The following is a 112,197-nucleotide window of genomic DNA, read 5'->3' on the forward strand; positions in this document are numbered from 1 at the left end:
ATGTCCCTTCTCTGACCTTATGTCTCTGACCTAATGTCCATTCTCTGACTTATATGTCCCTTCCCTGACCTTATGTCCCTTCTCTGACTTATATGTCCCTTCTCTGACCTTATGTCCATTCTCTGACTTATATGTCCCTTCCCTGACCTTATGTCCCTTCTCTGACCTTATGTCTCTGACCTTATGTCTCTGACCTTATGTCTCTGACCTTATGTCCCTTCTCTGACTTATATGTCCCTTCTTTGACCTTATGTCCCTTCTCTGACCTTATGTCTCTGACCTTATGTCTCTGACCTTATGTCCCTTCTCTGACTTATATGTCCCTTCTTTGACCTTATGTCTCTAACCTTATGTCTCTGACCTTCTGTCCCTTCTCTGACCTTATGTCCCTTCCCTGACCTGCAGACGTGACAGAGATGGACTCTAAGAGGGTTCCCCGGGACAAACTGTAACTATTAACTGTTGTGGTTCTCCAGGCTCATCAGAGTCTGTGGAGCAGGTGATGGACCAGGTGGAAAAGTACATCATGACGCGCCTTTACAAGGGCGTCTTCTGTCCAGAAACCAGCGACGACGAGAGGAAGGACTTGGCCACGCAGAACCGGATACGGTCAGTGTGAACCCAGCCCACAGTCACAGTGTGTTTGTGCACTTTAGCCTCGTTCACATGTGAGCGCACAGCGACAGCCAGGGGGGGGGAAACAGTGACTGGAACAAATTTGTGCAATTGCATCACATCACCATGGAAAAGCTTTGTGCCTTTTCCACTCAACACAGTACTTATTGTTGTTACTGTTGTTGTTGTTGTTGTTGTTGCAGGGCTTTGCACTGGGTGACCATCGAGATGCTGTGTGTGTCCATGGATGAAGAAATCCCTGAAGTGTCGGAGAATGTGGTCAAAGCAATAACAGGTCAGAGAGAATCAGCCCAGAAACTGACGATGGACTGATATAACCAGTCATTTTTCACACACACACAGAATATAAATGACGGATTTGTCCCAAACTAAAAATGTTGAGTTTACTGTCAAGCAGGATGAAGACAACAAGTTAGTGTTTTATTTGGATCTGGTTAAAGAAGTTATTGTAATAATAATAATAATAATGCTGATGAACAAATTCAAATAATTGACAGTTTGACAAAGTAAAAATTTGATTTTCTTTTGTAATTTGGATGTGTTTACACTTTTGTCCCTTCTTTGACCTTATGTCCCTTCTCTAACCTTATGTCTCCGACCTTCTGTCCCTTCTCTGACCTTATGTCCCTTCTCAGACCTTATGTCCCTTCTCTGACCTTCTGTCCCTTCTCTGACCTTATGTCTCTGACCTTATGTCCCTTCTCAGACCTTCTGTCCCTTCTGACCTTATGTTCCTTCTCTAACCTTATGTCTTTGACCTTATGTCCCTTCTCTAACCTTATGTCTCTGACTTATATGTCCCTTCCCTGACCTGCAGACGTGATAGAGATGGACTCTAAGAGGGTTCCCCGGGACAAGCTGGCGTGCATCACGCGCTGCAGCAAACACATCTTCAGCGCCATCAAGATCACCAAGAACGAGCCGGCGTCGGCCGACGACTTCCTGCCGGCGCTTATTTACATCGTGCTGAAGGCTAATCCTCCTCGCCTTCAGTCCAACATCCAGTACATCACACGCTTCTGTAATCCCAGCAGACTGATGACCGGGGAGGACGGCTACTACTTCACTAACCTGGTTAGTTTCATTATTCAGCAAAAAAAAAAATATCACTTTGAGATTACAACTGCAAACATAATCCAGACTACCATTGTGTTAATCCTGTTAAATCTATTTTTTCTTCTATAAATCTAAAAATACTGTTAAAGGGAAGTTTTATTTTATTTTATCATTAATTTAAAAGTCAAAACAAACCACTACAAAGAATAAGACTAATATTATGTCTGATAATCCTAATTCCAATCTGCTATAGATTAACACTGTTGTCCAAATCAACACCACAAATGTTTTAATCTCAGAATTCATTATTCCTGACTGTATTTATTAATCTGGAAAAATACAATGAATGTGATTGTGTGATGGATTAACACTCCGTTAAAACACTCGACTGTAAACAATAAATAATATTATTTTGAGATTATAACTGCAAACATAATCCAGACTACAGAAGAAGTGACATAAGGTCAGAGAAATGACTTAAGGTTAGAGAAGGGACATAAGGTCAGAGAAGTGACATAAGGTCAGAGAAGTGACTTAAGGTTAGAGAAGGGACATAAGGTCAGAGAAGTGACATAAGGTCAGAGAAGTGTCCTTAGGTCAGAGAAGTGACTTAAGGTCAGAGAAGGGACATAAGGTCAGAGAAGTGACTTAAGGTCAGAGAAGTGACATAAGGTCACAGAAGGGACATAAGGTCAGAGAAGTGACATAAGGTCAGAGAAGTGACTTAAGGTCAGAGAGGGGACATAAGGTCAGAGAAGTGACATAAGGTCAGAGAAGGGACATAAGGTCAGAGACAGAAGGTCAGGGAAGGGACATGAATGTCAGAATGGACATATAAGTCAGAGACATAAGGTTAGAAAAGGGACATAAGGTCAGAGACATAAGGTCAGGGAAGGAACATAAGGTCAGGGAAGGGACATAAGGTCAGAGAAGTGACATAAGGTCAGAGAAGGGACATAAGGTCAGAGACATAAGGTCAGAGACATAAGGTCAGAGAAGGGACATAAGGTCAGGGAAGGGACAGAAGGTCAGAGAAGGGACATGAAGGATTATGCAAACATAATCCTGAAAGATTAAGATCAGAAACACAGGTTACAGTTTACCTCTGGTGAAGGCAAACTGAGTTTGTAATTGTTCCATTTCCTTCATTTTTCAGTGCTGTGCGACCGCCTTCATCGAGAAGTTGGACGCTCAGTCCCTCAACCTCTCCTCGGAGGAGTTTGAGCGCTACATGTCGGGCCAAGCGTCGCCGCGTCTCAACAACAGCAGCTCCGACGGCGACTGGGCCGCCTCCGACGCCGCCGCCGCCGCCCCGACCAACCCGGTCCTGGTCGAGCTGAACCAGAACCTCGAGCTGCTGTCGGACCTCCTCGTCAAACAGGAGCGCGTGACGGAGGCAGCACGGAGCCTCCACGCCGACCTCCTCGCCTGGCCTGGCAGCGTGGAGCGCCAGGTTCGCGTCGCGCTGGAGAAGTACCCTCTGGAGATTGCGGCGGCGCGCACGGTTTCCGCCATCGACGCCAACGACGTGGACAGCGACAACCTGCCACCGCCGCTCACGCCACAGGTGTTTGCTGGGTAATTTACACTCGCCCCCACTCGTGTCTATCCCACTCTGCCAAAAACCACTCCTTATATAACTCCTTACTTTAACATACAGAGTTAACATATGGGACATAAAAGTGACTCCTGTTGTTCTGACTGTGTGAATATCTCCATCATAGAATCTAGTCGTGGTTTATTAGTCGTACATTCAGTCACATTTCACACTTTTACTCCATTTATTTCAATAAAGTCAAGGCGATCAGAGGTGGATTTGATCAAATTCAACTGTAGTGGAACTACGATATGGAACCTGATGTATAATATCAATATTATATAGAATTTATCCAATAAGAGAAGGAGCACTAACCTAACCCTTACTCACCAGCTGAATTTTTTTCATTTTTTTAATGTGTGTGTGTGTGTGTGTGTGTGTGTGTGTGTGTGTGTGTGTGTGTGTGTGTGTGTGTGTGTGTGTGTGTGTGTGTGTGTGTGTGTGTGCTACTGTTCTTATTAGAGCTGCAACTAACCATTATTTTGGTCATCGTTTGGTCCGTAAAATGTCAGAAAACGTCGATCGGTGGAAACGACGAGGTTCTCAACTCGTCTCGTGATTCTGTTTTTTAATGATTTCTTTGTTTTGTGGCGCAAAGAAACAAGAAATGCTTAAATCCGTCTATTTAAGAAGCCGAAACAATCAGAAATCGATGAATCGAGTGGATGTTTCAGCTCTAATTATTATTATTATTATTATTTTTCATGAAGTGACAGTAGGAAGTACACTCTTAGAAATAAAAGTGCCAAGTAGAACCGTATAAGGTTCTTCGGATTGTCCTCGTAGGAGAACCCTTTTGGAGGGTTCCACCAAGAACCCTTTTAAAACCATTTATCCAGGAAAGTGGTTTTAAAGGGTTCTCTGGATCAAAATGGTGGGGTTAGTGTTACCAAAAACCCTTGAAAAACCCTTTCTCCAGGAAAGCAAATGGTTCCATGTAGAACCTCAGCCCTTGTAGAAGAACCCTTTTGGAACCCTTATTTCTAAGAGTGTAGGATAAAACATCATTTAGAGTTGAACCTAAATCATTTCAGTCTGTGCCTAAATTCAGTTTTTAATCATTTCCGTCAAAGATAAAGATCATCTCTGATAACTGAAGCTCAAGTACTTCTTTTATTTTTAATTTATTTGTTTATATTAATGCTTTGATACTCACCTCATGACTCATGACTCATTCACTGCTGCAGAATCCTCTGCTGTCACCACGTCTCACTGTTTTCCTGTAAATCTGTAAAACGACAAACAACAGGTTTTTGACTCTTCAGTCGCTTTAAATTAACTGCTGTTGCTTTTACTATGTGTGTGTGTGTGTGTGTGGAGTTTTGTGTGTTTTTTAAGTGTGTGTTTTGATTTGAACCACTCTCATTTCAACAAATTAACTTGTGTTTTAACATTTAGTTTTTTTTTTTGTTGTTTTTTAAACACACTACGTTTAACATTTGAACATTACCTGTGTTTTAGAACTGTGTTTTATTTTCACTGTTAACAGCTGTTATATGCTATTCTATAAAGATAATAACACTAAGTTTGCGAATGTGTGATGGAACAACACGCCGATAAAACACTCGACTGTAAAAAGAATTTGAGATTATAACTGCAAACATAATCCAGACTATCATTGTGCTAATCCTGTTCAATCTCTTGTTTTCTTCTTCTTCTGTAAATATAAAAACACTGTTGGGAGAGGGAGGTTTTAATGTATTTTATCATGAATTTCAAGTCAAAACAAACCACTACAAAGAATAAGTCTTAACATTATGTCTGATATTCCTAATACACTGTTTTAATCTCAGAATTCTGGACCTGACTGTATTTATTAATCTGAAAAAAGACAATGAAGCAGTAGTTGAAACTACCTGAAATTATAATCCCGTCCTCCACAGAAGCTAATCTGGGTGTCGTTAACATCAATAAATGATGGCTTTTATTCTTTTCATTAGATTAGTTGGTGGTAAGAAAATCCAGATTAACACCAGCCTCAGACTTGTTCCCAAATATGACAAAAATAATAATGCTTTCTGGTTGTATTTGATTAAATATGTGGGTTAAATTGAAGTGGAAACAAAAGAAAAAGAAATAACTTTAATGCGATATAAATAAACTGTGTGAATGCTCCTCATGGTTAATGCTCACTGTTAGAAAACGATGTAAATGACAACTGTTGTATTTTCCATTTGAGTGAAGTAAAAACAACATGAAATTAAACGTTTAACTCGGTCTGTTTTGTTGTTTTTTCACTGTGAAGTGGTTTACACAAACACACACACACACGTCCTATAATATCATACATTTAAATGCGTTTTTAGTCTATTTTATTCCACATTTCATCATTTGATTTATGTATTACAATTACGTCATTCAATTCTTTTTTTTCCAGGATTAATTGGCAAGTGTAATATTTTAATTCATCCTATTTTGTTTGTCTAATGTTGCCTGAAAAGCACGTTCTTCAACCTTCACACAAGTAAACAATGCCAACCAGACAACAAAATACAAAACTTACCTGGGGTTCAGAGTCGTCCACTTCCTTTTTCCAAAAAAGGTAAACAAATAAATCAAAAGTCTGTTCCACGAAGTGCAGCAGTTTTATTAACTTTAATCTTAGTCTTACGTCCATAAAGAAAACTTACCTACACTCCTGACTTCAAACCGGAGAAAAGAAAGCTGAAACAAAATGGCTTCTCTCTCCTGTTCCTGCTGTTTTTAAATTAACGTAAAATTTAACAATTTGGCCCAAACTTGACAACAACTATTATTTATCTTAATTAAACAAATGAACTTTAACATCGCACACAAGCAGCAACTCACTCACTACGACTAATAACTACTTTTAATCAGGATTTGTTTGAAAAGGTGATGATGAGGAGGCTCAGAGGGGTTTATATAGACCACGCCCCCTAATCTCCTCATCCAATCACAGTGAGCCAATCTTCTTCCAATGAGCCAATCACAGCGCAGCGTCACACCTGGTTATTGACATCCACCTGAGCGATAGATGTTTATGGAAGTTTTTGGGGTAAAGTTATGGAACCAACTCAATGATAGAGTCTAATTTGTTTTATGTATTTTCTCCAAATTTATGATTTTCTTGCTTTTTCATACACAAAATATTAGCGCTCACACCAGATTCCCTCAGTCATCCATCCACCGTGTACCAAGACAAAAGAACACCATGAAAATAATGTGCTATAATTCACTGTTTATTCATGTTTGACACTGATCGGTGACGTATGAGGGAGATTTCCTGGAGGACTAACTTTCTCCACTTGAAGCCTCCGATTGTGCAAAAAGTGACTGAATGCATTTTTTTTTAAAGGGCCAGTGTCAGGAGTCAGCTGTAGTTTCATCCTTTAACAAACGTGGATTATTATTATTATTATTATTATTAATCTGGGAAGAATTGGTCATTGGTCTAAAGTAGACGACGTGGATGCATCCACGTCGTACAGTATGTACATAATACAAGATAAATCAACGATACATGCTTATTATATATGTTCCTGAAAAACAAATCAAAGTCAAACTTTATACACACAGTAAGGCATCGAATATGTACACAGCTAACCCAAAGGAATCTGTATCAAATGTTTTTTGTCAAATATTCACACAAAAACAATTATCGTCTATATGTACAAAAATACTTATGCAAATGCCCCTTAGGAATATTTGAATAGAAAAAAAATAAGAGGACTCTCAGGAAGGACGTCACGTAATTATTATTTGAAACATGCACTTTCTGCAAAAAAAAAAAAAGGTTTGCAGTTCAGCAGGAATGGGCCACTTTGGGGGGAGGGGGGGGGGTGGGGGGTCGTGAATCACTGAGAAAAAGTGGTTCATGGTGCAGAATACTTGGTCTACTGTGCTCGTTGGTCCTGGTTGGTCCTCGTGTGCGTCCGTCCGTCCTCCCGTCTACACTTTGGACTCACTCTCGACGTTGGCGACGTCCCCGTTCCTCTCAGTCTGCAGGTTCTTGGCCTGCTTCTCCGGGCTGACCTTGGTCTCCCGAGCCTCCTGCTCAGACTCCGGCAGGCCCTGCTGGCTCAGCCTGCTCGCCATGGACCAGGTCAGGGGCAGGCGCGCGCGGTTGGTCATGTCGGCGAGCTCTCTGCCGCTGCAGGCGGGCGTGTCCGTCTCGTAGATGTCGTGGAAGCTGTTGTAGTCCACCTCGTAGAAGCCGTCCTCCAGCGTCAGGACGGGCGTGAAGCGGTAGCCCCACTTGATCTCGCTGCTGATGTAGGAGCTCCTCGCCTGGCAGGTCATTCCTGCAAACACAATGGTAACGATGACACTTGAGTTATAGATTAGGTGGCCCTGAGGTGCAAAACACAACACAAATCAAAAACACAAACGCAAATCAAAAAACACAAAAACATTAACTCAAGGGCTCTATAGCGCCCCCTAAGGTGAAAACAAATGCAAAATTGAGTGCCACAGAATTTCCCGAAACTTGGTGGGAAGATGTTAGAGACAGATGCGAACAAAAAAGTCGACCGTAACCATGGCCTCAACTCAACAGGAAGTCGGCCATTTTGAATTTTGATGTCCATTTTGTCCTATTACTGACATAAAAAACAACACTAAAAATTGATATCAGTTCTAAAAACACGTCATCACTGACTCATATAACTTTTTGTTATATATATATGCTCCTGGTCTCTCTCTACTGTCTCTACCGCACCATTTCCTTTCACCACGACCTGTCATGGCACATCTTTGAGTTTTCTCTCCACATCTGTCCTTTTTTTCACCTAAAAGTGCATAAAAATGATTAAAAATTGTGCACTGTAGTAGCTGTAGACACAGTTGTTTCTCTTTAAAATTTTAAATCAATGAGTTTTTCCTGTTGAACCCAGGTGCAACTCAAAGTGCATAAAATGAAAAAGGTTGTGAACAGTGTTTCACTCCCCACAGGCCAACATTTGAATCGCCCGGCTGCAGATTCATCTCCAGCATAAGTGTCTCAAATTAACACTTAATTACAGCACTTTGCGTAAATGTTCTTAATCACATTTCACCAGAGCTTTCCTGAGCCTGTTCCCTGTGTTCTGATCGGCATCAACGATGCGATCTTTGGCCTCTGCGGGAGTTCCTCTGTGAGCCTATTGACACCGTCTCATCTGACATATCACGTTATATTCATATTTATCAGAGCGGGCCGATGGGTGGTGGGGTGTAAACACGGTTATTGGAGTTAATAAGACACGCCAAATTTCATGGAAACGCCCTCGATATTAATTAAGAAAGGAGATGGTGACGCCAGAGGATCAACAAAGTGATTATAATTCAATCCAAGGAAATGACTGTGAGACACAAACAGTGAGTGTTTGTGTTGAACAGTACGGCGGTTAACGCACGGGTGAAATAAAATCCAAAGCTAAATCGCTCCATCGCTCTGAGGAAAACATCGCGACAATTAAATTAGGTTTAGATTCAATAAGCTGCTCAGTCAGTAATTATCAGAATAAAGAGCATTTAGCCGAGTCATACATGGGAAAACTGTTGAATAAGTGGAAAAGGGAGGAAGAAAAGTCAGGAAATTGACAGGGAATTTGATTATTGTTAATGTTTTATGGTCAAAAACCTCCTAGTTGCTGTAAATGAGCCGATAGAAATATCTCCTTACTGAAGCTCTCCTCAGCCGCGGTGTTTCATACTGAAATCTCACACCCAGAAGACAGAGTGCGTTGTGATTGGCCAGCCAGCGTAGAGCCTTCCCAACTGTCTTGTGATTGGCCAGTACCCGGAAGTGACATAATCAGCACACCTGCCCTAAGAAGCGCAGCTCCCCCCTCTGGAACGGTGGATGCACTGCTCCTCGTTATCAAAACATTGTTATAACAGTGTTTAAAAATAGCTTCGTCACGACTCCCCGCCGCAGTCCCTTTGACGACCTTTGACCCAGAGTCAGAAGACACTGTTGCTCGTGAAACACCTCCACAACGGACGTTATTCTTCTTCTGTGGTTCAATGTACGCTACGGATGTGCCCGGACTAGTGCCCGGAGCAGGAGGATCTGCTGTTCAGGAGAACCGATGTTTACGTAACCGGAACGGGTTTTTTCAGAGATCTCGCTGAGCCCGAGATTACAATAAAACACAGCGTTCTCAGCAGTGGCTGAAATGTTTGTTTAGAACCTTCAGGGCTTCATAAACAAGGTAATGACGCAGATACACACTAAAAAACAGCCTTAATTGGAACTTCCGGTCTAGGTCCGCTTTAAGTAATATTATTTAAAAAAAGTGACTTCAGCTTCTCCCAAAGTCATTTTCTGGTAAGAAACTCAGATACTCACCTGTGGCCTCCACCATTCCCTCTAAAATCACCACGATCTCCAGCTCGTCCTTGGCCAGGTGAGCCTGCGAGATATCCCAGAAGGGGCTGTTCTGGTTGATCTCGTGGCAGATGATGAGCGGCGACACCAGGAAGAGCCTGTCGTCCCCCGTGCTGTAGCCCACGTTTATGTCCGTCTGGTTCAGAGGGATGAACTCCCCCTCCTTGGTCTGCTTGGACTTGATGAGCTTGGCCCTGATCGACGCCTCCACGATGTGCGAGTTGCGGAGGTCGCCCACCCTGAACATCAGGCACAGTCGCCCGTCCCTCATGGAGATGACGGCGTTGGTGGAGAACACCAGCGTCTCGGCTCGCTTCTTGGGCTGCGAGATCTTGACGAACATGCAGCCCACCATGAAGGCGTTGACGATAGATCCCAGCACCGACTGAATCAAGAGCAGGAGAATGCCCTCGGGGCATTTGTCCGTGATCACCCTGTATCCGTAACCGATGGTGGTCTCTGTCTCGATGGAGAACAGGAACGCCGACACAAAGCTGTTGAGGTTGTTGACACACGGAGTCCACTGATTGTCTGCTAGGTGGTCCAGGTCGCCGCGGAGGTACGCGATCAGCCACCACATGAAGCCGAAGAAGAGCCACGTTACGGTGTACACCAGCACAAAGATGAAGAGGTTGAACCTCCACTTCAGGTCCACCAGCGTGGTGAAGATGTCCGTAAAATAGCGGTACGTCTCCCGGACGTTGCCGTGGTGGACGTTGCACTTGCCGTCCTTCTGGACGTAGCGCTGGACCTTCTTGGTCCTCTCCATCGCTGCCAGATGTTTGGGCAGATCCTCGCGCGCCTGCTTTGGCAACTTGGGCTGTCTGACGATGGCAGGGCTCTCCACATCCTGCTCCATGGGCTTTCTAGGGGATGTCAAGCCTACCAGAGAAAGACAGGAAACAAGGCGGTGATATTGTTGTCCAACAATTAAACACCTGGACAAATAATACATCAATATATGTACAATTCGCCGGCTCTGTGGTTGCCAGACAACCAAACGCTGTGTCTGTAGCTGCACTGCCATGTCGGAAACTGTGGATTTATAACACTCATTTATATTTATAACCCTGGAGACACAATATGTCCACCTGCAGGGGCTGAGACAATTACTCCATTATTAATCAATAACCAAATTAATCGTCTCTGTTTGAGGGTGATTCTTAAATGTGAATATTTTCCATTTTCTTTGCTCCGTGTAACAATGAAATCCTTTTTGGTTCATTATTTCCAGAGTTTGGTAAATACCAATCAACATTTTCTCAACATTTTATGGACCAAACCAACAAAGGAATGGATTCTACTGCAAAAAAATATACAGAATAAACCTGGATATTCAGCAGTTTGACAGGATAAATGTCTCAGATGTTACAAGATCACCAAGAATATGTCATTTTATGGTCCATTAAAGGTGCATTATGTAATAAATCATAAAATCCTCCTAATATGTCACAGAGACTCAGGAATAATGTTCATATAACAAACTGAACTCACCAACAACAACAGTACAGACAAAATATTTGCATTTAAACAAATATTTTGCAGACTGCAAATCATGTTTATGTTTTGAAATCATGTTTTGGCATCATGTGGCGCCACCTACCACTGTCTACCAGTCATTGCAGTCAGTAGAGTCTTAGCTGCCGAGCAACCACAGGTTGCCAGTTAGGTCAGAAAACCAAACCTAAAAGACCTCTGTATTTTGAATTTGAATGTAGTAACCGTTTTTGGCCACATTCTTACATATGGCACCTTTAAATGGAAAAAACTCTGGAAATGATGATGTTCTCAAAAATAAGTTTTAATGATGAACTGTTTATATGGAGCAAAGAAACCAGAAAATGTCCACTTTAAGAGGCTGAAAAATAAGAAATCAAACTGATAATGGATTATTCGTTGCAGCTTTTTAGGAAACAAACAAATAAGATGCTTTTGCACATTTACCAGCTTCATGTGTTTGAGTGACAGCTGCAACAAACAACACAAACAAGCAGATAATATGACAAACAATAGACCTCCTCCTCCTCTTCCTCCTCCTCCTCTGTTCTCAGCATCACTACCACACAAACTCACTCGTTTTATCGTTGTTTCCTCCGTGAATCTGTGCAGTCACAGTTGTGTAGAGGGGGAAAATACGTGTGTCGTAAAGCTGCTCCACTGTGTCACCGTGACTCCTGCAGAGCTGTGTGGGTGTGCAACACTAAATGAAGGTTATTATAATGCGTTCAGGGAGCTCGGTGTGAGCTGACCATGTCTGGAAAATAAGATAATTATCCACCTGACAGTTCCATCAAAACAGAGCTATAACTGTGTGGAGTGTAGACGTCAAGCTATGACCACTGCACACTGTGGGATTTTATACTGCTTTAATTCACTTATTTATAAGGGCTTCATTTAATTAAATATGTATTACGTTGACTATGAGTTGTATTCTGCTTTTATTTCTCCAAGTTTGAATGTTTTATGTCATTGTCCCGTTGCTATTTTTGTTTTGTTCCATTGAAAGCATTTTGTACCACTGGTTTACAGCATGTTTAACTCAGGGATTCCACTGAACGCCTTTGGGACAGGAAGTCCAAACACCAACACATTAAAAGTGTCAGAATAAAAGCCCCCGATTTGTGACAATCGTTTTGTTTCGATAAAGTTTGGATTGAGTGTCAGCGGGGAGGAAAGTGGCGTCTGTCAGACACGAGCGCATTGCCCTCCTCACACCATTCCAGAGGTGTGAGTGCATCATGTGACAGTTTGAAACCATGTGACGTTCACACTCATTACACAGCTGTGAGGAGGTGACAAAACCATGAGATGAGGTTTGTTCAACTCCTCTGACTCTGTTTGTGTTCACACCAAATGTAAAGGCATTCAATTACAGCTCTGGTATACGGTATAAAAGTACCTTTAATGTGGTACGTTTACAGTAAATGTACAAGAATGTTACCAAGTGAGTGAGTGAGTGAGAGTGTGAGTGAGTGACTGAGAGTCTGAGTTTGTGAGTGCATGAGTGTCTTAGTGTGTAAGTGAGTGAGTGAGAGTGTAAGTGTGTGAGTGAGAGTGTGAGTGAGTGAGTGAGTGAGTAAGTGAGTGAGTGAATGAGTGAGTGAGTGAGTGAGAGTGTGAGAGTGTAAGTGAGTGAGTGAGAGTGTGAGTGAGTGAGTGAGTGAGTGAGTGAGTGAGTGAGAGTGAGTGTGTGAGTGAGTGAGTGAGTGAGTGTGTAAGTGAGTGAGTGAGAGTGTGAGTGAGTGAGTGAGTGAGTGAGTGAGTGAGTGAGAGTGAGTGTGTGAGTGAGTGAGTGTGTAAGTGAGTGAGTGTGCGAGTGAGAGTGAGTGATTGTGTGTGTGTGTGAGTGAGAGTAAGTGATTGTGTGAGTGAGAGTGAGTGAGTGAGAGTGAGTGAGTGAGTGAGTGAGTGAGTGAGTGAGTGAGTGAGTGAGTGAGTGAGTGAGTGAGTGAGAGTGTAAGTGAGAGAATGTAAGTGCGTGAGTGAGAGTGTGATTGAGTGAGAGTGTAAGTGAGTAAGAGTGTAAGTGAGAGAGTGTGTGAGTGAGTGAGAGTGTGATTGAGTGAGAGTTGAAGTGAGTGAGTAGGTGACAGTGAGTGAGTGAGTGTGTGAGTGAGTAAGAGTGTAAGTGAGAGAGTGTGTGAGTGAGTGAGAGTGTGATTGAGTGAGAGTTTAAGTGAGTGAGTAGGTGACAGTGAGTGAGTGAGTGAGTGAGTGAATGAGTGAGTGTAGTGAGTGAATGAGTGAGTGAGAGTGTAATCGAGTGAGTGAGTAAGTAAGTGAGAGTGAATTGAGTGAGTGAGTGAGAGTGTAAGTGAGTGAGTGTGTAAGTGAGTGACTGAGAGTGTGAGTGAGTGAGTGAGTGTGTGAGTGAGTGAGTGAGTGTGTAAGTGAGTGAGTGTAGTGAGTGAGTGAATGAGTGAGTGTGTAAGTGAGTGAGTGTGTAAGTGAGTGACTGAGAGTGTGAGTGAGTGAGTGAGTGTGTGAGTGAGTGAGTGAGTGAGTGAGTGAGTGAGTGAGTGAGTGAGTGAGTGAGTGAGAGTGTAAGTGAGTGAGTGTGTAAGTGCATGAGTGTCTGAGTGAGTGTGTGTGTGAGTGAACGTGAGTGACAAAGTATGTGTACTTTGTTACTGTATAAAAATATATGAAAGTAGTTTCACAGCTTTAGTCACATGACGTATCAGAGGGCGGGGCTTACAGATATGAGGTCATAGGTCATAAACTGTGCACACAGACAAACCCACGGCTGATACACACATACATATATTTACACATTGATGTTTTCCTCCTCACTGACTCTCAGGGAGGAGGAGGAGGAGGAGGAGGAGGAGCAGAAGGAGGAGGAGGAGGAGGAGGAGGAGGAGGAGGAGGAGGAAAACGATTTCTGCATTTGCTGAAACATGAGAGACTTCCTGTGAAGAGGAGACTAAAGGACTTTTCCACGTTTGTTTGCCGTCCTCACAGAGACACAGGATTATTATTATTAGTGCTGACTGGAAAGTGCTGTACATTGTCTGCTTCAGTCAAGTCTGCTCAATTATTTACTTCAATCACTTCCAGGGTTTTCTCATAATTCATGAACTCTGAATATTCTATTAAAGCTGCTGCTGCTGCTGCTGGAACATAACGGTCTTAAAGGTCCATTACTATGTTCAAATGTACAGTGCAGTATATACAGAGCTTTTAAGAACCCAATGATGTCCTTTATCCAGCACAACATGGAAACAGAAATGAAAGAAAAACGGTCTAATTTTGTGACTCCTGCACAATTATCGCTACTACAGCGATTTTAAAATCATTTAACTCAAAAACACGCGAGAAGATGACAAAAAAACACTTTTTATATCAAAAATCACTGACTATGTAAACCTATAATTAGGTTAATAAATGCTCTTTTAACATGCAGTCAATTTTAAATCACTGCCAAAGCGCAACAAACAACCAACTTAGAGTATTTACGATGCTTTTAAATGATGTCATGATTCAAATAATGCCACCAGTTTAACACTTCTGTGTTAAAGGGTTAAATGTTTAAATGTAAACAAATATATTTGGCATTCAAACACAGCACTGATGCAGCTCCACACTCCGGTTTTTGTTTTCCGTGTTTTACATAAAACCACGTAATGCGCTGTGCTGCGCTCTACGTCGTCTCACTTTGCAAACGTAGCTGTCACTTTTAAATATTTCAAAATAAAAGTCAGTGTGTGTGGCCTGACCTAATAAAGTGGTCTCTGTGAGCTTCTGGACAGATTCCACCGTCACCAGCCGCTCTCTGCTCTCCGTTCACAGGGGAATATTATGAGCTTGGGCAGCAAATGGTTTCCACGGCAACGCGCGGCTCAGTCTGCCGAGTGCTCGCAATATAGCAGGAATGCACTGGAAGGGGATTTGGACGACATTATTGTCCGTTTCATGTGCGTTTCAGAACAGGCCCGAGGACGAGTGACGCACTGTACTGTAGATCTAGAGCTCATTTCACAGCTGGGATTAGAAACACATGAATATGTGTGAATAGAGGGATTATAATCAGTGATTTTAAATATGGTAATGTGACTCCAGGAGCTGAGAAAAAGAGGAAAATATATATAATAGGCGAGGGGTAACGTAAGCCTTAAGGAGAGGATTTAAGTCGGTGGGAGCAGAGCCGTGAAGCACTTTGTAGGCTAGCAACAGCGCTAATGGCTTCTGGTCAAATTCCCACATGGACTCTGCTGCACACCTTCAAGGCCAACCATGACCTCTGTGACCTCTGTGACCTCCTCAGCTCAGCCTCGTCCGTCATTTTCCACTTTCAAATCCCGTCTGAAAACCCACCGCTAGCTCTCACTGCGTTGGTCACGAGTGATTCGTTTTCGAAAGTACAAATCATTCGAGTGAACGAACTGACTGGGATCACTTCATGGACTGCAGCGATCGTGGCGGCCCGGGAGTGGAACTGCCGCCTTCTGTGAATCACTCGTGAAGTCGTTCGCCGACGCCTTCACTCGCTCGTGAATCTTCGGCAAGCGACGGCAGCCAACGTGCGCCGAGCGGGGAGGGAGTGACTAGCAAGAAGAACTGTGTCTGCCGTGCTGCTGTGATTCGTTCGCGATGTCAGTCACTGACTCAGTCGTGATTCGCGAACGAACTGACACACACAGAGCTGGTGAACTGAGGCTGTGGACGTGAATCTCGCGGACGAACTGAGAGCTGGTGAACTGTGGCTGTGGACGTGAATCTCGCGAACGAACTGAGAGCTGGTGAACTGCGGCTGTGGACGTGAATCTCGCGAATGAACTGAGAGCTGGTGAGCTGTGGCTGTGGACGTGAATCTCGCTAACGAACTGAGAGTTGGTGAACTGCGGCTGTGGACGTGAATCTCGCGAACGAACTGAGAGCTGATGAACTGCGGCTGTGGACGTGAATCTCGAGAACGAACTGAGAGCTGGTGAACTGTGGCTGTGGACGTGAATCTCGCGAACGAACTGAGAGCTGGTGAACTGTGGCTGTGGACGTGAATCTTGAGAACGAACTGAGAGCTGGTGAACTGTGGCTGTGGACGTGAATCCCGCTAACGAACTGAGAGTTGGTGAACTGCGGCTGTGGACGTGAATCTCGCGAACGAACTGAGAGCTGATGAACTGCGGCTGTGGACGTGAATCTCGAGAACGAACTGAGAGCTGGTGAACTGTGGCTGTGGACGTGAATCTCGCGAACGAACTGAGAGCTGGTGAACTGTGGCTGTGGACGTGAATCTTGAGAACGAACTGAGAGCTGGTGAACTGTGGCTGTGGACGTGAATCCCGCTAACGAACTGAGAGCTGGTGAACCTGGTTGTGGACGTGAATCTCGCGAACGAACTGAGAGTTGGTGAACTGCGGCTGTGGACGTGAATCTCGCAAACGAGCTGAGAGCTGATGAACTGCGGCTGTGGACGTGAATCTCGCGAACGAACGTAGAGCTGGCGAACTGTGGCTGTGGACGTGAATCCCGCTAACGAACTGAGAGCTGGTGAACTGTGGCTGTTGACGTGAATCTCGCGAACGAACAAAGTCAGATCGAGTCGTGCCGCGACCGTGTGGTGGAGAAGCAGCGTTCGGTGCTGATGATTCCACCACAAGAGATTAACGTCGCAGAAAAAAAGCCCCAACTCAATGAATGAACTTCAACTTCCGGCTCCAGGTGCTCTTAAAATAGCTCCCTCTGTGAATCAGAGGCCGCTAATGAATCTCGTGACGGAGCTAAATTCAATCACTGAAGGTCGCAGCAGACGACGAGCATCAGTCGTGAGCGATGATGCAGGACAATAGCATCGACGACGTCCTGCTGCTGCTTCAGCTTCAGCTTCAGCAGGACCAGGAAATGAGATTTTTTGGGGGCGAGGAAACACAGTGGCTCACAGTGGGAATAAGAAGGTGTGAACACTGGGGTAAAAACACTCACTTTTGGCTGCGTTTCTATTCCTGTTTTTCATTATCAGCTGTGAGGAGGTCACTGTTGACCCGGCGCCGCTCTCCAGATGTGCTCGGAAAATTGGGCCGAGGCTATTTTTAGTCGAACCGACAGCTGAGCGTCACGTAGGAGAAAAAAAGACTTTTATTCTGAAGGGTCAGGTCAGACTAAAAAAAAAGCACATTCATTAAAAACCATTCATGTGAGATGTGTGTTCCCAAAGAAACTTGTTATTAAAGTAGCTCAGTAATCATGTGTGTGTGTGTGTGTGTGTGTGTGTGTGTGTGTGTGTGTGTGTGTGTGTGTGTGTGTGTTATATCAACATATTTTACTGCTGCTCTCGATAATTATTCTTAGTTTTTGTGAATAAATGCATAAATAATATCATTAATCACCAGCTATTTAGATTAGAATAAACCAGCTGTTAATTATCAATATGAGCTTTCTGATGCTGACTGATTAGATAAGCTGTGGAAATAATCTCACAATAATAATAACAATTACAATAGGTTCCTCGTCACTGTAGTGTACGAGGTCCCTAATAATAAGCTGTGGAAATAATCTCATAATAATAATAATAAGATGATTAAGAGCTCTAGTATCTTTTAAGTGACATGAACAGACAACTCCTTTATTAGACTTCATTATTAACGCATTATATTCTCACACAGATTATATTATATGTTATATGGTATATATATTATATAACACACGACTCCGAACACTTAGAAAACTTCTCTGACCGTTGATTCGCCAGAGTTTGATCACATCCCCAAAGATTTAAAGTGTTTTTCCATCAATTCTCCACTCTTGAGTGAGTCTATTAAAAGTAAACGTCAAGTATTGAGCATAAAATCATCAATTATTCATCGCTGTTACCGTCACGCCTCATCTTAAAGTGGAACAATCTATGTATTTATTATCTTTTTTTGTATCTTATAATACATAAGTAGGATATATAGACTTTTAGAAGTGCGTGTGATTGAAAAATTAGTCTTTTAAAAGTAAAATTAAAGGAATAAATTAAGTATTGAGCAAAAAAGAAACAATAACTAACCATTATTCTATTGATTATATTATTATTATGGCTGGCTGTAGTCAGTTATACTATATTTTACCTCATATATCACAGTTAAATATACAGGTTATGATTTATAAGTCTAGAAAAACACGTTATGATATAATTATAGTGATATAAAATGGTCATTTCCATAACGCAGTCTTGTCCATGTGTCTGTCTGTGCACTGTTGCCACAGAAACGTCTTTGTGAGCAGCTTTAAGACAATAAAAGCTGCTGAGATCAGGTGCATCTGCAGGCAGGAAGCAGCAGCAGCAGCAGCAGCACACAGGGAGATTTCCCGTTGTCATGGAGACCAAGGTGATCCAGATAATGGTAATAATAATAATAGCAGCAGCAACAGCAGCAGCAGCAGCAGCTTCCTGGTGTTGGTTAATGTTCTGCTTTAAAGCAGCAGCATCATCATCATCATCATCATCATCATCATCACGGCTACAGTAGGTGATGTGACGTGAGGCCTGCACGCGCGCACAGCCTTCCAGCTCCTTCCGTTCCCCTCACCCTGTCATCACCCCCCCCCCCCCCCCCCCCCAAATAAACGAGAAGAAGAAACAAGACAACAAGAGTGGAGGCTAATGATGACGTCACAAATGTTACCGTTTAACGATCGCTTCAAGGATCAGCTGAGGCACCGTGCACGCGCACACACACACACTACACACACACTACACACACACACACACACACATGTAGATTACCTTGTGCAGCTGATGGATTCACTCACTCACCCGCTCATCTTCAGCCTCTTTGTTCCCGTGAAAAGGAAGGAATTAAAAAAGGAACGAACATCAACATCATCATCATCATCATCCTCATCCTCAGCTCGCGGTGCGATCACTGACTGAGCGCGAGGAACTCGCTCTGTGTCTCCATCCTCCTCCTCCTCCTCTGCGCGAGAGCGAGAGAGAGAGAGAGAGAGAGAGAGAGAGAGAGGCGGAGAAATGAGTAATAACCAATAACCAGGTCTGGATTACCAACCGGTACAAGAGTGTGTGTGTACACGGTTATGTTTCTACATTTAGAGCATTAAAGGTTTCAAACAGAGCGAAGAAGCTAAATAACATGATTTAATTATAAATAAAGATCATCTGGAGTTTATATAAAATAACTTAAACGTATGCCGCACAGCATCAAACACAGTCTGTGTATAAAATACCTTAAAGAGATACTTTTGGAGTAAAATTACAAGTATGTGACCACGAAATGACTTTGTCACGTTTAAGTCTTAAAGTGTATGACATTTACTGCACTTAAACATCACTTGAGTCATTTTCTGGTTGAAAAGCGTGAGAGTGTAAGTGGGTGAGTGTAGGTGTGTAAGTGTAAGTGTGTAAGTGAGCGTCTAAGTGAGTTAGAGTGTAAGTGAGAGTCTAAGAGGGTGTAAGTGAGTGAGAGAGTGAGAGTGTAAATGAGTGAGTGAGAGTGTTAGTGAGTGAGAGAGTGTAAGTGAGTGGGTGAGAGTGTAAGTGTGTGGGTGAGAGTGTAAGTGAGTGAGAGTGTAGGTGAGTGAGAGAGTGAGAGTGTAGGTGAGTGAGAGAGTGAGAGTGTAAGTGAGTGGGTGAGAGTGTAAGTGAGTGCGTGAGAGTGTAAGTGAGTGAGAGAGTGTAAGTGAGTGAGTGAGAGTGTAAGTGAGTGAGAGAGTGTAATTGAGTGGGTGAGAGTGTAGGTGAGTGAGAGTGTAGGTGAGTGACAGAGTGAGAGTCTAAGTGAGAGAGTGAGAGTGTAAATGAGTAAGAGTGTAAGTGAGTGAGAGTAAGTGAGAGTGTACGTGAGTGAGTGACAGAGTCAGTGAGTGAGTGTAAGTGAGTGAGTGAGAGTGTAAGTGAGTGACAGAGTCAGTGAGTAAGTGTAAGTGAGTGAGAGTGTAAGTGAGTGAGTGAGATTGTAAGTGAGTGAGTGAGTGACAGTCAGTGAGTGAGTGAGAGCGTAAATGAGTAAGAGTGTAAGTGAGTGAGAGTCTAAGTGAGAGTGTAAGTGAGTGAGTGACAGAGTCAGTGAGTGAGTGAGAGCGTAAATGAGTAAGAGTGTGAGTGAGAGTCTAAGTGAGTGAGTGAGAGTGTAAGTGAGTGAGTGAGAGTGTAAGTGAGAGAGTGAGAGAGTATAAGTGTAAGTGAGTGAGAGTGTGAGAGTGTAAGTGAGTGAGAGTGTAAGTGAGTGAGATTGTGAGATAGTGTAAGTGAGTGAGTGAGAGTGTAAGTGAGAGAGTATAAGTGTAAGTGAGTGAGAGTGTGAGAGTGTAAGTGAGTGAGAGTGTGAGAGTGTAAGTGAGTGAGAGTGTGAGATAGTGTAAGTTAGAGATTGAGAGTGTGAGTGAGTGAGGTCTTAAGTGAGCGAGTGAGAGTGTGAGTAGGAGTGAGAGAGTGAGAGTCTGAGGGAGTGAGTGAGTGGACGTGAGTCAGAGTGTAAGTGAGAGAGTGAGAGTAAGTGAGTGAGAGTGTAAAGTATGGGTCAAATCAAACCTTTTACCTGTTGGTGGCGCTACAGTGGTCAGTTTCAGTCCCTGCTGAAAAACAGTGAGTTAATATTGTTTGTTTGTTTGTTGTGTTGACATTAGTGTGTTAATTACATCTGTAAAAACACTGATACACACACAGAGAGTACTTTCATACAGGAGATTTTAATTTAAACATAAATTATAAAAATCACACGTTGCGTCTTCACTACAAACCAAACTAAAATGCAGACGACGGTCGACAGCTTCCTAGAAGCTAACAGAGAAGTGAGATAAATAACAAGATTTAAAAAACACATTCAAATCTATCATCAGTTGTGCTCTGAAGCGCGTTGAAGGTCAAAGGTCAAAGGTCAACACAGGAAGATCACAAGGTGCTCGGGGACTTTTATCATCAAGTACAGAAGGAGAAACTTATTTAACTTAAGTCTGGATGCTCGATATCATAACGTTGAAGCTATTTTTTAAGACATTAAACAACTACACAAGTTGTTAGAATTGAGATTATCTCTCACACACACACCTGCAAATGAACATCCTTCAATCTGAGCGACACACGTGTCCACACATGATAAATAATCGTGACGACAAGGTGAAGAAGAAGAAGAAGAGCGAGACAAAAGCACAGCCACGTCTTTATAAAACAAGCCACTCAGCTGGAGGTTTGCATAATTAAAATATACTCTGTTTATCCAAAAAGAACAGCCTCGCACTTTATCTCTGCGTCTCCACGCAAACTAACTCACTTCGTTAAAAACATCGTTCACTTTGTGCCTGTGAAGGTTTTTTTTCTTTAGTCGTCTTCAGGACCGAACCGGACGAGAGATAAACCACATCCCGAACTTCACTTTCCTTTTCTTTATTGACGTGATCGCGTTCAGCGTTTACTGCGAGGAAGTCGGTCGTGGAAATACGATGAGTCAGTCCTGAACCTGATCACATCGGGATCCAGACCAGGCCAAAGCTGCAGCTGGACTGAATAAAAGAGAAATAAATAATAATAATAATAATAATAATAAAAAATACAAATAAATCTCAAATAAATTAATGTCATAATACTAAGAACAAAACACGGTAAAGTAAACAGGGCGTTGAACGCCGTGCGCTATAGAGTAACGGATGTACGGACAAGTTACAGGGCACTTCCTGTTTCCGTGGCGGCTAAATTCAAAATGGCCGACTTCCTGTTGGGTCGAGTTTCCTCTTAATGGCTGCATCGTGACCGGCATGTTATCACTGAAATGAACAAGTTACTTTTCCTGTGAGTAGGAGTGGTGTCGGCTAAATTCGAGGCGAAGTTACAGGTCACTTCCTGTTTCGTGGAGCCAAAAATCAAAATGGCCGACTTCCTGTTGAGTCGAGACTGTGGTCTCAATGGACTTTTTTTGTTCGTCTTGGGCTACATAACAAGTTCCCATCAAGTTTCGTGCAAAGTTAACTTAATGTTGGCTTGCTATATCCACGTTTCACCTCAGGGGGCGCCATAGAGCCCTGGGTCAGAGCACTATGACAATATGGCAATTTTTTTTTTGAGCTTTTACGCACCTTAATATGCTCAAGAATGAACGTAATGAACCACGGGATGAAAATAATAATCTGAATGAAAACAACAGGTTCCATCGGGCCGTAAACGCGAGATTAGCATCGTTAGCATCGGCTGCATTTCTTGGTCAAGTGTCCGTAGAAGAAACAGTCTGAAGAGGAAACGAAATGTGTCATGAACCGTCGTAAAATTTGAATATTCTGGACTTTTGCTAACGGACATTTTAATCCTCTTTAAATCAGCAAAAATTGGATTTTCAGGGTGTTAGCATGTTAATAATCGAATGTTATTGAGTAAACCTGATTAAATCGGTTTTGTGTTTCCTGTCCTGGGTCCAGATTAAAAAAAAAAAAACTATAAACTAAAAAATACTTTAAACTTAATTTTCATTCATTCCTATTGAATAACTGAGTAATGTTGAATTGATTCCTTGGCTGAGAGCGAAAACATGAGGGCTACATTTAAACGTAAACACCGTTCTGTAGAAAAGGAACGATAATGTACACAAGCTTTGAGTAAAGACGTCCCTAATAAACTGAATCTATCTATCAGAACAGAATTTAAAGGGTTCCCTTTTTCAGTTGTCAGCAAAAAATATTGGCAACTTCAATACAAAACCCAATATCAGCTGAATTAGCTATATATATACATATATATATATATATATGTATATATAAAAAGGGAACATCTGTCCTTCACCACCACGTGATTTTAAACTCGTAGATGGGCCTCTTGCAGTAGTAATGATTGATAAGGTGCTTGTCGCAGACGCCGATGCACTGCTGCTCGGCTGTGATGCCGCGCTCGGCCAGGTCGCTGACGATGCAGTGCAGCAGGTCGTAGACGTCGGCCACGGCCTCCCACGGCCCGAAGGACACGTCCACCTCGCAGTGGTGCTCGAAGAGCTTGGCGTCGCTGTCCGAGCGCTCGAAGCGCAGAGAGTTAAAGAGCGGACGCTCGTAAGGCGTGATGGGCATCTCCTCTTTGTACACGCAGATCTTCAGCTTGGCGAAGCGCGCCTTCTTCTGCATGGCCCTCAGTTTGGCAATCTCCACGATGCGCTCCAGATTGTCTGAAACCATAAAAATAAACACACACGTATGTGAATGCCAGGAAGGAAGGAAACAATTTTGTATTCAGTTCTGCCAACATCTAAACAGCGCTCGTCCTGTGTCTGACTCTGGGAAACTCACCTCTGTAATAAGGCAGCAGATCCAGGAAAGCTTGTCTCACTTTCTCTCCGGTGAGCGGCTGGACGTCCTCCAGGCTGTCCAGCAGCGGCCCGATGGAGTAGTACTGAGCCTCGCGGTGCACCGCTCTGGCCCGGTTCCTGTGGGGAAGCTCGCCCTCGCGGAGGAAGTTCAGGATGTCGCTGTGGATAGAGGAAAAAACAAGTCCACGTAAAGCTACGTTCAGAAGACTCTTTTAAATCAACACTGCTCATCTAACCCAACAAAACTTTGTTGTACGTGATATAATGCTGTCAAAACAAAGTAAGAATAAGCTGCTTATTTCGTTTTAATGTTTTTAAAGCGGACCTAGACCGGAAGTTCCAATTAAGGCTGTTTTTTAGTGTGTATCTGCGTCATTACCTTGTTTACGAAGCCCTGAAGGTTCAAAACAAACAGTTCAGCCACTGCTGAGAACGCTGTGTTTTATTGTAATCTCGGGCTCAGCGAGATCTCTGAAAAAACCTGGTCCGGTTACGTAAACACCTGTTCTCCGGAACAGCATTGTCCAACATTGTCCTGCTCCCGGCACTAGTCCGGGCACATCCGGTTGCGTACATTGAAACGAGAAGAAGAATAACGTCCGTTGTGGAGGTGTTTCACGAGCGACAGTGTCTCCTGACTCTGGGTCTGACTCCGGGTCAAAGGTCGTCAAAGGGACTGCGGCGGGGAGTCGTGAAGAAGCTATTTTTAAACACTGTTAAAACAGTGTTTTGATAATGAGTAGCAGTGCATCAACCGTTCCAGAGGGGGGAGCTGTGCTTCTGAGAGCGGGTGTGCTGAATATGTCACTTCCGGGTACTGGCCAATCACAAGACAGTTGGGAAGCCTCGACGCTGGCTGGCCAATCACAACACAGTCTGTCTTCTGGGTGTGAGAGTCAGGTCTGAAATATCGCAGCTGGGAAACAGCGTCAGAAAAGAGGATTTCTATCGGCTCGTTTACAGCAACTAGGAGGTTTTTGACCATAAAAACAAGTTAATGTATGTAAATGTGCAACAGGACCACTCTATGTGAGCTTTAAAAAGCACAGCATGAAGAAGCAGGTGTAGGAGCAGATGTCAATCTGCTGTCATGACGGCAAGTTCACCATAGCAGCAGCAGCAGCAGCAAAACAAAGGCAAGTAGAGGTTGTGTATTTATTATAGTTTTGTGTTATAGGTGATCCTCAAGTCCTGTCACCTATAGATGAGCCTCCTTATCCTTCCCTTCTTCATGTACAGCCTCATTCTTCAGCAGCTTTGTGGACTTGTTTTGCTGCCCTTTAATGACCTATGTTATATTACAGTGGTTAAATAAATGGAGAAAGACACAGACTCCTCAAAAGATGTATTTTCCTTGTTGGTCTTTGCTTTTGTTTTATGCAGTGAGAGAAAAGAAAGAGGCAAAAGTGTTGAGTTCAGGCTCAGGTTCAAGGGCTGTGTCCACTTCAGCACCATGGACAGCGAACGACACAGGACACAAAAGGTGAGTTAGCTCTGTCGCCAAGGTAAAGGTATATATATATATATATATATATATATATATATATATATACACATATATAATATATATATACCTATTCAATATCTATATGTGTATATACATATTATATATATACACATATAGATATTGAATAGCCTCCAAATCATGCGAGAGTAAAATGTCTCCTCTCAGCTTCCACAGTGACTCAGCATTTCTCTGCCCCTGACAACACTGTGGCACCGTGTAGAAGATGATAACTGTCGTAACAACAACAGAATCCTTGTGTGTTTATATCAAAGATGTACGACAGAGGGTTTTTGATGCTGTTACTTTGTAGCAAACGCAGAGGACACAAAGTGAAGCAGAAAAGACAGAGAGAGAGAGGTCCTGGAGAGAGAATCTGCTGCAGCTGCAGTGAGCGTGGAAGAAGATTTATTCTCCACTAAGACAATAACCCCCAAAAACACCAGCATTAATATCACAATGAACAGGCACTTTCTGAGTGTGTGTGTGTTTTTATTGCTTTTCATCGTCTCACAGCTTCACTCTGTAGTCGTGTTCTAAATCTTTCATGCACACACACTGAGACGTTCATACATGACCGAGTCAAAACATCTCCACATTCTGCTCATTACTACATTCATAATTAAAGCAATTAGCTTCTCCTTTTTAGCAACAGAGCTCCGGGGGGAAGACGATGATGTAGGACTGCTTCATCTCTTTTGAAATTCAGTGCAATCGAGCTGCAATAATGACAGAGCTTTTCCACTACAGATGGAGCAGTGATAGTATGTGGCGTTTTCAAGCGAGCTGAGCCGATGCTAAAATGTGACGTCAACAGACGTCGGTCACTGATTGGTCAGAGAGTCGCGACCTCCAACACAAGAATCAAAGCAGACAATGACCGAACTGTATATTAAAGTTAAAAAGACTTAGAGCTCACATAGAGTGGTCCTTTTGCACATATAACATATGTGCAACAGGACGTATAAGGACAAAATAACATATTATGTTAGTTATGGAGGTCAACTTACATACATTAACTGGTCAAAAACCTCCTAGTTGCTGTCAACAAGCTGATCTGTCAGCTCGCAGATCTGTCTTTTCCAAAGCTGTGCTGAGCCGCAATATTTCAGACATAAATCTCACCCCCAGAAGACAGAGTGTGTTGTGATTGGCCAGCCAGTGTAGAGCCTTCCCAACTGTCTTGTGATTGGCCAATACCTGGAAGTGACATAATCAGCACACCCGCTCGTGAAACACCTCCACAACAGACGTTATTCTTCTTCTGCGGTTCAATGTACGCAATGTTCGATGTGCTCGGACTCGTGCCCGGAGCAGGACGATCTGCTGTTCAGGAGAACCACTGTTTACGTAACCGGACCGGGTTTTTTCAGAGATCTCGCTGAGCCCCGAGATTACAATAAAACACAGCGTTCTCAGCAGTGGCTGAACTGTTTGTTTAGAACCTTCAGGGCTTCGTAAACAAGGTAATGACGCAGATACACAATAAAAAACAGTGTTAATTGGAACTTCTGGCCTAGGTCCGCTTTAAAAACCCCTGAAAACATGAAGGGTTCATCTCCAACATTTCGCTCAGTGGTATTTCACTTCAGTGCAGAAAGTACTGAATACCGAACACTCGTCAACAGTTTGGTGCAGCCGTTGCTATGACGACAGCGCCCACGTTAAGGAGGTACTACAGTAACTTAACTTAACAATAATAAGCATTAGTTGCAGAATCCTAATTCCCTGACTGTAAACGCTTCACCCACAGGCCTTTTTCAAACCTCCTCCCTCCGACGCTGACACAGTTTTACCAAAACAACCGCTTTAATAATAGATTTTTTGCGACTGCTGCAATCAGGACTCACAGTGTGTAACACTTGCCTCTTGTTTTTGTGACAGAGTTACAAACAGAGACAGACAGAGACAGACTCTTACCCGAAGTACATGCCGTCTCGGTCGATGAAGTAGCGTCCGTCGGCGTCGCGCGGGATGTAGTGGCGCCCGCTGAACATGGCGGCCAACATGGTGTCGTCGTATCGCCGCAGCGTGGACAGGCGCGTGGTGAAGTACATGCCGCCCACGTTCAGAGAGATGACCTCTGGAAACTGACGACGAAGCACAGAAAATCATCAGTTATCTTATCTTAATACTCCTTATAATACTACTACAAACACTTTAAATACATGTTTTTGTTTACAGGACTAACGCTACATATAAAGCTGTTAATGTTGTAGTTAGCATTGCGTAAGAGCAGGTCTGTGAGTACAGAAGAGGCTGCAGAGGCTCAGGAGGAATCACCACTCGCTCACTCATTAACTCAGGTCATGTGACACAAGAGTTAACTAGTAATGACTGTCCCACGTATATGGGTCAATGACATGATGTGCATATTCGTCAGGTGGTGCAACCAATTTAAACCAATAAATGATACGTTAAAGTGACCAAATGGTTTAGAAATGTAATGTGTTTAGTTATTATACTCAATATATGAATATGTGTATTTGTGTGATTATTTTCCTGTCTTTAAATGTAAAATTGGATGTTAAGGATGCTTAAAACCTGACCTACAGAGAGCAAAAACCTAAAATTATTGTAAAAAAAAAACAAACAAAGAAACACAATGATAAAAATAATAATGTTTATATAATGTAGACGCCTTAAGGGATAGTTGCCAAATCATTAATTTTAAAATAGATATTAGGAATGTAAATATATTTGTATAAATATTTGGTTGTGCCACCTGACATTTTTTTTGTTGTGAAGTTAAAACTACTGTTAAAACTGTTAGAATGGTTATTCAAAATGAGACATTCAAGCACATTGTTCTGGACTCTAACATATGCATTACATACTTTTTAAAAATACTTTTTTAGAAGCTTTATTTGTCATTGGCCCATGTATATGTTTCTATCCCAGTTTGTAGACGAGTGTGTGAACTTAATCTACCCCACACACCATTTTGCAAAACACACCATCCCAAAAACTGCTGTAAAAATATTAGATATTAATTTTTTTTTCCACTTTACGGCACTTTCATGCAGCCGTGCTGTCATGACTTAACGTGATTTTAAAAAATCGAGGCTGCTGCAACAGGTCGCAGAGGATTATTCTGCTAAAAATCCGGGATATTCAGCTGCTGGTGCTGGGAGATTAATTTAGCATATGTGCTACATTTGGTAATGACACAGAAATCCTTACAAGGGTGGGGAAGGAGGGGAGGGAGTTACATACTGGAGCTTTAAGGTTCAAACAAACATGAGAAGACAACACTTGCATCATCATCATCATCATGTTCATATTCCATGTGATGACCTGCTGATGGATGCTTGTGTCCCTGAAGCAGAACATTGTGGTTGTGTTTGTGAGTACGTGAGCCACTTTAATGTGATTACGTGAGTCCAGTGTGAAGCGGCCTACTGTACCTCCTGCTCCTCCTGGCCGCTGAGGGCGGAGCGGAGCGCCTTGCTGCCGCCGCCGATGCTGCTGCTGCTGCTGCGGCCGCTGAGCCTCGGCGACGCGGCCGCCGGCTTCCGGAACTCGTCCTCCGCAGAGTCCGAGCCGGACATGGCATCGCTCGGTTTCTCGCTGCTCCCCGTGCCGGAGAATACCACCATCACTCTGGGTAGAGGCAGCGTGCGTCGCTCCTGGATGAAGCGCCTCACCCGCGTCGTGGCGGCGGGCAGCAGCGGGCTGAAGGACGGAGAGTGGCGCTCCCTGCTGCCGCTGCCGCCGCCGCCGCCGCTACCGCCGCTGACATCACCACCGTCACTGGAGCCGATGGAGCCATTCTGCTGCATGCGCGCGACAGGACAGCTCTCCGATCACGAGACGACGGCACGAGCCACAGCTGACACCAACAACAACAAACAAACAAACAAACAAACGGCCACCACTACTACTGCTGCTGCTGTCACTACCGCGCAGCAGCACACGGTGGCGCTCGCGCTGCTGCGGGAGGACACGCCCAGTCCCTTTGAAATCCCCGCAGCGGAAGCGAATAAAGTCCGTTTTTTAAAATAAATAAATAAAAGAGGTGAAAAACACAAGCGCAGGTTGTTAAAATGCGCTTTTCTTCACACTATTGTTGTTGTTGTTCTCTCTCGCGCTGGGCCCGGCCGTGCTGTCGTCGGTCACACGTGACGTGACGTCGTGTGTTCGCCGTCATGACGTCACGAGGTCAACAAGGGTCAGTGTCGTCACAAAACAGGGACGTTCAAAAAAATAAATAAAAAATTGAGCAGGGAATAATCTGGGGGGTTTAATCTGAGATAAATACATCCTTTATCCTCCACAGGGTTGCTGGTGCTAATCCCAGTTGACATATGTCAGAAGGTGAGGCACTATGGGATTAGATTTGTGTCAATATTATCAAACTACGGTGGCCCGGAGGTGCAAAACACAAACGTCAGCTCACTTTAGCTCACTCATTGTTTTTGTGTTTTCTGCTTTTGTGTTTGCGTTTTTGATTTGCGTTTCTGTTTTTTGATTTGCGTTTGTGTTTGTGTTTTTGATTTGCGTTTTGCACCTCAGGGCCACCGTATCAAACACTTCTTAAAACATAAAACAGCATGGATTCTGAGATTAAAGACAGAAAATCATGAGGATTCTGAGGAAAAAAAGTCAGTATTGAGATAAAAAAAAAATCAAATTGTGAGATTAAAGTCATAATTGTGAGATTAATAGTAATTATTATGTGATTAAACGTCAGAAAGTCATGAGATTAAAGCCAGAATTCTGAGATTAAAGACAGATTATGAGATTAAAGTCAGAAAGTCATGCTATTAAAGCCAGAATTGTGAGATGAAAAGCAACATTTTGAGATTAAAAAAGTATGAATCCTGAGATTAAAAATCAGAAAGTCATGAGATTAAAGACAGAATTCTGAGAAAAAAGTCAGTACTGAGATTTAAAAAAAATCAAATTGTGAGATTAAAGTCATAATTATGAGATTGAAAATCATAATTATGAGATTAATAGTAATAATTATGAGATTAAAAGTCAGAAATCTGAATTCTGGAAAAGGAAAAGCACAAACTAATCTTTTTTATTCTACATTCAGTCATTTCTTACCGCTTTATTCTCCAGATTAGGTCACAGATTTAATCCCACTTGACAGCCTGGACCCTGCGCGCGCGCGCACACACACACACACACACACACACACACACACACACACACACACACACACACACACACACACACACACACACACACACACACACACACACACACACACACACACACACACACACACACACACATACCATCACATGTTTGTGGATTATGGGAGGATGACCTGAGTTTTTATTTATTCTCAGAGGAGAAGACGATGATAATCTGAGGTTAAATGAAGCCTCAGGTGATTGTAATGAACAAGGGTCATGTGATCAAACTGTGGTGCAACGATGACAGGAAGTCAACACGTGTGTCACGAGGAGAACGTGATCGCCAAAATAAAAGAGGAAACAGTGAAAGTAGTAACAGTTATGTTGTCATTTGATTTGGTTTTGTTCTGTTCACACATTTCGGTGACGTTTATACTTTTATTTGTTTACTGTTTGTAAAGTAAGACATCAGCAGCTCAGGGGGAAACATCACACACACACACACACACACACACACACACACACACACACACACACACACACACACACACACACACACACGCACACACAGGAGGTGTGGGCGTCTTGTTTGTGATGTGGCGAGGCGTTTGAAAGAGGAAACACAGAGGACGCTTTCTTCTTCTGCTGCTGTTAGTGAAGAATGACGACAGCTGGACCATGGAAGGTAACACACTAACTAACACTAACTAACACACTAACTAGCACACTTATGTAGTCTGGATTAACATGAAAAACACCGAGCTTCTAAAAGAGATGAATAATATCTCAGACGTGGACGTTTGTCTTTGACTTTGACGTCACGGTGTGTTTAAAAATACTTTTCTAAAACACTTAAAAGTCACTTTAATACATAAATGTTTTAGATTTAGATTAGATTATTGTGTATTTCACTCATATTTAGCTTTCTCTTTCAACATAATTACAATATAAACGTGCGAATGAACGTTTTAATGCTTTAACAGTGGACCGTTACATTTCACGACTATTATTTTGTATATTTTGAGTTTTCCCCGCGTGTAATGTTGTTTTTTTTACACCACTAAAAGCTCTTATCAAGAAAAAGAGCCATGGGTTATGATCATTCAGTCATATTTGACGCACAAATATCACATTTTCTAAGGAAAGAAGAAGAAATGGAAGCAAAACAGTTTGTTTTTCAGTAAAATAAAACAACAACATACTATAATAAGTTAAAAAGAAGATTAGATGACATCTTATACAGTATATATATACAGTATATATACATCTAAAGGTTATTACATCTACATTACATGATCTGATCTGAGCTGCTGTTTCACAGTTAGGTTAACACTCCTGGGTGTTTGCACTTCGGCCAACCACATCCTGTCATTCAGTCGCGTCGCCTTCACAGAAACATGAAGCCACTTCAGCCACGACTCAGACACTCACACACTCACACACTCTCACAGTTCTGCTGGTTCTTGTGTGTGTTTGTCAGGCCTGTTCTGGAGCTCAGGTGTGTGGACCCTGGTCCTGATTCTGGTCCTGACCCTGGTGTCCCTGAGTCTGCTGTCTCTGCTCTGTCTGAGCTGTAAGAGGAAGTCCAGTAAGTGCAGATCACAGATTTACTCTTTTGTTTCTTATCACAAAGACGAGAAAACCACAGACAATTGTTCCTCACTGTCTGAGCGCCTTGGTTATGCACATATATATGTGTGTGTATGTTTGCTGCTTACTTTTATGGTTTTGTTTTTACAAATTTTCTTTTTTGGGTCTGTTTTTACAATTTTCTTTTAGTTTTTTTGGATTTGTTTTTACAAATATTCTTTTTTGGGTTTGTTTTTACAATTTTTTTTAGTTTTTTGGATTTGTTTTTACAATTTTTCTTTTTTGAGTCTGTTTTTAAATTTTTTGAGTTTTTTGGGGTCCGTCTTTACATTAAAAATAATAATAATTGGGTCTGTTTTTACATACATTTTTTTTAGTATGTTGTTTTTCTGTTGTTTTTTGGGTCTGTACTTACAATTATTTTATTTTTTTGGGTCTGTTTTTACAATTATTTTAGTTTTTTGGGTCTGTTTTTACATTTTCTTTTAGTTTATTTGGTCTGTTTTTTCCAACAAACATTGCTGGGGGTCTGTAACTCTTATGTCACAATTTGTCGCTGTTGCAGCTTTTGAGTTCAAACGTGTAACACTGCGTCTGCAGAGGCTGCAGATAAACGTCGTCTTTATTTTCTCTGCAGAAATCATTTACGAGGAGCATCAGACACACGACCTGCCCACGTTGTGAGTCTTTCAAATACGATCTAACGAGAAGTTCATCTGTACGTGGCTTATTTTTAATTCTCCGTTTACAGCCAACGCGGGGGAAGTATTTTTGCTGTGGTTCAGTCAAAACCAGGTAAAAAGTAAATCACATTACATCATCTAATCTCTCCTCAATCCGCATATCAATCTAACATTTGACACCTTTGTCGCACAGTCACCAGAGCCAATCAGATTATGTCGTCCACGTTGTAAGTATACGTCACAGCAGCAGCATCTCTGCGAATGTGCTTAAAGATTAATAATCTGTGACTGATTTTCAGTGAAAGTCAAGAGGAATATTCACCAGGTGAGTTAATCCGTCAGGTTTTAAAGCACAAACACGTTTGTTCTCGATCCTCTTTTACGCGATAGCATGTTTTCACAGATGCAGACGACGAACAACCAGACTATGAAAATATCAAACAAGGTAGGAATTAACACATGACACAAAATACACCGTATTATGTTTATTTCAAAGTGTGTTTTATGTCATTTAAAATTGTCCTTTATGTAACTCCTCCCACAGAGAGTCAGGATCATACATATGTGTGAGTATTCATTCAAATACAAGGTGCTTAATGGATAAAAAGTAGTTCCTTCTCATTCACCTGTCCCGTTTCTTAATAAAAATAATAAAAATAAGGCATTATTTAAACTCCATTACTTTGTGTGTGTTTCACAGAGCTCCACTTCCTCACGTGGTTTATGCAAACGAACAGACCACAGTAAATATAACTGCTATAACTGGTGAGATTTTACTTATTTATACATATTTTTTGGATAGATTTGTATATTTAACCTGCGTTTGTTTTGTTTGTTTAGAAGAAACTTATGAAAACTTTATCAAATCATTGCCAGTAAAAGACGGTGCGTATCCAAATATCATCAAATATCATCAAATATCATCGGTGACGCTCGTGGATTGTGTTCTAAAACGATTTAACCATCCGTTTCCCTTCACAGATGAAGACGACTACGTGAACGCTGGATTCCAGGACGGTGAGTGTGGTAGAAACACATCTTCTGAAATACTAACTTTTGTTGTTTTACGGTTTGTTTGTCGTGTTTTCTCAGAGCCGGATTACGTGAACGGTGGAGTCTGAACCAGACGAAGAAAACTGCTCCAGATTAGAATGTAAAATAATAAATTCTTATCAATACTTGTTTTTGTGTGTGCTATGTTTGTATGAAAACTAAAGCTGCCCCCTAGTGGTAAAAATGAAATTGAACATGGTATGATACCACCATCTTTTGTTTGTCACGATTTTAGGTGTAAATGTGTGTAAACTCAACAGAATAGAATCTATTTAGTGTTTGACGGCTTCAACCGACACAAAATAACTGACACACACAGTGTTTTTGGTTTTGTTTTTTTAAACACAGACACTTTTATTAACCTGAGCAGATCGTCTGAGATGGAAACCACATCTCAGTCCGATGCTGCTCACAAAAGCAACAGCCAGAGAAGACGGAGACCAGAGCCAACATCGGTGCCGACAGGCAGAAAATAGAACATCTAGGGACACACACATACACATACACACACGCACACTAACCAGCTCTATTCCTGTTTATATATATTAATATATATATACCGACTCTATAGTGTTCTCTAAATCGTTGCAGTGACATTTTAGGGGCAGCTATGGAAAAGTGACGCAGCAGTACACACATTCTCTCTCTGTCACACACTCACACACACTTTAGCCAGTGTTTAAGTTCGTCAGGCGAGAAACTGAACCTCAACAAAGCAATTTGTTCTGATTTAGTCGCCGTTTTTTTTTTTAAAACAGACGTCAAAATTAATTGTCATGTTGACGCAAGTCGGTCTCTACGTGGCTGGTGAAGCAGGTCCCCCCCCCCTCACTCATACACTCACACACACACACACACAGTCATACACACAAACCAGTGAGTTGACCAGGGAAGTTTAGGCGCTGCTGAGGGCGTCCACGCCAGGCAGGACTTTACCTGAGGACACAGAGGCAGCGAGTCAGCATCACTGAGCTTTAGTGCAATACAGTATTTCATCTTTGTGGTACTGGCTTTTTCCCCCAAAGATAACATTCCTTTTCGATATATGGCAGTTACTCAGCCGTTTAGAAATGACAGTACTGAGAAGATGACGTCACAAACTTGTGATTGGACACCGAGGTTCTACCGTAATGACAAGCATATGGAAGCAAAGCTTTATTTCTCTTTTGTATTTTACTCGAGTACGTATTGACTCAAGTATTGTACTTGGTTACTTTATAAATCCTATCTTTTACTGAGGAAAAATAAAAAATTCAGCACTATGAAGACCTACAGGGGGAAAATATACACCAGAACCAGACGAATGACGATGTGATTAGCACCAGCACTGGCGCATGAACATAGAGGGCGTGCGCCAAAAGTGATGTCATATCCTGTGTCGCGCCGGGCGTGAGCTCCAAAATAGTTTTAGTTTTTCTACTACCCTCACACCCCACGCAAAGTAACTAAGTAACTTTTACTTAAAGTACATTTCATGACTACTTTTACTTCTACTTGAGTAATATTTCATCAAAGTATTGGTACTTTTACTTGAGCACAGTATTTTAGTACTTTTTTCATCTTCTACCGAAAGTTGGGGTGACACCCTGGACAGATCGCCAGTCCATAGTTTTGGAATTTTCTCGATGTCACAAACGCGCTGCAATTTCCCGCGTAACCTACGCAGAGCACTTTAAGCAGGAGTATAAATTGGTCTTTACCTGGTATATAAAAACCCCTGATCGTTTTTTGTCACTCACCCTCCAGCAGCTCCAGGCTGGCTCCGCCTCCTGTGCTCACGTGGCTGACCTTGTCCTCTGTGTTCCACTTGGCACAGCAGGTGGCAGTGTCGCCCCCACCTGGACACACACATCATTACCACATGAATAAAACTATATGCTATAAAAAAGCAAACAAACAAACAAAGAACGATATAGAAGCTTCCACGCGTTCTGGTCTTTCTCACCGATGATTGTGATGCAGCCGTTCTTGGTCACCTCGACCACTTTGTCCATCAAGTTCTTTGTCCCTTTGGCAAAGTTCTCCCACTCAAACACACCCACGGGGCCGTTCCACACGATCTGCTTGGCTCTGCCCACTGCTTCAGCGTAGTGCTTAGAGCTTTCTGGTCCACAGTCCAAACCCTGCAGAGAGGACAGGAGATTTTTTTTTTTTAAAATGACTCAGTTCATCACAGATGAAGATAAAGAGTCTTTTCCTCACCATCCAGCCTGCGGGGATGCCAGCGGCCACCGTGGCCGAGCCAGTCGTGGCTTTCTCGTCAAACTTCTCGGCGGTGATAAAGTCGACGGGCAGCGTGATCTTGACGCCGTTCTTCTCGGCTTTACCCATCAGGTCCTTGACGATGCCGGCTCCCTCCTCATCGTACAGGGAGGTACCGATCTGACAAGAGGAAGAGGAAGGGAGTAGAAAAGGAGTCGACAGAGGAAGAGGAAGGCTATAAGTACAAAGGTCTAATGGTCAAATTGCTGTCCTTTCATAAGAGTCACAGCAGAGACTGAGACTCAAACACATAACCAACATTTGACCTCAGATAAAACACAATAAACACACCAGCTTTTGTGTAACAGATTGCTCAAATGGGCTATCGAGTCACAACGTGGTCTTTTCAAATGCGTGAAGAAATGGCGTAAATGACCTGCGACTGACCCTCACACACACACACACAATATCAACAGAACAAATCGCTTTCACAAGCGTGATAAAGACGCCAGACTCCCTCCTCACCTCCATGTTGTTGAGGACCTTGAGGAAGGTGAAGGCCATGCCGCCGCCGATGATCATCTCGTCCACCTTATCCAGCATGTTGTTGATCAGCTGGATCTTATCTTTCACCTTTGCTCTGATGCACAGGCGGAAGGAGACAGGGGAAAAACATCATATAGAGAACACACACACATAAGCCACATGAGGAAAAGTTGTACACTGTGTCACAGGCTTCTGAATTATCTGGGTTTATTAAGTGGAAGCCTGTGATTGGCTGCAGCTCGATACCATGGTTTCCTCTATATTCGTCTGTGTTGCCACAGAAAACAGTGACCTGTCGTTTCTACCATTTAACTTCATACTGGTAATATCACGTGAAAAAACAAAGATGTACCCTTGTGTTTATTATAGCCGAGTTTAACATTAACGTACAGTTTATATAGACACTGTGTGACCTTTCATCTCTGCACACAGCGTACAGCAGAGAGCCATAGATTACATAATAAGATTATAGTCTCTATTCCAGGATAGCATTAAAACAAGAGGCTGTAGTGTGAGGACACCTAGAGGCAGGAGAGGGAGACGACACCACAGTAAAACACTGCTATTTTGTCAGTTTGCACTATAACCAAACGGTTCTCACCCTCCAAGGATGGCCAGGAAGGGCTTCTGAGGTTTCTCCAGAGCCATGGCGAAGTAGTCCAGCTCCTTCTTCATCAGGAAACCAGCAGCCTTATGGGGCAGGTTCACCCCGACCATGGAGCTGAGGGAGAGAAAGAGGAGCAGTGACTCAAAGGAGCTGGAGATGAGGATGAAGGAGGGTTAGCTAACAACGTCCGCGGCTCACCTGTGGGCTCTGTGGGCCGTGCCAAAGGCGTCGTTGACGTAAATATCGCCCAGTTTGGACAGAGACGCCCTGAAGGTGTCGATCTCAGCCTGGGTGGCTTTGGTCTGAGGGACGAGAAAGACAGGAGATGAGAGAGAGGAGAGTTAGACGCGATGAAGTCAACATTTTAACAAGGTGACTATAGGTACCTTCACGTTGCATCTGTAAATGTCTTCATAACTTTAGATAAAGGCAAGATAAATGGAGTACAGACTGTACAGTGTATGCTCAGTAATCAGCGACTGCTGTATTGTGGATCAGGTTCCTGCTGCTCTTTAGCAGGCAAAGGTCATGACTGTGAAAATGAAGGGCAGAAAAAGGTCGAGAGGGCTCTTCAGTGTCAGGTCACTGCTCTGGACATTTCCCGTACAAGTCCACATGATAAAATTACACTCTACTGTTAATCTACAAAACAGCATTAGAGTATTAACATATGGAGCTGAAGCACTGCTGTGATTTTCCTGCTTCAGACACGTTATTTAGTGTGGTTTAATAACCGTTTTATGATGAAATCAGTGCGATACAGTGCTGTAGTACAGTAGAAACCAGACCACGCAGAGCCGCATACCAACTGAGGACAGAAAAAGCAACACATCCAGCCTGAGAACCCTCTGACCTTCAGGATAAATGTCAGCAGGCCGTGGCTGCTGATCCACAGACGACCAGCACCGGGTTCAGTTTTTATCTGCAGAGAATCCCTTCCTCTTTGTCTCGAGGTGTTTCTGACAAGTTGCACCTTGAAGATACTGCAGCACTCCTGACCATGACATCATAACATGGTGACTCAGCGCTCTCACAGAGACGCTGCAGCTGGAATGACTGTGCATTTTTATCCTGGGTAATCCAGCTGTGAGAACCTCAGATTGAGCTCTGGAGCCTCCCTGGACGATATTAACTGTAATATTTAATCATTCTCATCTTCAAAAAGAGAGATTTTTGACTGTTTTAAAAGGTTAATCAGTGAATATTAGGTCAATGGTTCTCTAATGTGTGCAGACAAACTTCCTCTTTGGCCCTGAACAATTAAACCAACACAGATCAGACTGCCGACTGCTGCAGGCTCACCTTGTTTCCAGACGCGTCCTTGCCTTTTCCTTCTTCTGCCACATGGAAACGGAGATTCTCGAGCAGGATGACAGAGCCGGCGGCTGGGTCAGCGCAGGCAGCCTCGACGTCTGCACCCACACAGTCCTTCAGGAAGGCGACATCCCTGAGGAGGCCACAGATCACCGAGATCTTAACTGTTCTTATTGTGACAGAACAGACCGGAACCGTTCATTCGTGTATCATTTAGTCCATAAACTCACTTTCCCAGCAGGGTCTTGAGTTCGGCAGCGACCGGCTCCAGGGAGTATTTCTCTGGCACGAAGTTTCCATCAGGACGACCCAGGTGACTCATCAGCACCACAGATTTGGCCCCATGGTCCAGGCAGTGTTTGATGCTGGGAACGGCGGCCTTGATCCTGACAAACAACGAGCACAAACACTCAGCCAAAGCACAAATCGACTACATTGAAGTGCGATTTTTTGAGTGGGATATGGTTTCCTGTGACGCTCAGGAACTTTTAGTGTAGTCGAACCAAAAGAGCAGAAAGACTGCTGCGGAGATGGGAAGGCACTTTACCTCTGGTTGTTTGTGATGTGTTTGTCCTTCATGGGAACGTTGAAGTCGACCCTGAAACAGAGCAAACGGCATTAACGGGAGGAAACAGGCGGACAAAAGAGGTTTGTAGTGTGTTGATTTTCAACTCTGAATAAAACATGATGTACTCACTGACACCAGTGAAGCGGAAAAGCTTAGCTACCCGTAATAAGACTGGTGGGCATTTGTGACTCATTTCCACCTGAAGAGTCTCCACTCACCGGTGCTCTCTGAATGACGAGTGAACATTTCAACCCCTATGTGCTCAAGTTATGTCTTGACTCATTTTCCAGAGGGTTAGTAAACCAGGTCTGTCGTTATATGACGATGGGGGGGGAAAGGGGAAAGGCTTATATCTACTTTCAGCTCAGCAGTGATGTACGTTCACTGCTGCTGCATCCTTGTGTACTCCAGTCAGTTACATAACCGATCCCTCCTGTCTGCCTGTCTAAGGACCTGATGCACCGAGACTCATGATCAGTCTGCAAACACACACGCACACACTGCATACCAAACACGCAGCCATTATCCATTGTCTTGCGTTCTTTGGACTAATTCTAGATCACATTTTTCTCTCAACCGTTAATGCTCTGCCAAGTCTCTGTAGCAACAAACCACCATCCCTCTTTCTTTCATTCTGAACCAGCAGCTCCCCGTGCATTAGGTCTATAACTCACACCGACTGCATGCTGTGACAGGCCCTGTGTGTGATATGATGTAATTCAGCGCAGCGCACAAAATGTCAACCTTACAACACTGAGTGGGGGGCTACTGCTGCTGCTGCTGCTGCTGCTGCCGACAGTGAACCTTGTCCTATGCCGTCTGTTGTTGCACCACCACCACCACCAGGCTGAATGAACCAAAATGGCTCCTCTGACATTTCCACACAGGTGTCAGTTTCAAGTGCAATTCTCTCTTGCCAAAGGCCTTTCACGATTTGTGGAATCGCATTAATGCAGACGGCGGAACGATACTCATAAAATACAAATTGTAAGTCGTGTAGCTATATAAACCAGGAAGTAAAAACGTCCCTGGAGATACTGTGGATTAGAACTTGATGTGTACACTTTTCTGACAATATCAACACTGGGTAAATAAGCTTTGGAGAGTTTAAACTGCTGCTCAGACCATGTGAAGTCATCATTAAAGGGACCTGATACACAAATATGGGGTCATATTTACTTAAACTGTCAAATAAAGAACAGGATCACTGGAAGAATAGTTAGTTTTTGTCATTTTTACCCAACTTATCTTTGCATTCCATGACAATTAGCATGTTTTTATTTGGCTTTTCTTTCACTTTATTAGGGAGACACTGATTTAATCTACTTTTAACAATACTGCTCTGGGGTCAGGGTTGCTGATCACTTGATGGACAGTATTGCCACTTATTATGCAGTAATGTAGGACACTGACAGCAGTGATTTCCAAAGGGCTGAGCCCTATAGAGAAGATGGGGCAGTGGATGACCAGGGCAAATATAAATGAATGGAAAAGATTCCCTTTTCAAACATGATATCCTTTATTTGATGACGGGAATGCACTTGTCTAAGGTTACATAGCAGTGGCTGCAGTGATGTTAGCTGCATCCATGCAGCATCCCCTCACAGGCACGTACTGTTAAACATGGATGAAAAACGTGACAACCAACGAGTTCACTTCCTGTCGCTCACACACCGTCGACATTCTGCATCTTCACACCACAAAAGTCAAGGTTAAGTAAAACAAAAACGGCTCGTTAAGCTAAATTTGGGGGCTGACGTGATCTAACGTTAAATAATCTAATTATCGATTAGCAGCGACAGAAGCTAGCAGGTGATAGCACAACAAAAAGAAAACCCGCTCACCTCATGACGACGCGCTTCCCCTTCACGTCCACTTTGTCCAGGGTGAGTTTGTTGGACAGAGACATGATTCTGGTTCGGTCTGTGCTGGGTTTCTCCGCCTGTTGATACTGACCGGCTGCTGGTTCGACACCGAGTGACAGCGTTGACCTTAGCGCGGAGCGGAGAGGCACTGGCGGGGGCGGGGCAAAGCGACCACCCGCCGTACGTGATTGGTTGCAGCGTGAGGACAAACTCGCATTTGATTGGACGAGGCTGTTGTCTGTTCTCTGACTAAAAGCAGCACTTCCGCTGTTTGTCGTCCATCACCTGTGATTAATTCTCGATTTTTGTACGGTTTTAAAGTTGTTTTCAAACAGTTTGACTTCACGCATGAGAATGGAAATATACTGTAATATTTATGCGTGAAATAAAACACTTCCATGTTAATGTATGTATGGAGCAATAGTAGTAGCATGAGGAGGACACTTGATTGAAATGTATATTTGCAAGGACATTTTGTCCAGTCTATACAACTGTTCAGGGCTATTTGAGGGTTCTAGGGTTAGTGTTGAGGTGCGTGCGTGTCCTTTCTATTGAAAAAAGTGTGTGCATGTGTATTTGTATCCCTCGAAACCAGAGTATACTGCACGTTAAGAAAAAACACAAACCCAGAAATGTATGCATGTATACACGTTGGCAACCACAAAACAGCATGGCATAATAATTACAACTGATCTGAACTCACACATGGAAGAAACAATCACTATAATCACATTTAATTTATTTGGACAAAGTAACATGTTGGAACCAGTATTCAGTGTCTATTATTCATCTGTACAACAAGAGGGCTTATTGAGTGAGACATAGGGGTCTGTCATGGTGGCTCTTCACTCCTCCTCAGCCTCCCTCCATGGTTTGGGCATGACCTTTCCGACTGGTGATGGATACCATATGAGGCCAGTCTGTGTCAGCACCTGCATAAAAAGGTAGAAAACATAATATAATCCCACATCATCCGATTGTTGAGGGCTTCATCACAAACTTAGTTTATAAATATCTAACACCTGCCTTTATCCATATGGTACATTATTGTAGCACTTATTAAACAAATATCTTCATCCTGTGAGCGGACTCAGTACATATTCAGTGTAGTATGCCACTAAACATCCTCATATTGCCCTCTAGTGGTTATACTTAACTGTTGACTATCGAGGACATTTACCTTATTACCTTATTATAAGGTCACATAATGAGCAGGTGTAGTTTGTTGTTTCAAAATTCTACAGAAGTTTCACACTATGTTTGAGGAAATCACCACAAACAGGAAAAAGAAAATGGAAAGAAACCCCTGACTCAAGTTTCTCTTATTTTGCTCTGTCATTGATAAAGTCATATAGAATGTTTTTTTTGTACTTTTTAGGCAACTAAGAAAATGCTTGAGAAGATATTCCATGCAAATGTCCCCAACAATGAAACACTTGGGACATCTGTTGCATTCAACTGTCCTTGCTTACTGAAGAAACAAAAAGGTGCACAACTTACATATGACCACACAGTCGCGCAGAAGACAGCCCCACCAATAACCAGGCCATTGCCGTACTTGTAGTGGAAGTCCTTACGGACAGAGGATCCATGCCTCACCTGCCGCACTGCCTGACCTGGGTGACAACAGCAAAAATAAAAATTGACTGTACATCCAGTGCATACATGTAGCTTAATAAAATGCAAAACCATACAAATATGATAGAACGAAGTAGAAGAGCAGTGTAGGGTAGTTATTATCTTTGAAGTAAGTGACTTTGTCTTTGACAATTGTATTTATTTATCTTTTTAAATCCCAAATTCCTCTGTTGTTGTGTGAATGACATATTTATGTCAGACCCACTGTCTGATAATCAAATAACATATTTATCTCTGGAAATGAGTTAAAAAAAAAAAGGTAAAGTTGCCTTTTAACTGATATTTATATGTACTGTTGTTAACTTTATGATATACTGTGCAGTGGACACAACATGACCTATGAACCCGTCACAATAAGCGACGTTATTTGAGGACACATACATTTCTGATTAAGTATTACTATACCATTATCTTTACTTCTTACGGAAGACAAACATATTGAAATATTACCCAATTAGTAGTTTGACTAGAAGACACATGATTAATACATTTATTTACACAGCAGAGTGTGATTGAAGACGTATAACTTCGACAAGGAAATGCTAATGTTAGCTGGCTACGCAGGCTGTTAGCACGCCGCGGTCACTAAGCTAATAAAGGCCGCCCAGACATATAGTAGACAATATTGTATGACACGAGCACATAGACTGGACTTGCATCTATGTTCTGTACAACTTTACTTACCGGTAACGTTGATTGCAGCTTTGGCAAAACGGTACATCTTGCTTCGCCTTGTGTGTTGAGTTACCCTTGAAGAACGGAGGTCCAATATGGCCGACGCACGTACACACTGAGCGGATATGGCGATATGAGCATGCGTAGAAGAAGACGAGCCGTGACGTAAACAAATGTTCAGCAAAGGACGACCGTTAGTTTTTTAAAGTCGTATGTGTGTGTGATTGTATTATTACACAACACAACAAACATACAAATATATATAAAAAACATTACAAAGGATTGTTAGTATATGGCGTATGAGTTAAAATGGTCATAGAAGCCTCAACCGACAGCGTGTCAGGATGGCCGAGTGGTCTAAGGCGCCAGACTCAAGGATAAGCTCCTTCCGCTTAAACGGGACTTCTGGTCTCCGAATGGAGGCGTGGGTTCGAATCCCACTTCTGACACATCCTATTTTTTTGTTCAAAAACAATGTCAGTGAATGCTTATTTCATTGTTTCAAGTCCAATTCGATCCCATTTTTATTTATAAAGCACATTTTTCAACCACAGAGCGGACCAAAGTACAGTATGTACAATACAAACCAACAGTAAGAGAGCTAATAAGGAGTTAAAAGACACACATAAAAGCCAATAAAAGAAGCATTACTTCATTTAATTATTTTTTTTTACCATATTGTATTTTTTTATTCTATTTTTACTCTTAACTTACGTTTTATTTCTTTTTTACTTATATTAAGAATGTAATTTTTTACCATATTGTACTTTATTTTATCCTATTTTTACTCTTTTTTTACTCATTATGCACTTGCACATTTCTGCACCTCTCGTCACCTTAACTGAGCTGTTGTAAATGTGTGGGGAGGAATAAAGTCATTCAATTCAATTCAAAATTCAATTAATAAGCAATAATACAAAAGGAAAATAAGCTAAAAACACATAAAAAAACAACAACTCACTGATAAGTTGTGGAGTGGGAGCTCATTCCACATTTTAGCCTTGATTTTGGGACGACTCTGCAGACCTTAGTGACCGTGAGAGAACATGAGGCAGAAGCAGATCACAAAGATAGGGAGACGCAAGATTATGAAGGCATTTAAGGGCAAATAAAATAAAGTATAACTAGAGTGGTGATAGTCGACGACTACTAATGCTCCGCGCTGAGTCCATGCGGCCACATTTTTATGCCAATTTTAAAGCAAAATTTGCATAGGCAATGAAGGCCACTTTGGACATGTGGTGTGCAGCGGTGACCTTGGAAAGTAGGTCAAGGTCACCGATCTTCAAACTTGTACAAGATACTTGTAAGAGGCAAAAAAAGGTTTTTGGACAAAACGAAAAAAACGCCAGGAGATATTCACCCACTAAACAATCCTGCAAATTTTGAAGGACGTACACGCACAGGAAGGTATTCATTTTAGTCCGGATGGACGGACGGAACAGTGCGAACGCTATATGCTCTGCGTCGCTGCAGGTGAAAATACAATCCCTTGATTGTATGGTACGCCTATAAAGCAATTACAGTGTGTTTGTATTCAAATGCATATTAGTGCTACCATTAGAATTTAATGTAAGAGAGTACATTACTAAAAACACCACTTTTACGTATTGTTAAGTGTGTAATTATTCAGTCGGTCCCTTTTTCCGCCAAATGTGTATCATTTTCCATGCGCTGTCACTAACATAATCATCAGAGTCAAAGACACTTCCTTTTATTGTTTTCTTTATTAAATCACAATACCAGGATTATATCAGTATAGCACTATTGTTATATTTAGTTGCACGTTTTTGCAACCATTGACATATGACGGCCGTGCGTTCAGTCATGTTTGTGGATTTCATTGCACGTTTACTTTCCTCAATCAAAAACAATTTTAACACAAACGTTTAACTCCTCCTCACTTCCCCCAAACAATAAAATGGCAAAAATTATGATAACAAGTCACACAAACAGCACTGACTGCACACAACAAACAGCTGGATTGTCAGAGTGAGAATTATCATGAGTTAAATGTGCAGGACATTTCAGACCAGCAGATACATACACGTGTTGGAATGTTTACAATCAACCCAATGTCATTGTTCTCTATAATCTCATATATCTATCTACTAGTCGTGAACATGGTGGAAATTAGACTAACTGCGGTAGATTTGATATCAAAATGTTTGTATGCCAGGAATTCTCTGGAGGTTTTTCTACAAAAGCTAAAATATTGGTCAAAAATAGAAAATTACACAACATAATATCAAAGAAAAATATAAACCTGAAGGTGAAAAACACTTGATTTTGTCTCCTAATCTTTTATTTTGATTCAATCCAAGTCAACTGTTGTGGATGAAGTCAATAAAATGTGTGCAAAATTCAGCGGCGACAGCAACAACGATGACATCAGAGCTGCAGATGCTGGATCTAACTTTTTGAGGGCTGTTACTGAGGTGAAGTGAACAAAAATAATGTATAAGCGACAACAGCCTTAGAATACACACGATTATGCTGACAGTAACTTATCTGCGTGGTCTCTACATTATAGTGTGCCATCAAACCTTCACATAAACATACACGGACACGAAGAAACTCAGGATTTGTAGTGATCCAAAAACACTAAACACATATATATATTTATATTTATATATATGTTTGTGTGTGTGTGTCTGAGTGGCCCCAACAGGAAGCAATCAGGATCAAAGTACAAACATTAAGGCATCTTTAATTGTTACCATCCTTTTTTTTTTTTAATTCTTTAGTCCACCTTTTTGTCTTTTCCTTCCTCGTCGTCTGTGTACTCAGTGGGCTCCTCCCCGGGTTTCAGAAGCTTACCGACGTAGTCATACTTTACTGTAATAAAGATATTGAATTATTTGCATAGCAGTCACTCAGAAAGCAACTTCAAGTGAATATTTTTCCACGATAGATAGATGTCTTAGATGGATGAGTGCATTATATCCAGCTCCACTTACGAGTGAACTGGGCCTCCCACTCAGAGAGGCTCTCCTGCTGCATGGCGTTCAGGTCCGAGAGGTCGTCGTGTTCATCCTTCAGCGCGTCTTTCTCCAGGCAGAACGTCGCCAGACCTCGGGACGCATCCCTGCCTGCAAACACTCCGTACGGTCCCTCTGTAAGACAAGGCGAGACGAGACGGTTTATATCTCAAGAGAAAACCTGTTTGAAAGTATGACACTATATTATATAAAATATAAAATCAAATGCAAATGACATCCTTTCTGGTATGTGAAGGCCACCATAGTTCCTAGATGTGCTTGGATAAAGGAGGGGTGAGCGGGAGGGGTTAAGTGAGTTAGTCAGCAACTGAAAAGCTGTTTACTTGTTAACTAAATAAACAGCCTTTTTTTTTTTATTATGCAGTGCAGTATTTGTAGTCAAATACAGTAAACCTTTAGTAAATGGCCAACAGCAAAACAGTCAGATAGCATGTTGGTCAGAGGTTACAGACGACAGAGATTAGATTAAAACACAGGAGGTGCAACTCTGTGTCTCTTTGCAGCGAATAGAAATGTGAATTATATGAAATGAGTCAAATGTCATCAAAACAGTGGTACTTTTACTTGTAATTAAGTTAAATAAGTAAAAAACAAGTAAAGTTTTATCAAAACTATGGTACTTTTACTTGCGCTTAAATTAAATAAATAAGATACAAGTAAAATGTTATCAAAACAATGGTACTTTTACTTGCACTTGAGTTAAATAAATAAGAAATAAGTAAAGTTTTATCAAAACAATGGTACTTTTACTTCAACCTTACGTTAAATAAATAAGAAATAAGTACTTGTACTTAAGTTAAATAAATAAGAAATAGTACAATTTTATCAAAACAGTGGAACTTTTACTTGTATTTAAGTTAAATAAATAAGAAATAAGTACAATTTGATCAAAACAATGGTACTTTTACTCGTACTTAGGTTAAATAAATAAGAAATAAGTACAATGTTATCAAAACAGTGGTACTTTTACTTGTATTTAAGTTAAATAAATAAGAAATAAGTAAAGTTTTATCAAAACAATGGTACTTTTACTTGTATTTACGTTAAAAAAATCAGAAACATATCAAAATAGTGGCACTTTTACTTGTACTTAGGTTAAATAAATAAGAAATAAGTAAAATTTTATTAAAACAGTGGAACTTTTACTTGTATTGACGTTAAATAAATAAGAAATAAGTACAATTTTATCAAAACAGTGGAACTTTTACTTGCACTTAAGTTAAATAAATAAGTCAAATGTTATCAAAACAGTGGTACTTTTACTTGTATTTAGGTTAAATAAATAAGAAATAAGTCAAATGTTATCAAAACAATGGTAGAACATTTTGTCATCGTCTGTAACTTTTGTAAACATGGCGACGACCAGAAACATCTTCATGAACTCGTGGTAACTCATCTTCTCGCATAGACGATCTCTGAGTTCAGGGCCACAGCAGCCAATCTGTTGTGAAATACGATCTCTGATAGCACAGTGAAAGGGGGCGTGGCGTTAGCCCGCAGCTACAAAAAGTTCACGAAAACATGCTAAAATGAGCTAATTGTGCTCGATAGTTTCACCGGTGACTTGCTCCCGGACTGCGGAACGACGCTTAACGACACACGGTGACAACGGGAGCGACACCACGGAACAGCTGCTGACGTTAACGCTCTCACCTGGCCCGTAAAACTTCTTCCCCCGCGTCACGTCGAACACTTTGCCGTTCACGGCCATGAGGATCCTGGCGTTGTCCAGTCCGTCGTAGGGCTTCAACTCCGCCAGCATGAAATCTCGCTTTTTCAGCCTGGGCAGCGGTTGCTCCACCACGCCGAGGTCCGGTGGTCTGTCCCCGCGGAAGATCTTGTAGAGGAGGAAGAGGCAGAGGCTGAGCAGGGTCAGGTTCAGCGGGGAGGTAAAGATCTCCTGGAGAATGCCCGCAGAACTCGCGTCGCTTCCCTCCGCAACATCAGCCATGTTGGCTCCTCTGTGGCTCCGCGCAGTGTGTGAGTGCGGGGTGGGGACGCGTGGATCTCACGCATCTCTGAGCCAATCCCCGCTGCGGCCTCGGGGGCAACGGTTCACTCTCTGGACCAATCACACTCCCCCTGACTGGCATGAGCAGGAAAATGGTGGTGTTTACAATGTTAAACCGCCACCATTTATCTTTATGACAGTGAGAAAAAAGTACATTAGTGGAATAAAATATATATTACATAAATAATAATAACCCTTTCCATGATAAACAAAGGAAGGGTGTCACATTCAAATGGAACTAAAGTGCTTTCACAAACATAAACAGTCATTTCCTGAAATTAAAAAATCCATTAAAATTATTTCTTAAGAGGTTTGTTACTCTTTTTAATGGATCCCCGTTCAGGGTGATGCTGGCTATTATTATAGAACATTTAAAGTGTTTAAATAAAGTCATTTCAACATACTTTTTTTTAATAAAGTCACCTCACTGTCAAAGTACATTAAGGCAAATGGATTACAGTTACAAACTTGAACTTTGACATTTAAACCAAAATAAAAAGCATAGCTATGAGAGTATAGCATATTTTTTTGAAAAAACTTGTATTGAAATTAGAAATATACGGCCAAAATACATATAAAACAATGTGCATATCGGATATATATGACAGAAAAACAGATCACATATATGCTGAATAAAATTTATAAAAATAATGAAATTTAAACAAACTGACAATAAATAAATATATAAATAAATCAAAATATAGGCATAATGTTTTAACTACGAGGTACGGGAAATAGTTCATCAAAATAAAGCATTGTGCGTTCGCTTTCGACATATGCGTTAAAGTATCTATGTACAAGTTGAATTAAATTATAAAACTGTTAATGTTATGAATGTTAAATTGACCAAATGCAAGAATAAGATGAGAGCGTTGCATACCTCGACAAGGGTTACGTAACTTCCGGTAATTTTGTCATGCTATCCGGGCACTTCCGTTCCCCAGAAACCGCCTCTCTCGCCTGTGGTTCCCACCCAAACTAACAAAGCTCAGTGTGATCTTCACTCCCCTCATAAAACACAACTCCGCCTGCACTGCGGCAGCAGCAGCACGTCCGTCCCCCTTCGTCCGTTATCTGGATTCAGAGAATGGAGCTGCTCTGAAAACCACGGACAATGTTCACTGTCTCTGTCTGAATTATTACCTCATTACCGCAGTTTCTCGGTAGCGTTGCACAACAGTGTGGTGAGGTAAATCAGGCTAGCTAGCTAGCTGCCACTGACTGTCTGTGCCCGGACATGGGCAGAGATGAGCGGGCTAAAACAGGTGTGGTAGCCGCGGATAACGACCTGACCCCTCGATAGAGATTCTGGAAATCCACGTCTACAAACCAATATCGAGGTGAGTTTTCTCTCGTTTAAAATCAGTGTGGAAATCCGCTAGCTTAGCCTTCATTACCCAAGATTCCCAGTCATCCTGTTTTGACCATGTCATGTTGACACAAGCAAAGTCAAGTTTTAAACCTTTTTATGGACAGAAAACACTTTTTAAAACGTACCATTTAACGCACCTGAGACACAAGAGGCAACGCAGTTATTGAAGTATGTTTGCACAGTACATTATTACATTATAATAGCAAATCACTCCTAAAACACAAGGCGTTTACAGGTGAAATCTTTGATTGAAATAGCATTCAGACACAGCATTAGGTTACAAAAGGTCAAAAGTGCCATTTACAGAGGTGTGGTAGAGTTATTTACAATAATAATAATACCAGTTACAATGAATAAGCCAGTTTAAAATGGACTAAATGGTGTGAAGTGTGAAATATACCAGTTGTATCAGGTGCTTCATTGTTTCCTACGCTTTGAAAACGTTGATTTTTAAATGTCAGGATCCAGCTGGTGTTTCTCAGTACAGGCCTCTGTGTCTGTTCTTCCTGTAACGTCAAACCACTTGTATAAGTTCTTCGTAACCTATAAGATAATTATGTTGCTAGTAATAACCTCCATAGTAACTTCCTGCATGGTTGCCATTCCATTATCCATGCAGATAATCAACAGTTACGGTCGTTTACCGAACAACTATGATCTCCCTCATTACTTTTAGTATTTCAGTGCCAGCACAGGGCAGCTATTGTTTACTCTGCACAGTTCTTGATTTTCACATCACTTCCTCTAATAAATTCTTCAAAGCCTCCCATCGGAGATCAAAGTACTACTTTTAAAACATTTTAATACTGTATTAAATGCAAAAAATGACAAGGTGACGATTCTGCTCAGTATTGGGAACTTTCACTCGCCGCTTTCTTTCTGACTCTAATCGTGATGTCATCAATCTTCTGATTATACCTAATGATCTGAATGTAAACAAAACACAATTTTGACTTTTTGCCGTATGTCTTTATCTATATTGACTGAATATTTTCTCCGTTTCAGTCGTGACTGTCGTAAATTAACCACTGCCAGTTGCTGCTGTGGTGTCTCCAAACTCGGCGACGATGAGTGCGATCCGTGTGGACGCCAAGGTGGTGATGCTGGGGAAGGAGAGTGTGGGGAAGACCAGTTTGGTGGAGAGATATGTTCACAATCGCTTTCTGGTCGGTCCATATCAGAACGTGAGTGTCAGCTGCTCGTTTTTAATTCCCGTGTCTGATTACCTCCTCTTTTGCTGCAGGGACATTGTGCAATTACTGTGTGACCGTCATATCTATATATTTAAACCGTAAACATGCTGTTCGTAAGAAACACTGCAGCCTTTGTGCATCTGTGCGGTGCACACAGTGTCACGTCTTCATTAGTGCACATTTAGAAAGTGGTCGGTGAAAGTACAGATGCAGACACTTAAGTCTTTCCATCTAAAGCGTTTCCTCTCTCGTCTGTTTACTCCCGACAGACGATCGGAGCTGCTTTTGTTGCCAAACCGATCCAGATTGGAGAGAAAGTGGTGACTCTGGGGATTTGGGTGAGTTAAAAAACGCCGCATCATACGAGTCTAATGCACTCATTCTGACCTGATGGTGCTTATTTTTTCTTGCTCTTCTTCCACACAGGACACGGCCGGATCAGAGCGATACGAAGCTATGAGCAGAATCTATTACAGAGGAGCCCGCGCGGCCATCGTCTGCTATGGTAAATCATCAGCGTCTCAATGGAAACGGCTTCTTATTCTTTGTTCCAAACTCTTCTGCTCAGTGACATCACAGAGCGATATACGTGTTACTAATATATGACATAACAGCAGCAGCAGCAGCTGTGAAAATGACCTTTGTCACATTTTCTGAATGGTTTTCATGTCGTCTTTGGTCCAAGTGTAAAGGGAAGTTTGCCTGTTTGAAAATAACTGACGGCATTTCCCACTCCATGACTCGCACTTCTGTCAGGTTTAATTTTATGTCCTCTTTTAGGTCAACACACGCTACCTTCTTCTTTAACTTCCTGTATGTGTTGTTTGAGTTGTATGTTATTTAACATTTTAAGGACTATACTATATTATGACACATTTCTAACTTTGTCTTTCAGTCATTTGTTCCACTGTGTAAACTTTTGCACAGATTGACACATTTTCTTTCCTGTTGCACGAGCTTCCCTTACCTTTGGTGCTTTGCTGTCGATTTGTCTTTCTCATGCTTGCGTTTTCCATTCTTCCACAGATCTGACCGACAGCAGCAGCTTTCAGCGAGCTCGCTTCTGGGTCAAAGAGCTGCAGAACTGTGAAGAGGTCAGAGAGACATTTTTGACATGAACATTTACAGGAACAGTTTCTATAGAATATTCATGTACATAACTGCAGTCATTGTCTTTACTGTCTGAGTAAAACAGCTGTTTTTGTGTCGTATACTCACAGCACTGTAAGATCTACCTGTGCGGCACTAAGGCTGATCTGATCGAGGGAGACCGGAGCTTGCGCCAAATCGACTACCATGATGCTCAGGACTTTGCTGAAGGTAACACATATTCAGTTAATAAACCAACCCTATTTACTGTGTTTGTACAGGTGCTTGAGGTCCTTGAAAATGCTTATATTTTACTGTAGATGTAGGGATAAAAGAAGTATTAATGACAGTTTTCATTATGTAAATGTAAGGTGCTGGGAAAGGTTGAAAGTAGTCCTTGAAAAGTGCTTGAATTTGACCTTGGAAAATGTGCATTCACCACGACATGAAGACGGCTGAGTATGTGCTACGTGCTCATCTGTCTTCTGACCTTTAACCCTAATAATTTGCTTTACGCAGAGATTGGAGCGCAGCATTTTGAGACTTCGAGTAAAACTGGGAAAAATGTGGGTGAGTCGCAACTTCACTCGTCTTTAGACCACGTTTAAAACAACAATGTTCACTTAGATTTAACTATGTACGTAAATGATAGAAATAAGAACATGTATACAGCGTATGTGAATGTTATTGGGTCACAAAGTCATGCAAACTGACCGTTTGTTCCTCTGCTTTTCAGACGAGTTGTTCCATAAAGTTGCAGAGCATTACAACAGCACAGCCTTCCAGTACATGACAGGTGAGAGTTCAGATTTCTGCTTCTGGAAAAGAAAAAAGTCAAAACACTTTAAATACAACCAGTAAAGGAGGTTCAGATTAGATCTAGATGATTTACCTCAAGATCAGAGCCACTGTCCTGCATGTTTGAGGCGTTTTCCTGCTCCAAAAACACCTGATTCACATAAATGGGTTGTGTGAATCCAGTCTGTTTAAGCAGGGAAACGCCTCAAACATGCAGGACAGTGGCTCCCCCAGGACCAGGAGTGAGAATCCTGCTTTAAAGGAAGATTTGAATACAAAAACAGCAATAAAGGGCGAAGCCTGATATGCATGTTTTAGCAATTCAATAATTAGAGGTCATATTCCAGCCCTAAAGCTCACACATGGACATTTGTTTGTAAATATGAGAAGTCAAACTAAATCTCTTCCTCTCTTTGTGCAGAAGAGACTGGAGTGGACTTGGGTCAGAAGAAAGACTCGTATTTTTACAGCTGTTGTCACAACAACTGATGCTGAAGCAACTTTGGAAAAGGCGAAACACAACAACAACATCATCGACCTGAGCAGGTGCTGGAGTTCTCTCTGCTCTCAGAGGAGGAATCACAGAGTTCTCATCATACCTTGTTATTAGATGTCTTTTATTTCCTTTGTGCCATAAAGATCAGAAGAATTTGGAGGAGGACCCTTATGTTTAGTGCTCACCTCGCCGTTCACCGGCGCTCTGTGACCTTTGACCTGCAGTCGTGAGGAAGTGAACGACGCTGACTGAAAAAAAAAAACAAGGATCCTCTTGAGAAACTGATGCTGTTTGTTGCTGGTGGTGTGAATGCAGTGCACTCCAGGGTGGTGGATGCTTGGTTTACGGTCATTTTTTTTCTTTAGTTGAGCTTTTGTTTGCGGAGACCTTCACGTCTGTCAACGCTTGCACACTTTCACGACGGCACCGACATGAATGGATGAAAGAGGAGGATATTTATTAAAACACACAGACTCTGAAAGTTCTCAGCTGTACTTTGTTGACGAGTGGATACCAGTTATCGTTATAAAAGGCCTCTGTATGTGCACAATGCAAATCACAGGACCGTCTCTCTGGTGTCTCACCTCTGACGCCCGTGGATGTACGTCGAGGTGGGTCGCTGATGGGATGTGACGTTTCCTACGACTGTCCTCGAAGTCTTCAGTCTGTGGAGACGATGACACAAACACTAAAACGCTCCAAGCAGAGGTCAGGACATGAAACAGCATGGTCGGCATCATAAGCTAAGCCTGAAAAACAACCTTCAACTCTAACTTAACCGTTATCGTACAAATCCTCGTCACATCTCATGTTCTCAGTGTGATATTTACAGCTCTTGTCGAGTGTCATATCTCTAATTTATTGCCCATTTAAGTTAAAAAAATAAACAGACTCCATCTCAGTTTCCCTCCTTCATGCTGCTGCTGCTGCTGCTTTTGTGTCCGTGTCGTGTGCGAGTTGACATTTTTGAGCACAATATTTTTTAACTGAACAATGATGGAGACTGCTGTTATAAGACAAATATGCTCTGTACAATGAAAACCTATGGAAAGAACGTTTTACGGCTCTTTTTATTCATTCGTGTGGGGTGAAAACGGACGGTTTTTAATGATTTCTTTGTTACGTGGAGCAAAGAAACCAGAAAATATTCACATTTAAGAAGCTAAAACGATCAGAAATCTTGTTTTTAATCATGAAAAAAGCTTCAAACCGATTATCAAAATAGTAAATTTTTTCAGCTCGACATTCAAGTTTATAGCTTTTAATATTAGATAAGGTTGATATGTTTAATCACATGTACAATTTAAAACTAATGAGCTGCACGAGACAACGCTGAAAACACAGGAAAGATGCATATATGCAGTTTAAAGATGCATATATGCAGTATAGAGATACATATATGCAGTATAAATGCACTAACTTGTAAAATAAAAAGTAAAAATCCACCTTTAAAAGGACAGCAGCACATCATCTCCATAAGAAACAAAAAAGTGTTATTACCTCCATTCTTACCTGTTGACATTCTTACGGCTGCAGCGACTGGAGGAATCCAAGGACGATGGGAGGAAAAGAAGGGAAGGAAAAGAACGAGGCGGTGCAAAGAAGTGCTTATTTTGTAACATCTTATATATTTATATAGCAGTTAACAGGTCGATGGTGGAGCTCTAACGGGTCAGAATTACACTGGAATGAAACATCGCTCGTCGGGGCAGCTGTAAAAAGGCCTTAGGAGGGGAAAAAGCTGGGCTCTCACTGATGCCACAGCGCTCCAGAGAAACACACTCTAAGGCGTTGGCAGATCACACGCACACACACACACACGGACAATTATTATAAGCTTGTAGAGTTAAACACGTGGGTAAGAAGAACACATACGAGAGAAGTGCAAGCATCATGTCCATCGTTCCATCGTCCAACACCTTCGTGACATCACCGCTGACATCACCTCTGCCCCTCATTTGTGCGTCAGAAGAGTAAATAAAAACGGTGAGAACTACGTCCTTGCAGATTAACACAGGTTCTAATCACCTAGAGTCGTACACTGTCCCCGTGATGGAATAAATACTGTCTTTTCTCACTCAAACACTAACTTCTTGTCATTTTTAAGGACCTCTGACCTTTTTTTTTTTTGGCATGAAATGATGCGGAGAAGATTCCCTCCTCGTTCTGTTCTACATCCAAGCGTCCGAAACGTCTAAGACGAGCGCCGTCTCGTGACCAAGGCGACCTGCACACCTGGAGGTCACCAGCAGCACTGCACTCAGTCCACTGAACCGCACACACATCTCAGTCCAGTCCAGGATAAAGTGATTGTTTTTCTTTTAAAAACTACACACGGATCAGTGACTCAGCAGCATCTGCCCCGCCCTCACAGGAAGTGTGAACACGTACTCACCAGCTACAGTGAGCTTCCACAGGTCACCTTGTACAATAAATGAAATCAGGCTGGGTATCGCTACTGATTTGACTTGATTTCCTATTCATTTTGGGGGACATTTCCATATCACTGTTTTTGCTTGATATTCACAGAGCTAATGCTACAAAGTGTACAAAAGTTGTCATATTTTCAGAATATCCAGCCTAGAAGTGCAGCAAAACATCTGGTGAGTGCCGAGTTTAAGTATTTCTGGTATTTCTACACCATCGATGATTACAGGACACAGGGTTTGGCGTATGAATGATCCATCTAAGGACTTTATGAATTGGAAAAATCTATTTTTTTTTTGCACCCAGCCCCGAACATGAAACCTGACCTACGACCTCACGGGAAAACCAAACTGAACCAAACCAAAACGGCAGGAGTAATAGGTGAAAAATGTAGGAAAAAACCGAGTGAAACAGTGTTTACAGAACATACTGAAGTAGGTGATTCTGTTTGTCAGAGCTCCCGCAGATAAAGGTGCAGCCAGTTTGTGCAAAGTCACTCTGTCAGCAAGTGAGAAACAAGGTCAGGAAACACAGCGTGAACACAGGGTGAACACACCGTAAAACGCAGAGTGAACACAGCGCGAACGCAGAGTGAACACATCGTGAACACAACGTAAACGCAGAGTGAACACAGGGCGAACGCAGAGTGAACACAGCGTGAACACAGTGTGAACACAGCGTGAACACAGTGTGAACACAATGTAAACGCAGAGTGAACACAGCGTGAACACAATGTAAACGCTGAGTGAACACAGTGTGAATACAGCGTGAAACCCAGAGTGAACACAGTGTGAAACACTGAGTGAACACAATGTAAACGCAGTGTGAACACATCGCGAACGCAGAGTGAACACAGTATGAATACAGCGTGAAACACAGAGTGAACACTGTGAATACAGAGTGAACACAGTGTGAACACAGCGTAAACGCAGCGTAAAAACACAGCGTAAACGTGAACACAGAGCGAACACAGCGTAAACGCAGAGTGAACACAACGTAAACGCAGTGTGAATACAGAGTGAACACAGTGTGAACACGACGTAAACGCAGAGTGAACACAACGTAAACGCAGAGTGAATACAGAGTGAACACAAAGTAAACGCAGAGTGAACACAACGTAAACGCAGAGTGAACACAACGTAAACGCAGAGTGAACACAGAGTGATTTCACACTGTTACTGCTCGTGTAGTGTTGTTTGTTTCCTCACTGCTGTCTTCTCCATTTCCTGTGCCATCATAAATAATATTTGTCCACTGTCTGTTAATCCTCCTCCTCCTCTTCTTCCTCCTCTACCTCCTCGTCCTCCTCCTCCTCCTCATCGTCGTCCTCCTCCTCATCCTCCTCCTCCTCATCCTCATCGTCGTCCTCTTTAATCTCAAGATATTCCAACCCGACCTCTTCCACCTCTGCCTCTCCATCGTCATCGTGAAGCTCTGATTTCTGCTCGTCTTCTAACTCCTCTTCCACCTCTCCTAACAGCTCCTCCTCCTCCTCCTCCTCCTCTTCCTCCTCCTCATCATATGAAGAGATGGGTGAATAGTGAGGGAGGTCGAACACCTGTGGGCTGCTGGGAGCGTCAGAGCTGCTGGGGGGAGGTGACGAAGCGGGAGGAGGAGGAGCCACGGGAATGGTGATGGGCACTGGGATGGAAAAGGCGGGAAATGCCTCAGAAGGTCCAGCACCAGCGCTGATCTCCTGCACTCGCCTGGTGCTCGGGTCCAGAGCGGCGGTCGTGTTCGGAGCAGCGGCGGCAGCAGCAGCAGCAGCAGCAGACGGGATGACGGCCATGCCCAGGCCGGAGGTCAGCGCTCTGGGCTCGGGTTTGTACTCCCGGATCTCCCCCGGCTCCAGCGGGTCGGGTCCACAGGGGTCGTGCTCGCTGCAGCACAGTTTGCCGTCCAGCTTGGAGATGAAGAGCAGGCCCTCGCGGTGCTGGTTGCAGTAAGAACTGGGACACATCTCGCAGAAGGACGCCGCGTCTTTGAAGCAGATGTCGCACTGGTGCCACGGACACTCCCATCGACCTTTGAAGACACAAATAACATCTTTTCTAAACATTTTGCCAAAGCAAAATCATCATTTTCAAACAGCCAGCACAAAATCTCTCCTTCAATATTTCCAAAATATATCAGGATTTTTTTTTAACTGAATTGATTCAAAAAGAGAGTTCCAATAAAAAACAAAGTGAAATTCATCTTCCACAACCTCAGGGTCTCTGCAGGTTTCAACAAGTCAAATTTAAGACTTTTTTAAGAACATAATGAATAAAATTTAAGACCCATTTCAAATCCATACTGGCAAAAAAGTACAAATACATGAAGGAAAATTGGAGCCACAAATCGTTCGTTTTTGCTGTGGGCTTTTCTTTTTCTCCGCTGCTATGCTAAGCTGTAACACAGTGCGGCGGCGCGCACAGCAAACTAGCTAGTGGTGCGCGATAAATTCTCACCGGGGGAACACAGGTGGCCTACTTTAGTTCCATGTTGTTGTTATGCTTGCGCATCATCAAAAATAGAGAAATATATGGGTTTTAAACCAAAATGGCATAAACACTCCCCCATTTGGCATAACATCAATTTATTGACGGGTGGTGTACCATTCATCTCACAATTATGGGCTCAACATGGTATTTGGACATTGGGGGATATCTCGGGCCAAAACACAATTCTGGACTTTCCCAATTTAATATCCCATTTCGGCATCCCAAGAAACTCACAGCTCCTCTATTTTAGAGTAAGGTCAGCACTTTTGGGGGACCCACCCTTTAATATCACTGATGGAGAAAGCTCCCCATAAGAAAACAGTCTCTTATATTTATAATAATCTCCTAACATACACCCCGGCAGAATCCCCCGAACGCAGATCTTGGGAGATCTTTCAGTCGTCTAAAAACCCAAATCACCAGTTAACTCACTACAAAAAAACGTAAATGTTCAGTTGTACCTTTAAATCCACCCAAAAAGCGGAATTTTAAAGTATTTTTCCCGCCAACTTTGTCGGAGCACCGAGTCCACGCCTTTTGACGTAGAGAAAATCCTTTCATAACTTTTAATCGTTAACTTGTCTAGAACACGTGTATTGACGTGGCTAGCTCAAACGTGCTAGGACGAGTTTGTTCAAATGCGTATATACTATAGCCATTTTTGTTCGACTTCTGTGTGGTCGGAGCTAATACATTAGAAATGTGTTAGTTTTCCTGACCTGCAGGCCTCTTTGTGAGGTTGAGACAGTCGGCGTGGTAAACTTTAGGACATCCCGGTCTCTTGCAGGACACCATCTGTCCTCCGTCCCCGCAGCTGAAGCACTCGTCCTCTCTCTCTTTGGTCACCACGGTCTTTTTCTTCTTCTTCCCGTGTCCTCGCCTCTTCATCTTGCGACCTTTGTCCTCAGACGGAGGAGGAGGGTTGTTCTGAAACGAGAGGATCGTTGAACACCAGCGACGCTGATGTAACTTTTTTTTTTTTTACTTTAAATGTGCGTCGCCGCTCACCTTCGGCCTCACGCCCAGGAAGCCGCTGCAGTTGGACGCTCCACATTTACACACCGTCTTCCCGTTTCCCAAACACTCCAGGTTGTAGTTGAAGGTGAGTTCTGTGCCTGAAACAGAGACACAAACACAGATGAAGACACTTGATTTCAGCCACACTCGAATATAGATATTTTATAACGACATATTGTATTGTATACGAAGGAGTATTAGGGCCAACCAAAAAAAATCTTTGGTTTAATTATTTATTTTTTTTGCCTGACTTTTTTTTTTATGAGCCTGATTTTTTTTTTTTTGCCAATTTTTTTTTTTTTGCCAGAATTTTTTTGTGATGCATTTTTTTTGCCAGAAATTTTTTTTTGGTTGGCCCTAATACTCCTTCGTAATTGTAAGATACAGAATAACATGAGAAAATGACATGAGATTAACCCTAACCCTAGCAAATAAATGTGATTTTCATGAAAAACAAGTTTGCATCTTCATTACTTTTTTTTTTTTTTTCTAGAATTTTTTTGTTCCCAAATTCCTAATAATCCAGTAATTTTTGAGCATTTTTATATTTGTCCCCTCATGATGCTTTTCTTTCATTTTGTTAGACATGACACAGTTTAAAATAAAAGATCACAACTCAAACTTTGTCATGTTGTGATATATTTTGATGACAAGTACTTTTTATTGGGTGTCTTTATTATCTCGGGTAAAAATCACCCGGCGTTAGCGATGGTGTTTTGAATTTGAGGGACAGTGTTCTAGGGTTAAAGAAGAACACTCCAGGGGCTTGAAAAGCAGCGTTCTCATCAATAATCTAATCAATAACTTGTGTTCCCAGTTAACACACACATACACACACACACACACACACACACACACACACACACACACACACACACACACACACACACAACAGACATGAAAACATTCCTTATCACACAACGAGGAGCAACAAACCAAAAAATCAATGTAAATATGTGTAACTAGGGTTTTAAACAGACACTGCAATCCAAATAAAAAATAATATGATGCAAATAATATATATATATATATATAAATAAAATAAAATAGTTTGGTCAGTAGGGGGCTGTCAAGTGCAAAAAAGTCCAACTTTTTGGAATAATAAATAATATTCATGATATTATTTCACATAATTTCACAATAAAGGTGTTTGTTTTGTGGTGGAACAATAAATTGCTCACTATATAAAAGTATATATGACGCAAAATGAATCTGTAAATAAAAACATGCACAGAAATAACTCATTATAACTTTCAAATTGATTTAACATTAAAAAGGGAGTCAAACGTAGTCGTTTAGTTTTGTTGGACCGGCGGTTTATTCCGTACCTGCAGAAACGTCCACGAGAGCGAACAGTCCCACTCGAGTGTCTCCGCTCACCGTCCACTTCTGCGTCTCACAGTTTGGCTGACAGCAGTGGTTCATGAAGCGAGCCTCGTTCCCCTTTGGCCCCGCGTCGATGATCCGGTCCTAAAAAACACACCCAAAAACACCGTGAGGAACTTTATTGTTAATGAAAAGAACTGTGAAGATCTCAGATCTCCTTTAACCTTGTCCAGCGTGAGCATGTAGAAGTTACAGATGTCGTTCTCCTGAGCGTGTCTGATCCTGGACCTGCACTCCTCCTCGTCGATCATCTCGCCCACGTACTCGCTCACAAACTGACCCTGAGAGGAGGAGAAAGACTCGCTGTTCAGCCTGATCCACACTCACCGATCACTAACATCTGTGCGGTCCTCACCTTCTTGATGTCGTGGACACAGCGGAGTCCCCAGCCTCGAGACAGCGTCCTGAAGATCTCCACCTGACTGTACTGACGCTTACTGAACGCCTGGTTCAGACAGCGCTCTCCTGCCGGGCAGACCTGCGGAAAAAATCATCAATCTTTATAAATCCAGAGGAACCAAATGAAAAGGTGAAAATGGTCATGTAAATCAGAACTGGCCAAAACGTTGACATAAAATAAGGTGGATGTGTGAAAGTAGTGCAGACATAGCTCATTAGCACCCCCCAAAGGTGAAGCCTGGTAGGACAAAGCCTCACGAAACAGCCCATGACGAACAAAAAAAGTCTACTGTGACTGTAGCCTCGACTCAACTCAACAGGAAGTGGGCCATTTTTAAATCTGTGACACGGCAACCATCTGAATTTCTTCAGCTGAATGTATATTCAACGAGAAAAGCACTCGGAGAGCGCAGACCTCAGTCAAGGCAGCTCAGCCCCCCACAAAATAACCCTCAATCTCAGAAATGCGTTCTCCCTCTAGTGCAAGTGCTGTCCCTATTCTCAGAAAAATTAAGTTGAGGGCCAAGTTTAAGGGTCTGTATCGCCCTCAATATTGAGATTTTCCGAGACCACCCTTGGGAGCAAGGGCTACCCAGAATGCATTGCGTGTTTTGACATGTAGCGTCGAAAGCAGCGAAACGAGTGCGATACAAATTAAGTATTTTCTTTGTTAATAGAGATATAAAAATGATGAAAACCATTGTATTATCTTAGTTTAGGCCCATTTTATGGATTACTGACGTCATTGTTGCGTAACATTTATTTTTATTTTACGATCTTTTGTCAATAGCCGGCCGGTGTGGTTTACTTTTCAATAAGCCGTGGTGTGTGGTAACTGTCAGCTGAATATGTCCGTGGTTGTGGTATTTGTATGAGTATCATCTTATAACTAACTGACAATTAATAAATAATCGTGACGTAATGTGTTCTTCTTCTTTTTTGGAGTTGACAGACTGAATGCAGCTTTGGCGTGATTCTGCCCCCTACAGTCTGAAGACGTATCTGCATTTAAGGGGTGTCCCATTTCTAAGTGACAAAATAACCCTCAACACTTGGTTTTGAGGCCAGTTAAGATTAAGGGTTGAGCTTGATGGTTAAGATAGGAATTGGAATTGGCCCTTAATCACTTGTTCCTGGTCTATTTGTGGACATTTCCTGAAAATTTCCTCCAAATCTGTCCACGACTTTTCAAAGTTGTGTGTCACCCACCTGTGGGTGACACTCGTACAGCAGCATGCGGTTGATGCACTCTGAGTCTGGACCACACGGACTCTCGTCTGCGGCCTTACAGTTACAGCGAGGGATCTCCGACAGGTCGGCCGTCAAAATCTGAACCTTTCCTATCGGTCGATTCACCTGAATGTGAGATAGAGAGAGAGAGAGAGAGAGAGAGAGAGAGAGAGACCAGGACCTCAGAATGAAAGCATACAGTTACCTTTATATCAAACTGTGTCACTAACGTCGCTGACCTTGATGTGTTTGTATGGAGGAGGTTTCCTGTCGTTCTTCCTGTCCTCCTGCAGCTGCCTCAGCTCCTTCTCTGCCTGAAGCTCTTTGAATCTCACAGCTGCCTCCTCCAGAGCTGTGGACGCAGATCCACCATCATCATCTCATCGAGTAACAAGCGGCACAAGAAACTAGAGTGGTGATAGTCGACGACTACTAATGCTCCGCACCGAGTCCATGCGCCCACATTTATATGCCAATTTTAAAGCAAAATTTGCATAGGCAATGAAGGCCACTTTGGACATGTGGTGTGCAGCTGTGACCTTGTAAAGTACGTCAAGGTCACCCATCTTCGAACTTGTTCAAGATACTTGTAAGAGGCATCCACAGTGCCAGTTTGGCAGCAATATGTCGAATATTGTCAAGTTATCGTGTTGACAAGCTTGTAAAGTGCCGGTTTTGGCAATTCTTCAAGTTTCAAGTGCAGCTGTGACCTTGAAAAGTAGGTCAAGGTCACCCATCTTCGAACTTATCCAAGATACTTGTAAGAGCCATCCACAGTGCCAGTTTGGCAGCAATACAATAAATATTTGTCAAGTTATCGCGTTGACAAGCTTGAAAAGTGCCAGTTTTGGCTATTTTCAAAGTTCCAAGTGCAGCCGTGACCTTGGAAAGTACGTCAAGGTCACCGATCTTCGAACTTGTTCAAGATACTTGTAAGAGGCATGGACAGTGCCAGTTTGACATCAATATGTCGAATATTTGTCAAGTTATCGTGTTGACAAGCTCGTAAAGTGCCGTTTACACATTTCTCACATTTCCCCGAAAAAAAAACGCCTGGAGATATTCACCCACTAAACAATCCTGCAAAATGTGAAGGACATACGCGCACAGGAAGGTATTCATTTTAGTTCGGATGGACGGAATGACGGACGGACGGAACGGTGCGAACGCTATATGCTCCGCGTCGCTCGTCGAGCATAACAAAAACACAGAGGTGATCACTCTACCTTTCCTGTAGGTGGCGTCCACTCCTTTCCCCATCTTCTCTTTGCTGTTGGCGTCCACGTCCATGTAAGGGAAGACTCTGGCCTGGTACGTCCACAGGTAATCGTTGGAGCCGAAGAAGTGGACGGGAAACTCGCCCACGTCGTGCTTCATGCGCTGGATGTTCTCCGGGATGGTTTTGGGATGGCTGACCTCTGCTGGCCACCACCTGTGCACCGGTTCATCAGCAAGCAGAGAGATGGATAATGAAGACAAACGTGTGTATTTTAAAGATTATTAAGAGGAAGTGCCGCTCGTCACAGACCTGTATCGCCCCACTTTCACCCACAGGATGTCCTTAAAGCGAGGTTTCTTCCCCGCTTTGCAGTCGTTGCAGTACCAGCTGCCTTTAGGCATCTCCATGTTGAGACACTCGCGGTGGAAGGCGGCAGGACAGGACTCACAGCACAGCAGGCTGCCCCCTACAGCACAGGAGGAGGAAGCACAGTCTTACAGCGCTTTTCCACTTGTAGACTCTCATGACTACAAACAGCGGCGTTAAAGACGTTACCCTCTGTGCAGACGAAGCACCAGCTGACGTTGACGTGCTCGTGGTTCTTGACGCCGCGTCTGGGAGCGAAGTGGTTCGGACAGATGATGCTGTTGTTGGAGAGGACCACGCAGCCGGCGGCCATGCACAGGTCCGTGGCGTGATAAGCCACCGGGCAGCGCACGCACCGCACCAGGCGACCTTGAAACACAGAAACACGGGGGTTACAGAGGCCACAGGGGTTAAAGGTCACAGTCACCTCCTGACCCGACCTTTGTTTACCTTTAGAGATGGACAGGCTGTTGGGCGTGGCGATGAAGCACGTCAGGCACACGTGGATGGAGCAGCGGAAACCCCGGTTGACGGGCGCCGTTGCGGCGTAGTTGGCGATGCACTCGCCGTGGTAGAACTTCCCGCACACGGGGATCATGCAGCGCCGCACGTCCTCGCTGCGCTTTTTACACACAAAGCAGGTGTGGACGCCTGCGACGTAAAACAAGAATAATAGCAACTGTGGAATTAGTGTTGATTTAACCTCTTCTTCGCGGTTGCCCCCGGGATCGGGGGCAGCGTCAGACGCAGCGACAAAAGCGTCATAAAACCATGTCTAACTTTAACAAACACAGACATGCTGCATACCCACAGAAAAGTCAGAAACTCAGCTAAAAGCTCATATAAACCATTCTTATGTTCACCACACACAGTTAAAACACTGACGGATCAAACCAGCAGGAGCGGAAAAAAACGTTACAGCGCACACATTGAAAAACGGCACCGGAGCATCAGCATGATTATGAAAAAACGAAAAAACACGAGTCGGCTGGACAGCGGAGAATCTACACATTCCAACGGAACCATTTTTATCACTCTACGACCAAGATTCACGGATCCAGCCCCAAAATAAGAGCAAAACAACAACCGACTTTCAAGAAATACAAGCAGAAATGTCATCTTACCTTTGCTGTTTATCAGAACAAGTTTTTTCACCGCAACAAAACCACTTCTAATGAAGAACTACACTTCCCAGCATGTTTTGGGAACAAATCCCGGTCTGATTGATCATTACAGAGCGACATTAGATCGTTCTGATTAGAGAAAGGCGAATGTCTGCACAAATGCGTCATATGCATTTATGTTCTTTTGACTCGCTAATGAAGTGATTGACGTGCATTTGGTGACCGGGGTCTGATTCTACCGGTTTAGAGGTTTGAAACGAGCTGTCAATCACCCTAGTTGACCAAGGTAAGCCAGAGCTATGGTGCTGCGTAACTGAAGACGCTGCAGAGTCACAGAGTTGTTATTACGCACCGCACAGGAAGCATCGATTTACAGCGAGTTATCATACTTTTTTTTATTTTTTCAAAACAATTTCTTTTCAGATCTGTAGTGACATGTAAATAAAATTAAATGGGTTTTTAATAATTTGGTACCGAAGAAATCTCAAACGGCACAGATGGTGCCAAACTGTGTCAAAAGAGAAAACGCCCAGACATCTCTTAACTAAAACCTCTGTAATTTCATTCTGCTTCATTTCAGCAGCATCAGACTTTGCACAGCTCATGTACACATGTTGTTACATGACCTCCGTGTGTTTTTAAGCTCCTACTGCATATTTTAAAGGTGATATTTGCTTAAAAATGCAATATTTTTTTAGGCGAGAGAAAAAAATCCTTCATTTATGCTGTGTTCCATGTACATTTACTCTGACACAGTGGCATCTACAGTGAAACTTACACCTCTGGTGGAATCTCACAAGTGTTATCTTTATTTTGATGCCAAGATAATCCACATAGAACTGCAGAGGTTTACTGTATTTAGTTTGGGCATGTCATTTTTCGAGCAGGGACTCAGGGTCAGGGAAGAAGAGGTTAAAGTGGAAACACAGACGTACCTGATGTGCACTCAGGACAGATGAACTTCCCCTTTGGTGCCTGAGCCAGAGAGATGCAGGCCAGGTGGAAGGCACCGCAGCACTGACCCTCACACAGGAGAAGCTCCCCTGTCTTTTCACACACCTGACAACAACACAACAAGGTTAACAAAGACTTTACAGAATTGTAAAAGCGTCACATATGTGTCCGTATATCTCACCTGACAGATGTTCTCCTTCATGGAGGCGGGGCCTCCTCGGTCTCCGATGATCTTCCTCGAGGGTGAACGCGGGTCGTCGCACAGGGAGAAGTCCTCCTTCAGGGAGGAGAAGCTGTGGTCCAGGCTGGACGAGTCGCCCTGATGACAGACACCACAGGGAGATGCTGACTGAGAACACGCCACAACAATCTCATTAAACCTCTGCAGCTGAATCAGACACATGACAGTCATGATTCAGAGTGGCGACAGAGGCGCAGCTTGTGAAGGGGCCCCCGCTGATAAGGGGCCCCCGACACTCGGAGCCTCAGGGCTGTTTTTAGTGAAATGTGCAGTGAGCAGCCGCCTCCCCGTCCCCCTTAAACAACAAGTGATGCAGATAAAACGTCATCCTCTGACCTCTGATTCTGCCGTGTCCTTCTTCACCTCCTGAGCTTCAGTGTCCTCAGGCTGAGGAGCATCCATGTCGGCTGACTCTGGCTCCACAGGGCTGGGCTCAGGTGCAGGTGCAGGAGGAGGAGGAGGTGCAGGGGTGGGCGTGGTCTGAATGGAGGCCACGGGCGGAGCAGTGGAATCCTCCAGAATCGCTGGTGTCAGGTGATGTCTCTTGAGTTTTAAAGGTGGTGGTCCTGAATCTGGAGAGTGACGTGGACATGTTTTAATATAAGTTATCATTGAGGAACTGAAGAAAACGTGCACAATAATGTAATACAGGGGTTCTCAAAGTTTTGACACCTGAGGGGCAATTTAGGAACCCAACATTGGACTGAGGGCCGCCAAAGGAAAAAAACAGAAAGAAACAGAAAGAAATCCCATTTGTAATCATTTTAATGACCAGATTAATATAATAACGCTTTATAATTTACTGGGTAATTACCCAGTATTTTGGCCATTTTTCTTACCTTCTAATTACAGGTTAATACCAAGTAACACATTTCTTTTACCATATATTTACTGGGTAAATAGCTAGTAATTGGGGGCTGTAGCTACCTGCTTATTACCAGCTTATAACCCAATAACACACTAAAATTCACCATATAGAAACCAGGTAAATACCCAGTATTTTTGTTTACACTTATTGGTCTGTATCCAGTAATGTCCAATAAACATTTAACAAGCGTAGTAGCTCCTGGATTAAATATATCAACTGTAATTCACTGCGGGGCCGCCAGAAATGTTTCTGCGGGCCGCCATTGGCCCCCGGGCCGCACTTTGAGAACCAATGATGTAATATATATATACAGTTACTGACCGGACTGAGGAGCAGGGTTTTGAGTGTTCTTTAGTGTTTTGATCTGCGACAAGAGAAACGTGATCAAAAAACAACCTTTTCAGGTAAGCAGAATACCCATCAAACCACACCAGGATCTACCTTCTTCTTGGGCACCGGTGAAGCCTCGGCCTCCATACAGTACTCCAGGATCTTCTGCGTGGGCTTCCTCTTCCTCTTCCTCTCCAGCAGCGGAGCGTTTCCTGTCGACGAAAACAAAAAAAAAACACCTCTGTGTGTCAAAGCCACTTAAACGTCCGTCGTTAACGTAATAAAGTACAAAAACAAATGATCCTCACTGTAATCTTTGGCGTCTGAGAGCGCGTGTTCAGCCTCAGGCGGGGGGGTCAGCGTGTCGATGGACAGCACTGCAGGTGCATCATGGGTAGGACACGTGTCTTCAGTGCTGGGGATCTGGAGTTGCGGGGACACTGTTGTTGTTGTTGTTGTTGTTGTTGTTGCACTTCCTGTTTCCTCAGGAGGCGGAGTCTGTATTTCGGGAAGTGAGTTGGTGAAAGACGACAAGAGGTCGCGAGAGTTCTTGTCCAGACTCGGGTCTTCAGACGTGGACGTGATCGGATCAGCGCTCTGAGGAAGACAAGCGTCACGGTTTCATTGACACTCAACGGTAGAATTATTCCCTTATAACAAAATGAAGTTTTGTTTTTTTTACCTTTTCTAGAGACTGAAGAGGCTTTTTGTTTTTCTTCCTCGTGGAGAAAATCTGATCGTACTCGCCCGACCACTCCAGCAGCCTCTTACTCGGTTTTCGTATTCGTTTGTGAGCTAAAATAAGACAGAAAGGGAAAGACAGGAGTGGTTTATTGTGCAAAAATATTAGTCACAATTATTTTTGACTGATATTGAAATCATGATTGATAGACACGATATTCATCGATTTTTAAACATTAGTTTATTGAACCACCAAAATTCAACTTTAAATATGATTTAAAAGAACAGCCAGAAATTACGGAGCCCCCGAAGTGACATGACGAAAAAAAAAAAAGACAAATTTTTAATTCTTTTTTTAAATCTCGAGTTTCCAAAAAGATATGGAAAAGTTTTGGTTTTTTTTGTAATGTTTTTTTCCAAGGTCGAGATCTCGACCTTCCAAAAAAATATGAAAAAAAAATTTGCATTTTTTTTCCCCCACACGTCACACTGCCGCGCCATGCACCGCATAAATCGTTTTTCTTCGATTATAATGTTTTTATGATCGTGTGAAGCCAAAATCAAAGTCATGAATAAAATTCAATTAATGGTCCAGCCCTAGTTTAGACCCCCCTCAAATTTTGCCTTTAAGGCTTTCAGGGGGTCTCGAGTGTTAATCAGGGGGGTCTTACCCTCCCAGACCCCCCTGTATTTCGCACAGTGGTTTCCGGTCAGATTATGATAGATTATTCTGGACCTACCTCCTGACAGAGACTTTTCGTGTCCTCTGGCGATGTGCGTGAAGCTCGCGTTCGTCTCCGCTCGGTCTCCGGCGGCGAGGCCTTCCCTCGCCTCCGGACCCAGCCTGGCGTCGGACCGCTGCTCCTCCAAAGGCGTCATCATCATCATGTTCTGCAGGTTCTCCAGGTTCACTCGGCTCCACGTCTCCTCCGCGTCCTCCCCGTGAGCCACGTGTCCGTCACCCACAGTCGGGTTCTCCCACCTGCTCACCTGCATGCCCAACATGGACTGGACCCTCGATGAAGATTCCAGTCCTGATGAAGAAGACTCCAGTCCGGGGAAACCAGGTCCAGACCTGGCAGGAGAACAAGGCACTCTGTGGTTGGTTCTCTTCTTGACTCCAGTGCAGCCGCCTCTTCTGTTGTACGGCCTCTTCAGCGTCTGACCTTTGGCGTCTCCGCAGCGTGCGATGACGACCTTCTCCGATGAATTATTGTTAACGTCTTGTTCCGCAGCGTTAGCCTCGGGAGGCATCACCGACGGCTCCTCCTTCACGTGGGCACTCGGGGGCCCGATGTCCAGCTCGAAGGGGGCCCCGTCTCGCTCTCTGGTGTCGTGCAGGTCCTTCAGCATCATGAGGAACGTGCTGAACTTGTAGTTGGAGTTTGGCGTGAAAGAGGCGGGTTTGCCGTCGTTCGTCACTGACTGGAAGGAGACCTCCGTCACGTTCTTGAAGGCGTTCATGAAGGAGAACGGCGAGGAGGACGAAGACGGCGGCTGATCTTCCTTTTTGGCCTTCAATGAAGAAGTGAGGGGGATGAAGTCCATGGGCGGTGTCGAGGATATGGAGTGGTCTTCATCTTCGCTTTTGACGTCAGTGTCGACGTCAGCGGAACTGGAGGACGTTAAGTTGGAGCTGCTGCAGCTGGAAAGTGTGTCCTGATCACGCTCGGTGTTTTTAGTCAGCTTTGGTTTCACAGGCTTGACTTTAGTGCTGAGGTTGGGTTTGGTTTTTAGACTCCGGTGGGAGTTTCGCGACGATGGATCTAAGGATTCTTTCTTCTGCTGAGCCTTCTTCTTCTTCTTCTTCTGCTCTGCCTCCTGCATGGCCTTCAAGGCTCTGGTCATCAAGCGACCGCTGGCCGGGAGGTGAGCCGGCTGCACCGGTACTTTCTGCACCTCCTCGGGAACCGGCTTTGATTGTGTGCGGACAACAGTCTTGGATTTGTCAGGAGTCAGGTCTTCAGAGACCTTGGACTCTGAAGGACCTAGCTTTTGATTGTTGTTGTTTTGTTCTCGGTGAGTTACGGCAGTCGTCTGTAATTTAACTTCCTCTCTTTCTTTTACCTTTTGTTCTCCTGCTTCCAAACATCTCGCTTGCTTTTTTTGAGGAGCAGGAGTTTTAATATCAGATGCACCGGTGTCAGACGTTGTTGTTGTTGTACTTGTTGCATCAGAGGGAGGGCGTTTCGGTTTCCTCTCCGCGACCTTTGACTCATCAGCAGTCGCCACAGCGGAGACCGTGGCACTCTTCCCCGGCGACGTTTCCGTCGACAGGTGAAACGTTCCATTCTCCCCGCAGGTTTTCAACTTGACGACTGAGACCTTGATCTTCTCCGAACTGAGGATCTTCTCTAAGGGGACGCTGGCTCTGCCGTGCGCTCTGTCCGACTGACGCTTGGAGGACTTTTTGGTCACGTTCTTGTCTTTGTCTGGCGCCTTCTCAGTCTCTTTGCTTGCCGTTTGCCGTTCGGTGGGTTTCAGGTTTAGTCTGGCGTTGAAGAACTGACTGTCCTCGATGTTCCTGCGGATTAATTTGACGTACGGGAGCCGACACTTGGAGACCAGACTCGCTTGCTTCTCTAGGATTGACATCGGCTTAGGAGTGACGGCGCTGGGCGCCGGAGTTTTGCTACAGTCTTTTTTCTCCGGTTGATCAGAAACCTTATCAACTAAAGTGGCTTTTTTATTTATTTTTATCGTGTCAGGACTTTTAGTTTGACTGACACTCACATTCACACTTTCTGAACAATCGGTTTGGACACCGGAGCTGGTTTTAATGCCGGGCTCCTGCGAACTTTTAACCTCTAAGCTCCCAAACTGGTCCGACAATTTGCCGATCAGAGCGCTGGTTGTAGTGCTGAGCGTCTGTGGACACTTTGAGTGTCTGGACCTGGACACCGCACCAGTCTCAGCGGAGCTCGGCTTCTCTGAGGGGTCAGAAAGGCCCGGCCCATTGGAAACAGAGGTGTTTTTACTCTTCAAGTGTCCTAACTGCACAGGAGGAGGATTTACTTCAGCGCTGACCACAGGCTTGTGTTTGTCTGACATCACTGACAGATCACCGACACCTGCAGAGACACCAGGAACCGCCGTCTTCTTACCGACGACAGGAAGGTTCTTCTTCTTACACGACGCCTTGCTGAAGAGAGTGCGGTCCGGCGCTGAGCTGGTGGTCTTCGGCCGCCGGTCTTTGCCTGATTTACTGAACCAGAGTCCGCTCTGGGTCTCCGGCTGCTTCTTCACCTCTTTGACGACCGCGACAGACGCCTGAGCTGGAACCAGCTTCTGCCGACGCTCGAGCGCTTTAGGACACAGGATCTTAGGGACCGAGTCCAGGTCGGAGTACGGACACTCTTCGTTGTACGCGTCAGATCCGTCGTCCGGGCCGTTTCTACATATATTTTTAGACTTTTTACTGTCTTTTATTGATTTGCTCTGTTTCTTCTTGCCAGAGGGTTTCTGTAAAGTGCTTGGCTTTGCCGGAGACGTTGGCGGGGACGAAGCGGACCCGTTGACGACTCGCTGCGATGTTTCAGGGGGGTTGGAGACGGGCGAAGTGCACGTGGAAAAGGTTGGAAGCGTGGCCTTGTCCTCTCGCTCCACAGAGGAACTGAACTGGAAGGCGTAATCTGTGGCCGAGGACGCAGAGGAAGCCATTTTGGGTCGATCCGGGAGAACGGACTCGGCTTCTGCGACGCTGAGCCTCCACGAGTCCAGGAAACGCTTTGCAATCTGGAGAAAGGCGAAGAAAAACACGCTTAAGTCTGTGCTGATGTTTGAGGTTAGAAAATACTGCCAGATATAGAACGTTATTCTGGAAAAATGGCTATAAATAAGCAAAACAAAAGTCCAGGCGGACATTTTGAGGCTGAGGTGTTAAAGAGTTTGTGTATTATCCTGAATAAAAGAGTAATTACAGTGTATTTATTGTTCTTCTCCCGTTGCTTCCCTCTCCGCCGCAGTCGCAGTAGCTGTTCAAACTCGAAGCCTCCGTGGAAAGAGTGAGTGGATTTGTCCTCCACCCAGACCTCGTCCACAGCCTCGCCAAAGCTCCGGACATGGTAGAGGCGACAGGGACGCTCGCTGGGCTCTAAGACGACGACAACAACAACAACAGAGCAGGCTAATGTTTATCTTCATCGCTGTAAATGAACCCACACATACGAGAAGCACGACTGTAATATCATTGGCCCACCTTTCACTCTGTGATAGATCCCCTGTGCGGGGTCAGAGGTCACCTCGCAGGGCCACCACGGTCGCCGGTTGAACTTTGCCCAAATGATCTCGCCCTCTAAAAACTTCAGCGGCGGCAGAGACTGTTTCTGCTGCAACGACAACAACAACAACAACAACAATAAGAATCTGAAAAATAAGGTTTTGCATATAACTGTTTCCTGATCTGCTGTATTGAGTTCAATGACTGTTTTAAAAGTGTATTGTGTTGCTTTTTAAACAAAAACAACTCTGTGTTTCTCAGTTGAGCAGAGTTTGGACACAGGAAGTTCATTATTTTAGGACAGAAAAAGACAACAACAAAAACAACACTGCACTATTAACTCAGCCCTATGGCAGGAATGAATCAAACTTTTATGGAAATTGCACCACAGCCTACTGCAATTGTCCAAATCGTCCAAAAATGTGTGTCAAAATATCATTTTAAATTAAATATTGTCTCGATCTACACACGTCTTATTCTACAGACTGAACAGAATGTCGTTGTTTCTCACAGATCGGCACAAATATCATACATACAATGTGTTTTGCGAATGAAAATGGGAATAACGACGTAAAAATAACCACGTTCCGCTGATATCATGAATCATATTCCTGTCAAAAATAATCGCAATGAGATAATTATTCAAGCGGAGGTTTCAGTCCAAACTGATCTTTTAGAGGTTTGGATTAGATGTGAGCTGAGGGGACAGACTGGGACAACTGTGGACAGTGTCAGTCCAACATATGCAGAAAAAAACACACAATTCATGCTTTCATATGCACCGTCTGGTTATTTATCATTGCCTAACCTGCATGACGTTCATGCTTAAATGCAGGCTTACAGCCAAAGACTAACATCAGATCCTGTTTATTTAAACCAGCTTCACTGTCTGGCAACCAATACTCATCATCATCATCATCATCATCATCATCATGTGCTACGGGTTTCACACCTCAACGTAAAATAATCCTAAACTGCTGATGAAGCTCCAGTGTCTGCTATTTTATCCCTGCAGGAGTAAACAGGTGTCACAGCAGCACAGGAGGAGGCCAGAGGCAGTATCTATATAGTATATGTATATATATATATATATATATATATATATATATGTATTCATATTCTGTATCTCGTCTGTTCAATCTTCATCCAAACAGACGTGGATTAAAATGAGACGCTGGGATTTTGTGGAGAATTAGAAACAAACCCTCTGCAGAGAGGTTTTCAGAGGTCAGAGGTCAACGACCTGTGGCTCTCTGCTCGCCTCTGCAGCTATGAATAAATCATGTTTATCTTTATTTTATTTATGTATTCCTTTCTTTACTTAAGTACATACTTATTTTAGGCGATGAATGAACGCGGTTTAATATTTCGTCCACTAAATTATGCCTATATATATACAAGAAGCTTTAGCACATGACGTATGTCGTAACTTACTCTTGTTTTTATTTTTTTAACGTTTGACTATTCAAGGTTTAAGAAGTGCGATTATTATCCTTTTAAACTCTATTTAATGTTTATTTTGCCCAGTTTTGGACATATTTTCAGAGTTAAAGGCGCCATATGTAAGAATGTGGCCAAAAGCGGTTACTACGTTCAAATTCAAAATACCGAGGTCTCTTAGGTTTCGTTTTCTGACGTAACTCGGCAGCTGAGACTCTACTGACTGCTATGATTGGTAGACGGCGGTAGGTGGCGCCACATGACGCCAAAACATGATTTCAAAACATAAACGTGATTTGCAGTCTAGAAAATAGTTTTTTTAATGCAAATATTTTGTCTGTACTGTTGTTGTTGGTGAGTTCAGTTTGTTATATGAACATTATTCCTGAGTCTCTGTGACATATTAGGAGGATTTTAGATTTATTATATATTATATATATATAATATATAATAATGACTTGGTGGATATTCTTTCCTCTTGTTTACTCTTGTTGTGTCTCTAACATGAAGCTCGTTTACTTGCCAGTGAGTGCTGTGAGGGACTGTCCACGAACAGGAAGAGGTCCGTGTCGCTGTCCCACTCGTCCTCCGAGCCGTCCCAGTACCTCCTGCGTTGACCCGAGGACTGCGACCTCGTCACCACTTTGGTTCCCGGCGCCGCCGAAGCGTCCCCCGGGTTCACGTTTAGATCTCCGGGAGCGGGCTGAGGAGGAGGAGGAGGAGGAGGAGCGTCCTCCGTCCTCTGGAGGCTGTCCACGGGTGACCGCGTCTCCTGGACTCGATCCACGTCGTCGTCCTCGAACAGAGACGACTCGAAATGGAGGAAGCCGTTGGCGAAGGGACTGTTGCTGTCCAGAGAGAAGGCGGGGCTGGGTGGGCCTGAGAAATGTCCCTCTGTCTTTTTGTCCGTGGGGACATTGGACACTGCAGCTTCCTTACTTCCTGTTGGGGCCTCAGGTTGTTTTGGTTGAGTGTTGTGGGTTTGAGGAGGACGACGCCTGCTGGAGCAGTCGGCCCAGGACTCCCTCTGCACCTCCTTCTCCCTCCTGTGCGTCCCCCACTCCCAGCTCCTCTCCGTCTCCCTCGTGGGCAGCACAAGGTCAGGGTTGCTCACCATGCTGGTGAGGTGCTGCAGCCTCCTCAAAGGGCTGTAGGAGGTGGAGGTGGAGGTGGTGGAGGAGGAGGAGGGGTGCTCCCTTTGTGCAAAGCCATAGACGGAGGCATGCTTCAGGGACGAGGCGGCGGCAGACATGGTCACGCCGAGTCTGCGGTCATGATGTCTGTGGGTGAAGAGGTCATGGCCAGAGGTCAAAGGGCAGCTGGACTCTCTTCCAGGGCCTCCATGAGGCCCACTCATGCTGCTGCCATGGTTCCTCCCTGAGAAGGAGAAGAGCACACATCATAATATGGTTAGAAATAAAAATCCTAAAGCCACGATTGTGGCCGTTTATTCAACAATAAGTCATAATGTTGGTGAATATGATCCAGTATAATCTAAAACAGCTGATAATTAAGAAAAAAAAATCTAATAAAAACAACAATAATATGCATTTAAAAGCTTTGGTGAGCATGTTTTTATTTCATTTAAATGAATCACAGTTCAATGATTCTGTGATAAAAAAATATCACGATATATGATGAACATGAACCCGGATGAGGTCAGAACATCCACATCCACGCAGGACATGAAAACACACTGTTTATATCTCTTTAAATATATATACATATATATATATATATATAAATATATATATATGTATGTATATTTATATACATACATATATATATATGTATAAGAGGCAGTCATGTTGTGATGTAAACCGTCTGTCAGGTATAACGGTGTTTTTTTTTCACGTCAAAAAAACCGCGCCGGCCTTCACGAGCCACGACCTGGAAATAAAATGGACCCAGTCTCGCGCGCGTGCACGTGCTCACCGCGCGTGTGCAGAGGTGTGTGCGCGTGTATGTGTGGGTCCATGGCTGCACGGAAACACAAAAACATGCAAACACGACGACACGCACACAACAAGGTCACACACACACACACACACACTGTCACTCACTCACATACACACACACACACGTACAGGCTGATGCAGGCTACATTTCTGTGGATCATCAAACGGCAAAAATCACGCCGCCTGACGCCGGATCTGGCGCGAGAATCTTACCATTCCGATGTCGGCCAGCGCGAGCCTGGCCCGCGCCGCGCTCATCGTCGCGTTCTAAGGCGCCAATTTGCGCTTTTGTGAGACGCGGATGAGGAGCAGAGTCCCGGCGGCAACAACTGCTGCTAGGCCTGGATCCTGTGAAACGTACTCAGCCCCCCCCCTCCACCACCACCACCACCACCACCTCCTCCTCCTCCCTTCACCTCCTCCCTCCTCCTCCTCTCTCCATGCGCTAAAGCTGATGGTCCAGCGGGCCCCGGATTAGAGATTCACGCGACACCCCCCCTCCCTCCGTGGGCCCACCCCCCCCCTTCTTCTTCTGATGGCTACAAGTTCAGAATCCACACACAGTGCGTGGATTTCCTGTGTGTGTCCGTGGAAAGTCTGTGTGTGCCCCTGTGTCTCGCTGCATGTGCGCACTGCCACTCGTCACCACTGACTCCTTCACCCCCCCTCCTCCCTCCCCAGCCCGGTCCACAGCGTGGATCACTGTGGGGGCCGTGGATCTCACTTTAAGGGTTACAATGTTTCCATAAAAAAAAAAGACATGTAACGCAAAAAGAAAAACAGGCCCCTCCCCCTTTTTTTAATTATCAATAAGAATAAAGGAGATCACCACTGTCACGTGACGATGCCCAAACTTGTGCCAACATCTTCATCTTCATCTTCTTCAACATGAACACGTGACTTCATGATGTTACAAAGTAACAAGAAGAAGAAGACAAAGTGTCCACCGAGGACAGACAACAGAGGACTTTCCCTTACTGTGTGTGTGTGTGTGTGTGTGTGTGTGTGTGTGTAGCTGCTGCTCACCCGGTCCCTTCAAAATGGAGTCCTCCAGCCTTTAGAGGAAAGAGACAGAGAGAGAGAGAGAGAGAGAGAGGGAGGAAACAACAACAGGCCACAAAGTGTTAATAAAGATCTGCTCCATCATGCAAAGTTCACACATGTATGTTCTTCACATGTCCTCGTGCCCTCACACACACACACACAGTCTTTAATGTCATAAAGCAACACTGTCTCCGTGTCTCTGCTATGTGTGTGTGTGTGTGTGTGTGTGTGACATGTTCATGACACTTGGCGCGTGCATCGTGTGGATCATGTATGGTTCAGCACGAGACACAATCACACACACACACACAAAGTCGGAAGCTCGAGAACAACAAAAAAAACACACACCACAGTTTTCCACGTCCACGGCCGCTGAACCGAGCCGAGCCGAGCCGTTCGCTCTCTCTCTCCCTGTGTGTGTGTGTGTGTGTTTGCATGGTGTTGGTCTCGTGACTCAAGACTCATACATTGTTATTATTATTATAATATTATTGTTATTATGGAGACATGACACGTGCACGTTCGCTCCAGGTGTGAAAGCAACCCCCCCCCCCCGCCATCCCCTAAAAAAGCGCGTCCATGTTCGTCACCCTTCTGTCTCCTCGGACAGAAATGTGACCATGACGACGACGACGACTGAAAGCAGCCCATAATAACAACAACAACAACGCTGTTTATAACGCAGGGTTGTTGACCGAGCTCGTGCACAGTCTTATTCTTCTTCTTCTGAGGCGGAAACGCAGCGTCATTTGCGCTGCGTTTGCCTCGGTTTGGACAGGAAGAGGAGACAAAAAGACACGGAGAGACATTATTACAGAGACATTAGAGACAGGAGGACGCGGCCTACTGCGGCTTTGACGCAGCGCAGAACAGCGCCACGCCTCGGCTGAGCCGCGCATCTCCGCGTGAACCTCCTGGCTGCGTCACAACAGCTGCTTCACTGACAAGTCAACACTGTCGCGTCGTTGTCGTCTTCTCTTCCTCAACATCAACTCTTCAGATAAGCAGATTAGATTAGATTACATTCTATTGATCCACCCCACGTCAGGGAAATGCACCTTTTAGAGCAGAAAAGAAGGAAAACAAGCGACAGGATGTAAAAAAAAAATTCAATAAAACTAAAGTCTAAAATTACAAATGTAAAAATAGAAATAGAGGAAGCAACAGCACACATATAGAAAATTACTATACAAGTACATGATGCATTATTAGAAACATCTATAATAACTATTATAACATATATACAATGTTAATAATATAATAATAACAACACCAATACATATATATATATACAGTTGCCAAATATTTAATTTTAAAATAAATATTAGGAATGTTTATATTTTTTTTATAAATAGTTGGTTGTGCCACCTGACGTTTTTGTTGTTGTTGTGAAGTTAAAGATACTGTTAAAAAATTAGTTAAAACAGTTAGAATAGTTATTCTAACTGTTTTATATATATATATGTATACATGTATATATGTATATATGTATATATATATATGTATATCTGTATATATATGTACATACATATATGTATATGTATGTACATGTATATATATATATATAAAACAGTTAGAATAACATAATAATATATATATATAAAGTAACATTTCTTTATTCTAACATGTAATGGATACAAAAGATAAAAAAAAACATATTTCATTTAAAAAATGGGAAGAACGTATTTAATCCTAACCATTGACCCCTATATGATATTATATTATATTATATTATATTATATTTCAAACAGACACACATTGAATGTGCACTAGAGCAGGAAGTACATGTCTTGAAACAGTTGCATAATGTACCTATTATATTAAACTCTGAAAACATCATCACAACCAAAAACATAAGGCGTTTTGTCCTGTGACCTCTCAGTGACCCTTGACCTCTCAGATTAAATAGTGTAACCGTAAACCGGCGAACTCTATTATTTATAAAACACTAGTTTGACTATAAAAACAACACTAAGACATCAGCAATAACACAACATGACTTATGTTCCTCCTGAGACCGAAGTCAATAAATTTGAGGCCAATAAAAAAAATCACCTGCACTGGCTTGACTTGTCCACAGGGGGGCAGCAAAGTCACACATATAAAACAGAAGCTTCAGCAGTCTTTTTTTTAGGGATTAATAATCTCTGTCTCAACCTTTAGAAGAAGAAATGATGAAATGAGGTGTTATATTCTCCTATGATGGAAGATTATGACCTCATCTGTGGATTATGCGGATTATTTGACAATTTCAACAAAACTCAACTAAATAATCTGGTGATAAGCGACGACAGATCAGGTCACGTATCATTTTACACACACATGGAGTGGAAGCTCCTGAGTGTGTGTGTGTGTGTTCAATGTGTGTGTGTGCGAGAGAGTGTGTGTTCAGTGGATTCACTGGTCAAGTTGTATTCAACCGTCACATGAGACAAACACACAGTGTTCCAGAGTGTTCAGAGGCCCAGGCTGTGTGTGTGTGTGTGTGTGTGTGTGTGTTTGAGTGTCTTCCTGTTGTTTTAGATTCCACTTCACTCCCCCACTGCTGCCAATCCATGACCTCTGACCCCCACTGAACCCAGCTGTCAGCTGTCCTGGCCTCATGGGACAACTCTCTCTCACTCACTCTCTCTCAGTATAAACTCTCTTTCGGTCTGAGTTGTCAGTTGGTCGTGATTCATTTAAAAAACATATATAAATTATACAAACAATACAATTTAAATAGCTTAAATAATGATAATGACGACTAATAATAATAATAGCCTCACAACTGGATCTGGATCCTGCAGCACAGGAGTCGAAGCTGCAGCACGGCTTCTCCCTTCATCTGATCAGATTATTGTTTAAATATGAATACATTAATACAATTATTGTTTTCTGTTATTTTTAGTTGTTGTTTTATTGGAATAAAGTGAGGCAAAAACAACAGGAGGAGAAGTCAGGAGCCGCTGCCAGAATCACCAACTAAACACTAAACATCCTCTCTAGTCTCATCAAAACTCATTACCGCTCCTCATATACATAATCCTCATTAATCCCACTTGTGCTCACGAACAACGTGTGAAGAAAAAAAAGGGGAAAAGAAGAAGAAGAACTCTTTGAAATGAGAGAGAACGCTTCATTCCAGCGTTTTGGCGCCTTCAGACAAAAATATCTCAGGAGACCATTAAAAAAAATGTCAAATTCAATTATGCACACACACACACACACACACACACACACACACACACACACACACACACACACACACACACACACACACACACACACACACACACACACACACACACACACACACACACACACTTGTGTAAAAAGTGAATGAAAGGAAGAGGAAGTCCTGAGGGCTTTGAAAGCATGATTGGGAGAAAGCTCTTGTGCGGCGCAGAAAGGAGAAGGTGAATAACAGACTGCGGTGGAGTGGAGCGCTCCATTCTCAGTGCCAGAGAGGGGAGACCCCTCACGGGGGGGTGGGTGCAGGCCCAGAGGGCCCTCGGCAGCCCGGGACCTGTGCTTAATGAGAAATTCCTGGGGATTTAGAGGGGGCGCAGAGGTCTTCATTTTCTCACTGCGCCCACGGGCCCCCCGGTAGCCCCCGGTAGCCCCTGGTAGCCCCGGCACTGAGGTTTCTCTTTCAGCCCTGAAACGTCCCCAGAGGAAGAGGGGAGTCCCCCCCCCCCACACCTCCACCTCCTCATTCAGCCCGCCTGCCTGCTGGATTATGTATATGAGAGCAGGGTTGCAGGATCACAACCTACCACCTCCTGCACACTGCAAAAAATGTCAACAAGTCATTTAAAGCTGCACCTGCTTCAGCTGCGGAGGAGCCGAGCGACTCATTAAGACCAGGTTTATTCACAGTGAAGAGCAGCAGGAGACACATGTGACCTCACAGAGTTTACAGGGAGTCTAATGATGTGAAGGAAGACCAGTTTTCACATCTATATAACAATCACTTTGTGTATTTTACATCAGTTTACAAAGTACAGGGAGTTTACTCTAAGTGAAAAGTTTTTCAATTGTGTAATTTTACTTTTACCTAAGCATGTTTTTTTGAATTAAAACAATGAATAACATAAGTAAGAACAGGTGAATGAAAGGTCCTTGAGTGAGTGAGTGACCTTTGACCTTTGACACATTATATGTTTGCATATTTATTTTTTTTGCCAGCAATTTAATTTGTTAAAGTTTTGCCTTTAATTAAAAATAAAGCATGTGAGAAGTGTGTTCCCTTGTCCTTTTTGTACGAAAAAGGGTAACTAAGTAAGTAACTTTTACTCTGAGTACATTTTAAATATGCTACTTTTACTTGTACTTAAAGGTGAAGTAAGTAGTTTATAGTGCCATCTAGAGGAGAGGCTGAAATTTACAACAAATAACTGCTCCTCTGCTCACCCCCTCCCTTCCCTGAGCGCTACGGTATCCTCAGCTGGTCAAATGTCGTCCTCGTCGTCTTTCTCCGTGTCAGCAGATGAGGTTCGTGAGGTGAGGGAGAGGGCGAGCTACCGCGGCCGTAGCAGACGAAGCGGAGAGAGAGGAGGCGGGACTTCCTGCTACAAGTAAAGAGACGCTTGATTTGTTCTCTCGCGTTTGTCCTTACAGGCTCCAGCAGAAACATGGCGTCTCGCTGCTAACAGTGGCTATGCAACCGCGGCCCGCGACCATGTTATTTTACATGACTTTTTGAAACACTACGAAAATGAAACAAAAACTATTATACAGCGACTAGACAATGCAGGAGCACATAATATGTATAAAAAAGTGGATTTTGGGTTATATAAACCCATAAATACTACACAGTGTCCCTTTAATTGAAATATTAATCAAAATAGTGGTACTTTGACTTGAGTAGAACATTTCAGTAACTCTTCCCACCTCTGCTGCAGTATTTGAATGAACTCAGTACGGGTGGGGGAAAAAAAATTGATTCACATATGAATTGCGATTCTAATCATCCATTCATAAACTTCAAAAAACGATTTAAAAAATAAAAAAATAAAAAAATAAATATATATGTATATACATTTTTTTTAAGTTTCTATTTTGAAAGAAACCCCACCAGTTTGTGTTATTTGTATTTTATATTTTATTTTTAAATCGAGAATCGATTCTGAATCGAATCGTGAGCCTAAGAATCGGAATCGAATGGAATCGTGAGCCACCCAAAGATTCACAGCCCTAGAACTCAGCAGGTGTAGGTTGTTCCAAACATCTTGGAGAACTCACCACAGATCTTCTCCTTCTGCCTCCAGATCACTCTTAAGGACATTAGCTGTGTGTTTGGGATGACTGTCCTTCTGCAGAAAACACTTGAGGCCAATCAGACGCCTTCCTCGTGGTGTTGTTGTTTCTCATCCTGACCTATTTTTGTTTGCAGTTCCTCCATGAAGTCTTTCTCTGCACAGCTGTACTTGTGTTCCTCAGGTTTCTCAGTTCTGAGCTGATGCTCATCCTCAGATTTGTGTCTGAGTTTCCTTGGCTGACCAAGAACAGTCTGTTACTCCTCTGTTTTTAATGTAGTATATAACCACCTTGTGTCTTGTTCTACTCGGACCTGTGACACGAAGCTGTCCCTGAAGCCTCCTCCACACCTGTTTCCTTTCCAGCTAATGACAAAGACGACGATCATCTGCACCTGTTTGGATTAACTAGGTTCATCCCAGACCTGAGCATAATTATTAAAAATAATAATAATTTTTAGTGTGAAAGAGGCCTGAGAGTGTGTGCAGCTGCCCGTGTCAGCACCAGACCTTTGGACCTGCTCTGGTCCCGGGGCCCCCCCTGGCCCCCCCCGGCCCCCCTGGTGAGAGCCTGTTACAGCTGCTACACAGCCAGAGGGGCCGAGGCGTGGAGGACATTGTTCTGCGATGGCTCTCGCTGAGGAACCGACCCCGGCCAAACAAACCCCCGGTCGGCGATTTTGACGGCTCTGCAGGTCCAGAGATGGCGTTTCTCTCTCTCGCTGCGGGAGGCATTCAGGCATTCAGGAGGGAGCGTCACGCAAAGCTTGGGCTTTGGCCTGGACTGACCTCAGAGACGTGTGCAGAGCCTCATTCCCACTATCAAATACGATCAGAAAAGTGATTTTAAAGCCTCATTACAGCAGAAATGAAGCCATAAATGAGTTGACGTGTGGTCAGCGGCACCGAAAACCTGCATCAGGGAAACTTTCACAAACAGAAATGTCTGTTTTCTGCCTGCGGCTAAAAATCCAAACATCCGCTCGTCCAGCATTTAGGCCGAAGAAGTGTAAAGAGGAGGAATGTCCGGCTAATTGGTTTGTTAAAATGAGCGCGTAGAGAAACCCCCCCCCCCCCCACACCCCCCTTTATTCTTTCAGCACAGACAGGTTAAATGTGCAGTTAGCCTCGGACAATGAGTCCGTGCTTTCATATGCAAAGACGAGGTATATGGAGTGAGCCGGGGCTTTTTGTGGCCCGGCGTTCACATTTCAATTGAGAAGCAGCAAAGCGTGACGGTATCCACTCCCTCCTCCTCCTCCTCCTCCATCCTTTATCACCTCCTCCTCCCGTGTTTTCCCTCCATCCTCACACGTCCGTGTCAGGAGAGGATCTTTAACGTGTGATGGACGTTTATCATGTCTCAATTCCTTCAAAATAAAAGCCCTTTTTTTTTTATTTATGAGGGAAACAAAAGAACTTTATCAGTTTGTTTTCATTCCATTTTGTGTGTCCCTGTACGTTTGCATGCATCCCATAAAGCAGGGGGTTTCAAACGTACGGCCCGTGGGCCAATACCGGTCCACCAGAAGGTCCGATCCGGATCCGCAGGATGAATTTGTGAAGATTTCACATTTTAATTCGATTTTTAATCCTATATTTTTCACTTCCAGATACATATTTTGTGCCTTTGTAGATCCACTGTGATCTGTACGTTGTAATGCAGATGTGTAAATGGTAAACTAAAAGTATACAAAGATATTTATATTGAGTTTTTGCACAAATATATAAAGTATAAAATGTTGACAGGAGAACAGAACAAATTGCACTTATTTTTTCCAGGTTGTACAAAAAGGTACGTAAAACAAAGGGAAACATCCGGAGTCCTTGTTCTTTATAGCTTATTTTATCTTATTTTTATTATTTATTTGATCAAATTGCACTGTATGTGGCCCCCGGATCTACAATGAGTTTAACATCCCTGCAATAAAGTGTCCATGTGGTCTGATCCGTAGCCAAATTTACATTTTTATGTCTTTAATATCAATCCCTAAAGTAGCTAGAGTCAAATAAAATACATGTATAAGATAAGATAAGATAAAATAAGATAGTCCTTTATTTGACTACAGGCCAGTATTTAACTGAACGACTGGAGCTCCATCCCATCCCAAAACCAATACGAAAGAAAGAAAGAAGAGAGAGAAAAACAGAGGTTTTTTTGTGTGGGGAGGGGGGGTGAATGGTGAAAAGGGGGAGTTGTCATAGAAAAGACTGAAGCCGTGAAATGGTGCTTGTGAAAGCCGTGGCTGGTCGTCTCATTGAGTTGTCACTCTGCCCGGCAGGTCCTCGTATGATGAGTCCCATCACAGGAGGGGCGAGGGATGACCTAATGCAACATCAGCTCCCTGCGTTCAACCCCCCCGCCCCCAACCTCCGCCCCCCCGACTGACAACCTCCATTATATGTCTCCATGTGGCGCCGCGGCGGCAGCAGATGGACCGGACCAATCAGGCGACGGCTGAGGTGTACAAGGTGGTGTGGTGTTGAGTAATTAAAAAGTGATATTTCCAATCATTCCAGTCCTGAAAACTTCAGCTACATGTCGCTCTGTTACGTCTTTTAGACGCTTAAAGTTTTCAGAAGTGGATTCTACTGCTCAATAAACTCAGATATAAATCATCATTTTAAGAAGAACGTGCAGCAGATAAATCACTTCACCGGGTGTTTGTTGACAAACACAAAGGAGAGGCACAATAATAACCTAAATACAGTTTACCAGAAGTTACATACTGTAGCTTTAAAGACGACTGACAGACAAGGCTTCTCCCTCCTTGTTTATCCTCTTATTATCCTATTTAATTATTATTCATTATATTGCTATTTATTTATTTCTTCAATGACCTGCACAGACTGACGTTTGAGAGGCTTTGTGTCATAGCATGCCGTTATATGATGAATTAAAGTTGTTATTTGTGGTTTTTAAGGTTTATTTGTTCTTAGAATGAATGTTTTTACAAATTTTAAAGCTTTGAAAACTGCTGTTTTTGTGTCTGTGACTGTCAGATAAATCAAAATATTGCACATTCTTATAGCCTCTGTGTATAAGACAGGGTTAAAGTTTGGTCAAATGGAAAACTCTCTCATTGTATCGTCAGGATTCATCTTCTTGTGTGTGTGTGTGTGTGTGTGTGTGTGTGTGGGTCAGGTACACAGAGACAAACAGCTTCAGCAGTCGCCCTTTCATTCCCACCGTCGCCTCCTTCCACCTATCACACCATGTCTTTGTGTCTCCGTCTCCCAGAGTTCAGCTGTGGAGCAGACACATTGTCCTCCGTGATGATGACATGACATGTGTGTCTGTCACAGGGACACAATACTGACACACACAGACACACACACACACACACACACACACACACACACACACACACACACACACACACACACACACACACACACACACACACACACACACACACACACACACAGCCGCCTGTCTTAAAGGTTACATGTCAATCTGACTCGACAACCGTGATAGAGACTGAAGAAGAAGAAGAAGTTGACAGCAATCACGGAAATTTCCGCGCTGAATGGAGCCTCGTCGTGTCGTGTGTGGTCAGTAAAGATGGAGTCGAATAAAACCACTGAAGTAAGTTATTCTTTGTCCTGATATAGATCTTTAAGAACTTTTGTTTTCTCTCAAACTTCAAATCTGTGTAATCATCCATTCATAAAGGTCCCAGAACCAGAATATTGATTTCAAAGAGGTTTCAAAACAGTAATGTTCTACTTTTTAGATTTCATAAATGCAACAAACTACGTTTTATACCCTCTTAGAAATAAAAGTGCTAAGTAGAACCATATGAGAGGGTTCTCTGGATCAAAATGGTTCCTACTGGAACCATAGAGTGTTACCAAGAACCCTTGAAGAACCCTCAGAAGCAAATGGTTCCAGGTAGAACCTCAGCCCTTGTAGAAAGATCCTTATTTAGAGAGTGTATATATGTATTATATTGACAAATAAAGCTTTATACGTGATGTTTTCTTCATGTTTTCTTCATTTTATGGATCAATTGATTCCAGGTGGCTGGAGAAAAAGGACAAAAAAAGAACTGTCCATCGTCCACGTCGTCCAAATGTCTCAAAGACATGAGATACAGCAGAGAAACACAACCCTCACACACACACACACACACACACACACACACACACACACACACACACCCACGCAAATCTGCTCTCCCTTAGTTTTGAATCACAAATGGAATGTTTACATTTTAAGCAAATTGTGATATTTACATGAAACGAGACACAAGAGACAGAGAGAGACAGAGATTCAAGGCAGAAATAAAGGTAAAAATAAGGTAAACATAAAAAGTGAAGTTGATTAGAATATAAATAAAACTATACACAGGAATATAAACGTATAAATTCTCCAGCTACATCTACACAGAAAAGTCTTCTTTAAACTCATGTTTTCTTTCGATAAAGCCGGTCTTAATCTGGCTGCTGTTCACATTGTATCCACTTTTAATCCTTCTTCTGTTCTGCTTCGAGGAGGGGGAGGAGTCAGATGGGGAGGGGGAGGAGTCAGATGGGGAGGGGGAGGAGTCAGAGGAGGTGACAGCCGCCGTGGTGTGTGGGAGGACGTGTCAGGAATACTTTGTGAAAAACAAAGTTCTCGTAAAAAGTTTTATTTTGGAATTGAAATCCTTGTGGCTGTGTGTGTGTGTTTTTTACTCTTTTTGTTTTACAACACACACACGCACACACAAACACACACACACACACAGATTATTTTAGGCCAGAGTCTGAAACATGGCAGGAAAACAACTTGTCCTGTTTGCTCCGACACTTAACAAATAAAACATTGACTCATTACGGAGTTTTTCTTTTGACACTATTTTAAACACAACTTTATACTTTTTTTTTTTCCCCCAAGCTTCTTTAAAAGACGAAAACAAAGTCAAAGTCAGTCTTACATCGACATTGAGCAGCATAAACATAATCCCAACAGATTACAGAGGCTCCGTCGTCCACGTAGAAACCACTTTGAACAACGCGTCCTGTGTAATCTGTGTGTTTTGGGACGCCGTCCCGGGAGACACCAAGGTTTGTCAATAAACAAGGGTTTTTATTTATTTAACTTCCTGTCGCTGACAGAGTCCTTCACTCTGTAACGCTGCTGTATTTATTACAAACCAGAAGCTCATTCACACACTTTGATGATCCGGTGCTCACTTTTTTGGCGTTTTCTTTTAAAGGTCACAGACAGACGTGTGTGGAGACGGCGAGGACGACCGTGTCTGGGGGACGTGTGCGATGAAAAAGCCTCTTGTTCCTGGAGGGAGTGAAAAGCAGAGTCTATATTTAAGGGCCGTCAGAGGTGGGTGGTTTGTCCTGGTTTGGCTTGGCACGGCACGGCTGCAGCCGGCCTTGTTTGTTTGGACGGCAGCAGCAGCAGCAGGCAGTAATGTGGCGCTGCTGCAGGCCCCGGGAGAGCCGGCAGGAATGTGGGTGAAGGTGGAGGACGACCAGAGCCAATGGACTTCACTTCACTTACTATATCAGCGTCTTCAGTTTCTCTTATTACTCCTATGTTTCTATTTAGACGTAAATTAAAAACACAAAGCACCTCCTTTCATTGTTTTTTTTACGCTCGTCTGGAGCGGATTGAGAAACTCCTGCATCAACAAGATACTTATGTTTTACAGAGAGCAGCAATTTAGACATGTGGTCGACAGGAATAGACGGGAAAAATAGTGCAAGGCTTTAAAGCGGCTCCGCCGGCAGCGCTGGACACTATTGTTTTAAGGAGGAAACGTCTGGGTTTTAACCTGAAAGTCGAAAACATTTGACCCATTTTTGTTTCAAATGCTGTAAATGAAGCGTTGCCTGCATCGAAAAACACTTCTGACTCCGTGATGACGATGATTGTTCTTCTAAAACTTGGCCTGCCTTAGATTTAAAAACACTTTCATTGTTCCCTGAAGTCGATGATAAGCTTCGGGGAGAGAAAACCGACGGTTTGTGGCCGACTCTCGTTCACATGGATAAACAGCAGCGGTCAATTATTATTGTGTGTGTGTGTGTGTGTGTGTGTGTGTGTGTCTTTGTCTCTGGATCGTTAATGTCCTCTGGTTTGTTGTCGTCTCTCCGTCTCTGTCTGTCTCCGTGTAGACTGACCCGTAGCTGTTTGAGCCTCACGGTCACCGGGGCTCTCGCCAGACTGTCTCACTCCCACACAGCGCTCCACAGCACAGACACACAGACACACAGACAGACAGTCTGCGTGATCACATGCTCAGATAAAAGTGTAAAATGCTTTCTCTGAGCAGTGGCGTGCGTCAGGCCTCCGACCGTGACCGTGGCCCGGTGAAAGCACCTCAAATCGCAGTGAACCGGTGTCTGAAAACTGCAGCATTAAAGCAGCAGTGCGTACACTTTTAGATATCACAGTTTGAAGTAAGTAGTTTATAGTGCCATCTAGAGGAGAGGCTGAAAGTTACAACAACAAAGAACTGCTCCTCTGCTCACCCCCTCCCCTCCCTGAGCGCTACGGTGTCCTCAGCAGGTCCAATGTCGTCCTCGTCGTCTTTCTCCGTGTCAGCAGATGAGGTTCTAGTATTTATTCAGATATAAGTGTAGTCTTTCGTATATCGTATTAGCACTGGTCTTAGACATGTAAGATAGCCAAATTAATTGATATATTTTTTTTCATTCCAATGGCTAATAGCTTGCTAGCGAGCGAGGGTTTGTCCATACAGGCTCCCGTAGAAACATGGCGTCTCGCTGCTAACAGCGGGCCCGCGACCATGTTATTTTACGTGACTTTTTGAAACACTACGAAAATTAAACAAAAACTATTCTACTATTTTATACAAACTAGACAATGCAGGAGCACATAATATTATGTATAAAAAAGTGGATTTTGGGGTCATATGAACCCACAAATACTACGCAGTGTCCCTTTAAGAGGTTTATACGTCGTCGTCCTCTTCTACTTCCAGGTCAAAGCCATTCCCGGTCAAAGTTATTGTGGTGCATACACATGCTGTAGTCATACAGCTATGGATCGCATTATCCAGGTATGTTAGTCCGACTAAGACAAGCTCGATTTTAGTCGGACTTTAAAGGGGAATGGAATGAAAAAGCCTTTTGTTCCTGGAGTGAAAATGGAGAGAGTCTCTATTTAAGGGCCGTCAGAGGTGGACGGTTTGTCCTGGTTTGTTTGGACAGCAGACATGTTGTCTTAGTCTGACTAAAATCAGACTATGAACATGCACGTAGACACAGAAGTGAAGAGAAAAGCTCAGAACATCTTCTTAAATGTGAGTATTTGTCGTTCTCAGGGACCTAAAGTACACGGGAGTCGCCAAATATTGTTGTTTTTAACTCGAGAATAAACAAATAACACATGCACCAACGGAAAATGTGATTCATTTAGCAGCAGATGTTGGATGTTTTACAGCGCGGAGCAGCAGAGTTTGATATTTCTGCGCAAATCGGGACTACGGCTGCGTTACGTTCAAGTGTTTTTGACTCTTCTTCTTGGGTAAAACAGTGTTAATTTACTGTTAATTCACCTTTTAGAGCAGTGATCAGCAATCGGTGGCAGCATCTGTATCTGGTCCATGCAGCAGATGATTTAACAAACCCAAAGAGCTTTTATTCTGAAAAATTATGAAGTATTCCTATGGATTCTGTTGCTAGAATAAACAGTTAACCTAAACTAAATGGTTTGGTTTGAAACAAACAAATAAAAACACTGCTGTTTGAACACAATCAACAATAAATATGACTTTAAATGCCACAGGTTTTCTCTGCTCGGGAATTATCTCCCAAAATCACCACATTTTGCTCATATTTACCATAACCCTGATAAGACGTGAAGGCAGCGTCACACAAACAGCAGTGAAATGATGCAGAAATGTGTTTTATTAGCTTTGCTGCGTGTGTGTGTGTGTGTGTGTGTGTGTGTGCTGACCTCACAGGGTTTTACTCTCACTCTCTGAACTCCAGCTGCTCCTCGTCGAGCTTTGAAGACTTGGTCCGTCGACGAAAGCAAAACAAAGGCAGACAAACACACGCACGCACGCACGCACACACACAGACACACACAAACACACACAGTGATCAGTGACATACCACAGAGCTCACAGTCACAAACATCTGTCTGATCTTATCTTCTCAGATTTAAAGTCACACCCTTTTATTTAATTTAATCTCAGGTTTTATGAACCTGACGTTCCTCATCAACACTTTACAACGTGGAGATAATATTGGACATAATATCATCAGATATGACCACAAACTATAGTTCTTTTGACCTATAAGTGGAAAAAATACATATCTAAAGCAGAAAGAAACTGTTTATTTTAATTAAATATGCAGAGGTAACAATGGTTGCAATAGGGAGGTAATATTATGCAAAATACTCTTATAATAATAATCTTATTTTTAATGCAATATGTTATCTAGAGATACTAAGATCATTGTATCCCCTAAATTACTACCAGTGTTTCCCACTGTTGACTCTGCAGATTATAAAACAATATAAAACTGGGTGAAATGGCTAAAAAAAAAACACATTTAAAGCCCTCTATGTTGTCCTTTTTGAACAAATTAAACTTGTTTTATTCTATTATTTAGCAGAAATACAGGAAAAAGAAAAAGAAATCATTCAAACTAACGTACGAAGGCAGTTTGCTTTTCTTAGTTTGAATGAACTTAATTCATTTACCGACTGAAGTCTTTTGTTTTCTTTTTTCAGTGTGGACGCAGCGTAAACACACACACACACACACACACACACACACACACACACACACACACACACACACACACACACACACACACACACACACACACACACACACACACACACACACACACACACACACACACACGCATCTACAAAAGCACCACAAGTTTGTTTTAATTAACCTCCGAGTGTGATGAAATGTAGGAGCTGCTGCTGCTGCTGCTGTGGTCAATGTTCTTCTTCTTCTTCTTCCTCCTGGTTCTCCTTCATGGATCCATCACAGTCTGTTGGTTCCCAGCAGGAGACAGAACTCCCAGGGAAAATCTCTGTTTGCCTGATCCCGGATCAGCGCTCTGACATGTTTGACTTATCCAGGGCAAGCAAACAACAAAAAATGTGGAATTGAAGTCTTTTTTTTTTTACATTCAACAATGGCGACTGTTGACGTGTTTGTTTGTTTGTTTGCTTGCTGTGTTTCCCGTCAGCTCAGGCTGCAGCTGGATGGCTCACTGTGAGTGTGTGAAGTCTACAGGATATGAGGTGGAGTTCCCTCAGCCTGTTTCACGCAGAAAAGACTTCAAATATGATCTCAAAGTTTGAACAATTCTGTTAAAATGGAAGATACATTCAAATAAAAACACTTGCTAATGTTCTTCATCCACCTGGGAAATATCAGTGTTCTTCTTATAACTGTAAACCTGTAGACCACACAACTTCCTCCAGGATTAATGAATAAATTAATAAAGTATTCTGATTATTGCCAGGCTCCACATATTCTTCTCTAAAAGGGGAAGACAATTTACAAAAAAAGACAACAAGATCTATTAAAGAAGAGTAAAGACTCATTTTCCCATAGACCTTCATTTTTTTCATTTGAATGGCTTTTCATACCCAGTATAATGTGGTGACAGTTTTTATTCTTTTTATTCTTTTAGTTCACTTTTTAATTGGTATTTTCATGCTTTAATTTATGTATTTTTTTTTACCATCTTTTTTTAATGCTGTGTGTCTGTAAGGCTTTTATTTTGAAAAGCACTTTGGTCACCTGTGGGCTATAGAAACAAAGTACATCACATTGTATTTATAATTGCCATTATAATGTTATTTTTGCCAGGTTGTCGCTTGTGTGTCACAGCCAAGGATAATGTTATTGCTAGTTTATATATATGATGCATATATTAAATATAGCCCCCTGGTGGCTATATTTAATACATTACTATACTTCTTGGTCGGTCTCACTCATGTGGTCTATGGAGAAACCAAATTAGAGCCGCGTCAAAAAATAGTTTAGTGTGAATTCTCCCACAAAACCCAGATATTAAAACCTCATCTGTTTTCACAATCACAACAGATTGTTAAATAAATGTGGGAAAGGAAATAAAAAAAAAAAAGTGGATTAAAAGACAAAGGAGCGAGCTTGTCATGGTTGTGAGATTTTTTTTTTTTTAATCTATATTAAAAAAGACATTGTGGTTGTGTGTGTGTGGTTGTGTGTGTGTGTGTGTGTGTGTGAGGGCGTTTTAAGGCGTCTGAGAAAACAAACAGACAGAAATTCACTCAGGAAAGACGAGAGCATAAACAAGAGGAGCAGAGCCGCTCTTCCGGGGCCTGATAATTATATATTTCCCCGATGAAAGACGACTCGAGTGGGCGATGACAGTCTTAGTCATTTTTTTTTATTCTTCCATTGTGTCTTCACATTCTTCTCAAACACTCTCGGGTTTGTTCACAACTGTTTTCAGAGCCGCTAATAAAAAACATCTCATTCTTCACTTCCACCGTCTCCTCATATGCTTCCTTTCCAATTTGAATTAGTTTGTAATTATATATTTACCATAAAGAGGACAGGACATTGTTTGTTTTTGCCTCGCTGTAGTATTTACATGATTCTAAAGTAAAGTCAAGATATTTTATGATTTATTCGCTTTTTTTGTGTGTGAAAGTGCACGTTAATAAGCAGTAAAACTACAGATTTCCTAATTCTTCCTTTAGTCTTTGCTTTAGTTCCCATTAATTATATTGTGTGGTGTTTAATTTGATTTGTTGTCGAACATTTAGACAATGTCTGTTGTGTTATTGATGTGCGGCTGTTGTTGTTGTTGTTCTCAGCAGGGACCATTTTTTATTCCATTATTCCATTATTCCATTATTCTTCCTCCTCTGTGAGGATGACTCACTGTTATACAAAGTAAAAAAACAACACAAACATGAACTGAATTAAAATAACATGGACATATAAAACCTACCCTTGTGTTCCTCTCAAATAATACACCCAGATACAGTTAATCTGGAGCCACAAAAAAACCTATCTGACCCATAAAATAGGTTTTGTACATGTAGTTTTGTATACTTTATATAAAAGAAGTATAGTTTGGGTTGTATTTATGAAGTTACCCACATAGACCACCCTATTTTTGGGGGAAAATGTATAAAATTAAAAGTAACCCACTTTGAAATACGTACAAGAATATATCACTATTTTATGTAGTTTATGACAGGACGGGGCTCTTAATGTCTTAAAGACTAGTTTTCCCATAGACCTTCATTTTCATTTGAATACCTTTTAATACCCAGTAGTGTGTTATTCTTTTTATTCTTTCAGTTCCCTATTATTTGGTCACATTTAACGTAAACATAGGATGTGGCGCATAGTTTAGTGGACCAAATATGACGTTGAAGGTCTATGGACAGAAGAGGTCTCAGCCTGTCCTTCCTGATTGGTGCTAAATGGCCCCCGCTTGAGTTTGAACTGTAAACTGCTGAGATATTTGCTGTTGTTGTTGTTCCACAGTGGCTTCATTCTCCCTGTTACAAGTAAGCGTATATAAATAAGTTGCTTTAATGTGGTCACTGCGTGTTATTAGCGCCTATTTGTCCGCGTAAATGCACCGAAAAGAGCAAAAACACACAGAGACAAGTTGTCGGTGGCGCTCGCAGACACAAAGGCTTTGTTGTGTGCGGTGGGTTCACATACGACGATGCTCTCGGCTCTTTGTTGTGTTCTGCTCGTGCTGTAAAGTTTTTTTTTCGGGCCATAAAAACGCTCTCATGGAATGGCAGCGTTATAAAAACCCTTAACCCGCGAGTCTTTGAACGTGTTTTTGATTCTCCCTCTCTAACACGGAAGATAAGCCGCAAAACACGACCGCGCCCACAAATCACAACGGCCCGACACCTCCCACAGCTGGAGCAGACTTTAACTTTGGAACTTTAACTTTGAGCAGAAAACTACATTTACTTTGCGTTCTTTTTATCTGTGTTTGGAGACAGATTCATGGTCTACAGGAGTCTGTTATGGATATGAAGGTTTTTAAAGCATGCTAATGCAGAGCGGAACATAATATTGGCCAGAAATCACAAAAACTACACTCTCTGACACTCACTGAGGCGTCTGGTGCGTTTATACGTGAACACCTCGGGGCACGCAGATCTGGAATCAGCGCTGGTTATTGTAGAAAAAAAAAATTTCCATCCAAATTCCCACCAGTTATCAAGATAAACGCGAGCTAATGGGCCGTTGACAGGGAAACTACATGGCTACAACGGCTGTTTGGAGATTTTATTTCTAAAGAAAGGGAAAATCATTAATATCAACACTTCATATGTTCCCTACGGAAGCATATTGCATTCACTTGAAAAACACAAAAACTCCTGTTTTTCTCAGTAATTAATTTTCGGTTTGATTTTTTGAATAATTTTTTTTCTGTTTTTCTGTCTAATATTTTTTCCCTGTATTTCTGTCAATTTTTTTTCTGTTTTTCTGAGTGATTTTTTTTCTGTTTTTGTGAGTATTTTTTTTTCAGTTTTTCGTGCAAATTTTTATTCCCCTGTTTTTCAGTAATTTTTTTCAGAATTATCGAGAACTCTTGCTATGGTACACACGCCGCTGAAGGCGATTCCAGCACCTCAGCTGCACACAAAATATTGGATGCACAATCCAATATTTTCAGCAGTCTCCTGATCGTCTCTTGAGTCACCACGTAGCTAGCCTGAATGCATTTCAAATCTCCCAGTGTCTTAAACCCAGATCAAAGTAAAACTTGATTAAACTAAACAAGCCGTCCATGTTGTTATAAAAAAAATTACTCCGGAAAACAGAAAAAAAATGACTCCGAAAAACAGGGGAAAAAAATTTGCACGAAAAACAGAAAAAAAATTACTCAGAAAAACAGAAAAAAAATTACTCAGAAAAACAGAAAAAAAATTATTCAAAAAATAAAACCGAAAATTAAGTTAAGAGTTTTTTGTTTTTTTTCAAGTGAATGCAATACGTTTCCGTAGTTCCCAAACCATAAAAGAACAAATAACAGACACTCGAGCTTATTGAAACATCTGGAAATCCTACTATTACTCCACACACTTTAAAATGGCCTTTTCAGGGTTAAGACCTGGTTTTAGGCACTTGGTTGTGATAGTTATGTTAAAGGTCTATGGAATGCTCAGTAGGTTACAGTAGGAAGCATTTAAAACTTCAGAGGAGAAAGTACAGGGCTGGAAAAGGAGAGGAAGTTTAACGATAATACGCTTTCTTCACGTCCATTGACGCACATTTGACTTAATGACTGTGAAACAGTCACATCCTCGGGGTTTTAACGCACAAGCGATTAGAGGCTGCAGCCGGACGATAAACGTTGAGGAAAAAGACACTTGTGTCGACGATTAAAGGTCAGAGAAACTCATTCTGCCAACGTCGTTCATGCAGGAAACAAAACAGTCTGCACAGCTTTGGGGTTTCAGGTCCATCATGAACACAATCAAGTGGAATTTACCCCATTTTACACAGTTTTTTGCGAAGTTTGAAGTCTCTGAAAAACATAAAGCCTTATGTCCCAGTTGGGAGAGGTCAAATTAAGCATTTACAACCAAATCCACATCATAAAACTTTAGTATATTGTATAAAGTAATATCTACTTTGGTTATTAATAGGTTCACAAACCACCGGTATGTGTTTTCAGGACAACAGGAAGTCAAAGGGAACCGTCTTAGAAACGTTTAAACGTGTCATTTCCTTCACTGTCGTTGTGTTTGTGCACTGATTTAAGCCTGAGCCTCTTTTTTTTACAAACCTCTCACTCTGCCATTGTTGCCGTGCTGCTCGGCCTTTTGTGGAAACCAGACAAACATCCGGCTCCTCGGCTCGTTACTACGCTGCCGTGCGGTTTCCTCGCTGGAAGTCGTTGTCCTTGTGGTCAGGAGTGAGTGAGTGAGTGAGTGAGTGGGTGCTGCTGCGTTTTTTTTAAAAAAAACAAAAAAGTGATTTATGAGACCTCCTGAGTTCCTCTCTCTTGTCTTTACAGCTGCACTTTCCTCACCAATGAGGCTCAGACACAAACGCTCTTAAACGCCAGCATCCTTTTGTGCTTTTGTCCTTGAATGTCAAGGACTTTAAACCCAGTGAACCGTAGACGAAGAAGAAGAAGAAGAAGAAGACGCTCAGCACCTGCTGCTCCTCCTCATTATTACAACAGGTAATAAAATCATGGGATAGACAGTGTTTTACACCCTAGAGTTAAAGCTGTAGTGTGTAACTTTTTTTTTAACATAAACAAAATGTAGGCTCCAACAAAAGCTGTTAAAGGGTTAGTTAGGATTTTTCAGCATAAGACCTATTTTCCAACTCAGCCGGTGTGATGGAGACGATTTCAAGAAATTTCATTCAGTTCTTCTAGTTGCCGAGTTCGCTGATGATATGTCTAGCGCAAGTCAATGGTACCTGCTAGCATAGCATTATAAACACTCGACAGTGCACCCGAGGCAAATCAATTAAAACACGAGACTATCGATGTACATATCTGTGTTGATAGAATGTTTGAAATAAAACCAACCTTGCAATTTCAAGGATTTATGTCTCAGCAGCAGCAGCAGCGCGTCATACTTCCTGTTAGGCTACTGAGAAAGTAGTCCCTCAAAAATTCATGCGATACGATATGTGCATCGATAGTCTGCCGTTACAACTGATTTGCCTCGGGTGCACTGTGGAGTCGGTATGAGTGTTTTTAATGCCATGCTAGCAGGTACCATTGACTTGCAGTAGCCATAGCACCAGCGAACTTGGCGACTAGAAGAAGAACTGAATGAAATTTCTTGAAAACGTCTCCAGACGTCTCCATCACACCGGCTGAGTTGGAAAATAGGTCTTACGTGCAAAATTCCGAACTATCCCTTTAATAATTTAATTCAGCAGTCGGATAAACACTTGTTGCCCCGCCTCGGGTCTGATAGTATTGATTTACAGATAAAGGACACAACATAGAAGGCTAATTATGTTCTTGATATTCAGCTGCAACTTCACTAAATTGTATTATATAACAAACTGAACTCACCAACAACAACAGTACAGACAAAATATTTGCATAAAAAAAATATTTTGCAGACTGCAAATCATGTTTATGTTTTGAAATCATGTTTTGGCGTCATGTGGCGCCACCTACCGCCGTCTACCAATCATTGCAGTCAGTAGAGTCTCAGCTGCCGAGCAACCACGGGTTGCCAGTTATGTCAGAAAACGAAACCTAAAAGACCTCGGTATTTTGAATTTGAATGGAGTAACTGTTTTTGGCCACATTCTTACATATGGCACCTTTAAAGCTGTAGTGCGTAATTTTTTTTTTTAACATAAACAAAATGTAGGCTCCAACAAAAGTTTCTAAGAATTTAATTCAGCAGTCAGATAAACACTTGTTGCCCCGCCCCTGTCTGCGATGCTGTTGTATACATCAAATGCTCCCTCGGTCGGGTCTGATAGTATTGATTTACACATAAAGGACACAACATAGAAGGCTGATTATGTTCTTGATATTCAGCTGCAACTTCGCTAAATTGTATTATATAACAAACTGAACTCACCAACAACAACAGTACAGACAAAATATTTGTATTAAAAAAAATATTTTGCAGACTGGAAATCATGTTTATGTTTTGAAATCATGTTTTTGCATGTGGCGCCACCTAACGCCGTCTACCAATCATTGCAGTCAGTAGAGTCTCAGTTGACGAGCATGACCACAGGTTGCCAGTTACGTCAGAAAACGAAACCTAAAAGACCTCGGTGTTTTGAATTTGAATGTAGTAACTGTTTTTGGCCACATTCTTACATACGGCACCTTTAAATGGTTTATTCCAGTTATTCCATTATTGCCCATGCATGTAAACGCACTCAGTGTCATGTATGTTGTGCGGAATCAGGATGGAAACGTGTCACCTCTGTAGCTGCGGATCTAAAGTATGAGTCCAGGCCTCACAAAGCCTCGTCCACAGAGTTTAAAAGAGTCTAAATCCAGGAGAAATGGCTTCACACAGTGAGTGGGGCTTTTAATTGCTGCCCCACGGAGAGCTCAGTGAGTCTGAAATGAGTTATCACCGCCGGCCCGAGCGCGACATAAATCCACTGTGACACGGCCGCTCTGCAGCCAGGAAACAAGTCAGTCAGTCAGTGAGTGAGTGAGTCCAGTGTAAGTCTGACAGCAGAGCAGACGCAGCAGAGCAGACACGCTGGCCCGACACGACGCCGCCGCCGCCGCTGCTGTCAGTCACAAATAAAAACATGGAACTTCTGCTTGTCTTGTGTTTTCCAGCAAACCTCACACACTTTATTCATCACTGGGAGTAGAAGTTTATACAGCGTATCCTGGCCTTGTTGGTCAGTTTTCTCTTGGATCATAACGTTCTGGTATAATATTGTAACTTACAAATGGTGTAACTTGGTGTAGAAATAAAATATGAAGCCTCTTCAATCATCTGACAGTGATGCGTGTCTATAAAAGAAAGAAACTCTGTGGTCAGAAATGACTGGTAGATGAGTAGCTGAAAGTGTCTGACCCGCCAAAATAAAAGCTCCCAAAGTGTCAAAAATACAAATCTTTAACTTTAATAAAAAGCATAGTTTTGTGCTTAAGTAAAAACTTCAAGTTTATCCCAGTAAGTTTACCATAAAAGTGTGTGTGTGTGTGTGTGTGTCTGCTACACACACACACACACACACACACGCACACGCACACGCGCACACGCACACGCACACGCACACGCACACGCACAGGCACACACACACACACACACACACACACACACACACACACACACACACACACACACACACACACACACACACACACACACACACACACACACACACACACACACACACACACACAGAGAAACCACTGCATGTCTCACTGTGGTCACTGCTGCTGTCTGGTTGATGGAGCAGTCAGGTGATTACAGGGACGCTGTTTGGTTTTATAGCAGAATAATAACATGAGCCACTGTGTCCTCTGTCCTTTTCGGTCCTCTTATGTCCTCTCTGTCCTTTTCTGTCCTCACTGTTCTCATTGTCCTTTTCTGTCCACTCTGTCCTCTTATGTCCTCTCTGTCCTTTTCAATCCTCTCTGCCCTTTCTTTCCTCTGTGTCCTATTATGTCCTCTCTGTCCTTTTCTGTCATCGGTGTCCTTTTCTGTCCTCTCTGTCCTTTTATGTCGTCACTGTCCTTTTCTGTCATCGGTGTCCTTTTCTGTCCTCATTGTCCTTTTCTGTCCTTTTCTGTCCTTTTCTGTCCTCTCTGTCCTCAGTGTCCTTTTCTGTCATCTCTGTCCGTAGTGTCCTCTCTGTCCTTTTCTGTCCTCAGTGTCCTCTCTGTCCTTTTCTGTCCTCTCTGTCCTTTTATGTCCTCTATGTCCTCACTGTCCTTTTCTGTCATCGGTGTCCTTTTCTGTCCTCATTGTCCTTTTCTGTCCTCACTGTCCTTTTCTGTCCTCTAGTTTGGTTTTATAGCAGAATAATAACATGAGCCACTGTGTCCTCTGTCCTTTTCTGTCCTCTTATGTCCTCTCTATCATTTTCTGTCCTCTGTGTCCTCTCTGTCCTTTTCTGTCCTCACTGTCCTTTTCTGTCCTCCGTGTCCTCTGTTTCCTCTCTGTCCTCTTATGTCCTCTCTGTCCTCTGTATCCTAACTGTCCTCTCTGTCCCCTTATGTCCTCTCTGTCCTCTGTATCCTCTCTGTCCCCTTATGTCCTCTCTGTCCTCTGTATCCTCTCTGTCCCCTTATGTCCTCTCTGTCCTCTGTATCCTCTCTGTCCTCTCTGTCCTCACTGTCCTCTTATGTCCTCTGTGTCCTCTCTGTCCTTTTCTGTCCTCTGTGTCCTTTTCTGTCCTCTCTGTCCTCTCTGTCCTGACCCAGAGGACACAGAGGGAGGCAGTGATCAGATTACAGGGAAGTGTCTCAGTGGTTCAGGGGTCTGAGGCTAAAGACTGAGGATTTATTAGCGTCATAAATTATGTCCCTCTCGTCCCTCCCACCTCTGCTCACACATTAGTTTAAATTACTCCTTCTTACCCCCGACCCCCCCCCCCCCCCCCCCACACACACACACACACACAAACACATATATAGAGTCTTAATTCACTGTTTACAGCATCAATTTGGCTCAAACTTTACAATAGGAGACACACTGGACTTTTGTTTGTTTAATTTAACCATAAAAGGACCAGAAAGTGTCCTGTAACTCAGTGCTTTTGTCCATTTTCCCAGAATAACTGTCAATATCTGGCAGTTATTTACAATTTACTGCATGTTAACATACTGCAAACCTGTCCTGAAGATCCCTTCTTTACCTTTTATGTTCCGTTTTTGACCAAATGTTCATTGATTCCCAGTGTGGCGTTCTCTCTTCTTTCTCCTCTTCACTTTACTTTACTTCTTTTCTTTTTTTAAACACTGACTACTTGGAAACAGCAGAAAGCAGATTGTCCTCAACAAGATAAAACAAACCAAGAAAAAGGTTTTTCTTATTAAAACTCACATCAAAGCCGTACATTTGAAGCAAAGCAAACATTTTTCCTGGTTCCATGGTTTGGCCGAAGAGGACACAGTGAAGTCTTCTGAGGCTATTTTCATCATTACAGGCCTGTGTGTGTGTGTGTGTGTCGCTGCTCCGATTAAAGGGCAGCCATTGAAGAGTGTGTGTGTGTGTTTTGTGGTCTGAACCAACAGAAGGAGACTGAGCAGGAGCTTCAGAACTAACTGAATTTTTCAAATTCAATCAAAAAGTGGCTTTTTAAACGGTCATTAGTCTGACTTTTAAACCCATGTAATAACACAACTGTGAGTTAAATCACTAGTGCATGTGAGCGCTCACTTGAACCCAGACTGAATGTGATGCACAGGAGAAGAAAACCAACATAGACGAGTACACCAGGGTCCTGCAGTGTCCCACTTCACCATCGGGCGGCAGTACAAGTCTGGACGCCAGGGAATCAGACCACATTCCTACCAAAGAGGAAGAAGAGAACGATGCTACAGCTCCCTCAGACAGTCGCCTCGGTCCTTGACGACAACTTCTTCTGTTGTAATAAAGAGCTTAATACGCCACCTACTGGTGAGGCTGGAATTCAGTTTACGCATGCGCCGTCCTCGCGCACCTTTGTGCACGGTTCCAAAATCTGGATTGCACATGCAGCCTACGTGTTGATGCCGAATTGCGGTAGTTGTGTCGCCAGTTGGGTGATCCCATTGGGAAGTACCAATACCAGGGACTTAAGAGTTCTCTGAATTAAGACGAGGGACAGATATGAGAATCATACAGGTCTATAATGTCCACTCTGGCTGTTTCCATACACCAATGCATTATATATAGTGACTTATACTATATATATATATATATATATATATATATACTGCTCGTTTTCCTGCCAACATGGCGGCAGAGGATGAAAACTAAGTCACATGGGCCTCATTATGTTATATTTATATGTCATTTTCTGGCTCATAATCAAGTTGTGTTGTTTAGTACAGTATCAGAAAAACCAGGTGGAACATTGAGTTTGTTCCTGTCTGTCTCAGTATAAACCTGCAGAGTTATTAAAAGTGATCTGCTGACACTTTCTCTTCCTCTGTGTTTACATGTGTAGTACAGTGTGTAGTACAGTGTGTAGTACAGTGTGTATTCCCTCTCCTCCTCCTCCTCCTCCTCCCTCTCAGTGAGCGCTCCATTGATAAAACCAAGGACTTCTTTCAGCGTCTTCAGCTCTCTCTCTCTCTGTGACAGAGGACGTTTTCAAACCGGACCTGACATTGATGAAATGCCTCCGGTCGAGTCCAGGAGCTGCACTTAAACACACAGACACACACACAGACACACACAGAGGTGAGAGTGTTGACTGAGACCATGAGTCCCTCTGTGTGTGTCTGTGTCCACCATTGAGTCGTTTTTTCTATAAGTCGCACCACGAACAGAGGAACTCTTTAACGCACTGAACTTTCAAATCTTCATCCTTATACTTAAAATAGTGTGATATCAGTATCACAGACACACTCACACCAAATAACATCAGAAAACAATGAGCAAAACAAGTCAAGTTTATTTCTAGAGCACATTTAAAAAGGTCTGCTTTACAGATTTAAAGGCACAGCAACATCAAAGGTGTAAATCAATAAAAAATACAGGAAAAACAGTCAAATAGTGACATAACAGAATACTTAAAGGTGCATTATGTAATAAATCTAAAGCAATTAGCCATAAAATCCTCCTAATATGTGACAACAGAGACTAAATATTTGCATTAAAAAAATATTTTGCAGACTGCAAATCATGTTTGTGTTTTGAAATCCTGTTTTGGCGTCATGTGGCGCCACCTACCGCCGGCTACCAATCACTGCAGTCAGTAGAGTCTCAGCTGCCGAGCAACCACGGGTAAGCCAGTTACGTCAGAAAACGAAACCTAAAAGACCTCTGTGTTTTGAATTTGAATGATAAGTAACTGTTTTTGGCCACATTCTTACATATGGCGCCCCACGATTTTTATCCTGAAGTGAATGTTTTAATGGTGGAGGCAGATTTAGTTTTTCGTGGCGCGGGTTTTTAGTCTGGATTTTGGCAACCGCTCAACATCTAAACCTCAGAGCTCGGGATGAAACGTGAAGAAGAAGACGTTCTGAGAGGTAAAAGCTTTAAAAACCAACAAAACAGGTTTAAAATCAATCCTAAAACGAGCAGGAAGCAGCACAGGTGACGTGTTATCGATTCATTGAAGCAACTGCAGCTGCAGCCACTACTTCCTTTATCCTTTATCCTTAATCCTTTTTTTCCGAGTGCGAGTGAATGGAAGCAGCCAAGTTATTATGAGATGTAAATAACACAGAGACGAGGGTTTGTGGAAAGATGGATGGAGAATAGGAGGAGGAGGAGGAGGAGGAGGAGGAGGAGGAGGAGGTTTTTTACTGTAACAGATCTCATTAAGAGCTCACAGGAAGAACACGAGTCACAGGAAGTTACAGGAGTCACTGTGTCCTGCTCTGCCTCGCTGCGTCGTGCCTTTACTACTCTGTTATGATCTGCTCTGTCTCAGAGTGTGTGTGTGTGTGTGTGTGTGTGTGTGTGTGTGTGTGTGTGTGTGTGCAGCAGGGAAAACACACATGCTGGCAGTGATAAAGGTGTGTGTGTGTGTACAGAAAACGACAGCGCGTGTTCGCCTGTTTCGTACAATTAAACGGAGCAGAGCCAAGAATGTCCTCGCTTGTTTTACTGGTCCTCACAAAGATATATATATATATATATATATACATGTATATGTGTGTATAAAGGTACACACACACATACACACACGCACACACACTTGTCCATAATAAGTCCAGAGCAGTAGTTTCCTGGTTGTGGAAGTGAATGTGACTATTACTGAGGTATTAATGTCTCCAGATTGCAGCCTTTTCCTGCCCCTGCATCCGCCCGCACTCCACCGTCCACAACTGGGAAATTGGGACCATGTGTTGCTGCTGCTCCTCCTCCTCCTCCTTCACCTCCTCCTCCTCCTCCTCCTTCACCTCCTCCTCCTTCATTCCCTTCAGTTGACCAAAAGCAGTCGACCTCTTGTATGAAAGTGTTTCTCCTCCTCTGTCCAAAAGTCTTAAGACGACTGAATAACTACCACATATTACTGAGGAGTTAATGTTCTCAAATGCTACTTGTGGGTCTTCTTTATTAGCACATAATGTCCGTTTTCTTTGCATATAGAGGAAAATAGATGATAAATTAAGTGACATTTGATGGTTTTGTCCAATAGGAGCTTAGTTACAGCAAATATCAGTGAACTTTGTGTTGCAAAACCTGAAAATAGCACTGTTTTCTGTCAGAACTTAATCAGAAACTGACATATCCATCTGTAGGAGGATTTGAACAATGACAGTGACATTGTTCTGTTTATTGTTCCTCGACACCCGCTCTGCATACAGTTCCCATCAGGTGCTGAAAAGACACCTAAAAGTGAGATTTTGGCTCCGTACCAATACCTCCCTCTTAATATTCCCCCTTGGTTTTGAGTGCCCTCAACCATAAATTCCCCTAGTTGAGGGAATCGGTATTGGGACATCACTACATGCAAATTAGCGTAGTGAACGTAACGAACGTGCCAACCTACGTCACATGTTGACAATTCTACCGGTGGAGCGTGCTACTATTTTCATTCAGAAAAAATGCCGGCGGAACAGCTGTTTGTTTTTGCTCCGACAATGCCGTTTTTTCTCCGTCCTTGTAAACGCTAAATCACGAATGTCCAGAGTATTTGTGTTCAAGTGAACGTCGGTACAAACACTGACAAAATAACCCAGATGTAGCAGAGTTAGCTGGCGGCTGTTTGCCGGGTGCTTCGAGAGCGTTTGCCCGTCATGCAGCTCTGCGTGGTGGGCGTGCTCTCTCGGGGCACTCGGCGGGTAGCCGCTCGCTAGCTAGTTAGCTAGCTGCTTTCATAAATCGTCACTTATTTTCTGACATTAGTGTTCAAAGCTCAACGGTCCTCTGGATGTATATCAAACCAACATATTCCAACACAATTCGACATTGTAACGTGCTTATTTGCGAAAATGTATTACAACGAAAAATGTTCCTCGGTAGATGCGGCCGCCATCTTTGTTGAAAAATATCAGCCGGATCGCAGAATCCGCAAGGCATCATGGGTAATTTCAATTACCTATAATTTTATCATGGGTAATTTCATGGGTGTTTCAGGTCAACAGTCGTGCATAAAATGAATGAGAGAAGCTTTTTTAACACCAGGGGAAACTCAAATTAACATAATTAAGTTTAACTCTGACACTGAAGAGAGGAGAGCAGTTGTTACAGGAGCAGGAAGTGAAAAAAAAGACTGGGACTCTCAATAGAAAAAGCAGAGTTTTCCCTGCTCTGACACAGCTGATCCAGACTGAGCTGATTATCACAGCTCTGCAGCAGCAGCCTGATAACGAGCTGCTCATTGGAATCAGGTGTGTGAGTCTGCTGCTGCTGTGGGACTGTACCATTAATATTCGAATATAACACGACATAAAAGCATGGAATCGGCGCATTCAAGACTCCAACTTTGACAGAGAAAGAAAAATGAAGCAAAGGAGAAAGGAGAGTGTAAGGAATGACGAGCATGTTGTGTGTGTGAGAGAGAGTGTGTGTGTTCAGGGGTTGCTAAAGGGCGGGAGGTCACATCTTGCCAGAACACAGGGGTCAAGTTTATTTTTCCTGCCCGGGGGGGAGGGGGGGGGGTGTGAGGTGCTGACAGAACAGAGGAGGAGAAGATGGAGAGGGATGAAGACGACAGGGAGAAGGAAAAGGAACAAGGAAGCAACACAGACCGAGCGAGCCAGTGAGAGTGAGAGTGAAGTTCTCCAAAAAGGTAATGACTTTTATACACAATTTATGAGTGAGATGCTTTCATTTATGTGCGTTTGGTAACAAATGGAACCTTCGTATGTGTGTTTTAAACAGACTGACTCTAACGGAGGCGAGATTTAGTCGTTTATTTTGGGCGTGTACCACTTTCAAGTGGACCTTTGTTTGTCGTGATACTTGTGCGGCACGCACACACACAGACGCACACACACACATGCACACAGACACACGCACACACAAACGGAGGTATCTTATTAGTGGCAGGATGCATTCAAGAGCCTCCACACTCACCCCAGGTTCATCCTCAGAGGTCAATGCATAACATCCTACAGGAAGTAAACACACACACATGCACGCACACACACACACACACCTTTTCCCCTTTCTTCTCTTGGTCATTTCATACTCAAATTTCACCGCATAACATCCTGTGTGTGTGTGTGTGTGTGTTTAATTTATTGGGCACTTTCCCATCCCTGTGTTGGGTTATTTGAAACGTCTCAGAGTTGTTTTCCTGATTCTTTAATGATTTTTACTCCGTGTGATGATGATGTCACACATAGACGTGGAGGAAATTGTGTACGAAATTGAAGTTGAGCAGCATTTTGTAACTTTTTTAAAGCTCCTTAAATTAAACGTTCTATTGTACTTCTCTTCTAAGACGCATCGACGCTCAGATTTGAAGGAGATTTCGTGGTCTTTGTTGACATCGGGCTCTAAACTCGAGACGCATTTTTTTTAACCAACAAAGTGAGGTCATTTTTACGGAGTGAGGAGATTTTGGCCGGTCCTCACTTTGTTTTCATTGAAATCACTTCCTTAGGTTGCTATAACATGCTATACTCAATTTAAAAAAAAAAAATAATAATCACATTTTGGACGACAAAGTATAGTATGACGTTTTTGTCAAATTTTGTACCAAAAATTTTGGGTCAAATTTTTTTTTTCAAATTTTGGACCAAAAATGTTGGGTCAAATTTTTTTTTTAAATTTTGGACGACAGTATAGTATGACGTTTTTGTCAATTTTGGGCCAACATTTTTTTGTCAAAGATTTTTTCAAATTTTGGACGACATAGTATAGTATGACGTTTTTGTCAAATTGTGTACCAAAAATTTTGGGTCAAATTTTTTTTTTAATTTTGGACAACAATATAGTATGACGTTTTTGTCAAATTTTGGACCAACATTTTTTTGTCAAAGATTTTTTCAAATTTTGGACGACATAGTATAGTATGACGTTTTTGTCAAATTGTGTACCAAAAATTTTGGGTCAAATTTTTTTTTCAAATTTTGGACAACAATATAGTATGACGTTTTTGTCAAATTTTGGACCAACATTTTTTTGTCAAAGATTTTTTCAAATTTTGGACGACAGTAAAGTATGACGTTTTGTTTTCAAATTTTGGACCAAAAATTTGGAGTCAATTTTTTTTTTCAAATTTTGGACGACATAGTATAGTATGATGTTTTTGTTAAACTTTGGACCAAAAATGAAAAGAAATCGAAGAACTTTTCCAGCCCTTTTTGCTCTGGGGCTCTACCTGCAGACATTTTATGGTACTGCACCCAGTAGTTCTTTGTAGATGTCATTCATGAAGTAGATATTTGTAATTGTGTTGATTTATAAAGGGGAAATGCTGGTCCTCACTTTGTCAGCAACCCAGTCCTCAGTATGCAGCAAGTACAAGAATGTGTGTGTGTGTGTAGCTCAGGGGTCTGTAACACAAAACAACAACAGGCCTGAAGCTCTTCCTGTAATCTCTTTCTCTCTCTCAATTTCCCTCCCTCTCGATAACACTTTTCTCTTTTTCTTCTCAATCTTCCGTCCCTTAAGGAGCCACATCAAAGAGCTGTTATCAGCTGTGTGTGTGTGTGTGTGTGTGTGATGGACATACCACACTTTATCTCCACCCCCCCCCCCCCCCCTCTGGTTTATCTCTCATGCAGCTTTTGCTGAGTTTTATCAATGGAGAAAACCACAGTGAACTAAAGTCATCTCATCAAACCTCTGTGAATCACAGATTATAGTGAAAATACAGTGCTTACTTTATCTCATTCCTCTGATGATTAATGTTTATTCTACTGAACCCAAGCGTTGGAGAATCTAAGTCGGACGATGTGACACAGGTGTGTGTGTGTGTGAGAGGAAACAGCTGCTTGTTAAGCTTCCTAAATGTTTGCTGAGCAGGAACGTCCTGAGATACCATCAGAGACTGTTCTTTTCTGTGGAGCGATGGAAGCTCTCAGGCAGAAGTTTGTGATAGGGTTCAGTGAGGAGAAGAACGACTGTGTCTGAACCTCCATGTGTTTTATGTGCTCCGTGCACGTTAAATGACTCAAATGACTCCACCTCTTCTACATGACCACAGTCTCACCTGTTCATGACGTGTGCCACACTTTGTCCTTAGACTTTACTGTTTTTAAATAAAGTCAAATTAACACTTAACCCTTTAATAGCAACCCTTTAAGCTCACTTTGCATAACTGCAGTTACGCGACGGTTTGTGCAATCGGTTTCTGAAAGCTGAGAAGTTGCACATCAATGCCACGTGTTGTGGTTATTACGGTAATTTCACTTGCGCTGTTGCAGGTTAGAGAGTTGGAAAAACGGCTATAGTTTCCATTGTTTTTTCGGCCTGTTTTTGGACAGACTCATACAAATGTGATTATAAATATGTTTTATACTGTGCAAAATTCAAATTCAACACGCAAAATCTGGTGTATGTGTTCAATGGCAGTGTTTTTTTTTTTCTAAATAAAACATTTTAAATTGTTAAAGGTGCCATATGTGGCCAAAATCGGTTACTACAAACAAATTAAAAATACCGAGGTCTTTTAGGTTTGTTTTCTGACTTAAATGGCAGCCCGTGGTTGCTCGGCAGCTGAGACTCTACTGACTGCAATGACTGGTAGACGGCGGTAGGTGGCGCCACATGACGCCAAAACATGATTTCAAAACATAAACATGATTTGCAGTCTGCAAAATATTTTTTTTAATGCAAATATTTTGTCTGTACTGTCGTTGTTGGTGAGTTCAGTTTGTTATATAAACATTATTCCAGAGTCTCTGTGACATATTAGGAGGATTTTATGCTTTAGATTTATTACATAATGCAGCATTTAACATGCAATAAATTGTAAATAATGGCCAGATATTGAAGGTTATTCTGGAAAAACGGGCAGAACCACTTAGTTACAGGACATTTTCTGGCCCTTTTATGGTCAAAATAAGCAAAACAAAAAGTCCAGGCTATTGTGTTAAAGGGTTAAATTGGAAAAAAGTGTCAGAGTTATTCCCGAGAAAACCCCACATCTTACTGAGAAACACATTTGCCTGACTGAGGATATAAAGAAGAGAGGTGGACTATAGTGAGTTGTGTATAAATGTTGGAAAACAACTCCTTGAAACAGCTGAACTGATTCTTTCTCGTTGCGTTCTCCACGTCCGTCCTACGTGATAAAGCTGCCCACCTAAAGGGCCTCATGGCTGGAAGCTTTAGGCTGGAGGGGGGCTGGTGATGGTGGGGTGGAGGTTTGAATGACTCTCCCGTCTGTGATAGAGCTGAAGGGCCACATCACAGGAACACATGCCCTCTTTGATAAGTGCGTCTGTTCCTGCAGCTGCAGACGATCAGCGAGCGCGGGGCCAGGGCCTGATAACAGTCTGTGCTCGACAAGCGTTCTTTAAATAACACCAGGGCAACAGAGGGCAACACACTCGCATGACTCTACTGTATATGACACATGTTCTGCTTCATGTGTGGACACAGAAATCAAGAGAAAAGTCTTGCACGCTCTCGTTCTTCCTCCTCCAGAGCAGAAACACAGTGACACTGACTCTCATTTACAACGTAGGCCACGCCTACTTTGACACAGGTGCTGTCAATCACAGTAATTAACCCTTTCACCTGTCAATCAAGGCTCCTTAGGTCAGTTTAACATAGAATATATGACACAAAAAGAGTTGTAATAAATGTAGAGACAAGTAAAAACACACTTTAGTCAATGTAAAATAAAAGTTTCCTCCTCTTGGACTGAGGGATACTAGTTGTGTGTTTAATGCTCTGCACAGAAATCTGATGTCACTTGATATGGTCCTATAACAGACCTGAGAACAGTCCTATAACAGACCTGAGAACAGTCCTATAACAGACCGGAGAACAGTCCTAGAACAGACCTGTATGCATGTGCTGAATTTCCCCTATATGGATTTGACCAATGAGGCTAAAACAACAACAAAAATACAACATTTTCTCAAATGCAGATTTGTAAAAAGTACAGTTTTGTATAAAGTCAGAAAAAACAGCAACAACAAAATGTCCCAGTTTTATTGTTTTTAATGTTTCCTTCACTGATTATTGTTTTTTTGTGGCGTCAAACATGCAACTCAAACTGCTTTCAACTACCAGATCTTTGACTGCGAACACAGGGTGTTTGACTTCTGTTGTGGACATAAAACAGTACAGGAGTCGTCAGATCAGATCAGATAGTGAGGAGGAAACAGTCGTGTGGCTTCTCAGACAGGAAACAGAGGGACACATCATGTAGAGACAGAGGAAGAGGACGCAGACAGACAGACAGACAGGAGACGGTGGAGCGTGTCGAATACCTTCATCCTGTTGGAGTTTGAGAAAATTGCGAATATTTTCAACTGATCCTGGTTCAGGGCGATGCCGACTATTATGATGGTAAATTTCAAGTAATTCCGAGATACTTTTTGTATTCGAGACTAAAGTCAGCTCACTGTCAAAGTGCATCAGGAAAAATTGATAATTTCCTGATTTTCAAAAATTCATTAAAATTATTCCGTAAGAGATTTGCGAATATTTTCAACTGACCCTTGTTAAGGATGATGCCTACTATGATGATGGTAAATTTCAAGTAATTCCGAGATACTTTTTGTTTTCGAGTAGAAAGTCTGCTCACTGTCAAAGTGCATCAGGGCAAATGGATCATTTCCTGACTTTCAAAAATTCATTAAAATTATTCCTTATGAGATTTACGAATATTTTCAATGCATCCTTGTTCAGGGCGATACCGACTGTGATGATGGTCAATCTCAAGTCATTCCGAGATACTTTTTGTTTATCAAGAAGAAAGTCAGCTCACTGTCAAAGTGCATCAGGGCAAATGGATCATTTCCTGATTATCAAAAATTCATTAAAATTATTCCGTAAGTAGTTCGCGAATATTTTCAACGGATCCTTGTTAAGGGTGATGCCGACTATTGTGACGGTGAATTTCAAGTCATTCCGAGATACTTTTTGTTTTCGAGAAGAAAGTCAGCTCATTGTCAAAGTGCATCAGGGCAAATGGATCATTTCCTGAATTTCAAAAAATCATGAAAATTATTCCCTAAGAGATATGCAAATATTTTCAATGGATCCTTGTTCAGGGCAATACCAACTATTATAATGTAAAATTTCAAGTCATTCCGAGATACTTTTTGTTTTTCGAGACTAAAGTCAGCTCACTGTCTATGTGCATCAGGAAATGGATAATTTCCTGATTTTCAAAAATTAATTAAAATTATTTCTTAAGAGATTTGCAAATATTTTCAACGGATCCTTGTTAATGGTGATGCCGACTATGATGATGGTCAATTTCAAGTCATTCCGAGATACTTTTTGTTTTTCGAGAAGAAAGTCAGCTCACTGTCAAAGTGCATCAGGGCAAATGGATCATTTCCTGATTTTCAAAAATTAAGTAAAATTATTCCTTAAGATATTTGCGAATATTTTTAACGGATCCTTGTTCAGGGCGATGACGACTATTACGATGGTAAATTTCAAGTCATTCCGAGATACTTTTTGTTTTTGAGACTAAAGTCAGCTCACTGTCAACGTGCATCAGGGCAACGTATCTGATGTATTTTAATCCGTAGAGCTGTTCACACACACAGCTGCAGGTTCTACTCAGCCTATAATCCCATATTTTTAAGTCAATTTTCAAGCGTTTCACTCACATCAATGAAGCGCATGCTAAAACAAGGATGTTGTTCATCTGAATACAGAGCAGATACAGTCTCTTTGCAGCCTGCAGAAAACAAGTCAAAATGACTCTGTGCATCATTAGCTGCTGTTTGCTAAAGTCGTAGCTTCGTGTCTCATTTAATCTGATGGGTTATACGCTGTTATAACAGCTGATGGAAATGAGGGACACCACCTGGACTCTGGCCCTCAATTTATTTGACTTTATTTCACGTATCATTTGCTCTGTTGACGGCAGTGAAGTCAACCATAAGAATCTAACGCTCAAGGTTTTTGAGACAGGAAGTTCTCAGACTTCACTTGGAAACAGGCACTTATTGGATGACACAAGGTGTCAATAACACCGGTGTGCACTATGTGTCACGATCTTATTTTCCTTTATAATAGGAACATTAAGGGAAGCATTATAGGAATACGAAAGCATTAGCAAACATAAATCAAGACAGGATTAGGTTAATTTTGACTTAAATTCAGAAGGATTTCTCTTTGGTGTCGCCCCCTGGTGGCTGCATCTACTTTATATAGTGTATAGTCTGTGCTTTTGACTTTCTTTATCCTGTACTGGTGTCTTATTTTGTAGTTTTCTTTGTTCCTGTGTACTTTTTGGACTTAATTTCCTCTTTTATTTTCTTGATTCCTTCCTGTTTGCTGAATACTTTCACCCAGGTGTGTCTTGTTTTCTCTGCACATTTTTGACTTAACCCTTGTGCCTTTTGTTTTCTGGATGATTTTGCTTTTGCTACTATGGCTGCTTTACATTTTCCTGCACACGTTGGACGTTGTGTGACGCAGTTCCTTTGTGACGTGGTTTAAATGTGGCACGTTCATGACATATTCTCTAGTGTTTTAGTCCTGGTTTAGTCCTATATTCTACAGTGTTTTCTTTTGTTTTCTGGATGATTTTGCTTTTGCTACTATGGCTGCTTTACATTTTCCTGCACACGTTGGACGTTGTGTGACGCAACAGAATTGAAGTGGAAGTTGTATTTGGTATTTCTATATTCTGTCAAACTCTGAGCAGAAGAAGAATCAATCATCCTCTGATTGTCTCTGATTGTCTCCCAGACGAGAAACGGCGTCTTGGGAGACGGTTTTCCGAGCCAAGACGACACATAAATCCTGTTGCTGTGTGTGTGTGTGTTCTTGTACTTGCGGCATACTGAGGACCAGTAAGGGTTTTTGACCAACAGAGTGAGGTCATTTTTACAAAGTGGGGACATTTTGGCCCGGTCCTCACTTTGTCTTCATTCAAATCACTTCCTTAGGATGTAAACATGCTATAGTCTGTTTTTAACAGAGGTCCTCAATTTGGTACACATACCCGTTTTCCAGCCCTGGTGTTTCACACACGTTTTGCTCTTGGGCTCCACCTGCAGACATGTTATGGTATGGTGTTTTAGCCTGGTTTAGTCCTATATTCTCCAGTGTTTTAGTCCTGGTTTAGTCCTATATTCTATAGTGTTTTAGTCCTGGTTTAGTCCTATACTCTCCAGTGTTTTAGTCCTGGTTTAGTCCTATATTCTACAGTGTTTTAGTCCTATATTCTCTAGTGTTTTAGTCCTGGTTTAGTCCTATATTCTACAGTGTTTTCTTTTG

The 112,197-nt window shown here is 42.6% G+C and overlaps 10 protein-coding genes across 11 annotated transcripts in view; 3 read left to right on the forward strand and 7 right to left on the reverse strand.

Moving 5' to 3' along the window:
* The window catches only part of rabgef1 (RAB guanine nucleotide exchange factor (GEF) 1), a gene marked incomplete at its 5' end in the record, with an annotated part of 5,307 nt that extends 1,994 nt beyond the window's left edge, over positions 1–3,313 (forward strand). Inside the window, 4 exons of the mRNA XM_083909976.1 lie at positions 477–609; positions 819–910; positions 1,454–1,710; positions 2,849–3,313. Of these exons, the coding sequence (XP_083766102.1) occupies positions 477–609; positions 819–910; positions 1,454–1,710; positions 2,849–3,274 (908 nt within the window). The 3' untranslated portion in view covers positions 3,275–3,313. The remainder of the gene's footprint in view (positions 1–476; positions 610–818; positions 911–1,453; positions 1,711–2,848) is intronic.
* Positions 3,314–7,198: 3,885 nt separating this feature from the next.
* LOC310944261 (G protein-activated inward rectifier potassium channel 2-like) lies at positions 7,199–10,479 on the reverse strand (the record flags this gene model as incomplete). The annotated part of the gene is made up of 2 exons (XM_083909978.1): positions 7,199–7,551; positions 9,582–10,479. 2 exons carry the CDS (start codon positions 10,477–10,479, stop codon positions 7,199–7,201), a joined length of 1,251 nt encoding a protein of 416 aa, XP_083766104.1.
* A 10,252-nt stretch (positions 10,480–20,731) lies between these two features.
* On the reverse strand, positions 20,732–29,057 carry kctd7 (potassium channel tetramerization domain containing 7). Its single transcript, XM_083909820.1, has 4 exons — positions 28,253–29,057; positions 26,766–26,935; positions 23,322–23,500; positions 20,732–23,200 (listed from the first exon to the last, which is right to left on the reverse strand). Exons 1-4 carry the CDS (start codon positions 28,625–28,627, stop codon positions 22,824–22,826), a joined length of 1,101 nt encoding a protein of 366 aa, XP_083765946.1. The 5' UTR covers positions 28,628–29,057; the 3' UTR covers positions 20,732–22,823.
* A 1,057-nt stretch (positions 29,058–30,114) lies between these two features.
* On the forward strand, positions 30,115–34,008 carry LOC310944470 (uncharacterized protein). Of its 2 annotated transcripts, XM_083910265.1 has the most exons (10): positions 30,115–30,620; positions 31,416–31,523; positions 32,163–32,205; positions 32,277–32,320; positions 32,402–32,435; positions 32,508–32,533; positions 32,612–32,653; positions 32,753–32,774; positions 32,909–32,973; positions 33,049–34,008. In XM_083910265.1, exons 1-10 carry the CDS (start codon positions 30,614–30,616, stop codon positions 33,327–33,329), a joined length of 672 nt encoding a protein of 223 aa, XP_083766391.1. In that variant the 5' UTR covers positions 30,115–30,613; the 3' UTR covers positions 33,330–34,008. The 2 variants fall into 2 exon arrangements, with proteins under 2 accessions (XP_083766391.1, XP_083766390.1); XM_083910264.1 differs by having other exon boundaries at positions 32,909–34,008.
* On the reverse strand, positions 33,991–40,502 carry pgk1 (phosphoglycerate kinase 1). Its single transcript, XM_083910263.1, has 11 exons — positions 40,343–40,502; positions 38,478–38,528; positions 38,161–38,316; positions 37,919–38,063; positions 36,815–36,918; positions 36,611–36,730; positions 35,989–36,103; positions 35,464–35,643; positions 35,207–35,384; positions 35,001–35,099; positions 33,991–34,197 (listed from the first exon to the last, which is right to left on the reverse strand). Exons 1-11 carry the CDS (start codon positions 40,405–40,407, stop codon positions 34,157–34,159), a joined length of 1,254 nt encoding a protein of 417 aa, XP_083766389.1. The 5' UTR covers positions 40,408–40,502; the 3' UTR covers positions 33,991–34,156.
* Positions 40,503–41,081: 579 nt separating this feature from the next.
* On the reverse strand, positions 41,082–42,788 carry cox7b (cytochrome c oxidase subunit 7B). The gene is made up of 3 exons (XM_083885817.1): positions 42,686–42,788; positions 41,864–41,979; positions 41,082–41,295 (listed from the first exon to the last, which is right to left on the reverse strand). Exons 1-3 carry the CDS (start codon positions 42,720–42,722, stop codon positions 41,209–41,211), a joined length of 240 nt encoding a protein of 79 aa, XP_083741943.1. The 5' UTR covers positions 42,723–42,788; the 3' UTR covers positions 41,082–41,208.
* A 1,636-nt stretch (positions 42,789–44,424) lies between these two features.
* On the reverse strand, positions 44,425–47,637 carry pgrmc1 (progesterone receptor membrane component 1). Its single transcript, XM_083910772.1, has 3 exons — positions 47,332–47,637; positions 45,637–45,792; positions 44,425–45,514 (listed from the first exon to the last, which is right to left on the reverse strand). Exons 1-3 carry the CDS (start codon positions 47,627–47,629, stop codon positions 45,420–45,422), a joined length of 549 nt encoding a protein of 182 aa, XP_083766898.1. The 5' UTR covers positions 47,630–47,637; the 3' UTR covers positions 44,425–45,419.
* A 1,069-nt stretch (positions 47,638–48,706) lies between these two features.
* On the forward strand, positions 48,707–53,587 carry rab24 (RAB24, member RAS oncogene family). The gene is made up of 9 exons (XM_083910788.1): positions 48,707–49,029; positions 50,067–50,245; positions 50,524–50,592; positions 50,681–50,759; positions 51,281–51,348; positions 51,475–51,574; positions 51,863–51,913; positions 52,080–52,139; positions 52,563–53,587. Exons 2-9 carry the CDS (start codon positions 50,129–50,131, stop codon positions 52,628–52,630), a joined length of 612 nt encoding a protein of 203 aa, XP_083766914.1. The 5' UTR covers positions 48,707–49,029; positions 50,067–50,128; the 3' UTR covers positions 52,631–53,587.
* A 2,738-nt stretch (positions 53,588–56,325) lies between these two features.
* Positions 56,326–72,404, reverse strand: nsd1b (nuclear receptor binding SET domain protein 1b; the record flags this gene model as incomplete). Its single annotated transcript, XM_083910460.1, has 23 exons — positions 56,326–57,089; positions 58,267–58,474; positions 58,556–58,662; positions 59,893–60,034; positions 60,115–60,231; positions 60,306–60,428; positions 61,559–61,705; positions 61,819–61,931; positions 62,806–63,011; positions 63,108–63,264; positions 63,354–63,533; positions 63,615–63,815; positions 65,224–65,347; positions 65,424–65,561; positions 65,820–66,055; positions 66,673–66,715; positions 66,793–66,893; positions 66,990–67,278; positions 67,364–67,476; positions 68,103–71,097; positions 71,283–71,455; positions 71,561–71,690; positions 72,390–72,404. The coding sequence occupies 23 exons, from the start codon at positions 72,402–72,404 to the stop codon at positions 56,326–56,328; spliced, it is 6,822 nt and encodes a 2,273-aa protein (XP_083766586.1).
* Positions 72,405–73,520: 1,116 nt separating this feature from the next.
* On the reverse strand, positions 73,521–75,319 carry LOC310944655 (uncharacterized protein; the record flags this gene model as incomplete). Its single annotated transcript, XM_083910461.1, has 2 exons — positions 75,193–75,319; positions 73,521–74,398 (listed from the first exon to the last, which is right to left on the reverse strand). The coding sequence occupies exon 2, from the start codon at positions 74,376–74,378 to the stop codon at positions 73,521–73,523; it is 858 nt and encodes a 285-aa protein (XP_083766587.1). The 5' UTR covers positions 74,379–74,398; positions 75,193–75,319.
* Positions 75,320–112,197: the final 36,878 nt, after the last annotated feature.

Source organism: Microchirus variegatus (genome assembly GCF_963457635.1).
Source record: "Microchirus variegatus genome assembly, chromosome: 2".
NCBI classification, from domain to species: Eukaryota; Metazoa; Chordata; class Actinopteri; order Pleuronectiformes; family Soleidae; genus Microchirus; species Microchirus variegatus.

What these genes read in the sequence shown, in the direction of transcription:
- kctd7 (XM_083909820.1), bottom strand. Translation starts at nt 28,627, where the DNA reads ATGCAGCAGAATGGCTCCATCGGCTCCAGTGACGGTGGTGATGTCAGC. An exon ending in GCGGCCAGGAGGAGCAGGAG is followed by an intron (nt 26,936 to 28,252) that starts GTACAGTAGGCC and finishes CTTCGTCGTCAG; the next exon opens with TTTCCAGAGGTCATCTCTCT. An exon ending in TCTGCTGCCTTATTACAGAG is followed by an intron (nt 23,201 to 23,321) that starts GTGAGTTTCCCA and finishes TTATGGTTTCAG; the next exon opens with ACAATCTGGAGCGCATCGTG.
- LOC310944470 (XM_083910264.1), top strand. An exon ending in GAGCTGTAAGAGGAAGTCCA is followed by an intron (nt 31,524 to 32,162) that starts GTAAGTGCAGAT and finishes TTTTCTCTGCAG; the next exon opens with AAATCATTTACGAGGAGCAT. An exon ending in TGTGGTTCAGTCAAAACCAG is followed by an intron (nt 32,321 to 32,401) that starts GTAAAAAGTAAA and finishes TTTGTCGCACAG; the next exon opens with TCACCAGAGCCAATCAGATT.
- pgk1 (XM_083910263.1), bottom strand. Translation starts at nt 40,407, where the DNA reads ATGTCTCTGTCCAACAAACTCACCCTGGACAAAGTGGACGTGAAGGGG. An exon ending in CTCAAGACCCTGCTGGGAAA is followed by an intron (nt 38,064 to 38,160) that starts GTGAGTTTATGG and finishes TGGCCTCCTCAG; the next exon opens with GGATGTCGCCTTCCTGAAGG. An exon ending in GCATCCCCGCAGGCTGGATG is followed by an intron (nt 35,385 to 35,463) that starts GTGAGGAAAAGA and finishes TCCTCTCTGCAG; the next exon opens with GGTTTGGACTGTGGACCAGA.
- cox7b (XM_083885817.1), bottom strand. Translation starts at nt 42,722, where the DNA reads ATGTACCGTTTTGCCAAAGCTGCAATCAACGTTACCG. An exon ending in AGCTGCAATCAACGTTACCG is followed by an intron (nt 41,980 to 42,685) that starts GTAAGTAAAGTT and finishes GTTGTCACCCAG; the next exon opens with GTCAGGCAGTGCGGCAGGTG. An exon ending in GCGCGACTGTGTGGTCATAT is followed by an intron (nt 41,296 to 41,863) that starts GTAAGTTGTGCA and finishes CTTTTTATGCAG; the next exon opens with GTGCTGACACAGACTGGCCT.
- pgrmc1 (XM_083910772.1), bottom strand. Translation starts at nt 47,629, where the DNA reads ATGGCTGATGTTGCGGAGGGAAGCGACGCGAGTTCTGCGGGCATTCTC. An exon ending in GAAGAAGTTTTACGGGCCAG is followed by an intron (nt 45,793 to 47,331) that starts GTGAGAGCGTTA and finishes CTTGTCTTACAG; the next exon opens with AGGGACCGTACGGAGTGTTT. An exon ending in GTGGGAGGCCCAGTTCACTC is followed by an intron (nt 45,515 to 45,636) that starts GTAAGTGGAGCT and finishes TCTTTATTACAG; the next exon opens with TAAAGTATGACTACGTCGGT.
- rab24 (XM_083910788.1), top strand. Translation starts at nt 50,129, where the DNA reads ATGAGTGCGATCCGTGTGGACGCCAAGGTGGTGATGCTGGGGAAGGAG. An exon ending in TGGTCGGTCCATATCAGAAC is followed by an intron (nt 50,246 to 50,523) that starts GTGAGTGTCAGC and finishes TACTCCCGACAG; the next exon opens with ACGATCGGAGCTGCTTTTGT. An exon ending in CGCGGCCATCGTCTGCTATG is followed by an intron (nt 50,760 to 51,280) that starts GTAAATCATCAG and finishes ATTCTTCCACAG; the next exon opens with ATCTGACCGACAGCAGCAGC.